The following is a 140,962-nucleotide window of genomic DNA, read 5'->3' as shown; positions in this document are numbered from 1 at the left end:
GTTTGGCCGTGTTTGCTATTTTACTTACTATTTCGATATTTGTTTTAGATGTGCGTCAAATGTTTGATTAACACATTGATGGCGCACGTCATTATAATATTTCCTACAGATGTACTTCGACTCTATCATGAAGCTTGCGAGAGACCATATATATTTCTTATATCGCTATTCATTTTCAAATCCGTCTTTGTTGTTAAATATTTTATCATAGTAGAGTATACGAACACCTGTGTGAACTAATAAAGTATATCATAACGGAAAGTTCAGGCAAATGTGTTGATTTTTCTTTAATTAATACTACTTAAGTTGCTTGCAAAAAATTCGATATCGTGATAATGGAATTTTTTCACTCTAAATATATTAATTAGGTGGCTTAGTGTGTCTCGGCGTTTAAAGTTTCAGGTGCGTCTTGAAGCTATGCTATTTAAGCACATTTCAGTGACCTAGTCTGAGATCAAGGACTGCCATTGACCTAGTGTAGTGCGGTCGCAGATTGACAAAATCATGGCTCAATTCGACGTTCCAATGCCAACAAGGCAAGTGCAGCGAATCGCATTGCAATTGAATGAGCGCCAGCATCGCCGACTATTCAGGCGTAACGTAGGCCTGCGCACCAGAGCCATTAGCTAATAGCCATTTGCTTATACCTCAATGTGTTTGCTCCGCAATAAAATGGCCATTTGCGACTTGTGCTCGACCCAGTTAGACACTGCTGTGTCTTTAAACGATAATAAACGGCTGACAGAGCCAAGTTCGATTACATTTCGTATTCGTGGCTAACACCCAGTTGGCCATTTCAGTCAGGCAGATGGTCAAAATGTTATATTTCAACGTTTGCGTTAGCGGTTAATAATTTCAAATTTACGGCTGCGCGCGCAACTTGTCTATAAAACAATATGTGGCAACGCCAACGGTGTCATAGCTAAGAGCTATTGCCTGTTGCACTGCCATTGCGCTGGTCACCCTGCTTAACCGCTAAATGCAAATCACAGTTAAATATTTAAATTAAATCAGCTGTTCGGCAAATCACTTTTTGTTTCAAATTAAAGCATATTTGCGCGATTTATGTTTTACCATACATATATTCTATTGAATTAATACAAAATATGAAGACTTCTCGATGTAAGAGCGGAAGGTCAGCAAAGCGCTTACAACGAAATGGATGCAATTGTAATTGTTCTTCCCCGCTCTTTTTTATAACGAAAGTTTCACGAAAAGAAAGAAGATATGTGCATATGTACATAACTACATACATACATATGTACATATGTATGTTTAAATATTTGGGAATTGTTGAAGGTATCAAAAACAAATAAGCCCATTTTCCACAAAAAGTAAAGTTTATGTTTTCAAACTATTTTACACATTACAGACTTAAAAAAAGCGCATGCATTCATTAGCTTGCTTTCCAAAAAGACGATCAATTTGAAGAACAATTGTAGATACACACATCTAAATTATATGATGAATCTATTATATGTACAAGTGCGTTCCAAAGTAAACCGGACTTTTTGAATCTAGCGCCCCTGGTGGCGCTATCTATATATCGACTGGTGCGCTAGAATCTGCTATCTTTATCGATTGTCCAGTGGGAATTTCATGACATTTCATCGATTGGAAGTGAAGTTATTGAGTTTTAAGTGTTATCGGTGCGTACATTTTGTTTTAAAATTGGTAAAACTTTCACCGAAACGTTACAATTGATGGAACAATTTTATGGCGATCATTGCCTATCCCGTACCAGAGTGCACGAGTGGTTTCAACGTTTTCAAAGTGGTCGTGAGGACATAAATGACGACCAACATGTGGGCCAATCAAATTTCGTTATCACCGAAAATTCAATCGAAACTGTGCGTGAATTCATCAAAAATCAGCCGAAATCATCATTGAAATTGATGGAAATGGAATTGATCATCTCCAAATCATCGACTTATCGCATTTTGACCGAACATTTGGGCTTACAAAAGGTTTGTTCCGCACAAATTAACTGACGACCAAAAATTGCTCAGACGATCGACAATTGTGACCGATTATTTGACCAAAAATCACATTTTAACCATTAAGCACTCGCCGTATTCACCTGATATGGCACCGAGCGACTTCTACCTTTTCGGAAAAGCGCATTTGCCCATGAAAGGAAAGCGTTATGCAGACGTAGAGGCCATTCAAAAGGATTACACCGGCATACTGTCGGCCATACCGGCCAACGAGCTAAAACACTCGTTCGACATGCTTTTGGATCGTGCAAAGGGCTGTATTGAAGCAGAAGGAGACTATTTTGAATAAAATAAATTAGTTTTGCCGAAAAAATTAAAATTTTGATTAAATAATGCACGATGCATTTACGCATATGATCAATGAAAAAACTTCAACAAATCCAACTGAGATCCATTTTAAAGCGAAATAGGGGCAACAGCCCCCTGCCCCCTGCCCCCTCTGCCTACACCCTTGACTTTGACAACGATTGTAATTCTTAGCGTAGATATAACTTCGCTTTTCTTAGCGAAAAAACTTTAAGGTTCAGAAACTCGAAGTACAAAACCAAAAATAACTTAATTCTTAGGTCATTTTGGAACAAAATTTGAACGCAACAGATTTAACAAATGTAACATCCAGACGGGTTTCTGGTTCTACGAATGACAAAATCTAAATTTAGCTATCAACAATACCGGCTACACCAATTAACATAAAAAGGAGCATCTAACTAATATAACATTGAACATTGAACAGATGACTGCAGCTGCGAAACCTTACTGAGATGCGAAATCAATTTTTTTTGCACACCAGAGCTAGCAACCTAATGATTCCGTTCATTCTCTATTATCATATTTATTAAAATAGACAATAATTTTAAAGACATTTTAATCTTTTGCGCACCATACAAAATCGCGTTGTTCGCATTTCAAAGAGTAACTGAAAGCTTTTCAAAATCGAAAATTTCCCGTTTTTATGCTCTATAGACATGTTACATGGTATATTTTAACAGCGGGGGCACGACGACTTAACATCATTGATCGATTAACAGTGACTGGGAACTGGGAAATTCACATTGACAAGCTAAGAGAGCAGACCTAAGAGATGTGTTTGGTATATCGTAGATTGTTTGAGTTAATTTCGCTGTGCCCCTGCCCTGCCGGCTTCGAATAGCAGTGCCCACTGTGCCACTGCTCAGCGTTGTTACAAAAATTGTTAAAATTTCGTTTTGGTTATTTTTAAATGTTTAAAAAGCATTCAAATTGAATATAGTGTTGGTGCGTGCGCAATTTCGTGGAATCATCGTGCGGTTTCTTATGCTGATTAAATTGTGGCATTTTGCACAACAAATTTTAATTTAAATAGGAAAAGAATACATACATACTTACATATGTATGTACATACATACATACATAAATACAGAAACATTGATCGCAAGTCGCAACTGCTTTGAGTGTGTATGCAAGTCTAAATTGCGTGTGTGTGTGTGTGTGTACGAGTAAATTGGTGGTTGTTTTTTCTTGACAAATATAAAACACATTTTTTTAATATTTAACTTAAATTTTGCACACAGCAGTGCAAAAGCAAATGATAAGGCTAGATATAAATGTATGTATAAAAAAAATACATATGTACACATGCGTGCATACATGCATGTGTATGTTGTATGCATGTACATACATATTTATGTATGTGTGTGTGATGCGTTAAGCCTGAATAGGAACTATGTATGTAGAACGGACTTGGCTGCAACGAAAGCACATACAAATATACAAAATATGTACATATGTATGTATACAGAGCAACATTGTGCTATCTGTGTGAGGTGTGTGTGTGTACATGTGTAACTTCGTTCCCAGTAGGATTTAGTTGCATAAAAATTGTATTTGTAGCAGAGAAACGAAGGCAGAATATGTACTTATGTACATACATACATATATCAAAAAATGTAAAACTTATCAAAATATTAGAATTCACTAGTTCATAAGAAAGAGCTATAGTCACTTTTGACAGCAAATATTAGCAAGAGGCAGACAGACGGTTGGTAACTGCTTTCCGCAACGTTTTACTGAATTGTGTTTGTGCCGTAGTTAGCGCATTCTGCTTTTTTATTTTCGCTGCTTGCTTCATTCGCCGTTTGTTGCTGTTGTTATTGTTATATTATTGTTGCTTTCGCAGCGATTAGAATTAATTGACAAATGGCAAAAAAATGTTGCTGTTTTTTTCACCCACCTTTTGCAAAGAAATAACAGCAGTGGGCGAGAAAATACATACATATGTATCTCTTGATCGCAGAGAGAGCAATTCCTTCATTTACGCTTTGTCCTGCTCTCCCATGCTAAACATCAATAGGTGTACATACATATGTACATATAGAGTAACAGGACTCAAGAAGCAACGCAAAGGAGACACAGCAAAATTGAGTGAATGTGAAATATGGCAACAATAATTCACAACTTAACTTAGTACGGGACTGATCATTGGACGGAGAAGTTCGTTATGTGTGAACTATGTATATGTATGTATGTATGTAGAAATTTCTAAATGTCTGAAGCTTTATCATAGTTCAATGACCGCGGCCGTTGCCGACGTCTAAGCAGCAGCCACAACAACAACAACCAAAGACATATTACCTAAGCACGCCTACTTGGCGTCGTCTAACAGTGTCGCTGTGAAGGCGTGCGTGTGTGTTTGTGTGAGTGCGAGTTCTACATAGAAACAGCATAGCATAGGGCCAAGATTCACTTAACATCTTTAGCAGAAGAGAGAGGCGCGCGCGTTGTTATCAGAATAGTGGCAACAAGCCAACGATACATGTTAACCCGCTGTAAAAGACGCCAATGTTGTCATGTTGCGTTGCTACTGACCTTGAGGCACAATTTACAATTTCGATTAAAATAATTAGTGTTTGGCCATGACCTCGACAATTTTTGTGCAAAAGTTTCGTAAATAAACGTACATACGAGTATATGTGTACATATGCCACATCACAAGACACCCTACGATTAACCTATTATTAACCCGTGTGCCTAAAACAACCATTCAACCTACAGCCGACTATAAGTTCATCGAGAAACGGTATAAATCTGTGTATACAGAAACTGTTCATGTCGTTGTGAAGTTTTACTGTCTGCCTGTATAAGAACCGTATTTATGTCACAAAATAACAAAAATCGGAAATGAGCCCTTTCAAAAGTGCTAGTGATGGGAGCCCCTGCAATTATGAGAACATTCATGTCATCGGCACAGGTGAGTGAAAATGCCAGCACATGTGTATGTATAGTTTATGTATATTTGTATGTCTATATACTGGATGGGCATTTACCTCGCGTTGCCAGAGTCATCCCTTCCCCACCTCGCTGTCATTCCCATTGATAATTGGGTCTATAGATTTTTTGAGCACGTTTCCTTTGCATACTTTTAGGTTTAGTTTGGGATCCACGTGGTTCCTTATTATTTCACGCAATTAAATGGCTCGAGAAGTACTTCAAAAACGCCTACTCAAGTCCAATTTTGGGACAGACAACAATCAATTCAAATTCAAATTGCGTCACTCAGCCTACTGGATTTAAAAAATGTTGAAGATCATTGTCATTTCTGGTTCTCGTTTGTTGTTGCTTCAGTTGTTAACTCGCTGTGCCGAACATGGAATGGACAGTAGTGGGTTAAGGTTACAGTCATTGCGAAATAAATTGCAAATATACATATGTATATGTATGTATGTGTAGTATACAAGTATATGTGTTAATCATTGTTCCCACTACAGTTACAACTTCCCTATGCCTATTAATATACATATACTTATACTATATATGTTTTGAGTTGGTTTGCTATATGCCTATAGAGCGGCCCCTTGGATACGAGGCCCATGGCCAAGACGAACGAGTTGTCTTAACTTGTAACAGACATTGAAAAGTATTTATACATATGTAGATACATACATAGTATATATGTACATATGTACATACATACGAGTATATGTGTGTTTTGTTTTTTTTTTTTTTTTGCTTTTGCGCATTCATTCAATTATTGGCTCTTGCTTTTGTTGCTGTGATTTGTGCAAAAATTTGACAAAATAAAGAGAAACCGACAAAACAAGTAGCTATGTATGTGTATTTAGATGTATGTATGTATATACATATATAGCTACAGCTGAAATAGTCAAGTTGTTTCGTAGCAGCTTTTGCGCTATGGCCAAAACCTGGCCTTGTACTTGACCGTACAGCTTGGTTCATGCGCGTTTCAAGTTGGGTTTACGTTTCAAGTCCTCCTGGTCCATCAGCTCTCCGTCTAGTCAAATGCCGGACACCCTCCCCGCCCCCATTTAGGCGATGCAGACGTGGCCGAAGAAGTGCCGCTGTCACCCGAAATAGCCGTGGTCCGTACAATGTGTGTGTACACATGCACATACAAGTATATACTCGAATATATACATATGTATATGTGTGTGTGTGTGTGTGGATGTACAGGTGCTTGTGCCTCTGTCTGGGGGTGATAAATTTCCGGTGACGGTGACAGAATTCGAATTTTTTCCTTCACATTAGAATATATTTTGTGTGATCTGCTGGGTATGGCTGTTTCTAGTAGCAGTTGTTGTCGTCATAACTGGAATGATGGAATACATACATACATATGTACGAGTATGTATGGATATGTAGATATGTGTGCACGTATGTTTGTAGAGTGCCCGAATCAGCCGGTGCTTATCGAAGCTGCTGACAAACAGCTGACGACGTGTTTTGAATTCTCGTTTTATTGTATTCGTACGTACATACATATGTATATTTCTACGAACATACATATATACGTATGTACATACATATATGCGAGCGCTCTCGCTTGCCAAAATTCACTTGTTCTTATCTTCTTGCTGTTTTCTATTCCCACTCGTGTTTGCACAGTTTGATTAACATTTCTTTTCAAATCATTTCATTTTATTTGAATTTCTTTGCACACTCGCCAATCTCAATGCTCGACGAGTGTGGTCGTTTGATGGGGGGAGGGGGAAGGTGATGGGGTGATGGTCGTGGTGGGGTGGGGAAGGGGGGAATATATGATGATAAAATTGGTGACCTATTTTCGATTTTCATTCTAATGCTTATATGAATTTATATTTATGTGTATATGTACATACATACATATGTAAATTATTACGCGAAAATTGTTTAATGTAGTGTCCATTTAAATATGTATGTATGTATATGTATGTATGTACATATTTTCCTAATGTATGAAATGAAATGATGGTAGAGGGCTAAAATTTAAAAATTTACTTTTCAGGCGCCTATGGCACCGTTTATAAAGCACGCGATAACACTAACGGCAGAATCGTGGCCATCAAGAAGGTGCGCATTGCGCTAACTGAGAATGGAGTTCCGATGTCAACACTGAGAGAAATATCGTTGTTGAAGCAGCTAAATGCCTGCGACCACTCGAACATTGTCAAGTGAGTAATTGAAACAAAGCAGACGACTTATTAGCAGATGGCGCCCCACAACTTTAGAAGTTAACGTTCAGAGACCTTCCCGCATGTGTACGTACATACATATGTATGTATGCATGATGTATGTATGTGTGTATGGGGTTTTGACAGTTCGTTAGTTGTTGGCGTCAAACAGATTACAGTTATGTACATTAGCAACCATAGCAATGATTTGTGTGTTTCATTTTTTGCTCACAACTTAAGTGGGCGCACACAAGCTTACTATCTGCTACTGTATAGTATATACATACGAACATACATACACACATACATACAAGTGTATGTACTTATGTACATAAATTGGTATGTTGGTTTGTCTGTATGAATGTCTGTATATTGTCTGGGTATCTTTTTTTCGCCGCTTCACTTCGCTGCTCGCGTGCACTTTGCTCGCCGGCAATGCCCAACTGTCGAGGCTGAGACGTCGACTGCACAAAGCCACAAGTGGCAACAAAGTTGCGCTGCCGCCCCCCACATGCACACTCACATACAATTGTAAGTGAACCCACACTCGTGGTGCATGGCACTAAAAATATGACGGCAAACGTCAAACAAAGCGGCGCCAAGCTCTGCTGATAACGCCGTCGCCGCTGCCGTCACCGTCGCTGTTGACGCAGTTTTTTCCAATTCATTTGAATTAGTCAGAGTAGATACATATGTATATATGTGTATGTTTGTACATATGTACATACACTTGTAGGTATGTAAACCTCAGTTCGGATATGCAATGTAAAGAGATGTTAATATTGCCGTTAAAAATGTTTTTGAAAAACCGTTAACATACGCCAGCTGTGAGTAGCGTCTATGTGCAACAAGTAAAATCTTTGCAACACTCCTTATGGTATTGCTTGCGCCTCCATGCGGCCAACTGGAACATTCAAAACCAACTCGATTACTACTCACTCATGCGCTCATTTTACGATATTACGATCAAGAGAGTGAATGTGTGTGAGAGGAAATGTGAATACCGTAATTGAAAGAGCTAATATTGAAGAGAAATAACAGGCAGAACGTTAACAGAGCCGCATCCAACAATTTAAAATGTAACGCATTTAAGGCATGAAATTCAAATAAAAAATATAAATTGCGAAGTGGTGATTTTTATGTTCTGCTGGTGCAGATATTTGTTAATTTGACAATATACCAGTTTTAAAACTATTTTCAAACTCAACTCAACGCGAAAAACGTAGTAAATTATTTGTACCTATTTAGCTTGCGCAGCACAATGCTCATTAACATTCTGTTCATATGGATGCTCTTAAGCCATTTACGGTATTCACTCAAACTTGTTCTGTTGCTCACTCTCTTGAACACAATATCGTAATAATACTCATACACAAAGAAGCGAATGCGATAAAGAGAATGAGTGGATTGGATCATTTGAGTGCACTAATAGTACGAAAAATGGCCACAGAATGGCGACTGGCGCTATAGTCACGTATACATGCTGGCACCAACGCCGTAGAAGAGCTTTGTTCAAGCACGTTGCGTTCGAACTCCTACATACATATCTCCATCATGTAAGTTTGACTCAGTTTTGGCTTTTCCCCTTTTCAGACTGTTCGAAGTATGCCAGTTTTTGGAGCGCGATGGCAAATTGATGATTTTGCTTGTGTTCGAGTATCTGGAACAAGATCTGTCGGACTATATAGAAAATCTGCCCAAATCAGGTGTCTCACGTACAACCATACAGCGATTTTCGCGTGAGCTGCTCACCGGCGTCGACTTCCTGCACTCCCATCGCATCATTCACCGCGATTTGAAGCCCCAAAACCTCCTCATCTCTTCGCAGGGACACCTGAAAATCGCTGACTTTGGATTGGCAAAGACCTACGATTCGGAAATGAAACTGACTTCGGTTGTCGTTACGCTATGGTATCGAGCACCCGAGGTCCTGTTGGCCCAACCCTACAACAGCTCCGTAGATATTTGGAGTGCTGCCTGCATTATGGCAGAACTCTTCATGCGCAAGGCCCTGTTTCCGGGCACATCGGACAAGAATCAATTGGATCGCATATTTGAGTGAGTCTGCAGGACTGTGACTTTATTTAACTTTCTTAATAACTTCTCATTCCATATGCAGATTAACTGGTCGTCCAGGTGTCGATCAATGGCCCAAAACCATTTCAGTTTCACGCGAATACTTTCCCATGCGCCATCCGAAGCGGCCCCGAGACTTTTGTCCCACGTTGTGCGAGTATGCGGATGATTTGTTAAGTGTATGTATTCCGATAAAATTCTTCAATTTCCCCAACACACTTGTTAATATTCGTTCTGTGTTTATGTATTTTATAGCAAATGCTTTCGTACGACATACGCCTTCGTCCTTCTGCTTTGGCCTGTCTAGAGCATGAATATTTCCAACAGGAGCCGCTTTAGCGAACGATAAGATTTCGGAATCCGGTTGATCAAGCGCAGAATGTGTTCTTGTTATATGTTCCTTTAGGCTGCTTTTCAGGGCTCTGGCAGGAGTTGGCCCGCCATTTGAGAAATTCAGACATATATGTATGTGTGTAACTCAGCCTGTATAGTTGTAAGTCATTCAGTTCAAATCAAAACTCGGGGATTGCAGTCCCATTTCAAATGTGATACACAAAGTCCAGGTCTAACTTAGAGCGATATACTATACAATACATACATACTACTTATTTTCAAAATTGCTCTGTTCGAAACGTTTATACATACATACTTACACCTAACAAGATCTTGTTTGTAGTAATAAGTGAAAACCCATATTCTATAATTAATACAAAGATGCGAAAATATATACATATATATAGTGCTATTTCCTTATGTAACATTTGTTTTTAACCAATAATGAGGAAGTGAAGGGTTTTTTTAAAAAAAAACTGACATTTCTGACTCTAAAAATGTATATTTGCTGTTGGCCCGTTTTGAACGAAATCTGTTGCCACAGAGTCGATCAGACACAAGAAAAAAATGCAGCATGCACAACTTTTAATTGTTTATGTAGGAGATTGTTGTCAGATTGTTGAGGCACGCTATTCTACGTGCAATGTCTTCCTGGCAAGGATTATCCTATGTGGTGAAACGGCGTCGATCGGGTGCTTCTCCTTTGCAACAAACAGACAAGTGGGTCTGTGGTCATATTAGCACCTTTCTGCACAAAATATTCGCTTGTGCGACCAAACCAAGACCACCCGCTGGACGAGATCGGGTTCTCCCTAGCCGGCAATTGCTGAGGCAGCTGGCTGTAGCCCCAATGACGAAAGCTGACTGCTTTAAGTTGGCTCTACCTGTTATTTTCGTACATTGTTCTGACTCCCTGGCCATTGTCACAGGGTGTTGCATGGGGAGAGAAGGACGGCACTAATATAGGTTAGGTTGTTGTTAGTGTAGTAGTGAGTAGCCGGCGAGTATACCGCGGCGAAATCACAACGAGACATTTTTATAATACTATGCTCATTTTATTGTTTACATATTTACATCATTTCAATTGTTATTGATACACTTAATTAGAGTGCTTTTTGCACCTAACGGACAACTCTTTTATCCGTACACTCCGCGGCGGACGCTTTCTGAAACATTCGATCGGTGTAAGTATCCTCTTAAGCGGACACTCCCCTTGGGCGTACAAAAATTGGCCGAACGTGAGTGTCCGGCCAAGAGAGTTTTCACTGTATATGCGCTTCATTGTTATGCGTCACAATACATGTATGTATATGTATGTATGTATGAGCTGCTGAGCAGCCAAAGTTATTCGTTTTTAAACGATTATTCATTCTATTTGAATATAACGTACAGCTGTTAAGAACATAACATAACTGGCAGGTGTTGTAAGATTCCATAAAAAATATAGGGAATTTTGCCAACATGCATATTGCCATCCCGCTTGCACGAACAGCTGTTCGAGGCTTACAGTTTTGGAGGCGTTGTACGGAGGTTGTCGCGTCTTGTTTGTTTTAGTTAAAGAAAGTCGCTAACGATGTACTAGTTGGCTAAGAAGCAACATGGGTCTAGGGGACAATACTTCCTCGTCATCGAGCAGTGATGAAGGCGAGCGCGAGACGAGGCACCACAGCCGTGCAGGCGGGGGTCGCGGTGCACGCAAATCTCAGGCCATTCTGCCCAGGTAAGCCATTACATAGGTATGTACATACATATGTATGCATATATACATATGTACATATGTATGTATTTATGTACTTTGACTTCGCCAGCTTGTACTCAGCGAGCAATTGCAATTAAATGAGTGATAACACAACTATTTATCTCTTCCCCCCTCTTCCTCGTGGACTTCAGACCGTCGGCTTCCTCGGGCGGTTGGCTCTGCTTTCTAATGCCGCTGGCATTCGCGACGCGTTATCTTCACACCCCGCCCTGCGACGCCACAGCCGATCTGCACAAGCTGCTCACCGTGGCAGCGACTGGGATTTGCGTGGAGACGCTCTGCTTCTTCGTCTATATGTTTGTGGATACAGGGATCCTGATCAAGTGCCTGATCAGTCTGCTGCCAGGCGCCATTACGAGCGTTATCTATGTTGTGGCGCTGGACACGTCCTGGGCATACGCACTGGCTGCCGGCTTCCTAATCACTGTGCTCTATCAGCATTGCTATATTTGGTAATTTGAATTGATATTTTATTTTAATGCGCTCCTAATTGGAATGATAAATCCGATGCATCAGTGTGCTTCGCGCCCTGCCATACACCTTTTCCTTCGGGGAGGCGGCCGTGCTGGTCCAAGGACTCGTGCTATTTGTGTTGAACGCCACTTACCGGTTGTACGAGCTGCTCGTCCTGGAAACCAAGCCTCTCAGCGATTTTGACCAGCTGAACGCTATAATGCTAGTAAGTCAAGCTTGCTTGGGCTCCTTAAGGAATCTTCTGCTTATACTCTGTTTTCTTTTCGTAGAATGCCCTTATTTCTCTGCTTATCTTCTGCGTGCTGCTGGCCGTTGTGCGACCTCTGCGGAAACCTGTGCCCTTTTATTTATCGCTCGCAGTGCTCGCCGTTGTCGTCACCTGCACTCCAGTAACCAAACCGTTGCCATTGATAGCGCTTCTCAACTTCATTTTCAGAGAACAGAAGCGGGTGAGTAATGAGGGCGAAGTATTGCCTGATTATGAATTCGTTAATCTTGTTCCTCCTGTAGCTCAACATCCTAGTCTTTTACTTCACCCTGGTTGGCTTGACTGCCGCCACTGTGGGCTGGCAACTGCGCAATTCGAGACGTGCCAGCACCCGAGTGCGCAAGATATTCCATCTGCTGATCGATCTGGTCTTTATTCCGGGAATTGTCTACCAGTGTGCTCTGCTCTATATATCAACGGGCATCGCATTAGCAGTTTTCACTGTGCTTGAGCTCTTTCGTCTGCTGGAGGTGCCACCGTTTGCTGCCAGACTCAAGGACGCCTTCAACTCGTTCAAGGACGAGAAAGATGCGGGCCGACTAGCCCTTACACCCTTCTGTTTGCTCATTGGCTGCTCTCTGCCCATATGGCTAACACCGTGTCCCTGTGACGCCGTCGCTGCTGGCAATACACTGGCCCTATTATCGGGCATCTTGGCCGTTGGCGTGGGCGATACCGCAGCCAGTGTTGTGGGCTCCAAGCTGGGACGCATCAAGTGGGGCAGTGCGTGTTCCTTAATTATTTCCGAAGTATGTTCTTGTTGTTAACGTTTCACTGTTGCAGAATCCAATCGCTCGGTGGAGGGTACTATTGCATTTGTGGTATCTGTGCTTCTGGCCACGTTGTTGCTTCAGCTGACTGGTTTCTTGCCAATGACGCAGGCGAAATGGTTTGCGACTGTTTTCGCTGCTCTAAATACGGGGCTGGTTGAAGCGTTCACCGATCAGGTGGACAACCTTGTGCTGCCCCTCATATTCTATATACTTGTGGGGCTCGCCTAAGTCTGAATTTATTTTGTATATAGTGTATGTACTTTTTCATTCCCTTCATTTACAATTACGCTAAGGTATCCGCTAGTAAATAAATATTGTTGTATATTGGAAACATACTTGTACACTTTGCTGCGAACATTTCAAACAAGAACATATCCGTCATCAAATGAACGGGCATAAGCTTTTAAATGTTTTAAAGACTTCAAATTGTACGAATCTAAAAAAAAAATCTCTGTAAGCCAATTCTGAATCCCACTGCTGAGCACCCAAGCGAACTGGGACCAATCGTTTATTATCTTCGTCAGAATACGAAGAAGAATTCAACTTCTTCAAAATAAAACCCATTGCATTTACACGCCAACGAGACTTCTTGTATCATTAAACAAAACAATAAGTACCTGGCATTTTATAATTAGAGTCCAGAAACAAGTGGAATGTTTGGAAGTTGGCAACGAACAGGTACTTTGTCCAAATCATCAGTTGTGTTCGGACCAGACACCAATGCCCAGAGATGCGCCTATTTCTAAATCAAAGAGCTGCATTAGACGAATACCAAAGGAGGACACTTCCTTTTTTTGTTTCATTTATTATTGTGTAGCTTTAGCGATAACGCGTCACATTTCACATTTATTATAAGACACCAAACTTTGAGAATTTAAGACTGCAAGTATTTATTTTCATTCAATCTTGCAGCTGCGATGATGGCAGGGCCGCGAAACAAATCCACATTGCGAGCTTCCTGCCAGTTCGTTGAGCTATGCCAAGCCCCAGAACACTTACCGGAACAGTTACTTTCGCGTTTTGTTGTTAACATTCATTAACTGGATGTTGCTGAATGCATATTTGTTGTTTTTTAACCTTAATTTCCAAATATATGGGAGGAGTGTTCGCATATAAATCGTTTTGTGGGCGTCGGAGAAACCATTATTTTAACACTTATTTGGAAGTAGAATCCAAGGATCTTGGCTCCCAGACGCTTTATCCTGGTCTCCTCGTCATCCATAATGCCGCCAGATGTGGTCTACACAATATAGCCGAACTGCCGTGAGGGCAACAGATTGTTGGTCCATTTCTCAATGTCGTTGATGAGCGTGGCGAGAAGATGCCACATTTGTTGAGGTATCCGGTGAGGCAGACAACAATTTTGCCCGAACGATGATCATCGACAATCTCGAATTCACCAATATAGACGTGCTTCATCAGCACAGTCAGGAATTTGATGATGACTTTCGAGCAGGGACGAAGCAGGACCGGACGCTTGCCAGGGTTCTCAGCATTGTTCATACATTTCAAAGCATCGGCCAAAACGTTCATACGCATCATGGCTAAGGTTTAATTTTGTTATTTTTCAACACAACCGCGAATGTATCGGAAAAAAAGCGGCGCATTCTGCAGACCACGCCTGTTGATCAAGACCTAAACCAACCTATAGTATCATTGGACAGTACGATATTTCTAGCCTGTGCCTAGGTATTGCTCTAACGGCAATCGGATATCAGCTCGATCGACTTTGCAAAAGGGGAAATGGAACAATATCGGCATCTTAGCAAGGTAGATGCATGCGCCTTCTGATAAATAACTCTAGACTAATACGATTACGCACACCTAAAACGCAAGGTGTTTGGGGACAACTTTCATTCAGTAGTCAAGTAATAACGAAATTTATTTAACTATACTTACTAAATTAGAACAATTTTGCAGCAATTAGCTGCTATGATTACTCATGCATTGGCCAATGCAATATATAAGTTCTTTACTCGTGAAGAAACAATAAGATATAAAAGCGTGCCTTCTCAGCTACATATGTGATATACAGCCCTTCAATCCGATCGGTAATTTCAAATATCAGTGGGTGTACAAAAACACTTTCTGGTCCACTTTGCTTTCGAAATTTGTATGAACAAGACTTTCTTATTACCTTTCCTAAACCTGATCGTTCCAATGTCGGTTAATATCAAAGAAAACCACGTTTTGGTTTTAATTCTCACATATATTTCGACTTTATATATAGCTTTTAAAAAGAGAAGTTGTTGAAGGTTTCTAGCTAGAAGATAAAAGGAATCGATACGGCTCGGGCATAAACCTGACCATTTATCAACATATAACATGGGCTCTGCCACGCCTCCTTCTGCAGGGATATAAACGAAAACAAGCATGCATCTTTTGCGGCCAAAGTCAACCATTTTCATAAATACATGTGTATAAAATATTTTTATTATTTAGTATTTATTAAACAGAAACGAAATTCGTATGATTGCTTGTTCAACTTGGTTTGTTATTTTGTATTAAATGCTTTACTTTCTATGTTATGTATAAAAGATGTCTTGTTATTGATTTGTTTTGTTCGTTTGTTGTTGTTGTTGTTGATGTTGTTGGGTGAGGAAAGTTAATACGCGTATTGTTTGTTTCTGTGTCGTATAATAATTTTGTTTTTATTTTCACTTTATCTGGCATGTGTTTCATGTGTGTTGAATAATCATCGGCAACTGCCCTCGAAAGAGTTGCCTTTGTATTTGGAGAAGGGCTGATATTTTAGCGAGTTTATGCATCTTATGTTGTGTTTTTAATTTAAGTATAATAGTTTATATAAAAAATAACAGAGACATTAATTATATATGTAAAAGAAACATTAAAATATAATCGTTTATTTGCTTTTTCATTCAATAATTAACGCGTCAATTGCCCGAATCCTCGCCATCTAATGATTCATCTTGCACCGATGAGCTGTCGTCGCCGCCGCCGCCTCCTCCGCCACCACGTTTCGATGAAGGTGTGCCCGTTAGCCGGGTGGAGCTGAGGCCCATGCCGCCGGTACGTCTGCAGAAATATAAACAAAAGGAGTTAACACGTGTCTAATATACACTTTTCAAACAAATACAAATTTTTAACGTGCAGTGAAAGGGACAGCGTTAGCCAAAGGGCGGGGCATTCATTTACGATACTCGAAAATCGTGTAGAATTCATTTTGTTTCTTGCAAAACGCACGATTTTCAGGTTTCGCAAATATCTAGTTTGGGTCAAACAAAAGAAAAATTCGCTGAAACGTTGAAATGGATTATTCGTTTTGTTGGGGAACTAGGTCGGACCATCAATGAAATCTGATACAACCAGATCAGATCTGATCAGATACAATATATTAGTTGATTTTCGTTTATTTGTGGATGTTGTATGCTGCGGTTTCATTTGTTTTAACATGCATTGGATACTGAGTGCCAGGCCTACAATGTGCTTTGGATATGTTGGGCACATGCGTTCATTGTTGATGCCACTTTTTGGAGCAGGACACTCACTTACAGCATAGCAGCTTAGCAGGCTATACTTAAAAGAGTTAACCTAATGCAGACCCTCACAATTCATAATGAGCGCCGCGTCCTTTTTGGGTGAGTAGGCTTTAGCCTTTTCTGTTTCGGCCACTTGTATGGAGCTGCGTCGTCGAGAAGAACCAAAAAATTGTGAGAGCGAAAACCAAAGAGAATCAAATGGCATATTGTACTAAGAACTTATAAAGTGCGCGCTCACGTTTTAATTAATAAATATTCCTATTGTCCTTGTCCAGACTATAAAACGCTTTCATGAAGCCAATGTTGGATTGCAACAATGATCGTTTAGAGAATTTGAAACATTTTATAGTCTGTACAAGAGAATATCACCACTCCTTTTTCACTTACCGTAATTTCGTTTTAAGCGAGTTTATCTCACGATTCATGGCCTCCTGGGATTCGATCATGTCCTCGCATTCACGTTGATATTTGCGTTTCTGCGTCTTCTCCTTTTGCAGCTCCTCTTCGGTCTCGTCAAGGTTGCGCTTGAGCAGTTTAATGCGGCTATTCAGCTATACAAAAAAAAAATGGAAATTATTAAAATCTGGTAGTTCGAAAGCATCAGATTTGACATACTTTATCCATTTGCTCCTTATGTTGATCGACATGCCTTCTTTCGTCCTCAATGTTCATTGTCAGCTCCTTAATCTTCTTATCCATCTTGCGATTGGCCTTCTGTTGCAGCAAACGCTCTTTGCCCTCGTTCTCCAACTGCTCCTCCAAGTTGGCTATCTTTGCCTCCAGCGAGGAGATGGTGGCCTTCACCTTGGTGCGTTGTGCCGTTTCAATCTCAGCGAGCTTCGCCTTCAGCTCCTTATTTTGGCGCTCAAGCAATGCTCGTGTATTTTCGTTCTTCTGCGAGTTGGACTTCTCGTTGGCTAGTTCAGTGGTCAGCTGTTCTATTTGGAGTTGGGCCTTACGGCTGCGATCAAGCAATACTTCGGAATTGGACTGCTCTTCCTCGAGCTCCTCCTCTAGGGTCGCAATGCGCGCCTCAAGGCGTCGCTTCTCATCGATCATTAGCGAACCCTTGCTGGCATTAGTGGAAATTTCCTCGGCCAATTCGTCGCGCTCCGTTTCGGCAGCGCGACGTGCTCGTTCCGAGCTGGCCAGATCCTCTGTGAGCTGCATTACTTCGGCCTCCAGCGCCTTAACCTTCCGTTCTGCCTCTTTGCTGAGCGCCTGAAGTTCTTCTTTGGCTGCCTTGGCCTCTTCGGCATCACGCAGGGCATCTTTAACTTGTGCTTGCAGCTTCTTGGCATGCTTCAACGCATCCTCCTTGACCTTGTTGTGCATTTCCATGGTGGTCTCGATTTCCTTCAGGTCGCCCTCAAGTTTTTTCTTGGCCGCCACGGCTGCCGTGCGCTGCTTACGCTCCTCGTCCAGCTCGGACTCGAAGTCGCGCAATTGCTTGACCAGACCGCGTCGCTTTTCCTCGGCCTGTTCCTCCTTGGCCTGCAGGTCTCGGTCAAATTGCAGACGCAGCGCCTGCATATTGACCTCCAGTCGAAGTTTGGCATCCTCAGTAAGCTGCAGACTATCCTCCAGCTCTTCGTTTTGTGTTTTCAGCTCTGCCAGCTGCGATTCAAGCGCTCGCTTTGCCTTCTCCAACTCGTGCACATTCTTGTCGGCGGTGCCTTGCGTATTGGCAAGATCATCAAGCTCGTTCTGCAGTTGTTTGCGCTTATTCTCGAGATCTTCGATCTTGTCGTATGCCTCATCAAGCTCCCGTGACACCGACAGCACCTTCGTCTCCTTTTCGCGCGCCTCCCGCTCAGCAGTGTCGCGTTCTTGGGCAATTTGCTCAGATATGGCTTTCTCCTCTGCAAGTATTTTGTCGAAGTTCTTCTGCTTCTTTTCCAGTTCGAGCACCTACGAAACGAATAAACAAAATTGTCACATCAATCCAATTTCAATTAACAGTTGCTTGTCTCTTACCTTTGTGCGTTGCGCCTCAAGCTCAATGGTTGCATCTTCTAGCTCGGATTGTATTTTCTTTTTGCTCTTGTCTAGACGATCGTTCTGTGCCATCAGCTCTTTGACTTGACGCTCCAGTGCCTCAATGTCTTTGTTTAGACGCTTCTTGCCCTCCTCCAGCTCCTTGGCCAGGTCGGCATCCTCTTCGGCCTTCTTCTTAATTTCTTGCATCTGAGCCGTCACCTCGACCAATTTTCGTTCATAGTTGCGCTTCGCCTCTTCATCCTCTTCTAATTGTTCCTGAAGTACTTCCTTTTCGGATTCGATTTGGCGCAGCTTTGAGCTAAGTGCCAGTTTCTGGCGAGTCTCTTCCTCCAGCAGTTGTTGGGCTTCCGTGAGCTGCGACTCCATATTGCTAGCGGATTTAACTGCAGCTGAGGCTTTCAGTTCGGCCTCCTCCAGTTGATTCGTTATGTTCTCAGCCTCCTGCTGCAACTTTGTGCATTTCTCCTGCAGCTCAGATCGCGCGCGTTCTATTTCGGCCAACTTAACCTGCGTACATTTAGAGAGAGAAACTGTTTAGACTGAGCCCTCAAAACTGTTTGCTAATGCCACAAAACTGGGCACTTCAGCCAGTAAATCGTGGTTTTGCTGCCTTGTGCTATTTTTTAGTGAATTAGATCTGAGACTCGTTATTGGACTATCATGGGAGAGACTATTGGCCGAGATGTGCATTTACCTTTTACAAATCTCATCACATAGCTTCAGAAAATAAGACGAGATCATTTATTTATAGGGAAACTTTCTTAATTGTCTTTTTATCGCTGCATCATACGATTAAGCTCCAATTTATGGAACGGCTTGTTAACTTCTATCGTGAAAAATGTTTTAATCCGATGTCTAACCTAATAGTTATTTAAATATTTATTTTCGCTATATTAAACAGCTGAACGACCACAATTCGAACGTCTATCAATGTTAACCGCAAAACAACAATGTAGACGACAATCGAGCCCTTCCGCCTTTCCACCCGTAAACAAATTATGATCTCACCTGCAACTCGGCAATTTGCGATTCCGCTTGCTTGCGGCGACGATCGTTCTCCTGGCGGGAGCTGTTTACGCTGCGCAATTCCGTGGCCAAGTCTGCATTTTCGGCCTCGAGCGTGCTCTTGGCCTTCTCAAGAACAGCCTTGGCCTTGCGCAGATTTTCAAGCTGATCGTTAATACCGTTTAGTTCCTGCGAGTGCTTGTGTCGCATTTCAGCTAGGACGCCCTCGTGGTTGACTGTCTCGTCCTCGAGCGATTTCTTAAGCGTTGCCAGTTCCTGTTCGCGCTTGGAGCGTAGCTCTTGTTGAGCTGTAAGTCGTAGATAATTGGAGAGTAATATTTTCATTCTAGTAATGAATTTATTTGAAAGAATTTCCAGACGTATCTATCAGTCTGGGGCTACTCACCAGCTGTGGTGTCGAGGGAGTCCAGGAGCTCGTTCTTCAGCGCCTCAAGCTCTTCGCTCAGATCACGTCGCACCTTCTCGGCCTTGGCACGTGCTGCCTTCTCGGCCTCAAGATCTTCCTGAATTTCAGCCAGCTGCGACTCAAGCTCTCGTTGTGCTTTCTGTGCCGTGGCTTTGGTGGCCGACTCCTCATCGATGCGCATCAGGGTCTGCGTGAGTTCGACTTCGCGCTTGGCCAACTGTGCTTGCATTTCTTCGACCTGGACGCGACGTTCGTTGAGCTGCTCCTTCAGATCAGCAACTTCTGTCTCAATCTTGCGCTTGCTGCGATCCGACTCCTGACGCTGTTGCTGATCCTTGTGCATGCGTTCCTCGAGTTCCGCTATAGTTGCTTCATGTTTGGCCTTTAGCTTTGCCAAGTGCTTTGCCTTTTCTTCTTCTTCGGCGAGCGTCTGGGAAAGATCATTGGCACGTTCCTCAAGCAGTTTCTTCTCCTTCAGTAGCTTTTGGTTCTGATCGTCGGTAAGAGCCAGATCCTCTTCGTGTTTCTTGATTTTGGCATCAAGCTGAACCTTCTCCAGCTGCAGTTTCTGGCGTGCTGCTTCCTCTTCTTCTAGCTGCTCCTCGAGATCCTGAATGTGTAGTTCGAGTTTCTTTTTCTCACCGCCTAAGGCCAACACGCGTTCCTCTTCCTCCTCGATACGTGTCTCTAATTCCTGCATCATGTCTTCCAATTCTTGTTTGCGCGCCATTAGGCGAGATCGCGACTCCTCCGCTTCGGCACACAACTCAATCTCTGCTTGCAATTGCTCCGCTAGCGTCGTTTTTTCCACCAACGCCTGCTGATACTTGCGCTCGTACTCCTGCGTATTTTTGGCCAGTGTGTCGAGCTTTTCACGTACTTGCTTAAGCTCGTCTTCCTTCTGCACTAGCTTCTCTTCCTGTTTAGTAACCTCAAGTAGTGGTTTCACCTTAGTGTACAGACGCCACCACTGCCAGTTGCGCAGTTTCAAGTAGGCAGCGCAATTGCGCTGAATGATGCGTATGGCGTTGAGCTGCTGGAGTCGTTTCTGGTAATTACGGCGTGCAAGAAAACCGCGACAGAAGGCCTGGAAGTTGACAATTAAGTCGGATATCTTGAAGTCACGCTCTTCTTCTAGATGGGCGAGAACGCCGGCGCGGAAGAAGATCTTTGATTGGCCGACACGATATAGGTTTGAGTCAAGTTCCAAAGCTTGAATCATCTTCTCGCAGGCCTTCTTGCCATCCATAAAGCCCTTGGGTATGACATTCGGTGTGAGCAGTTCATAACGTTGACGGAACTCCTGGAAGGGTATGCGATTGGGGAAGCCCTGACGACAGATGCGTATACCTTCGAGCACGCCGTTGCATCGCAACTGGTCGAGCACCAAAGGCGCGTCGATCTTGCCAGCGCGCTTCTCGTGATTCGGTATGATACAGCGCACAAAATTGGGATTTGTGTTGCGCAACGTGTCCATCAGCTTCGCCAGCTGCTCCTTGTACAGATGCGACACGGTGCGGAACATGCCCTTGCGCGTCCGGGCGCCAAACTGAGTGTCAGTGAGTGCCTGCTGTGCCATGCCGACTATCTCCGCATCCTTCCAGATGTTCACGACAAACGGATCCTGCGAGGCTTGTAACAGAGACACAATGTTCTCATTGAGCGGATCCATGTTCTTCATCAGCCACTTGGCAGCCGAGTAGTCCACGCGTCCAGCATAATGCACAATGGCGAAATCGGCAACGCCTCGGAAATCCGTCTTCATGAATTTCGGGTGCATGGAATGTGCAGAGACGAGCTTGTCGACAAAGGTCTTATCCGTGGCCTTGGGGAACCAGCATTCCTCGTCCAGCAGCGCCATAATACCGCCCGGCTTGTCAATCAGATCAATTGTTGGCTGCAGATCCAGCCCGAAATCGATGAATTTCCATTCGATGCCCTCACGCTGGTATTCCTCCTGTTCAAGTATGAACATGGTGTGGTTGAACAGCTGCTGGAGTTTTTCATTCGTGTAGTTAATGCACAGCTGCTCGAAGGAGTTCAACTCAAAGATCTCAAAACCAGCCATATCGAGGATACCAATGAACGAAGCACCCTGACGCTTGGTGCGATCCAGGGACCGGTTAATACGATTCACTAACCACTTGAACATCCGCTCATAGCAAGCCTTGGCAATGGCCTCAACGGCGAACTCTACCTGCTCCTTGGTCTGAGCTTTTGTCACGAAATCACGACCGACTTTGATGCGTGGCGTGAGGAAGGCTCGCGTCATATCCGTGACGCTCAGACCCAACAGATGGGCGATCTTCTGAGCCACAGTGTTGTCCGGTAGAGTAGCCTGATCATTGTTGCGCTCCTGTCTGAACTTCATGCTGCCAAACAATAGGACAGCGCTGACGATGCGGAATATTGAGTTGAAATCCTCGGAGGTCATGCCCATGATGTTCATAGATTTAACAGTGGCCTGGAACTCGGCGTAGTCGTCGACGCCGGGCACGGGCAATGTGCCATTGGACAGGAATGAATACGATTTGATGTCGTCGAGTATAAACTTCTCACGCTGTTCGGGCGAAGCACCCGCGAGCAGCTGATAGAAAATATGGAATGTACGTTCGTCCTTTGCTTGACGAATGGCACGCGACTTCTCCAGCAAATAGGTCTCAATGTTGGCGCCCGAAATAAAACCAGAAGCGTCGAAGTTGATGCGTATAAATTTGCCCTGAACAGAAAGAATAGTTAATCAATAAAAGCTCGCAAGCTGTCACTTATGTTGATATGAATAGTCGGATTAAACTGCTGAAATCTACATTTTAACCGGTCACACATTAAAGGACTTAAACGAAAAGGTTTTATCTGGAAGCAGTTTAGCAATTAATCCAACTATTTTAAAGAGACTAAGGAGTCTTCAATCGATACGTTATAATTATGAATAATACTTACGAAACGGGATGAGTTGTCATTCTTAACCGTTTTAGCATTGCCGAAAGCTTCCAGTATGGGATTGGCCTGCAACAGTTGCTGCTCTAGCTCGCCCTGTGGAACAAAAATGGGAGATGTGTGCAATTGTGTTGGACATTAGTTTTCTTCTGTTGGTCACATGCTGGTCTCAAAAGACAAAAACAACAAATAGTTAGTTGGCTACAGACACAGACACGATATACATACACCTAACCAAGTTAGGATTAGTAGAAACATGAAATAAAGCAAAGCAAGGGCCAAAGCCATATATATATACATACATCATATATGTACTGACGATAATAGCATGCAGTAGGAGTCATAAACAAAGATTTCTTAAACTAATTACATCTATACACAGTTTAAATGGACGTTGCACAATGTCAAGGGAGCTGCAGCAACAGAGCATACCAAGGAATTGTAAAATTCATAGGCTGCTCTGACACCGCTTTATTTGATCAATAACTGGGATGTAGTATGTGGCTTTTATGAGGCATCAGATTGGTACCACTGGCACCACATCATGGCAGCTCACATTTTACCTCGGGAACAACATAACAGGGACAATCTTGTTCGGCCCCGTCCATGTTGCAGCTTCTCAGCTGCATGATCGTCCCTCCGTCGATTGCTTGAATGGTATGACTACTTGAGTGCAACTTGTGCTGCCCCGGCACTTGGTTGCATTCTCGTAAAATGTTATGCACATTACACTTGACTTGAATGTACCTATTTGTGTTCACCGAAAAGTTCTGCAATTATGGGATACATACAGATTGTTAGGTAAACAACAAAAGCCATGATGTGACTCAACGGTCTTACGATAAGGCTTGACTGACTTATAGTAGATGTTAGGTCCGAGTGATGCCTACAATTCACTAATTAATGTTAAGCCTTTGCCAGCAAATTAGACAATTTTGTAGTTAAGACTTTTGAATTAGATTGTATTTAAAAAACTATAAAATCAATGTGGTAGTCTTTGCAGTGTGGTTTGAACAGTACCTCTAAGTATATAGCATTTATTTACAAATCAGTGCTTATGTGCAACCACTAATCCATTTAAAAAAAATTAATTAAAGGCTATATAAGACCATGGAGAATTTATAAAGCGCTAAATATTATAGCATTTTGAATAACAGTATGAAAACAAATACATAAAATATGTATAATTATTTGGGATAGATGTTAAAATGAGCATTATTTTATATACTTTACCGCAAATGATTCAGTCTGACTATTCTAAAAATCGGTAGCGTTCGCGCGATACAGTTTGTAGTAGGCATGAGAGGAAGTTTTCGAATACATTATGTGGTTTAGTGTGGAAAATTTGGATTTTCAGTGATTAGTATGTAATACTTGTAGGAGGAGGTATAGTACTTAAATTAGGCACAAACAGTAACAGAAACAGCTTAAATGCAAAAACAAAAATATGAACTCTTTTTATATCGCATTTGATGAAACGAAAGGGAAAACGCAATTAACGATGCGTTTCTCAAACAATATGAAACATAAAATGGTTTACTTAACAGACTCGGTTTATTATTTTGTTATTATTATTATTTGATTGTTTAATTATATAGTATAACAAGGAACATTTGGTTAATTTATACTATAATGTAGACTTGCTTTTGCATACTTACAATGAGGACGGCGGGATTCGGCACCTGAGCAATCAGAATGGCATAATATTGATATTTTGGTTGGTAGATTGCCCGTTTTTGTCGATTATTGAAGTGGTAGGATGGTTTGGTTGATTGGTTGATTCATTGGTTGGTGTTGATTGATGTTGTTTAAAGTGGCATATTTTTGCGTTTAAAATTAAATTATATTTACAATTAAATTTAAATTGTAGAGCAATATACAACCATTTGTTATATTGTAATTAAAAAAGTGTGGAAAGTAGCAACAACCAGTCAATTTTACAATAACAAATCAGCAGCGAGATCAGAGTACGTGAATGTATTTGAATTGCATTTGTTGGGTGCGTGTGAGTGTTTATTTGTGTGTAGTTGTAGAGGTGTAGTAGGAGGATAACGTTTGCACATGGAAATAAAGAAGATAAAATATAAAATAAAAAATTATTGCAACAAGAAAGAAATGTATTCTCAAAAAAGCCCTTCTGCTAAATAACGAAACATTTCAAAAGTATCCAAATTATTACTCCAATTATATAATTACATATTTATTTATAAAATGCAATGCTGTGTGCTTCAATATGCAATTAATTACATGGAGCCATCCTATTATTGTCAGAAAAGCCATTAAAAATTGCCGGAAGAACTCATTCCACAGTTTCATTCGAAACTCGAATCAAACCAAATTTTCCGATTCGTCGACTCTTATCGACTACCAGACTATATCTTAGACTTCGCGCTTACAAGCATTCTTGTGAACGGCATGATCTAATTTCTAATCAATATGGTCTTTATCAGCTCAACAACAAAAACAATTACAGATGACAACAACCTTCAATGAATAAAACTGAATGGTTCAGTTGAAAGCAAGGCAGGTAATTTCTGAGCACGATATCAGACTCATCGTCTATTTATGGCGAAAATAGCAATCATAATTAATAGCTGACAAGTACAACAGCTTCAATGAGAACACCAACAACAACAACTAAATGCAATTTGTTGGCACTTCAATTTCGTGCTGATTTCGATTTGTGTTGTTATCACGAACTTGGGGGTAATACGTTGCTACACTATATGTACCTGGCTGGCTGGCAATCAGGGGGAGGAAGTGGTTCCAACATATAAGGAATGCAATGGAGCTCAAAATCAGTACGTTGTTGTTGCTTTTGCGGTAACTCATACACACTCGTGCATTCATACATATGTATTGTATGTGCGTGCTGCACGGTTGCAAACGCATTTTACCAATTTAGGTAGCGCCAATAAATTATGTTTTTGTCGGCCATGGCAACTAACTGGTTGACAGGCGGCTTGAGGCTGATGGCCAACAAGTGCATGCATTTGAGTGCCTAAATTTTGGAAGTCCTCCCTCCCCTGCTCAAGCCTCCACCCCCCATCACTGTATAGTGGACTGAGTGCGTTTAACGGCCACTTCATTGCGCGGCAATTCAAGTGATTTAATTTTCAATTTTTTTCAATTGTCGCACCCTTCTGTTTTCTGTGCCTTGCCACTGACAAAAGCAATTAATTTTTTTTTTTGGTTTGTTGGTGTTTATTTTACTGTCGTAAATAGAAATAAAAAATTTGGAGTGGAGAAATTTGTCAGCAAACATACAAAATACATTATTCGCTTGATTAGTAAAGTGTGCGATCGGGGCGATCATAAAATTGGTTTAATGCGAATGGCGCCACAGCGCATTCTTCCGAAATGGTGTCGCAATGCGCAGAATCGTGAAAGCGTAATCTTCATAATGTAACTCTATTGTTCAGTTTTTCCTAAAATGACTTCTTTATGGCAAACGTATTTCTCGATTCAACCGCTTTTAGAACACTTGCCAGCAAATACGTGATATAATGTTATTCCACATTAAGAAAACAACGTTCGGTGCTGCCGGAATGCATTTGTTACTGTAACTCGAAACTTGCTGCGGCGCAAGATTGGACAGACAGAAACCAGCTGGCGTTCCCATTGAAACTCAATTGGCAGCAGCCGACGCCAAAAACGCCCATTATGGATGGATCTGTTGCGGGCGTATTAAAGCCAATGTGCCGCTTGTCAAGCTGTACTCTACTCCTCTCCCCTGCCCTCCTCCACCCATATACCTCGCTACATCATTACATAATGGCGTCTATTGCCGTCTAATTAATTACAATAACAATAACAATTGTTGCGCTTGCGTGTCGTTAATGTGAGTTTAATAAGCATTTTATTTTGCCACATCATAAAAAATTCAAAACAAACTGGGTGGCTACACATACATAGTTGTATGGATGTACATATCTATGTACATATTCGTAAATACACAGCATTGCATTTGAATGGAGGTGGAGTGCCTCAAGTGGTTTTCAAAACCCACGCTTCTCACGACGCCTTTTCTCTACTTACCGCACCGGAACCCTTCGGCTTGGATGCTGCCACATATGCCAAAAACTGTATGACTTTCTTGGTGTTTTCCGTTTTGCCAGCACCCGATTCTCCAGTGCACAAAATCGATTGGTCTTCGCGATCTGAAAATTAAAGACGAAACAAAATTCATAAGTACTATATAAGATATTAAGCGTATGTGTAAGTGAAGAAAAATGCACAGTAATTTACTTTAATAAATACAAACAAAAACAAAGCCACACTTCATTTACAATATGGCTGACATATGCTTTTTCAGCGTGGTAAGAAAAAACAAAATCGACATGGCCAAGCTTCATTTAAAAAGAAAAAAATGTATTTTTGGAAGCAAACCTCAGCTTGAAATTTTAACGGTGACCCAAATTTATGTGCGCACAAAAAAACAAAGGCAAGCAATGACAGCAAAAACAACAGCGAACAGAAAACAAAAAATGGTAAAGACATACGTATATTGTATTTGTATGTACATCAATTGAAAATTAAAGCCATATAAAATGACGATTGGTGCATGTATCTGATACACACAGTTCTCTATACACACATGCATGTGTGTTTGTGCGTATTTGAAAACCATAAATTGTGGTCCAAGCGCCGCCAGCATTTGAGACGCTTAAAAAATGCTTGGATAATGGAAAAAAACAGAACTCTTAGCATCTTAAATTCCAAACAGTTGAATACAATCCACATATATGTACATATGTATATCGAAGCATGTGAACGCCAGATCTTTTCCAAAAGTCATATAAGAGTATGAGTTATTTTCAGTTCTTAAAGATATTGAAACGTAATTGAATCGAATTTTTTCTAAATTCGTGAAAATGCGGATCATTGATGAACAAATGTGCCATTTTTGTAATTGAAACAACTTACTATAAATATCAAGACTATATGCATTCGAACCCTCTGACTTCATAAGCAAAAGAGTTAAACAGTTTGGCTCTCAGTGTACTACATATGTATATGTGTGGCAAATGGCCGTCGCCGCCTAATGACGATGACGTCGTCGTCGCGGCGGTTATCATTATAAAATATGGTCATATATGTACATACGTAGTAGTATCTAGCATCTTGCTATGCATCTGAGTTCGAGATTGGGAAATTCATTGGAAAATTGCTGCGCATAGTGGACCTAAATGAGAACTCATATGTTCTACACATCATGGAGTCATACGATATGCCTCACTGCAAGCAGAAAAAAAAAATCGTTCACCCAAAAACATTGCGGCAAAAGGCATTGGGTACATGTCTATACACATACTATATTACGTATGTATTTACTAACCACAAAGATATATCAGACAACAAGCAAAACAAATAACAAATAAAAAGCGCACATAACGACCCCGTACTTATTATCGAAACCGGCACAAAACCATAGATGGACTGTTTATCTGAGCAACGTCATTTTTGTAAAGATTTTTTATTTTAAAAAGTTATCTATTTTTTTTTTTTTTGTTTTCGAAGCTGCCGCCAAGGCGAGTTGCACAACCGCCGCGATGTTGTTAATAGCAACAATGAATAAAGCAATAAAAAATAGCAGAAATTTAAGCGCAAGCATTGGCGCCACATTTAAAGATCGTTTAATGTTTTTTTTTTTATTATTTAGCATCATTGTTATTTTCTCAATTAAATGGTTGATCAAGAAATACACATACAAGTAGATATATAAATATGTATGTACAAAAAAAAAGGAGCAGCAATCAATGTCACTATCATTTGAAAATGAGCCAGCCCATGATTCTTCTTAATCATTGATTGATAGAAGAATGGATTACGTTTTATTCAAATAAGTCATTGGTAAGTTGATTTTATATATATTGTACTATATAGAGAGGTTTTCTGAGTATGAGAGCATGCAGACACTATAGTTTACTGCACTCGCTAACAACATTTTCAAACTTAAGTGGAAACTCTCTTTCCATAGCTTTGGAGAGCTTGAAATCCCTTGGTCATCGGCATTTAAGGCGTGCCGCATTGTTACGTATGTACATATAAACAAAAATGCATGACAGTGTCACATAATAAAGCTTCGAATGTCATGGAATGCCATAAACAATCAGATACAACAACAACAACAGCAGAGGCAGTAGGAACAAAAGTGCAGCTGGATCAGAGCACAATTGCGTGTCGTTGGGGCACGACGCTGGGCTTGTCCGGCGCAGCAGATATCAAAGATACTTAGACGCAGAGCTACAAAAAATAAAATTAATCAAAGCATGCATGCCAAGTAAAAAAGAAATGATACAAACAAAATGAAAGGAAAGGTGACGCTGCCACACCTCAGCAAAAATATTTAGTGGGGGAGGTGGTATGTAGGTGTGAGGGATTGAGTCTGTTTGGCGCACAGCTTTGCATGCCATTTATTGCCAAGTTTCGTTTCCAAACAATTCATTAAACGAAATATTTAAGCTTTTGGACAAGCAATCCATTAAACGAACTAAGTTGTTGATGAACGAAAACTTATAAAGCGGCAAATATGGTGACGATTTGTGTATACTTTAAGTATAGGTAAATGTGTATGTATGTGTGTGTTTGTGTGTGTTTGTGTGTGTGTAGAAGCTCGAGTTTAGTCCAAATATGGAAATGACACGTATACGTAATATATACATACGTGAATGAACATTTGTGTGTATGGTTGTCGGAGCCACCTCCATGAGTCACCCATCGACGATGAAGATGGAGAAGCCGCCGTCGACGTCTCCGCCGTCACCGCCACCGCCGGACATAATAAAAAGTCAGTGAAGCCGAGCCAAAAACCCAAACGCAAAGCCGACAACAACAGGAGCTATAACAACAACAACAACAGCAGCAGCAGCAACAACTCTTAACGCTTTGTTGCAAACAAGGCAGACATCCGAAATGCAATTTTTTATTTTTGTGGCCTCTGCTGAAACGCAAACCAGTTTCCATATACATACTCGTTATAAAGTAAGCTCAACAGCTTCACCACTTCAACTGATTAGAAAAGTGAGACATTTTTGTTCGATTTGTATGCTGCCCTCGGATGATTCACTAAAGAAAAAGTGCAACTCTCCAATACACTCATCCTCCTCATATGAAACATACCAACTACTGAGTATTTAATGCTACTAAGACGCACACAAATCATTGCGAATTGTGAAGCCCAATGTCGACAACATACAAGTACGGTTCGTGGAAAAGTCGGTTGGTTAGCCCCACTTATTATCTTATCGGGCAATTTAAGTTGCCGTTGTTTGCTTGCCAATGGAATTTTCGATAAAAACCTAAACATGCTGGAACTGCCAACAGCAATATTTGCTATTTTGTACAATAAAAAAAAATACATAGTACGTATGTGTGTATGTAAACTAGAAAGTAAATGTGGCACAAATGCATTTTTTCAGTTATGAAAATTAGGTACTTACCACCCAACATGTTTCTATAGGCACTATCCGTTATTGCAAATACATGCGGAGGCACTTCGTGTCGCTTTATACCCTTATATCGTTCCATTATCTTTTCCGTATAGATTGGTAATTTCTTGTAGGGATTAACCACAACGCAGAAAAGACCGGAATATGTCTGAAATTAACAGAATCGAAAGTTGAAGTCATCGAAATAAGTACAAGTTTTTGGGTAAAACACTTAAGCTTATAAAATTTCAATCGATTTACGTGAATTTTATTTATTTTTAAATCCTACATATGTACATCACAGACGTATGTACAATTATGTACTTATATCCCCAGTAAATATTGTCTAAAATACTTATATGCCTTTTCCAAAAATTATAAAAAGGCAACTGAAAATTTGGAATCTTGGTATTTGTTTACACTAAACATATTAATCTAAGCATTTAAGATTCCGGTGTTATTATTTTAGGTAGGTTTGAAGGGCGACCTGCAGCATAATTTGGTTTATTAGGATCTCCAAAAACTGTACAAAATTGCTTGGATCGTTTGATCAAATAATAACAATGGAGTAAAAGCAGTTTAAAATAAAAATGCAAAGGCATTCCACAGAAATATACTTGTATGTGTGTACGAATGAAACTTCATCTCTTACGGACTGGCCAGCAGGCACAGCCCACATAAAATGTGTGGGCCCCAAGTGTTCGACTTTATGCCGTTTGTTGTTTCTACTCCAGCATCTTGAATATTAAACAAACATTTGCTACAAATATTGAAATACCCAATACATAAGGCAATAAAAAAAGGCAAAATGGCGCCCACACCATGAGACATTGAAATGATAATAATGATGATCATGATCATGAAGACCCCAGCTTGGCCTATTGAAAATGAAAGTGTGTGGTCAGGGCACAAAGTAAAAACGCCCCGAAAACTTTTGCCAACAACTTGAAGCATAAATGAATTTTGATTTAACAAAGCAATTTTTGCACTTCAGTTTCTTCGTCATAATGAGTCATGAGCCTTACTTCAAGCGCGCACACACACATATATATACATACATACATATATATACTCCAAAACATATAAACATAAAAGTATAGCTCTAAGCATGGCATTTGGTTTTGTCACTTGGCAGCTACCTCCCAACTACATATGTACGAGTATATGGCGTTAAAATCACGTCTTGATAGTTGTTGTTGTTGCTGTTGGGTGGAACCAAAAATGGCATAAGAAATTGCCTTTTCGGCATTTGTTTTTAGAATTGAGTTTTCAACGTTGGCAATATGGCGGCCATGGCCGATTCGCTGACTGATGTTAAATGTTTGCGGTTTTGTTTTCTCCTCGGCTTGAATCATCAGCAGCGGTAACTTTAATTTATTACATCAATGATTCATTAGTCAGGCAGGCTGCCGATAAGTCAATGTCCTGATCAGAAGGCATACTCGTATCATATAACGTTTGTTTACACATTGACTGACCAGATTGTGTTTTTATTTTCTTCTTTACCATATATGGTCAACAAAAAATGGCAAAATCCAATCGTTCAAGTGTGAAACGATGTGTTTGAGAAACGTGATCAAAAATGCGAAATGAGTGCGTACATGATAAGTCAATCTTAAAAAGAAGGCCGATGAGAAAATACGTACTTATTGATGAGTTGGGGCATACTCGTATTTAGATATTTAAATGAATAACAGCAACAACGAACTGCAAAACACATTGCACTTAAGCTCCTATGAAAGGCATTTATATTCTACAAAAGTGTCCCAGAGGGGTGTGTAAGGGGAGAACAACGTGTGCCTGATTGCTCGAACAACGTGCGACGATTATTAATTGGCCAGCATTAGAAGTGAATATTGGCAACGCCAGCCAATGATGACGTACGGGAGGTATTGATTGGTTAATTGAGTGATCTCTTGTAGGTGAAAAAAATTTGCATTTCAAGTTTAACTTTACAAAAGATACTACCGGGTCAAACATTATTTTTCTCTTGCTATTTTAGAGCTACAGATTTGTGCACTTTAACAAATAATTGCATCAATCTATCCATCTCAACCTAATAAAGATTGTGCACTTTCAATTCGTTAAACTGTCTTCTAAACGGTCGACACAGTCCAGTGTTATATTTTTTGATATTCTTTAAGATATTTCATACATATTAGCAAGTTTTTGGAAGAGCGAAACAAAACTAAACATATCAATCGAAACACATTTCTTAATGTTTTCGAAATGGTTAAATCTATTAATTTCTGTTTTCTTTTGCAACCCTGGCGTCAATCACTGTGTCTTTTAATTGACGGTGCCTTTTCATTCAATTTTTTGTTCTAAACGTGTTTGTCCATATGTGGGCATGTGTGACTACAACAAGAACAGAAACAATATGAACAGCAACAACTACAAAGGCGGCGGCATAGAATGTGTTGCAAGCAATTACAAAGCAAAGCAAAATGCGGCGCTTTTTATGTAAATTACGTGTCGACTATTTTCAGCCCCCTGCCAAAGGCCCTGCACTGAGATAGAATAATAGAGCTCCGTCGAGAGCGTGTTCCTACAATATGTGTACATATAGTATGCTGAATGAAAGAGACACTGCTGACCAAAATTGTGCAATATAATTTATATGGCGCAACGCATGATAATTCGCATGCATCATAAATAAATGAGATATCTGTTTGCAGCGTTTACGGCGATGTGTGTGAAAACATTTTCGCTAAATGTTGCATATTTTCATTCATTCGAAGCAAATTTAAATCTTGCAAAACAAATTAAATGTCATTGGCATGGGCAGGCGGCAAAAGTCGGCTAAAATATACACATACACGCGGACAATAATATTTTCTTCCTAAATGAGCAAACTGGGTGGCATTTAGTGAGTCGTCTCACAGTGTATTTAAGCTGCTGTGTGCCATGCCATTAAATGACAGCGCGTTCTGTGCGCAATTTCAATTAGCGAATCTCAAAGATAGTTACATGTGACAGCAATTGCTAAAGTTTTATGTTTAACCAGGGGGAGGGGAGGAATGGCCATTTGCATTTACAGCTGGGATCGGTGATGACGTTGCCGACGCTATTGGCGCGTGTTTTTCCTTTCTAGTTTTCAAACGCCAAGTGCAATTATTTTTAGCTGCCAACGCATTAGCCGACATCTACATGCAAGCATACACCACACATACAAACATATCTACATATGTACATACATATATCTACACATATGAACATATGTTTGTAAATAGATGGAGAGATGAGGAGGGCCGTGAGGGGGGACTAATTAGGTGCTGGTGCTGCCGGTTTTTCTTTTGTTGTTATTCGCCATAAGATTTAACGAAATATGTTCGACTAGCAACAGCGGCTCTTTATTTGTTGTTGTTGTTGCTGTTGCGGTTTGTTTCTTTCTCTGCTTATTGGTCATTCTAGCCAATGTGGCACAGCACCCAATGATGCCCAACTGCGTCAGAAGCACCGTTAATTAATTATTTTGAAACACATTTCCGAAATAAGAAACATGACCAAGAAATGCATTCATGTAGAAAATTGCATTCAGAGCCAATTGAATTTGCAAGCAAGCGCTTCTAACGATCAATTTAGGCAGAGGCCACTAAATATAACAGGTTACAATTACAGAGCAATAATAATTTGTATCAATTTTCAAAGTTTCTATAAACAAGACACGGGAAATCGTTATCTGCGTGCAGGACATGGACATGGCTACGTGGAATTGCAACATTCAGGTGCTCATTTATGTAACAATTTTCTATTCTTCTAAGTATGGCGACCCGCTCTGCAGACGTCGGTCTGATGGCAACAGCTGAGGGGGGCGGGCGGCTGCTTGGGTGGTGCTTACCTGTTGAGGCGCTTGTGGGCCGAGACATTTGACGCCCATTTGCTGACACATGTCAACAAATTGAGTGCAGCGTTCATACACACACGCACACACAGACACACACACACACATTCGACTAGTTGGCCATATTTGTGGAGCCTAAACTGGCCCGTCGTCTGGGATGGTGTTGACAATTTATTTGCATTTGCAAATTATTTCGACGCATATTAATTGCATACAAGCAGACAACTACAACTAAGCAGCAACAACAGCTGCCACGAAAATTAATTCAAATGAAATTTAGAAATCAAATTAAATGTCAACAAATTATAATAATTATGCTGTTAAATGCAGCCAACACACGCAAATCCATAAATACACATATAAGCTCGCTCGTCTCTCATTCCCTCTCTCTTTCTCTCTCATTGAGTGAAGCATGCAACAAGTTAACGCGCTACGTTCTCTCATTAACAACGTCAGCAACTTTTGTCAGGCAGCAAATAAAATGGGACAAGCTGGCAAAAATGTAAAACTACATTTTCATTTGAATGAAAAGAAGAAATATAAATAAAAGGAAAAAGTGCGTGGTGGGCTTGTGTGTGTGTGTGTGTGTGTATGTGTGTGTGTGTCCGTATGTGTATGTGCAAACTATGTATGTGTTTCTCAAAAGCAATAGCAGCAGAAACAGTGCCAACCACAATAGCAACAATTTTTATACAGATATGCGTGTGCGTCGCCGTCGCGTCGTGTGCGCCGAAGCGTAACAAGAAGCGTCAGCGCCAACGCGAGCAGCGCTTCGCTAGAAGTAGCAGCAATAGCAACAACAACAGAGCGCAATGTGTATAAACAAATTCAAAACAGCGCGCGCCCACATCAAAATCAACAAGCTACACAACAAAAACAACAGCAACTTACAAACCGTGCTACCGCATTTAAAAGCTGCCAGTTTAATTAAACTCAGATGAAGGCAGCGATGTGGTGGTAAATAGCCGAACATAAAATATTTAAAAGAGCGCCACATAATTTGTTAGAAAGAGGAAGAAGCAAATGTAAAAGCACTGCCAACAGCTGCTGTTGTTGTTAGTTTAAACTTTATAAACGAACAGCAGGGAGAACTGAGTCGAAGAGAGTGGCTAACCCAGTAGGACTAGATTGTAGTGATTGCATTTTCAATTAACTTTAAGCGCAGTTCTATTTACCATATCTATAGACTCCTATTAAAGAAGGGCACACTTTATTCTTGGTTTTGCAACCTAATGAAATATGGGCACTTTTTCGTACAAAGTTTTCGTTTGTGGCACTTTTCCACGAGGCCCTACTGAGTGGTAACGAGTTTTCTGCATGGCTTTCAGCTGAACATGCCCCACACCCACAGCTGACTAACCTAGAAAACATAGTCGCAATGGGAAATATTATGAAAGTCCCTATCTGTTGGGAAAACCTAAGCATATTAGCAGTTAAAACTAGTTTTCTATTGGATTGGTTGGAACAAGACAATTTTCGAACACATACGGCTGCGTGCACACACATTCTTAACATTTTTAACCATAACTCTAAAGAATTTGTTGTTTTTTTTTTAAAGCGCTGATGTTTATTGTTCATTTCGCTTAATTAATTTTCAATTAACTTGCGCAGAGTGAGTTGTGAAAATGTGGAATTGAATTTTGGCAGATTCATGATATCATTCATTTTGATATTTAAATCTATAGGATAGTTAAGCTGCAATTGGGTGCGACGCCCCTTCGAATTAAACACTCACACACACACACATTCAATTTAGAGCCCACAATTTATGAAGCCTAATTCAAATGCGTAACGTTCAGCCTTGTCACAAAATTCGACGTCGATCACTTCCAGCGCCATTTAGCATTATTTTTTGGTGAATTGTAATTTGCAAAAACGTTTTCGGCATAACAATTAGCGGCTAAGGTTTTGAAAGATAATTTCCGAAAGTAGATATATACATGACGACAAGGTGTGCATTGCATGCATTTAAAAAACTCTCCTCTCCAGCCGGCGATGCTAATAAATTTTAGCAAACAATACGTCTTACCAAGCACGTTACGAGGCATATTTCCAAGACGACATCGACGGCATATGATTGAGTATTTGTGTGTCAAATATTTGCAGTGCTTTTAAAAGCAAATACAAGACCCAGCGCAACAATGGATGGCTGGATAGACGGATGGATAGATGGAAAGATAGACGGACAGAGCAGAGCCGCCAGCCAACGGCAATGTTTCGTATTTCAATATTTCCACAAAACTGAGCGGAGAAGCACTTTAAACAAAGTATACCCGCTGCACAGTACAGTTTCATTAAAGCGATCATGAATATTTTAATATAATTATAAACGGTTTCTCATATGTTAGACACTTTAAGACGTTCAAGTTCTACCTTAGCAATATAGTTCATTCTGAGCTGACCCCACTATATACATATCTTCTTCTCATAGACTTTAAAATAACAATTTACAGCATCCCTTCCTCTTAAACGCAGTAGTTGTATCCATTTGAAATATTTGATAGATTTGATTCTACTTACATAGATCAGGCCAGAGTAATATCTGTCCTTGATGTTGTGCAGTACGGATGCCTCGTTGAGACACGTCAGTTCTGCCATATCCTCGACTTTGTCGAATTTTGGCGGATTCATCTTTTGTATGTCATCGCGTAGAATCATGACACGCTTGCCTGTCTCGGCCAGTTCCACTTCAACTTCGTCACCATGTTCTCGCTTAATACTGGCGGCAACGAAGCCCTGTAAAGGTGATTAAAAGAAATAAATAAAAGGAAATTAGTCAAAACAATTATATTCTTCGATATTCGATAATGAAATGAAGGAACGAAATGAAAGTTTCAAGTCAAATAACCAGTTAATCTTAAAAAGGGACCGTTTATCGCTTACGCTTGAGGACGTGTATACAAATAAAACCATGCCACTACCATAAAAACAGAAATGCTATCGTTGCATATGCATGTACTGTAGTGATTGTTGTTGCCATCTTATTGTTGTTGTTGGCGTCGCTGTGCACCATAAGTGCGTGTCTGCGTTCACAGCGTGCGTGAGTGAATGAATGCACTTGGCGCTGCATGAGTCAAGCGCCAACAACAACCGCAATGTTGAAAAACAAGGAGGAGACACGCAGACAATTAGCCATCGGGCTAAGAATCTCAAACAGCGTTTCAAGTTCAAGGCGTTTGCTGCTTGCAATATTTAAGCAAAACAAAAATCGATTTATATTGTTAGACTGCTAAGATGGGGGTTTATTTAAAAATTATATCAACTCTTTGTAGTATATTTAATATTGGTGTTTTCTACCTCAACAATTTCTTAACGTATAGGCCGATTACGAGGACGTAAACGGATTCAAGCTCTTATAACGTTGTTAATGTTGCTACAAATGAGGTTTCAGTAGCATAAATCAAATTAGGGGCAATAATTAAGTAACTCAGTCATTAAGGCGCTGCGAAGTACAGCTAAGTAAATCCTCATTGTGCTCGCTTGTAAAGAACTATTGTTGTAGTTGTGGCAAAGTGCATTTATCCAAGTGCAACCACCCGCAAGAACAATAAAGGCAAACGACATGGGCAGACTCCATTAAGTTAAATATCAGCACGCCTTGCAATCGTTTCTCCCTGCTTGTAAGTGTGCGTAAGTATCTGTTATCTTTTCGCCTTTCCGGCACAAGAGTGATAAACACAAGGAAGACGCCATTAACCCAGCATTACTGTTGTACTACTAAATACTATATTTGCCCTCGCACTCTGCCTTCCACAATCGTTTACATATTTTCCTCGTAGTTTTTAATAAAACATTTTCCATTGCATATAATATTTGAGACCAAAGGAAGGTTTCTGATAAAAGATACAAAATTTTAATTACACAAAGAACTGTGTGTGTTGCATCTTGCAAAAAATCTCTGTTGTACTTCATATATCTACAATGTATTTAACTCACGCTCTGTGGAGAGCTATTCACCAATAATAAAGCCCATTTGAATTTGTTCATTAGCAACTTTCTTGATTGTTAAACACAACACAACACGCCAACGCCATTTTATATTTGTTTGGCAGAAGCTGCATATGTGTGGATGTAGATGTGTTGTCTTACTATATCTGTATATATGAAAGTCTAGCAAAAATGTCAGTGGCAAATAAAAATTCCAGGCAATCAGTGAAGCGAATCGGCAACCACCTACAAAACAATGCCAAAGATGATATTGTTGGACCTATTACTTGTTGCTGTTGTTTCTGTTGCCGTTATTGTTGTTTTGCCAATGTTTTGCGGACAAGAAGTTAAACAGCAGTTCTTCTAATTTTAAAGTAATTCCATGCTCGACACTGATGGAACAGTTGCTCATCGGCCATTATATATTGTACTATAGGCCAAACCATACCGCACCTACTTAAAAAACATTACGATTTGGCCCCAACCTTGAACTTGACTCGTCATCTATCGTTCAGACGGTGCACGCGTCTGCGACCCTCCAAATAAAATAAACATATTATTAATAATTTTTTCAAGAAACTAACAACGTTTTTATTGTTGTTGTTTATCTCAGTGTGCCGCTTGCACGAAATGTAAATACAAAATGAAAATAAATAAGGTTTTATTCATGAACCAACGGCCGAGGCAGAAGGCATTCCAGCATTTCTATTTATACTACAACACACACATTGTTTATATAGTAAACCAGAAGACTCTGGCGTGACACCAAAGGCCAGCTTACGTTCTTGCTGCCAAAATATATGTATGTATAAGTGTTTCTGTATATAAGGCCGGTCATAATAATTTTTTACTCTTTTTGTATTTTTATTATACATTGCTTTTAATCGATCAGCGCATATGCATGCTCTCAAAAGTATATGACTGTATGGGTCTTACACTTACAAGTCCATATGCGATGTGTGTGTGCCATGGAGAGATACGAGACCAAGTTCGTTGACCGTAAACCGGACGAGAGTCGGAGCCGAAAGCAACCCACGTTCGCGGTAGTTAAGCGGTGGCGGCAACGATTTGGTTGTTGTTGGGGTTCTGGTTGAGGTTGACTTTTCGTAACCGAAATAGAGTTTAAGAACGATCACAAGAAGCGACATAAGCGACGAACCATCGTCAAAATGTTTGATTTTTTTGTTTTGTTTAGTGAGAAACGCGTATAACATACATACATATGTAGATTCATAGTTGTGTAGAAATGTGGGTGTTTGAGTAGTTACTACTGATGTTGTGATTGGGCTAGTGGTTTTCTATTCTATAATCGGATGTCTAACTCTTCTAAATGGCATTTATCATATGAGTATTTTCAGATGGTCTTAAAAAATGAAATTGTGGATCAAATACTACTTAAAGCTAGATGTTATTTCGAAGGAAGCCCAGTGACAATTACCTAAATATTCGATGAATGTGTGTACAGGTAGAACAAGTTAAGGGAAACAAAAATTAAATACTTTTATTATTTTTATATTTTTTAATTTAACTGCCGCTATTTAGTTGCCCAAAAAAAAGGTTCTTGCGATAGTTATTTTGCTCGGACTTTTCTTGAGTTAGGTTGCATTTATAAACAACTCATATACATAGTATGTATTGAATTGTTAAAATGTGTGCAGTTTTTCTCCTTTTTTATTGCGCAAGGTTTAAACAGTTGTTGCCAATGTAGAGAATATAAATAAAATAAAATAAACCGACTTCACAATTATTGACACAATTTGCGTTCAAGCAGCAGAACGCCTTCGATTCGTTAACACCCTTTTCCTATCCCCCCACACAACCAGCCAGTCTGTTTAAGTGTATGTGTTGGACATTCCAGCGACGCAACAGTGTGCTATATGCAAATTTCTTTACATTTGTCTGTTTGTCTGCAAGCCCGCCAGTTTGCATGTCTCTCTGTCTGCCTATCTCTGCTCGGGGAGCTTGTCGGCTTCAAGCCCGCACCGCTTGACAACTCATGACAATCAGACGTCGCGACGCTGCGACGTTTTTGTTTTTATTTTCTTACTTTATCTTTACTTTTAAAATTCCATTGTAAAGAAAATAAGCAACAGCAATGAATGTATGTATGTACTTGTAGAATCCGTCAGTCCGTTCATACAAACACACATAAATACATTGTATGTGTGTACATCGATGTGTAATTACACAAAAATGCTGTGCCGTTGCCTTCTTTTTTTATTGGTATGAAGTCACCCAAAAGTGCTACCATTTTATGTGTAAGTAGGCAGGTATGTTTTTCTAGCGACTTTATCACTGGCATGGCATTTGAAAAAATGAAGCAATAAAGTGGAACACACTATGCATTCACTTGAGCGGTAATTTCTTGCGTTGCTGTTGATATCTTAGAGCATTTGCTTGGCTTATCAAATTCCAGCTGCTGTTTGTTGGCCCTAGATCGTTACTTATTTATTTTGTTGCCTGGCAGTTGAATGACATCTAAGCCGTTTTAAATGTTCCTAATTTTTGCATAACTTCATAATGAATAATAATTCAAAATAAATAATAATAACAACAGAAAAAATACCGTTATCTGTCATTGTTATCGAGCGCGCAAACTATTATTTCTTCGTATATAGAAATACATACATAAATATGTGTAGATTATAAACAGTCGGTCAAACAATCAAAGAAACTTGTTTTTATAAGTATCTCTCTTTTTTTTCTCTCTCTCTCTCTCTCTCTATCTACCTCACCATACACACACAACGAAGTGGCGCACATGACTCACACACTGTGCTAAATACAAATAGAAAATTTGTATAAACATACACACATACTCGTATGCAAAATCCCTAACAGAAAATTGAATTTGTTGCGTGCGTCAGAGCGGCAATGCAGCTAGCTGTACATTGCAGCAACCAACAGTGACGGCTAAAAGTAAAAGACGATAGTGACAAAAACGAAAATCGGACTGATTGACTGAAGATTATATTGAAAACACTCAATTACGGATATAATCTGAATGAATGGTGTTGTTATTCAAAATGGCCCTTGCATATACAAGAAACCACTCATGGGTGAAGAATTTGTATTTAAGTATTTGCGGCGGATGTTTACTTTAGTATCGCACCTTCGAAGAAGTTGTCGATAAAAATGGTGCATGATTCATTGAGAGCGATGAGTTGGCCCAATGATAACTAAATTAGCCGAGTTTGCCGATTGTGCGCTAGTATTGAGAGCTATCAATTGAATGCTTTATGACAAGAATGCAAGATAACGATAGCGAGAGCCATGGCAGAATTTGATTGTTCAATTGAACTTAGGTTAATTGTTCTTGTTTTCAGATAATACACTGATTCAAACTGTTGCGTTATTTTTGCCCTAGTCTACAACTTTCTCCATAAAGTAAACGAGAAAGACCTTCCCTTCCCTTCCTGTAATCGGATTACAAAATTATTTCCATAAATTTAATTTTTTAATTGTATCGATAAATATCAGATGCAGGCGGCTGTGACTTAAAAATAATCCCGCAAAAGCCAAACGGAAAAAGAATCCAAACTGGTCAAACACGCGCGCCCTGCAACAACAACAACAAGCATTGAGCCAACGCCTGCGCATCGTAACGAACCGCTACAGGTTTTTCAAGTCGTGCTCGGGCCCTGAGGCGCAAGCGTGCCAGAGTGAAAGCCAGGCAGAGCCTTCCTCTTGGATGCAATTGATAGGCGTGCTACCGCCCCAATAAACAAATGATAAAATGTATGGCATGTACGGGGACTGCCATTAACGATCACATGTATTAAATGAATGAAATATGTAACCTAAGACTAACTAATAACATTCTCAGTATCCAACTTATTTTAAAATAGTTGAGTTGGATTATTACGTACCTGATTCTCGTGAGGCACCCAAACCAAGCGCTTCTGTGTCCATTCCGCTTGTGTGGCCGGATCGTTGAATTGATTGCGCTCCACCGAGAGATACTTCAACTCGGGGTCGTTGCGATCGACTTCCTCTGACATTTTGCTTTAGCTATTTATTGACGTTTCAGCAATTTATTTGTATTTGAATTTTTGTTTTGTTTTTAAATATATTTCGTGGTATTGAGGTTTTCCGCTATTTTTTAACACTCTGCAATCGTTGCACAAACACAAACATAAATTGGCTTTAAATTTCTATGAACAAAATTTTAAAATTGAACGTTGCCTGCTGCCGCATTAAAATCGGATTTTTATAACACACACACACATGTATGTATTTACATATCTGAACATGTGAAGGTAAATATACATACAAATGTACATATGTATGTATGTATATATCTGCACAAAATGACCACCAAGCAACAAATGGCTAAATCTTGCGGTGTTGCTAATGCGTCGTCGTCGCTGCGGCTTTTGTAAACAAATAACCAAAAACAAAAAATTGCAACCGTCAAGATACAATTTTCGCGTTTTGCGGCACATTTATCTTAAGACGCGCTCTTTATCTTAAAAATGCGGCACAGAACGGAGGCGGCGAGAACAGAGTAGCGGCGGAATAGAGCTCAAAAAGGAAATACAGAAGAAAAATATGGCCACACCACATTTATTCTTAAGCCAATGAACAGCAACAACAAACATGCCGTTGCGCCGCTCTCTCACGCTCAACTGCACGCAAGAAGCACTCTCTTATTTCGCTCTCTCGGCAACAGCAACAACAACTTCGAGACTACAGTCTTTTATGCTGTTTTCTGGATTAGAGCGTTCAACATAAAATAGCGTTACGTAGCTGTTTGGCAATTAAAGTAACCAGTTTGCATTTTTAAGCCGAAACATTTTCGGCGCTACTCCAAACTATGGCTTATTTTTCCTACATGGTTACTCTAATTGCGGAGCAGGTACGTCAGCAAAATGCTGCGCGGCCATCGTTCTTCTTTTTCTCCTGTTGGCTGTTGTTCTGTTTCTGCCCCATACAAATACAAAAACACACACGAACACACTGCATAATATTCGTTTAAACATTCATTTAATATTTATATACGCTCTTTAACCAAGTCGGCCAGCGCTGCGTTTTTGCTAATTCCACATTTTACATCGATATACAGGTATTTAATTTCAATTTTGTTTCAACAAGCGGCAACGACGACGACAGGCCGGCGGCGCCTTTTGGGCGTTGAAATTATTTCACACTGCGCTTTGTATTCTCGCTCTTTTGCTTGCAGCCAAGCGGTGTAATTTTTGTTTTCATTTATTGCTTGACACGCATTTGGTGCTCATGTTAAAATGAAGTTGCACTGTTTTTTTTGTTGAAATGGTGTGTTTTATTTGTTTTAAGCGACAGCTGCACTTCTTTACTTTTGCACATATACAAACACACAACACTCACATCGATGCACAATAACACCGCTCAAAATTGACGTACGTCTTTACAGTCGCTCAGTCAGAGCATTTGTGCTTCGATACACCGAGCATCGACGATATTTCAACTTAATGCATCGATGTTTTTCGATATATTGTACTTTCAATGTATCGACAAAGAATCGATGCTCCTTCCAATTTAATTTCCAATTTAATTTGTTGGGTTGTTTGTCGAATGTGATAAGTACGTTAACTTTTCTTTATTAAATTATTTGTTAATGATTACGATTTGTCTGTCTGTATAACAAATTCATTAAGCACAAACATCTAATTATTATTACTTGCAGATTACAGCTTTTGCGACTAATAAGTATGTTTAAAAAAAAGTAAGAGATTATTTAAGTGTAACAAATCAAAATATGTTAGTCCAAAGATTTAAATAAACTAACCCTTTTCTAGGCGATGCTGTGTAACGAGTACTTCAATTTTATCCCCAGTCACGTAGCTTATCGAATACATATTCGCTTTGACGCCGGGTCGAATTACAAAGTCCCATCTCCAAAATTGCCACCACAATATTTAAATAGTTATCGAAACGTTATTTTATAGCTTGCCTAAGTCAATTCTTTTAACGAAACACATTATATATTTATGAAAATATATTGATTGACTTAATTATAGACTCATTTTACGTTTTCGCCTAGAAACTATGTAATAAAAAATCTTAAATTGTATGAAAGTCTTTGTACTTAATTGTTTATTTAACATTTGTTGGTCTATTATACATATATACAAATCAATAGCTATTTATAAATCTAAAGGTAACTGATTGACTTTTTAAGCTAATGTCTTTCACTTTTTAGTGAATAATTCGAAAATCTCATTTATGTTCATGCAAGCCCAACTTGCATTGTTTCCCTCCCACTTATGTATACCCCTCTGACTAATTCTAAATTCTAATGGCACTTGTTGCATCCTTCACTTCGCATGCCCGCCACACTCATATACCTCAACGTGCCGCACCACTCCCCCATTGAGCGCCTCGAGCTCTGCAATAGGTTTGTTCTGTTCAATCCTCTCTTCCTCACGTTTGCTATTTAAATAGTAAACGCTCGCCACAATTATGCTGAAGGACGTCAAACAGACCAGCAATGTGCCATACTTTAAAGCAAGTTGAATAGCGTCCAGTCCGTATGTGCTTTTATATAAAAGGCTTAGTACCTCTTCGCTAAAATCGCCCGACGTTATTTCTATCCAAATCAATGGTAATATTGTGCCGTTTTTGAATCGGTTCGCTTGATCTGAAAATAAATTTAAAAGGCTATTATTAGTTTTCACTTTTTTATAAAATGTTACTTTAACTTTTACTTTCACTTTAGAGAAAATTATAAATCGTAAGGGATCGTTGCATAGACATTTTTTTTTGATGGGAAGTGACTACAAAATATTATTACTGGCCAACTTACTTCTTAAGAGCGGTGTCTGATCAACCATAATATTGATTTGTATGCGTGAGGCACCACTAATAGGAAAACCAAACCGGGGATGAATGTCGGCATAGGTCTGATGAAGCTCGGCTTCTGGCTTAATACCTTCAAAGTCCTCGTACCACACTGGGTCACCGGAGAAAAAGTGTGGGAAGGAGGGAAAGATGGGTGCATCGTTGTAGCACTTGGTGGCATTGATGACACCGCTTGCAAAACAGCGATCCGTATTCTGGCAGTAGCATTGATTTGCCGGATTCTCAGATGGATGCGAAAATACGTCGAGTGGGGTGCGATAGCGAAGCACCGAGATGTTGTTCAGGATGGTCTCTTCTTTTTCGAAATGTAAAGGTACCTTGCGGCATAGTACTTGCAGGAAAACATTCACGTCACTGCGATCTGCCAGTAAGTTAGGTGAAAACATTGATGGCTCCGAACCATCAATCCGATTACACTCTCCCCCCTCCCAGTAGTCCAATTGAGGCATTCCGTTGAACTGAGTGATGATGCTGAACTTTCCGATGTCGTCCTCGCCAGTGTTTAACTGCACTGAATCTACACTGGTCCCGTTTCGCTGCAAGATCAAATAAAATCATATTCTTACACACAATTTGATAAGAAAAATCCCATTCTTACATTCATCAAAAGCCCGAAATGAGTTTTGCCAAAGCCAAGCGACTCGAGGCGCACAATTTTGTCCGGATAACCCCAGAGTAGCTCTTCTGCAGAAAGTTTTTTAAACAAGGGCTCCCTATAATTATGGATCATTAATGTTGCCATCACCCGTTTAATTGCAGCCATACGTTTCACGTGCACAGCAGCACTTAGAAGGGGGACATTGGGTACCATGAGAATATCCTCTTCTCGAATCGATGATTTTTCCGGCAGAAATTTGTAGGACTTGTGATCCTGCATCGATGCAATAATATATGATAAAATGGTATGCTTGTTATTAAGAATAGAACTTAGCCTTCCATCTAAATCAAGTATTTACAATTTATGGGCATTTCTGTTTCCAACAAGTTGTAACTTTGATTACTGATTATTTGCCAACGATGTGACTCTAATATTTTCTTTTATATACAAATTTGTTATAATTTAAAACTTACCCTAAAGGTAACTGTGTGATTATTGTTAAATGATACGTTGACTTTAACAGTATGCTCTTGATAAGTGAGTGGTCCCAAGTCTTCTACATGTATTTTGTCGACCCGACCCGCGAGATAGTCGTCTATGTTGGTATAGTTGAAAATGTGTGCCTTCAGTAATGTGTCATATTTGGGGTCGGGATTTAACCAACTGTTTGCTGTGTCGGAGTGTTCCGCAAGTATAAGGTTCTATAAGTAAAGCGTAAATGCTCTATTTTAATATCGGTATACATTTTCATATTATGGCTCACCTGCTCACCTCTAGCATAGTATTGTTGTAGAACTCTGTGAACCACATCACAAAGAAACCGGTTACACTAATCACAAAAAGGAGAAACATAAAGCCCAGCACTGTTAAGCATGAGAATGGATCAACAACAGGTCAACAATAAAAGTACTTCATCTGGTCGCTTACGTATGAGAGCACCCAAGTCCTTGGACGTAAGATCACGCTTTTTCGTCTGATTTCGCCAGCCCAGGGCATCCAATACCATTTGGTAAACCGTCATCTTCTCTGGACTATTGGGACTGCTGTTGAAGACACGTATGCTGTGCTGCGAGTTGAGTGTGTTCGATTTGTTTTGTACTTTGAGATCTAGTTTGGTTTCATCGCGCGCAGACACCTCTTGGAGTTGCCCGGCTCCATTGGACATTTGATGTGACATTATGTGAGAAGGGGTACGGGGATAACACAGCTCAGGACTTCTTGTTACTTGATTGCACTGAGAAGACATGTAACAAAATGGTAAGATTTAAACGATTTATTTTTAAATAAAAAAACTCATCAAGAAATGAATTAATTTATCCCTGTCTATAATGATTGCATAATATTTAATTTAATAATTTTCATTTTAATAAATATTTTTGCTGTTTTAGAGATCAGAGCAAAATATCTAATACACATAAACACATAATTAGAATAGTATTTTTAGCTTCCAGTAATGCCGATACAAGGTACATACATACGTATTCTCTGATAATATTTTTAATTTATTTACAGACGCGTCGAAGTCGGACCTCCTGTCAACCATGCAGGCTTATAATGATTCGTATACTAACTAAGCTTCGATTTTTAATTTTCACAAGCTACGCGTGCTGCTGGAACCAAAGTACAGGCTGATAGCTGGCCTTATCAGTGGAGCTTGAGTACATAAATTAGTATATACATATAAACATACATATTAACGTATAAGTAGTGGAAAAAATGAAGACTACATTCTTAAAAATATTTCTGAATTAGCAACTAAGGGGTAATCAATTTTGAATTTTTGCTAAATTTGTTTGACATCAACAGAAAATGGGGTCAACAACATTGAATTAAAAGGAAACACATAATTTAGATTTACTTTAGTTTACAGACATATAGTATGTATACATTTTTATTCAAATACTTATTTAATAAAGGCGAACGGGCTCTTGGTCTGATCTTGAGCGTGCTTATCAGTGCGAATGAACTGCGATTCGATGATTATGTGGTAAGTGAACTACTTAGATTACACTCTCCACATAGAAAATGCCTAAGCAGTGTGAAATTGCGACTTAAAACCGAATCGATTATGTTTTCGAAAGTATACGAGTAGTATTAATTCTGTTAAATTTAACTCGCATACCAAATGTCTATCCATTATCGACAAATGGGTTCAATTAAAATGATACAATAACTGCCGGAAAACATAAGCACATCTCACATTAACGTCTATAAAGTTTTATGCTAAAGTTGCCACAGCAAGATGGAATTTACATGTGGACAAAATTCGAAGAATTTCAGGTTTTACTTCTCTGACACCTTCTGCCTTTTAATTTTTGAAAGTTATGAAGAGAGGGAGCAGGAGAAACTGCACTCTTGTTTAGTTCTTAATATGCTATACGACTGGAACAACACATGCTGCGGCATGGGTGGGAGGAATAGGAATTTAGAGAATAAGGTCGCGACGGCGAATAATTATTTTGGTTTGTATTTTCAAATTTAATCTAGTTAGCGACGCAAAAAATAGCCATTGACTGATAACGATAACAGCGACAGTACAAGAAGATGCGGCGCCTGCTCCCAAAGGCGTTGAAGACATTAAACTCTCCGCACAGCTGTTGCAATGTGAACGATATGGGAATGGAACAGACAACAGTGCACTGGCACTTGCTCACTCACATGCTCTCGCTCTCACTGTTTACTTTAGTTGTATTTGCCTGTTGCTGTTACTTTTGCTGCGTTCTGAGAGCACAAACATTTGGTCTTTCCAAATTAATATTTATGTTTTTCGATTTCACGCTTTATAAAATACATTTGCAGTTAAGTTCTGTTAATCTATTTTCTCATTTTAATTTTTTAAGGTGCAGCACAACACTAACACTTGTTTTGTATCTGAGAGATACTTGTCCCTCCTTCGGTCTTGCGTTTTGTTTTGTTTTGCGACGTATTCTTTGTGTGGAGCTTCTTTGTTTTGTTGCCGTGCGTTTTTTCTTGTTCTGTCAATCGCCCGCATTCGTTGTTGTTTTGATTTGAGCACACGAGCTGGTTTTCCGTGTCGGTTGTTGTTGTCTCCAGCCTTTGTTTTTGTTTTCTGCTGGATAGCTTTTCCGATTTCTATTACACGATCGACTTCAGCTTCATATTTCTAGGCACTGCGTTATGGTCAGAATTGAGGCATTTGCTATTCTTTAAAATTTGTATAACCTCGCCCAATTGATTTCTATCTTTTTTGAGGCACTCACTGGACACTATTTTTGGTGTATTCGCAAGTACGAGTGCAGAATTTGTTCCGTACTGTTGCCCGTGCAACGTTCTGTCTGACGAAACAAGTTATAATACACTAGTAGCCAGCAGGCCAGCGCTGTCGCGGCTGATAACACAACGAACGACAGGCAATAACAACAACATTCCCCTACAATTGCTGATTACGGACTGACTCTGACTCTGGCGTTCACAGACTTGTTGTTTTTCTTGTTGTTGCTGTTGACGTATCGGGATCTCTTGTCTTCTACGTATCAGCAACAAGAACACAAACGCTCTCGAAATTTTTATTATGAGCATATAAATTGTATCCATGCATGGAATAGAACTTACTTATGATACTTATTTGTGCCAATGGCTACTGATCGCACACCCGCGATCTGCAAAAGTGAATCTAATAGAATGAGGAAAAAAAAAACTTGATCCGTTTGTCAGACACGCAGATGGACACTGAGAAAAATTCTACTGTAAGAATGTCGTAAAATATTTATAGCATATTATTTAATTTTATTAATTTGTAAAGATGCCAATTTATAGTCTGTTGACATAAGTAAAAATATTGTACACAGTAATTATAATAAAGTATTCGAATCTAAGAAAGGAGGTTGAAATAATATCCAAGGACGCCCCCACACGTTGGGGAAATTGTTTTTGTCGTTCAGCAATACTAATTAGTTAAAACATTACTTTTACTAGTCATTCCGATTCGAACGAACTAAATTGTAAGATATTTCAAACAATATTAAATGTTAAAGATCGTTTACTTACATATGTACATATACATTTTTTTTCGTTTATAATTACCAACTAATTAACATAAGTAATTACATATATGAATGTAGAAATTTACAAAGTATGACCACTCAGAATTTCTCTTTGTGTATTTAAGGTGCGCTATTTCCATATACCAGAACATACATACGTATAAACAGATGTATATATACTCTTAAATATTATTCCAGCAGCTGTCTCGTTGCCCTTTATTTCCTTGTTTTTTTTTTTTTTGCGATTTTTATAGTAGATACTTTTAAGCAAGTGCCCGTACATATATACGAGTATGTAGGTTGGTATATTTAGATGCATTATCTGCTCAAGCGGGACTATATATTCATACATACTAGACATATGTACATGCGTACTGAGATGGCGATGGCACACATATTTGTTTTGATACTCATCTATGTATGTTTGTGCGTATGTACATACATACGTATTTAATATACTATGTATGTATGTATGTATATTAACATCAGCGAAGCGAATAAAGTCAAGTTATTGAACTCTGCTCAAGTGTGTTCAGTATTTATCAGCTTTGTTAAGAGTTTACAGTTTAATCTCACATTTTCAATACTACCCTTACCGCTCGTAGCGTGCTATTTGTTTTGTCATCGAGCTTGTGTGTGTGTGCTATTAGTAAGTATATACTCTACTCGTATGTATATACGAGGGCATCATATTTTGCATCAACATCAGAACAAATGATAGCCCATTTGAACTTTCGCAATCAAATAGCATTACTGTGATTTCGACAGATGATTAAGCTGTTGAATATTGAAAACTGAAAATGAACGCGCGTACTTAATGACTTTTCAATAATTTTCCATTGACAATGTGTTTAAGCTTTGGTCCACTAAATCGCTTATGAAAAAGTCAAATTTTATAAGTATTGCTGTTTTTCGAGACCAGCTGTTCACATTCCAGGGGAATTGATAGCCTTAATGGACAACAATAAAAATTGGTTTTTAATATCCTATAAAGGCCAGACACATTTATTAAAAAGTGTTGAGGAGCCACTAAGCTACCAAACACCACCAGCTATTCACATTTCGTACCAATATACATATCTTTTTACAGTAAGGTTTATATACAAACATTTGCTCCATTCATATGTATACCTTTGTAAGTATGTACATGCATAGTATGTGTACATATGTATGTATATAAAGTGGCTTATCAGCATACACCACACATTTTAAGGGCACTTAATGCTATTGTTTTTCAAACATTTAAAGCATTCCATGGAGACTGGTTATTTGTAGATTTTACTTATCAGCTTGCCATGGGTTTGTTGCCAAATAAAAAGCAACATTGAGTTTCCATTTCAGATTTGTGCACACACATATAGTATAAACATAATGTGATTAGTAAAAATTGTTGGTGAATTCCTCATTCAAACTGAAAACCCAAGTACTAGCTATCATTTTGAAAATACTTTTGTTTTGAAATGCCAGTAGGAAAATATGAGAACCTAGGTTACCGTAAGTTGAAAAGTGACTTTAATTAAACGAGTTTAAGTTGTGCAATCAATTGCACGCAATAAGCTTAAATTCATTGGTTGTTATTGCATCATTAGGCAAAGTGCGCAGTTTTATTTAAATGTTGTGAAGCAAAACATAAAGGTCAGTTGGATGCCCGTTTTATAATATTCTCATGATAATATTGCATCCACTTTTAAAAATGATTGAACACAAGACCGGAGCATTGGCAAGTTTTCTTAAATAGAATCAGCGTTCAAGAACAATTGTCTTTGGTTTATTCATACATATATATATATATTTTTTTATATATATTTATACTCAATTGCCAAAGATTGTAAGGGTTAATGGCTTAAACGGAACCCAGCTAAGGAAATAACCATGCTAGTTTTAACATTCGTCTGTACAAAAACACAAAGGTTTAGACAAGTAAATGAGCTTCACAAATTTGGTTTGCATGTTCACCTAAAGCCGAGATAGAATTACTTTCTACACACTTCACTGAATGGTGGTTTTGCATCACTCAAGGATTTCGAATGGTGACCATGGATAACCAAATGTAACAAAAAGTACAAATGATTTTTAATTGAAAAGAATATATTAGAGAAATTTAAATGTTTATAGTTCGCGCCCATACATAACTAAATGGGTAATGAAGTGGTGTTGTTGTGAAGGGTACATAGCTTCGGGTGGACGTTTGAGTTGCATATGATTTGTTTTATTAATTAAAATAAATATAATTTTATTCATGTATGTACAACAAAATATATTTTTGGCAAATTTTTTTTGAGTGTAATTGAAGGTTTTTTACGAATAGGGCACACGCAACATTCGATTAGAACTTGTTTCTCAACTCAATTTTCCGATCATTGTGTAAGCTAGTTGCCATTTATCTCTGGTTACATATGTACTTCAAATAGGAAGTCTCTTGGGTATGTATCTTCATGTCAGCGATACCTTTGTGATCGAAATATAATGGATTTTTGATCCACAAAGAGCCTGCTCAGAAAACCCAACCAACTGGTGCAGTTGCTCGAATAATAGGAGTAATGTAATATGATTAAGACACAAATGTAAAAATATTTCTTAGAAATGTAGGGATAGATGAACTGCCGCTTTGGAATTTTCTTTTGGTTTAATGGGAAAGTACTTCAATCGCATGTTAGAATGCATATATGCTCATGAATAGGTATAGTCATATTTTAATCCCCACGTCAGTGTAGTTTTTTCCACTTTCAATGTTAATGCCTGTGTGTTATTTTTAAAAGAAATTTACATTTGGGTTTTGCATGTGGAGTTTTCTAATAAAACGCTTAGTAAACGAATCAAAGGTGAAACATTGCAGATCTGCCACATTAACTAAAGAAACAACAACACTTACAACTGCAACCTTGCGCAATGGCTTCTTAGCGACAAGTTGAATACAAAGAGCAACAAAGTACAATAACTTGTGAACACTTTGCTGTCAGCTCGCATGTAAATTCTCTGCCCATAGGCTTGTTGCCGCAATTTTAGTGCAATAACGACAAAAATGAGTCATTTACAGCTTTGACTAGTGTGTGTGCTAGAAAAAGTCATGATCGGTTATGTGGAAATCACAAAGTATGTTGTCGCTGCATGCTGTGATAGAGCTTGCAGCATAAATCGAAAGACTTCAACGCAAGTAACAAACTTGTTTTATCAGCCACGCGCCGCTTAATAAAAGCTGTCACTATATGAAGCAGCTACATAAATGCGACAATAACAACAAGAGAGCAAAATGAGACACAAGTTAAGCTTACTCTCGATTTTGTCTACCCAGCAGGAAATTTGTACCTCTCTTAAGCAGTCGAATTTAAGTCAGATTTCTGTGGCAAAAACATTTCGACGCCCAATTTGTATGACAGCATATGTTTCTGTTTTAGTAGGCTTTTTTTAAATTCTGTACGGGAATGGAATGCAATATATTCGTTTATACTATATATAGGACGGTTTATCGGCGGATAAAATTCCATTTCATAGCATCCAACAATGTCAATTCTTTATTTATTTCTCACACAGAAATATACAAAATAGGTTTTTCTACCGCATGCTAGAGCTAGAAACCTAACGATTAAATTGTTAAGAAAATTTGAATTGTGGTTTTTATCACTAGCTTTTTAAACTTCCAGTAATCGAGGTAATTGGTAGATTATGAATAGCATAACATCACTATTTTCCAAGTAGAAGGCAACTCTTGACTGCCAATAAAATTGCCCACAAAAGATCGTTGATGAATCAATTATACAAGTATATGAAACTTGGAAGTTACAAAAACTGAGTGTTCCGGCGAATTTCCGCTGGGAACAAGAGCGCTGAGACAGCGCTTAAGCTTAAGCCGAAGCTTACTCTCGCTTTTTTCTTGCTATAGGTGTAGCGCAGAAAAAGAGCTGCTACCTGTTTATCTGGTTTATTGTCGCAATTCAAGCTGAGCTTTCGTTGTCGTCGTTGTTGACGTCGCTGTCGCTGTCGCTGTCGACGTCGTTATCGTTGCTGTTGCCTAAACATCTTTTTCGTAGAGCCGCGCACTCCGAGTCTTTAGTTTTTCAGCGGCATTGCTGGCGTTCAAGTCGTTGCGCTAAGCCGGTATGGTGCTAATTTTTTTCCTTTAAAGTATCTGTGTATATTACATGGTTTTTCTGTTAAATGCCGCCTTTCGTATCCATTCGACGCTCGTGCCGTGTCTAGCTACAATCACTGCATACATATGTGTGCTTGTGCTTATAGCTGTGTGTGTGTGCATTTTTGTGCATGTGTGTTAATTTAACTATTTTGAAATGCCTGACTGCAAGCTAAACATTCAAAGTTGCTTACAGTTTGTTTGCCTGATTTTCTTTCACAAAATCAACAGCAACAGCAGCAACCGCAGATAGCGACCCAGCAACAAACAGTGTGTGTTCGAATGGGATTGCGTGTGTGTGTTTGTGTGTGTGTGTGTGAGTGTGGTGTGGTCGCATTCCAAGACGTTGGTCCGATACTCTGGTTGGTCAACTTAGCCAGTTAGCACCGCACCACAGCTAAAAGATGCAAAATTTTTTAGCATGTTGCTGTCGATTCCAGCGTTATATGTATTTTAATATCAACTTCCTCACCATCAACATCTTCATCCGCTTTGAGCATCATTATCTTCATCAACTCTGTAGCTTGAAGGGAGCTTTCGCAAGACCTTACCAAACGAAATGTAACCAAATGAACATGCCTATTGACTTTAACTGCCAGCGCTTAAAGCGGAAAATTATTGAGTTATGCATTGCCAGCCACAACACATTCAAAAGAAAACCAAAACAAAAACAACAACAGCAAACATATCCACCAATGTGCGTGCGCAGCTTAGAAAACTTTAAACTTTATACATAATCTGAGCCACAACTCAAACAAAATGCTGTCCATGTAGTATACATACTTTACAACATATATGTACCTACATACGGGTATATTGTATCTGTATCTTAATGTGTACATACTCGTATATGTGTGTGTGTGTGTTTTTGTGTGTCCAAAAGCGCATGTACGTGCATAGTTTTTATGATTACTTATGTGGAAAAAGTGAAATTTGCTGTGCAGCAGCGCACAAGCAAGACACTACAAAAAAGCAAAACAGCACCTGAAAATTAAAATCACAATCAAAGTAAAATGCGCAAGTTTTGGATAAATAAATACAAATGTATAAATAATATAAAAGTGTATGTAGATATGTACATATATACATACATATGTTGTTTGTTCAGAGCACGCTGACCACATAACGCATCAAGCAGCAACAACAACAAAAACAACGGCAACAGCAACATCAAAGAAAAAGGAAAGAAAATAAAAGAAATGGCTTTGAGCTTGATGTTTTTTGATGGCCAACTGAATCATCAGTATTTTACATTCAAGGTGCCATAAGTGCTCACCAAATTGGCATTTCAGCTTCAGTTTCGGCTTAGCTTTGGCTTCAGTTTAAGCTTCAGCTTCAGATTCAGCTACGTTGTGCGTGCATACACAATTACCGGGCTTTGTAAATGGCGCTCTGTCAATGTTGACACATTTCACTCCAAGTAAACATGCCATAATATTTAAAAAGAAAAACAAAATTTGCTCACCTGTCTTGTGGCTTACCCCACTGTTCGTTTGCACGAACCTACCTTCATTGTCTTATTTTAAAAGTCCCGGCTGCCACCTGCCTACCAAAACTGACCTACTACTCTATGACGAAGTCCAAGTCCATTGTGGCCATTGTTGCTGCCATATAAAATTATTTCATTGTATTATCAAATGCAATAACAGCAGCAATATTTTTCAGACATCTTGTCCCGTCCGCTTGCCTATTTGCCTGCCACTTAGCCGGCTGCCACCATAGCTACCCATTCTCCTCATCTCTCCTCACTCCGGCTTTGACTTGGCAAGTGACGCTCACAGACACAACACGCACAGACAAGCTCACAAAATACAGCGCGCGCAACTTTTTTTTTATAAATTGGGTCAGGGTAATTGTCAACACTAAATAACGCATATATGCATGTATACATATCTATGTAGGTATGTGTATGCGTGTTTATTTGTTTGTGTAACATTTAAGCGCAGTGAAATTATGCTGCGGCTCGCACTCGCACTTCTCTCTCTATATAGTAGTTGGCTCGCGAAAATCTGCACTGCACCAAAGCTTGGATTAGAAGATAGAAATTATGCTTCAAAACTAAAATGGTACATTTTAAAATTTTAAATGAGCCGTAGAATGTTAGCTGGTTTTAAGTGCATATTATTAATTCCCCGAACGGATTACAATTTACAAGAAAAATAGCAAACCTTTTGCGTTTTCGAAACTTTTTATTCCTCAAATATCTATTCAATAGTCAAACATGAAATTTTGTTAGTTCTTGAGTGGTTTTTGCTATTTCAATTAATTTACAAAAAACGGAAATAGAAACATATTCAATCAACAAGTATGTGCATATCTCAAAATGAAGTATTGACAATATTTTGTGCACAGTGCAGTGTCTTGCAAAAGAGTGGACGTTTAGCTGTCGTACATGTCGTTGAGTTAACCGAGCGCGCGCGCTACGCTGACGGATGTCTACAGTCTGAACACTTTCAGCTTTCTCACGAGCATTAAGACCCCCCCCCCCTTCCCCTCCCCTCCCCCCTCACTCGATATTCTCGATTGCGAGTGTGTGTGTGTGTGTGTGTGTAATTGTGGCTTAGAAAGTAAGTTGCCGCAGACCATTTCTATTGAATTTTGATTCTGACTAAGTGCAAACAACAACATCAGAGGCATGCTCAGATTTCACGAAAAGTGGAAACAGGTGTTAATTGCAAGCAAAACAGCAACAACAATGCATGATATATTTAGCATTTAAGCTGATTACATCAGTTTTATAATGCATATACGAGTAGTATAGTATATGCTAATTTTTGAAAACACCTCTTGTCTACAATCTGTCTAGAATATAACATTAATTTATAGCATATCTAGAGGCGCATGTTTGAAAATAGATTAAAATATTGGAATGTGAACTTGAACTTGAACTTCTACATAGCCATAAATAAATAACGTGACTCACGACTTGCGTGCTCGACAAAATTAAACCAAAAAAGAGTATACTCTCTAATTTGTACAAGTACATACATATGTATATGGAACTTCAGTTGTAGTCGAGTCGCATTTGCCGTCAGTAAATACCATCATACTTCATCTTATTTCATCATTTTCTCAAATTAATATTGCCGGCTAGTAACGCATGACTTACTTCGATCATAGGCATTGCCTCAGTGCCTCATGCAACCTTTCATTAATATTCAACTTCCATGTGTTCTACAGAAACAGTTTGTCATACTGGTTTACATTGAAAGCGCTACGGATACGATGAGGAATTGCAAAACTACTTGTACATAGTACATGTTAAGAAATGCCGGATTTTTCTGCTTTCCTTTCGATTTAGTATCTCTTGTATTAAGCCAATAGCGCTTAACAATGCAATTAGCTTGACATTCAATGAATAATCTGTATTCATAATGGTTCTTATCTAAGGCAATCAATTATTTGTTGTGCCATTGATGCCATCTAAAAACAATGGCGACTGATGCCGCATTTGTACCTTTTAGCATTCAAGACCAAGATAATTGTTGTTTTTGCCATTTTATTTATGGCTAATGCAAAAAGCCTAACGGTCCAATAATTATGAATTGTGTGTCGTCGATTTGAAGCCAAAATATAATTATTAACTGATTAGTATGCAATGAGCATACAAAACGAGTCAAAATGCACAGGGGAGGGCGAGGACAGCCGGACAGCCGGACAGCTGGACAGACAGGCCGGCGGTCAGGCGGTTTTTCTAATGTGGACAGAGCCAAGCTCTGGCGTCAATATTCAGTTAATGACGAGCAACGAACGGCAGCGACAACAAAAACATCGACCTTGTGGCGTTCGCGAGCGCAGCAACCTCAAAAATATAAAAAATATATTTAAAAACCTACTAGTTGAGTATGTTATATAAACCAAAGTACAAAGTTGGCGTTTAGAATCTATAGGAAAAGTGACAAAAAAGAAAACGATAACTTTAACTCGACAACTTCCGCGACTTGGTCAACGCAAATAAGTTAACGAGAAATTGAAAACAAAAAAAGTAGACGGACAAACGAATAAGCTTTAAGAGCGGAGATATGCACGCGTCTCGGTTATGAACGTGCCTATATATCAGATAGCTGCAACATTGTGATAGTTGATATGTGAGATGGGGCCTATTACATATATCAGACAATGACGGACTTGGCTATCAATGCATCAGCTGAGGCCTACGACTCAATCGGTTTTATTGCAATACACAGTTTCAGACGCACGTTTCTTGATTGCCTTGGAATTTGATTGCAGCAACAATGGCAACAACAAGCCGACTTGCCAGCTTAAAGTCTCAATTCGTTGGCAAGTTGGCAAGCATAAAAAAAAACAAAACAAAAAAAGTAAAATAAAATACAACTAAAATCGTATTTGCGATCCAACAATCGAATGCTCATTCAATGAGACTAATAAGTCACACTTTGTATGCACAGGCCTGCAATTGTCGAGTTGAAATATTGACAAATTGGCAAATTGAAAGACTGATTGACGCACACGCACTCAAACTTAAACTCGGATGGCAGCTCAATCTGCAATTCAATTTCTATTGTTCGATTTGGTTATGGCGACGTGTCACGCCTGCAAACGGCCCGAAAAAATGTAAAACGATTGCACGCTTGAAATTGCCAGAAAATATTTGTGGTCATTAGTTTTTGCTGGTGCTGTGGCGATTGTTTTGATATTTGTCAGTTTATATTATTTATTACCGTCATGCCAAAAAGGAAGCATTGGCCAAAAATTCATTAATAAACCATTTAAAAATCAAACAGCGCCACTCACTTGCGCACGCATCAATTTTCTGTCGGCATTTAGCAGCAAAAAAATTTGCTCAAACTCATATTCATACATTCATATCTGTGCGTATGTATGTATTTACATACATACATATGTTCACTTGTTGTTCATGAAAAAAAAACAAAAAACAAAAAAAAAATCAACAAAATTTAATAACAGCCTCGGCTGTGGTCAAGGTGCTTTCAGCGTGGCAAAAATGCGCAGTTAGTGGCCAGAAGCGCTCCCTTGCCTTCGCCCGCTTTGTACTACCGGTCAGATCCTGTCTATAAAAGCCGTTCAACGTTCAGCTATCAAGTTTAATTGTTAAGCGTTATAAGCAAAATGGCTACTTAAATACAGAGAGACAGATACGTGTCTTGGTGTGTGTGATTGTGCAGTCGGAGGTTAAGCGAGTTTATGCCCTTTGTGGAAGGGCGCGTACGCTCATTGTCAGCAACAACAAAGCAGCAACTTTGTTGTTGTTTTGCACATCTCCACTGACTTGAGCAACTTGCCTTAAAAACTAATTTTATAATAAACAAAAAGTGATTATTAAAAGCCAACAATTTTCAAGCGCAAAACTAGTTGTGCTGACTTGAAGGTTCTGAGCCGATGTTGCCGTTTCAGATACATAAATAGACAAAACAGAGTTTCCAAAAAAGCAACCATATAACATTGCATATCACTTTGTCTAAAGGCAGACAACTGACAACTGACAGCAGACAGCAGACAAGAGACAACAGACAACAGACAAAAGAAGAGAGTCAGACTGTTGGCAAAAACGACAGAAACAACAATAATTATTATCTTTGATAAATCAGCTCTAAAGACTAAAAGACAACGACTCAAGCGTCGACAAACTGAAAAAGCACAAGGCTAACACGCCCAGAGAAACGTGTCTGGTCGCTTGGGCAAGTTCAGCTGTCGTCTCGAGAGTCGCAAGTGCTTCATTTTAGCCATAAAAACATAAATAATTATGTGTACATATGTACAAGTATGTATCTGTCTATCTATATACATAAATGTATGTGCATAACTCAATGATAAGTCAATGTCGCTTAGAACTTTAGAACTTTGACATATAAATACAAGTCAGCGTCTTAGCACCTACCACATTCACACACACACATACTCGCATGTACATATGTATGTACTTATATAGAACGTGTGTATGTGCCAGTATGTAGAAGGCACAATCAGGCTCGTCGCGTCGTCGAATGGGGCGAACAAAGGCATTCAATATATAATACACGATCTGTTTAACGTTTAAACCAGTATTTTAAATATCGTATATTTTGATTTTAGTTCACAACAACGAGACGTTCATTTTGACACAACAACAGCAACCAACAACATGAACGGCCCAAAACATAAACTGTGCACCAAACTGTCCAGCACATATTTGCGCAAGTGGTGTAAGTATAGTATACATATAAGTCGTATAGTACAAGTATGTACATTCGTCGAGTCATATGTACACAAAACCTGACAGCTATAATAATGTTGGTAAAATTCTCTGAAATAGTTTATCTTGTCATAATGGTGACCTTGCTTTTAAAAAGATACTTACACCTTCTTAAATGACGAAAGACTATCTTTGGGTTGGGCTAGATCAGTAACTGCCAGAGCATTCAACTGGCATATAAACAGATCGATTTGCTTCTTAAGTTAAAATTTGTTGTAGAAATTTTCGATAAAATGCTTCTTAAATTTCGAAACGAATGCCTTGTTATAGCGTTTTATGTGAAATTAACAATCTGTAGGAAAAACAAAATTTTCTTTTTAAAGTATAAGCTCTGCCTGTAACATAAACAAATCGATCTGCATTTGTAATTGACTTTACAAGGAATTAATTCGAATGCACTAATTAAAATTTTTTATTTCTTAAAAAAAATTAAACTGAATGAAAAAAACCAATTCAATTAAACTATAGAATTACGATTCCATGAAACTGCTCGAACATATACGTGTAATAGTGGAAGTAGGTACCAAAAAAGCTGACAAATGCTTCAAACATGCCATGAATTGATTGTTCGTCATTTAATTTCCTATGTATAGTCATAAATAGTCGGGTCCAATTCAAGTCATTCTTATAGTTGTAGTGTGTACATAACTCCACGTGCCTTTTGTTATTGCCGCTTGTCTTCAAAATAAATGAATAAGTTTACTGACTGGTTATACTGGTATTTCAATTTATTCCAATTCTAATTGATTCTATTTAAAGTACAGGGGTACCAAATGCTGTTATGTCCGTCCTTTAGTTAAACAACAACTCACACACACACACACATACAAAATAAAATATAGACGAGTATATGAATAAATCAACTCCAACTGACATTGCGTTCTGTCAAGGTTCTTACACAGATACTCGTACTAGTCGCTGTTGGTTTCTTAATTTCAGTTATTTGTGAGTTTCCTTTAATACACAGTGAACGCACACAGACACTGACTAATTGTCGATTGACTGACATACTTAGTTTGATGGTGCATTGAAGTTTTCAGTCAATTTCAAGATCAGTCGAACAAGGATGTCCACAATTTCGAGGCATATCGGTGATGGCAAACTAGTGTGATATATGGTATGTAGATAGATATGTAGATAGAGAGACAGACACATTTTTAAACGGCCAACAACACAGTTAGCATGGTATGGATAACATTCTGCTGGTCAGTTGAATAGAAAATGATTTATATTTAGTATACGAGTATCTTGTAGAATTAATTCAATTATTCTGTCGGTTGAGAAATGCATTTTAATTACAACATGTGTAATTTCGTATTCAACAAATTATTGCGAATTAATTGTTTAATTGCATGATAATTCGAAAAGCTAGGCAAACAACAAGCCATTAAAAAGGTCAAAGGGCTGCACCTATAATTAGCACTCTTGGGAATGTGATTAAAGCGGAAGAGCTTTGGCTAGACTTAAGTTTCTTGGGCGTGACTTATTCTTCTTATACAATATACTTGTAGTAATTGAGACATTTTGAAAACCTATTGACTACTACTATCAAGCGAATCAGATAATTATAGGTATTAATTGGCATACTTAAATGCTTACTGACTTTTCCCCAGCTCCCGTATTCAATTAAGGATAATAACTAATAAGCAATGATATTTAAACGGAAATAATATTTGCATTTAAAGCGCATTTAATGTCAGTGCCACTCCAACAATTTCTTTATAACTTTATGGAGAAGACTATGGAAAAGTTTAAGCATATAATTATTTGTTCTTTATAAGCTTGTTTGCAGACAGACTTGTTTATTTAATACGAGCAGATTTGAAGAGGAGAGACTTGTTTTCGATTTGTGAACTTCGTACACGGGCTCGCAAACAACTTTGTGTTTTTATAAGTATCAATCGGGTGGCTACGCAGCCTATAGCTTTGTAAACATAGATCTCCTATTGCAAAAATATTTCAGTGTGTGACGCATTATTTGACATATTTATAGTACACTAAGAATTCTCACGTTAATCCAAATATTTGCTATTCGCAACCATCTTGCCAATGCGAAAGCCCGCAACACCAACGGTTGCTGACTGGTCTACCTTTATTGGTTGACTAACATGTGTGTGGTGTGTGCACAACTATAAGTACAAAGCACTTGGCCTGACTCATCGCTATCATAGCTAGTTGGTTGTCAAATGGCAAAACAATTGCGTACTACTACAGTAATTTATGCTGCAATTAGTCAAGTGTCTGACTATTTTGAAATGCCCCAATGTACTAAACGCATTTAATTTTCCAGGGATTACAATTGCCATTGCGGCCATTTTAATAATTGGCGGCATTGTTGTGGCTTGTGAATTCTCCGTGCTAATTAATGCGATCGTCGATCGCATGGTGGCCCTGCGACCCGGCGCCAAGACCTTCAACTGGTGGGCCAAGCCACCAGTGGAGCCCCGAATCAGTCTCTATGTGTACAACGTCACCAATGCAGACGATTTCCTTAGCAATGGCTCAAAGGCCATTGTCGACGAGGTGGGACCATATGTTTACACGTAAGTGGCCGATCCGACCAGAGGATGCACATGCAAGCAAGCTGACAGTGTTATTTCAATTCACAGCGAGACATGGGAAAAGGTGAACATTGTGGAGAATGACAATGGCACGCTCAGCTATAACCTGCGCAAGATCTACACGTTTCGTGAAGATCTGTCCGCGGGTCCCGAAGACGATGTAGTAATTGTGCCCAATATTCCCATGCTGAGTGCCACATCGCAGAGTAAACATGCAGCCAGGTAAGTGATGCAACTTAAAGAGCCCTAAACGCTGCTACTTATTAACTTTGAACTTGACACAGATTTTTGCGCCTGGCCATGGCCAGCATCATGGACATACTGAAGATCAAGCCGTTTGTGCAGGTATCGGTGGGTCAGCTGCTCTGGGGTTATGAGGATCCGTTGCTGAAGCTGGCCAAAGACGTTGTGCCCAAAGAGCAGAAGCTGCCTTACGAGGAGTTCGGACTTCTCTACGGCAAAAATGGCACATCATCGGATCGTGTCACCGTGCACACGGGCGTCGATGATATCACGCAATACGGCATTATTGATAAGTACAATGGACGCACACACTTACCGCACTGGACGACGGAGGAGTGCAACCGCCTGAACGGCACCGATGGTTCCATTTTCCCTCCTCACATCGATCACAGCCGCATTTTGCATGTATACGATAAGGATTTGTGTCGTCTACTGCCACTTGTTTTTGAAAAGGAAGTAATCACAAAGAACGAGGTTCAGGGTTATCGCTTCACGCCACCCGAATCTGTGTTTGCCGACGTCGATAGGAGTCCGGAGAACATGTGCTTCTGTCCGGCCGGTCAGCCATCGTGCTCACCCAATGGCCTGTTCAACGTTTCACTCTGCCAATACGGTGAGTAGATGTGCCGATTAGGAGTCTTCTATTGTTTTTAAAATTCTTCAATTTCGTGCAGACTCTCCCATTATGTTGAGTTTCCCACATTTCTATCTCGCCGATGATAGTCTCCGCACTCAGGTCGAGGGTATTTCGCCGCCCGAGAAGGAGAAACATCAGTTCTTCTTCGATGTACAGCCCGTAAGTCAAAGAATTCAATCCCTTTCTCCAGCCTTATCTCATTTCGTTAATTTCCTATGTACTTGTATTTCAGAACATGGGAACTACCTTGCGCGTCCGTGCTCGCATACAAATCAATCTGGCTGTCAGCCAGGTGTTCGATATCAAGCAAGTGGCCAACTTCCCGGACATTATTTTCCCCATATTGTGGTTCGAGGAGGGCATTGACAGTCTGCCCGATGAGGTGACGGATCTGATGCGTTTTGCTGAGGTTGTCCCACCCAAAATTCGCATCGTCCTCATTGTGGTGTTGTGCGCCCTCGGCGTGGGTCTGTTGCTGTTGGCGACCTTTTGCCTAATCCGAAACTCGCATCGACAAAGTACTCTGCATTTGGAGGGCTCCAACTATTTGGCTACGGCGCAAGTGGACATGAATAAGAAACAGAACAAGGACAATAATCCAAGCAATGTGAGATATTGAGCGTAGACCTTAAGCATTTAGTCTGTAAACCTTAGCTAGGAACGCAAGAGCACACCTGAACCCTATCGGATGGGTTGGGAAAAGTGTGCGCCTGCGTGGTATAGTCTAGAACAAATGGAGCTGGGAAGACTTGTATGTACTTATTGTGTATTGTAGTAGGTTCTATCTTTTTAAGTATACTATATATGTGCGTGTACTATTAAATTCGATGTTTAGGTTTTAGTCTTCTTAACAACTATGTATGTACTTAAGAACGGTCGTGATCGCTTTAAGTCTCAAATGTGTGGCTCAATTCGGCTACTCAGCAACTCAAAACAAACAAAACAAACAAAAAACGAAAGCAAAAACCAAGAAAAAAATGAAAAAAACACATAATCACAAAATTGTTGTATTCCAATTTTATACCAAAAAAATTGTTGAAGCATTGCGGTTTGCCAAATTCTATGTCACAAACGGTTCTCAAAAATTCAACTGTAATCAAAGGAATTCCATGTTCGCCGTCCATACAAATGTGCTTCATTAGACCAAAATCCGAACATTTGATGTGGCGCGATTTAATTAAGTTGCATTAATCAATTATATATGTTTGTATGTATATGCATTGTGTTATTGTATAATCGCAGTATGACTTAATAAATACAATAAAATACGCTATTATTTTAATAAGGCACATCAAATCGAGCACATTAATTTTCTATGATCTGTAAAGCAATTCGAATTCAATCAGCTATTGGCAGATGCCCTTTTTCGGAAAGCTATCAGTGTCAAAAATGTTTGTCTCCTTTTTTGTATGTAAATGTTCAGCTGTTTCCAACAATTTGTTTTAAAGAATAAAATATTATAGACTTAAATTATGTATTCTTTTTTATGCAAACTGGAATTTGAATGCGTTTAATTGTTATTGGCACGAGTCCAATTCGTAATTAGATTCATTTAAATTTTTTCCGAATAAAGGCATCTGTTTGTTGGAAATTTAAATATTATTTTGCGAAACGGGGAACAGCTGCCACACTACACCTCTCAACTAAATGGATTGAAATAATAATAATAATATCTTAGGTCTCTATCAGCCAACGAACGCCTAGCCCAGATGGTATTTATGGCCAAACTCAATACACTTCCCATTATTAACAACCATCACTGTAAGCCATAAAAGCAGCTGAGCGTAACTAGCTTGTATTTGCTCCATTATACACCCTCGGCGATAAGGCGGAAACACAAATGTCTGCGGTTGATAAGCAATTCGGAGATGCGATTACGAATAGTCAAGACTATTCGATTATCTGCAGCAGAATAAATGTTTGACGTTTGTACGAATTTTTGCGAGCGGGTTTGTAAGAATTGATAAGAAGAAACTGATTCAGGAACTGTTACACTCAATGCGTTGATCTCCAAGTCTGGTAGGCCCGAATCACAGTTTAATTCGTGGAACCCAATGCTTACTTCTAGGCGAGACCTTGTTCTATCATCGATTTACACCATACGTGTATATCGCCGAAATCCTACCCTATAACCATGGTTGTGATATGAAGATTAAAAAGATTCTGAAAAGGGTTACTTTTGCCAAGCAAAACATTAACAAAATCAGACCACATAATAATAATTCTTGAGCTCGGTAAACGCTTTGTACCCAAATAGTAGTATTATGTAGTCCTATTTTTATGGGTCTCTTTTTATTCATTTTATAATAATGGAAAAAACCATTAGCTGAATTATAGGCACAAGCCTCTAAAACAACTTTTGTAAGTGCATAATGTTTAAATATTATCAGCATAACTTTGATGCAATCTTTTGGGTGTTTCAATCCAAATGCTTTTTTCCGATCAAACCAATCTGATTGAGGATTGAACTTAATTTAATTTCAGCGTCTGCACATTGCAGAATTGTCCAGCAAGTTCAGTTTGTAGCCCTTTCTTTTATCTCTCCTCCTGCTGTGGACCTTGAGAGGTGAGCTAAAGCTACAGCAGTGAATGGCAAAGAGGTGGGATGGCAGTTCGTCAAGTCTGCTGCCGCAACCAACATTTCCGCAAAAATCACACCGGAATGTTACGCAACTTGGCGGGACTGTCCGACAGTTTGAGAGAGAGCTGCTGGTCGGCCAGCTGCGCACGTCTCAATGGCTGAGTTCGTATCCAGTTTAGTGACTAATCTATTGTAAGCAAATGTTAGCAATAGCCTAAATAAGTATTTTAATGGAAAAAGTTAAGGAGCCCATTAGTCAGTGGAGACTTATCAGCTAATTGTTACATAATACCTAATTAAAAATAGTTAAATTGCCTAAATGCATCATTTAACTTAATCAATAATACCGAATCAACCCAACAATTGCTTGGAACCGGAGGGCAATGAGCAACGATTTAAAGTCGAGCTTTGTGCTAACTGGAGGTCGAGGCGTCTTGTTGTTTGATTTTTAGGCTTTGTAGTCATAAATCTTGTGACAATTATAACAATATCTGTGTGCGTGTATTTAACGTGTACGATAAAGTTGACAAAGAGTCCAGCCGCTCACGTACTGTATTTAAGAGCCTCACCGCATAATTGCGCTTTACAAATAGGTATAGCTGTGTATATTTAACACTTTTGCACTTTTTTTTATTTGTATTGTATGGAATCTTTTCATTTTGACAGGTTTTGGTTTCGGGTTTTTTGAAGTAAGATAGTACTCCCAACGTTCAAGTCGCTTAGTTATTAATTAGGTTTAACTCTATAAAAAATATATAAAGGAAATACAAAGTTCGATAAAAATGTTTAATGTTTATTGTACTTTGAAGCAAAATGACAACCGATAAAAACAATTTTAAAACACCACCATACCTAAAATGTTCAAAAGCCTGAGCCTTGGTTTTGAAAAATTAGCAGACCTGCTCAGCAAATAAACGACCAGGGCTTTGCATATATTGAGAACAATTTTAAAAGTAATATTAAATACGGAAATGTAATGAAGTATAGGCAATTGCAGAGTATCTCATTGTCCATTCCACTATATGATAAAGCTTTTAATCTCGATGCTTCCTGAACCCGAACTCTTTACCTGAACGCCTCAAGGTAAGCAACCCTTTGTGCGTATGTATGTCCAGTTGAGCGTGTTCGTGTTTACTTTAATTTACATATTAAATAAATGTAATTTCTACAGAGATGCTGGCGGCTAAGGATGCCCCCATTTCAACGACATAAGCATTTTTTACAGCAATATCCATCAAATAGCAGCCTTATTATCTTGTATTTAGGGATTAGTTATTAGCGAGCCGATTTATTTACATAATTTTAGATACAAGTATTAAGTGTGGTAATTTACATAAAGAGAGTTATATCATAAATGCCGCTCACACAAGATTTATGATCTCTCGATGACGTACATATGTTGTTTAAATTAAATTATATACTATGTTCGAGTATCAACACCGTCAATGACTTATTGGCCAAGCAGTAAAATAAGCATTAAATTTAAGTATGTAAGTTTTGGCATATTCTAGAATTTTGTTGAAGTGACTTGCGTCATTGTCGTAAAGCCGTCGTAAAAGTATTTTGATTTTAAATAAACTTTACTTTACTTTATAATTTTTTATTAGATATCTGCTTGCTAAGCTCTAAGATACTCAGAGTAATTTTTAATATTTGAACTACCTACGTATGTACATGCTTCCAGATTTCTCGAGTAACCGTACCTAAAATCAAGTTTTCGTATTAATGGGTTAGTCATGGCATGAGCCTAAAGCTTAACGCATTCATTTGGATATTTGCATTGAGAAGCCATAAACTGCTGATTGGTGATGGCGATGGGGGTAAAGACCGAAGCTGGCCAAGTCAGGGCAAAAGCTTTCGAAATCTGGCTAACTCTAGACTGTTTGCACACCCATACGAGTACACACATGTGTATGCTTAACTAAAAGGGAAATCCATAAAAAAGAGTTCAACCATGATTACAGCATACGCGACTCCACACATCAGGCGGTCAGATAAAAATAAAAAGAAACACTTTAGTCAAGTGGGAAGTCTGAGTCGACAAAATAAGCATTTCAGTTTTCACGTAAATGTTTTTCCGCTGAATTTTGGCATGATAGGTGAGACGTGCACCCCAAAGTCAAAGTGTTGCGACTTAGACACAACTAAACTTTGGACATCAGGTCCAACAAACTGCAGCTGTGGCCAAAAATCTCGGTTTGGGGGCAATTTTAGTCCACTACAATCTTAAAAAATCAAAATCTACCTCTAAATTTAGTTTGAGAGATTTTGTCTTCTGACAATGAACGGATTTTGGCGCAGAATTTGCAGTTCTTCAAATATTTCTTGAGTTTGCTATTGGGTTTTAAAGATGGGGCGGGTTCTGTACAGAAAAGGTATTCGCCTGTCTTGTAAATGTATCATAATTGTCACACAAGCCGAAAAGCTCAAATATGTGGCAAAGCTTCACAAGCAAATAGAAAAAAATACCGAAAACACCCTACGAAATGGGCCGAGGCGCTTGACAGTCGGGGCCCCGGTGGCCGAATTCAGGTGAAAATCGTTGCGCTGTGTCCAATATTAAAATCCGGTTCACTTGTCAGCTTTGCGGCTACACTGTAAACGTAAACATCTGACTTACGACAATACCTGAACTTTGAATAATTGAGAGCTGACGATGGAGCTTTCTTTGCCGAAAAATCGCGCTCAGTGTAAGAGATACGCCGAGCTTCCAGCTATAAAAGTACGCTAAACAGGCTACCAGCTCGCAATCAAATCAGAGCTGTGTCGTCGTCAGCATCGCGTTCCACCCACCCAAGCACACAAGTTCCGGCGACTAAACCAAAAAGTAAGTAGAGTGTTGAATTGGGAAATTTGTTACAAATCATGTGCACCCATATATAATGGAGTTAGGACTATTTGTGCAATAAATTTAAATCGAAATGCTTGCTCGCTTGCAACTGCAGCTGCAAGAAAACTTGAAATCGATATCGTTGTCAATGTTGCGTAAAACTGTGGGACCAAATTGGCAGTATTCGTGAGGCCGTTCAAAAGAAAAACCCAATATAAAAACAACGACAACCGCATCGGCAACGAAAAAAAACTGACCAACAGTCGTCGAGACTGTTGTTGCTGTTATTATATAAAATAATATGTGGCAGTATCGCTTTGCGCTTGCGCACTGATTTGAATATAAGCGTTCGACGTGGTGGTCATTGATAGCCCATGTCCATATCGCGCTTGTGAAATCTTTAACGTATTGTAATTCACTGAAATTGAACAACAACAAAAACCAATTAGTATGCATGTGCGATACATGCGGGCCCCATTAATAATGCATGAAATTATTGGCTACTAACGGTTTTCTAAGAACCTTTGCCACCTCTCCCTAAACAGCTCAGAGGGCTGACCTCATCCCACTAAAGCTAAAGACGAGATGTCTCCCAGTCTACTAATCTAAGTAATTGGCGGTAAATTTAAATTTCGGTGTCCTTTGAAATTTTCGATTGTTACACGCCTGAGTACTGAATGATATAAAAATACATTTAGTTGATATGCATACGATGTGATTCTTTTTATCGAGGTTCGCCTGCATTTACCAAAATTGTTGTCAGGTCATGTAGCTGGCAGTCTTAAAATATAAAACTTGAAGCCGTCTAATATTTGTTGAAAGTCCGAAAACAAATAACAATTCGTCATTCACACAAGTTAAGCACATTTGGTTTTTCCCCTGTTAAAAATAGTTGAATTTGTTTGTTTACAGCTTCAACATGAAAGCTTCACTAGCCATTTTAATTGTGCTCGTGTTTGCCGGCTTAGCAGCGGCCGACAAGCAATACACCAACAAGTTCGACAATGTCAATGTGGACGAGGTGTTGGGAAACAACCGCATCTTAAACAACTATATTAAGTGCCTGATGGAGAAAGGTCCCTGCACGCCCGAGGGACGTGAGCTGAAACGACTGCTGCCAGATGCTCTCGAGTCTGAATGCTCAAAGTGTACTGATGTGCAGCGTCGCAACTCGAACAAGGTCATCAACTACCTTCGCGTAAACAAGCCCGGCGAGTGGAAGCTGCTCCTGGATAAATACGATTCGAAGGGCATTTACAGGGCCAAGTACGAGGCAGCATCGAAAAAAGGCCATTAATACTGCATCATAGTTTTCCAAACCATTTCACATTAAAAACAAACTTAACTTAAAACACAATAAAAATTGAACTTTTTATACCTATTTACTGTAAACAAAAATCTTGAATTGCAACGCAAAAGGAAATTAGCAGAAAATTGCTTTTGGGCTTTTAAATGGGGTATGCTTCAGCGTAACTTAACGTAAGAATGTCGCTGCCGACACAACGATTTTTGTTATTTTTCATTGATTAAATCTATGGCCTTGAAGTGATTAACAACGTTGATGGTCCAGTCTGATTGTTGGCCAGTAGTAAACTCCTTGATAAAGCGATAGTTGCAAATGAAGACTTTGTCCTGATACTCTGGCATTGTGCTGCAAAAAGAAGCATTGATAAGTTGATGTTTCTTACACATTTTCTATCAATTTTATAGTTATTTATAAAACAAATAAAAAGAGTAAATAGCGTGCTTTGCCGAAGCTTTACAGCCTTACTGTGTCTTGGAATAAAAATAAAACTCATCAATGGTTAACGGCCGCTCGTAACTAACCGTTGCCTTAAGTATTAATAATTTTTCTTCCTTACCCCATGTTCCAGGGTATCTCCTCGCCACGTTCTCGCATCTCAGACAGCCCGCGCATAACATGGAAGACCATAGTGATTTCAACCCAACGCTTTTGAATCTTATCATTGGCCTCATCGAACATGATCCCTATTTGATACGGAAACGACAAGTATATGTCGCTTTCGTTGATTTCTAATTGACGACGTTGGGTCATAGACAGTTTCTGTATTACGGGTTTCAGTTCGGTGATGGCTTCCGTTGTAACAAGATTCTGCAACGCGTTTAAATCTCCCCCCACCATTTTAGAGGAGACAACCTAAGGAAATACCAATTCAAAACTTGAATTTTCTTAATTACGTTTTTAAAGACTAGGATCACACTCACTTGTAGTGCTTTTTTTGCACCAAACACAAAGTCCTTGACCTGAAACTCACTATCCAGATAGGGCCGTATGATGAACTTTACTGTTATCCAGTTCTTGACTGTATTAAAAACTGAGGGCCATATTACCTTTTTATTTAGGAAACTTTGATTTATTGTTTAATTCATTTATTTCAGTTTCACATTACCTCGGGAAATTGCATGAGGCGGGGCAAACGATTTCTACTCGGCTGCTGTTGCTCTTCATGTTCTTTTCTGTTTTCCTGAGGCAGCGTAGATAATTGCCGGCTTGTTGTTGATGCTCCTGCGTACTTTATAGATGCATGCAGATTGGGATTATGCCGTAGAAACGGCATGTTGACCAAACAACGTCTAAGTGTATGTTGCATTGCAACTGGCAGGCACGAACAAATTTAAAATTTTGTGTAATTGTCCTATCTATAAACAAATTCTACCTAGTTACAATTACCAGATTTCTTGCCAGCTGATTCAATATTGCAGGTTGCCACCTTGTTGTAATCGCATGTGACCTCTTTCCTTTATATCGATATATTTAAAGTCAAATATATTGCGCAATTCGTAACATTCTTGAAATTAAATTCATATACATAATTAAATTCATATGCATATTTATATATTTGTAGTTTTACTTAGTTTGTTAAAAAGAATAGTATGTGTGCATATCAAAATACATTTTAAGTGGCAGCAAAATTATAATGGTAACAATTTGCGAATCAAAATTTTATCGAAATAAAAATTTGAAAACAAGTGAAAACCTGCTCTACAGAACTGTGCACTGGTACTCAATAACTTTGAATTTAAAAACTTCAGACAATCGAGCTATAGCTGTCATCTAAGTTCGAATAGTGATTTCACATATTATATGAACTCACACAAATTACATATATATATATTTGAAAACTTAAAAATCGCGTTATTAAAAATACTGCTGTCTTGTCAGCACTTACATAATGAAATATGAACATGAATGTATTTGGAAAAGAAAAATTTATATACTTAAAATAAAAATGTCAATTTGTCGATAACATTCAAATATTACTATCAGCTGTCTAACCGACATCACTAATAATGTTATTTCGATAGAAAGTGTCATAGCAGTGAGGAGAAGAACACAAGCTGTCAACCATCGACTTGGAAAATGGTAGTCGTTTCCGGCTGTCAAATTTTTCTTTCTTTCTCAGCCACGACGAGGTCGACAGCATGAGGTATATATTGTTACGGATTTTTGTTTGATTATTGTGTATTCGATGGCTTAAAAGCCGTGAATTCTATGGTGCAGTTATGCAGCTACGCGTTAAATATATTTGAAAATGGAAACAGTTCGACTGCCATCACTCAATTGTGAAATAACCACAGCACTGGAACTAGCACGCAACACCCGCACACATCCACATGCGCATACATCAAATAAGCAGGCACGTTGTTTTCGTGTATTGATATTGTTTTTGTTTTTCGCAGTTCTTTAAAGCTCCAAAAGAGGTTGGCTGCCTCCGTTCTGCGATGCGGCAAGAAAAAGGTTTGGCTGGATCCCAATGAAATCAACGAGATTGCCAACACAAACTCGCGTAAGTAGCATCAAGTTTCATTGGAGTTGGCTCAATCCCAACTTTATATTTACATACTCACAGGTCAAAACATCCGCAAACTGATCAAAGATGGTTTGATCATCAAGAAACCCGTCGTCGTGCATTCCCGCTACCGTGTGCGCAAGAATACCGAGGCACGCCGTAAGGGCCGTCACTGCGGTTTCGGCAAGCGCAAGGGTACAGCGAACGCACGTATGCCAACGAAGTTGCTGTGGATGCAACGCCAGCGTGTGCTGCGACGTCTATTAAAGAAGTACCGCGACAGCAAGAAAATTGATCGTCATCTGTACCACGATTTGTACATGAAGTGCAAGGGTAACGTGTTCAAGAACAAGCGCGTACTGATGGAGTACATTCACAAGAAGAAGGCCGAGAAGCAACGTAGCAAGATGCTCGCTGACCAGGCTGAGGCCAGAAGACAAAAGGTACGAGAGGCACGCAAGCGCCGTGAGCAGCGCATTGCCACCAAGAAACAGGAACTCATCGCTTTCCATGCGAAGGAAGATGAAATCGCTGCCAAGGCTGCCACCGCTGGTCATTAAGTCTACGCTTTGCAGGACGAATCAATTTGCTAGCAATTGTTTATCAAGTGAATAAAGTTTGGTCGAAGAAAATTTTATAAGCCTGGAAATGTTGTTTTGCTTAGGAGTTTGATTTCGCAGGGTACAAGTGAATAAAAATTAGAGGGCACAACAGCCTATGGTTGTAGATGTTTTGGAATCGAATTTGTGTAGAATATTATTGTTCATTTTGGAAGCCTGGTATGTAATACATATACCATTAAAAATGATGAGGAATAGTAAAATCAATGTCGAGTGTAATTTTAAGAACTCTAGAACTTGGAACCTATCAGCGAAACGAATGCTATATGTGTACATGTGTATCTCGATAAAGGAGTTTGTCCTGATTGATTTGTTAACGATCAAAACGGTAAGAGCTAAGCCGTTGAAATTGGAGCAGTTTCCATTTACATACATTATATACATATGTATGTATGTATGTTGTGCAGTTGCATAACTAGACCAAATATTGCAGTCACATTAAACGGCGTTTAATTCTTAAAATTACTAGCCATAAATATTACTATCATACTATGTATGTACATATATGTGTACATGTTTTCACAAAGCTTATATTCTATATACCCTAGCTTTGGGAACCTATAAGATAAGATAAGATAAGATTTACTACTATAGAAACTTTTCTGAAAATGGTCACAATGTTGAAAGAGTAATATAATAAACAATTATATAATTGTGGGCCAAAATACTTTGCCCCGCCAATATTAACATATTACAAAAAAAAAAAATAATGTAAATTACTTTTAATTGCAAAACTTCAGTCATAATCGAAAGTAATTTGATAACGTCTTATTAATTTATAAAGTAGGTTTAGTATTCTATTTTACAACTAAAAATAGAAGGCGGTGATTTTATTGAACAATTTGTTTCTAGTGTAGAAACTCATGTGTTAAGATACGAAGATTATATAGTGAACTTCAAAATATACAAATGTATGTATGAAGAGGAATACAAAATAATAATAATAAATAAATACAATGTGTATGTTCGATTGATAAATATTGCATGAACTTAGAAAATCAATTGGATATCCAACGGAAAATACTTGAAAGCCTTAAGAGGCTCGACAAAAGTGAAGCTTACGTTGTTGGGCAATTCATTTCTAAACAATCAACAGATCGAACAGTTTGTTTATCCTCTTAATTTCTCGATGAAAGAGGGGCCCTAAACTCTATGAAGTTCATACACATTATAAATCATTTCCTTATTTTCTAAATAAACAAACCGTGGTGTTCTAACAAAAAAAGGAAACCCCCTTTAAACACAATACACGCATATGTATGTTCATATACATATGTATGCAATTTAAAATTGGGGCGGGATACCCCAAACTCGTACGAGAAATGCGATGTGAGAGTATGGAAGTCATACCACAACCACTAAAAACCATTGACAGCAATATACATACTACATGTACAATCATCATATATACACATTTAAACTCTGTTGATTGTGCGAGTATGTGTGCTGATCTACAAGATACAAATACACATTTTATACACATACAACCAAACATTTGGTTGTATCTGTGAGAGGCATTTTGCGAGACAGTCGTACGCGTTGCGTTTACTTTTTTCCGCTTTCTTATAAATTTGCTTTTGCCATTTTTGTTTCAACTCAGTCTTTTCCTGAATTTTGGAGTGTTGAGCTCGTTACTGTTTAATCAAGAATGGGGTCTAGAAATAACTTAGAGACTTTCCTGCAAAATATTAATAAAAAATATATTAATATTAATGAAAATCGTGCCGAATATATCGAACACTTTAACAAGCTTCGGGATACATTATTTCTTTACCTTAAGGAAGACCCTGTGCTCAACAAGCTATTTAATGGATTTCAATTAGGAGGTTAGTTTGCGGCTACTGCTTCCTAAACTAAGTCCCAACAATGTTGTCATTATTTCTGTGATGCACTTATATATGTGCATATGTATGAACATACGTGGCTCTTATCAAAGAATACATACATCATAAAACAGCAGCAATAAATAAAGTGCTTATACTACAAGTAGTTAGTATTTCTCAAATCGAATTTTTTATTTACTTTCATCAATAGAACATATCCGGTAAGGTGATATGAGGTCATTAATCGTTGGGCATTACAAAAAATGGTAACGAACAGCATTGTTAACGCCCAAAGGAAGTCGTACATATGTATGTATGTATAGTAAAACAGTTTGTACTGACTGGACAAAAGGTCTTGGAAAATTCGAACTTCAAAGGGGCTCTACAGATTGTTAAAAAATCTTTGTTTTGTTTCTGTTTTGGCCTAATATATGCATTATACATACCTACATACTTATGATTATTTATATAATTCACAGGGAGCTATGGTGACAACCTAAAAGTGGGAAAACCAGATGAGTTTGATCTTGTGTTCTATTTGCGGATACCAGAGAGTGATAGCATCATTGTTAAACGAGATCCTAAAGTTGCCGGAAATGTAATACTTGACTTGACACAAGTTTTAAATCGCATTAGCAACCAAAGCAACCTTCAGGAAATTCATAATAAGCTCAAATCTTTTGTAAATGCTAATAATTTACTATTAGAGGACAAATTGCAATCCTGGCTATCAGGCTTGGTAGCTCGAGCACTAAACAAAATGGAAAACAAAATTGAAGTTAATGGGCACACTTCCGAATTGAAATATAAAAAATGTGGACCAGCGCACACACTTTTTATTACAACGCCTAACAAATATTCAGTGGACTTTGTTCCGGCCATTAAACTAAATGCTCGTCAAAATGTGTTAGCTCCTGGACTAAAGCAATATTTTAAGGTTATCAATTGGGAAGCTATTCCTAAGCCAATGAAACCATTTCAACCGAATAATATTTCTTTTCGTGCTTCCTACTATGATGCCGAGGCGGCGTTACTTAAGGATAAGTCAAACCTAAAGAGTGCCCTGCGAATAATGAAAAAGTTTCGCGATACCAGACAGAATATAAGCCACTTAAAGAGCTACTATATAAAGACATTATTTTTATGGCAAGCCAGTCGCAAAGACCAAAGTTATTGGAGAAAGGCACTGACGGATGTAGTAGTTGATGTAATTTTTGAAACATACTCATTTTAACTTAATAGACTGTTTGATTCATTCGCCTTATTTTCCACAGATGTTTCAAGAGTTGGAGGAAAGTTTCAGTGCCAAAGGGCAGCTCTTATTTTTTTGGGACCATCAGCTGAACATGTTAGGGCATCTGAATGGAAGTCAAAAAAACGAAATGTTCAATTGTTTGTCTAAAGCCTCGTACACGATCAAAAGGGCTGCATCCAATATGACTGTCGACATTGAATTGAGATTACTGTTTACGCTCAGTAAGTTACTTCAAATATGTGTAAAGTTGTTAAATAGCTTTGTGAATTGTTATGTTTTAAAGGCCACGAAGGAGAGCGTGGTGCCCATGGAAGATTAGCCAATGCCTCACAGGAAACCAATTCAACAGTTGAACCACCACCATCTGGCAGGCCCCAAGAGCCCCAAGCTAATGAGCAGAAAAGCAGATGTTGTATTACCTAGGATAAGTAAACAAATGCTTAAGTTTCAAGGCTTTAATAACAGCAAAATAAGTTAAAAATTGTATAAGTTTTCGTCATCGTTCATCATATATTTAAGACTTGTTGCATTTTCAGTTGATTATAGTCCACCTCCCGAACGATCCACACTGATCTTCTGCTTTAGATTTGCAGCCTCGTGCTTCTGCTCCTCCAGCTCGGCCATGCGCGCGAACCTTGAATATGCTACATCGCCAGTTTTAATGGCCGACATCATCTGTAATTTTTTAACAAGGTTTTAGTTTTACGCAACATTTTACTTTGAGAGCTGAATTTGGGCAGTACATACTAGCCTTTTCAAATACTATTATTTTAATGGAAAAATTTATCGATCAAAAATAAATTTATTTGATAAGACCTATTATATATTCGCGTTTTATGTAAAAATATCTCGATTATTGTTTTTGTCTGCCTTACCTGTAAATATTCATCAAGCTCCACCTGGCCGTTCATGTTAGTATCGATCTCCCTGAGAATTTCGTGGAGCTGCTCGCCGGAAACATCTCCATCGCCAAAGTTTTTGATCGCTCTGCGTATGTCGTTGATGGACACATATCCCTTTTTATCTTTGTCAATAAGCTGGAAGCGTTTGATATATGTTTGTATCTCATCTTTTGATAGTTTAATGGGAATCCTTTCCTTCGATGTGCGATTGACAGAATGGCCCATTTCATTGGCCAAGAATTCGGTTGCTTGCTTGATTTGCTTCTCTTTCTCATCCTTCGACCACTGCAGCTCTTCACCCATGATGTCCACAATGACGGGCAAAGCCTCCTGAGCGGCCTGAACATTGAGGAAGGCCAAGCGCAAGCGACGCGCAATCATATCCACGGCAGTGCAGGCGTACTCACGCACGCCATATCGAATTTCTGCGTCAATGTAGGGGAACTCTGGGTGAATGCGATTGCCAATAATAGGCCAACGCTTGCCAGTGAGCGAAGCCATCTTTGACACGGCAAATGCTCGATCGCCGTACGACTTTGCCAAGTGCTGAGCCACTTCACACTCCAAGCCGAAATCTTGTACGAGACGTATGTACATCGTTGGAGTCCAGCCCTGACCGCCCTCGATTTTAAGGTACGATGTCACAGCCTCGGCACGTTCCGGACTTAGATTGCAAGCTAAAAATAAGACAAAATTGGACTGATTATATTTAGCCTGATAGCTATGTATGTTTATGCATTGATCTGAACTAAATATAGAGAAGGCAGACGTAGCCTTTGAATGGAAGTTCCACTCACCCTTAATGGCCGCATCGAGGGTATGCTCTGCCATAGCCCTGTACGTAGTCCACTTTCCGCCGGCTATGGTGATGAGCTTTGAAGGGCTCACATGCACAATGTGATTGCGTGCCAGCGATTGTGTGTCATCTTTATTGGGATCGGACACCAATGGGCGAATGCCGCTCCAAGCGGAGAGTACATCGCCACGACGCACCTCTACATCGGCGTTCAAATAATTCTTGATCTCGCTCAAAATGAACTGAATCTCGTCTTCAGTGGGTGTGGGTGTACGGGTGACCTCGCAGGGTGAATCGGTGGTGCCAGCAATTGTTTGCCTTTGCCAGGGCAAAAAGAAAATGACGCGTCCATCGGAGGTCGAGGGGTCCAGCAGACCCATTTGATCGGGACTGTAGTATCCAGGTAGAACAATATGTACGCCCGAGCTGGGGCAGCAAATGCTCTTCACCGTGGGGTCGTCCATTTTGCGTATGCTGTCGGTGAAAGGGCCGGTGGCATTGATGATGCACTTCGCTTTGACCGTAAACTCCTTCCCGGATATGTTATCCTTGACCTTGGCTCCACATAGCACTTGTTTGCCAGTACCGTCGTCTTTCTTGAGCAGCTGCTTCACCTCCACATGATTGCAAACTGTAGCGCCATGGCGTGCAGCCGTTAATGCCACTGCCAAGCACATGCGCGCATCGTCCTGTTGCCCATCATAGTAGACTATCGCACCACACAGCTTATCCTTTTTCAGCATGGGGAACAGCTCGAGTGCATCTTGCTTGGACAAGTAGTATGAGCTCTTGACATTGCGATCGCCAGCGACCAGATCGTAGCATTTGATGCCCACCCAGTAATATGGTACCTGCCACCAACTGAAAAAGACGATCCATTTTATGAAAATATACTACTATCTCTGTAATTTTCTAGCTTATTACGTGTAAACGGGCAGCATGATTGGCAACGGGTGGGTCAGATGTGGCGCCGACTCAAGCATTGAGGCGCGCTCCTGCAACGCCTCTTTCACCATTCTATACTGCTCAAAGTCTAGCTGTATCATGAATACAATGAAGAATGGAAACAAACGTTTGCTTAGCATCAAGACTTAATCGAAAGCTGACTACGCTAAAGAGCGTACTGAACAGTGGCTAGAACTTACTCCTAGAATGGCCTTTTGCAGATATCGAACTCCGCCATGGATTAGTTTCGTGGACCGCGATGAGGTGCCGCTTGCAAAATCATCCAGTTCGACTAATGCTGTCTTCAAACCTGCATAAAATATATAAATTTATTAATTAGTATTATTCCGGCTCATAACATTTTGGCATCTGTGTTGGATAGGCAGGTGGGAATTCATTGCAGTTTAAATTATCATTTTAAAATATTTAAATGATATATTTAAATGATATATATATGATAAATATTTAAATGATTAAATGATTTCCTACGTCAAGCACAATTCCGTTAAAACTTTTGACCAAAAGTGAAAATATAAATATTTAAACAAATATTGTATCACCTTGGCCTGTTAATCAAATCAACAAATAAAGCTACAAGTAGGTGAAATTTACATTTTAATGTTCACCCGTAGCTATTATGTATATAAAGTATAGGCATTAATTTGTCTGTTAGTTTAAAATGTCTAAAAATCCACAACACGCAATTATGCCAAATCTATAAATTAAACAAAATGACGACTTCACAAAGACAAAAGAATTCTACTCTACCGAAAATATATATACATATTTATCATAACATTTGCTTTACCTCTCGTAACTGAGTCCAAGGCGCATCCTGCACCTGTAGCACCTCCACCAATGATGAGTACGTCGAATTCCTCACCACTCGTTAGCGACTTAATTTGCTCAGATCGGAGAGGCAGAGTACGCTTGCGTTTCGGTGGACGTTGCACGGCATTATTCACCTAGACGGCGTGATTACAATTCATCAGTGTGCGTGTAGATAAAATATAGTTATATTGTTTAACATACCACGTGCGGTGAGTTCCAACGATCAATTGTCCAAGATGCTAGAACAGAGCCTATACAGGCGCTAGCGGCAGTTACGCCAAATTTAAACATACGCGATGACATCCCTCAGATGTTCAGAGCCTCCTCTATATTTGCTAAAAGAAAATTAAATAGAAACGTCTCATGCGGGTTACGGGTTGGTAATGATGAGTATATTAAAAATTATTTTTACACAATTTAAATTCGCGTATTTTAATTTGAATCTAACGGCAAGCTCTCTCTCTCTCCCTCAATATTTCCATATAGACCATTCTCTCTTTCCTCTCTCTCTCTCTCTCTCTCTCTGTCTATGCCACTCAGAGCCCAAATAGCTTTCGCAAAAGCTTTTAGATTGCAAACTTATTTTGGCGCTGCTCTCGCGCTGCCGACGCACGCAGCGTTGGAATCGTTCCACACCATATGCACATACATACATACTTACTATCTACTCAGATATAATGTACATACATATGTGTGTATGTAAATGAAAAAAATAGTGTTAAGTATGTTAAATCGATATATGCACGAGAAGCCGGGTGGGGGGCGCGACTTGGTGTAATGATATACCTTCTTTGGGCACACCCTTAAAGGGTTTACTGTTAATTGTCGCGTTTGTTTTCGATGAGTGGACTCCAGAGAGTTGAACACTCTGTTTACCTTCAATTCCAGAGCGTGAGTGCGCACTACCAATGGGCGAGAGTTCAAAACAAAATAGTGCGTAATACAAAACCACATAATATTCACAACGGCTGCGACAATACAAGTATTCAGCACATTTGGCGAGTGGAACGTCGGATGATTACATCAGAGTTTTGAATCACTTTTCATCGTAGTCGTCGCAACAATTGTTTTATCGGCCATATCGGCCTTGTGTGAATGCCGTTGAAAACAAATCGTGCCTATTAAGCTTACCACTGGATGCTGTGTGTGCGTCGGCCTGGAAGTCCAACTTGGTAGTGTAACTACGTCTAAGTCTGAATTCCCACCAAAGTTGCTTTTCCGCTGCTCTGACTCGCTTGATAGTCGCCGTTGCTCTAGCTGCTATTTGTTGCCTCGACCACAAGGTAACCGTAATCTGCAGTCAGTTGCTCGCTGCAGCGTGGTGTGCAGCTTTTGGCGCTGCACACAACAAGCCTCCTGCCTTCCACTTCGCCCCCCACACCTGGACACCTGCTTGCCTGTTGCAGTTGCAATGCTCACGAGAACGCGTGTGTGCCCAAAAAACAGCTGTTGTTCGCACAGTGAGTTCGTTTCTGCCGAGCAACAGCCCGTCTGGCCGCCTCGTTGTCTGTGTGGACTAGCTAATTATCTGGCCCGATCATTCGCCTCAGCGTCGCTTGCCAAAAAGCAAACAATTCTCTGTAGACAGTCGACTTCACCTTTTGACCAACCAAATGTGAGCACGAACTTTTTGTAACTGGCGGCAGAAGCTCCCAAAGTGTGAATATATACATACATACATATGTAGTATGTATTTGGGCAATTTCAAATTTCCGCGCTTCGCTATGCGATTGTTTAATTCTGTTAGTGTTTGCAATTTTGTATACTATATGTACAGTATGTTTGATTGTCATATGTACATACATACGTACATATGTCTGTCTAGACTCTAGACCAACGCTGATAGCACAGAGTTTTTTGATACCAAAAAGGCAATGGAGACCCTCGCAACCACTACTCAGCTGGGTTGCGTTCTACAAATTGCTTAAGTATCGCTATTGCATTTAACCGGTTCCGGGCAGATTAACATGATTTACATGACAGCGAAAACAAGGCGATTATTTAACAATCAATAATGGAATACTAGAGTCGTGAGTACTCGACTCTTAAAAACCCTGGGCCTATTCCAAAAACAAATGTTTTTCTTAAAACTAATATAAATAGCAATAGTAAACAAATGTCTCAATGCTTATGGGTGTAGTGTAGTATGGAACGGAAATAGCAAAAGCTCGAACTTCTATTGCTCTAACTTTATAATATGTGCCGGATTAACAAAGTTGGTCACAAAATTTTAAAATTTACGGGTGCCGTTAAAAACAGGTAATGACGATACCAAGTTTGGTATTTTTCTCTCTTACTATATAGTATGTTCATACAGACAGACGGTAAAGGCTATATCGACTTATCTCGTCCAACTGATTAATATGTATACATAAGTACATATGCACTTATGAGCCCTTTTCTCGATTCGGTACGGGACATAAAATGATAACTACATACATATCTCATGTTGGGTAGTGTATATAAACATGTGCCCCTAATTTGTTGATTAGCAAATACGCGATTGGTTTTACGTCTCTCACGCGCTACACGCCATTTTATGAATGAACCATACGGCACATCATCAGCGAGCAAAGTGAAGGCCAAGGCAGCTCTGACGTAATTGTACAATATATAGCATGTACTATACATACATACACATATACTTAGTATTAGGCAGGTCTATTTATACGCTAGCAACAAATATGTATATTTCACAATTAACTGTTGCCTTGCAATACCGCAAAATGTCTTTAAAGTTAACATTTTGACTTTGCGATAACAACACCCACGACTAGAAGTCTGATTGGACACGCACTTGAAATAATTTCGAAGCACAAAATCGGCTGATAGCCGACGCTCGTTTGTTGCACGTGAACATTATCAAGACTACATTTTAAGAGCGTCATTGATAAGCAATGTAGGACGTTAGGAATCCGGAAAAAAACACGTTTGCATGGGTATCATGGTATAATAAAATGTATTTAAAATGCAACAAATTTGAATTAAAACATTAGTTTCTGATTATCGTGATGAAACACGAAATCCTATTTGTAAAATAACAGAGATGTTCTTGATTTCATATTGACTGATTTTGGTTTTCAAATATGAGAATTACCACATTGAATGCAATACTATTGACTATTTGTGGAAAGTCAAAGTAGAACTCACCTGAGTCACTCACAACAAAGAATCGGTTTTATTTCATCTGAACAGGTTAACGTTTGCTACTCATATGCTCCAGTCAGACAGACATTGCGCCATATAGCTAAAGAAAACCTTGTGCCGCGAAACATAATCTTATCAAAAGTAATTTAAAAAACGATTATGCCCTTCAATGAAGGTCAACAAACAATAAATATTATTTGAAAAATAAATGACAATAAAACAAATCCATTCGTTGTTTTCCGTTACATATTTACTTTGTATAATTTGAAAATTTTTCCTGGTGCAATAAAAGAACGATATTTAAAAAATTATAGAATAAAATGACATCTAAAATTTTAAAATAATAATTAAAATGTATCAAGAGGTAAACCTTAGCCTCTAGTGAGACCCAACATAAAATACCCAATAGGGATGATATGGCCCTTGTAAAATGTATGTACATTTAAATACTAATCTACATAATCGAGGGGATTTATACAAATTAAAAGTTTCAATATTACATAAATGATTATGTGTATGATGTGTTTAAGACTATTTTAATATTAATCCACCTACATAATGTACCTTCGTAACATCGAATTGCTTGTAACCCTCACAAATTGGAGGAGGAGTCCGCCGCAGTTTCAGCCACACTCTCGCTGTTGTGTTCGCGCGTCTCTCGTGCCCGCATAAGTTGTCCAATAATGTCGAGCAGTTGCTCATCATTGAAGCTGCACTGCAGGAGCAATTCCTGTACAAAGTCTTTTCGCTCGGACCCAACGCGACTGCTCTTCAGAACATCCGGCACCTGAGCTAGCAGATTGCTGCGACAAGTGCTGTTAATTTTGGACTTGGCAAATATATAGTCCAGCACTGAGTTGGGATTGAGGCGATCGCAAACCACCGAGGACAAATTTTCGCGTACTGCATGGTCCAGAAAGTCTTTAGAGTGGTTTTCGGATAGTGTTTCAAGCACATTAGTGCACATTTTATGATTGCCACTCATCTGAGCTGACAGAAATTTGGTGACCACATTGGCGCTTTTATACGGCGTTGTGTTGGTCTGTCTGAAGTACCGCTCGAGCACGGTTTCTAGAGAGCATTGCTCCAGGACTAAATCCAGAGCCTTATCTGCATCCATAATTGACAGATCGCGACATTGTTCCGCTGTGGTAATTACACTGTGATTTTGTTCCATTTTCATGCTGCTGTTGCTCTCTGTATTCGCAGCACTATTGTTATGCGTATCGTTCCACTTGAGTGTGGTGAAGGCGTCATCCTCGACCATCTCTGTAGATTTGTCCATGGACTTGTCGGCTAGAGCCGTTCGTGCCGTTTGCTCCTTGGCAAACTTCTCAATTTCAATGATGCTGTCCAGGCGACCGCGTCGTTTAAGCGCATGCTTCATATCTGGAGTTTGTGCGACCATCTTGTTGTCTAGTAGCAAGCAGCGTTTCGGTTTGTTGCTCCTTTCCTCCGTGTCTCGCAAATACTCCTTGGTCACAGACACTGGTGGATCGTGAAAACTAACGCGTTTGCGCTTTAGCGCTGGCGATTCAATAGACATCTCGTCTATGCTTTCGCAGCGAAGCTTGCGTTTAAGGATGCTTGCCGATGGGGAGGCCGACGGCGAGGGCAATCGCTTAGAGAATATTAAGAGATCCTTCGGCTGCTGTATGGGCGTGGATGTCTGCTCGGTGCCAATCAGTTCATTAAGCTCGGCTGTCGGCGTCGACACCATTTCAGTGCGCTCGAGCATGCGAGCGGGCGTCACTTGTCGGCTGCTGTTGAACCCGTTTGAAGAGGTAGAACAGCTATCCAGCTTCTTATTTCGTATCATGTTGATTAATTGTGCCCCACGTCCAGTTAAATGAGCCGTTGGTTTCGGCCGGAGTGTGGGGCTGGTTGAGTTGTTGGTCTGCTTGCGATCCGGTGGGGAGTTCTGAGATCGTAAAAGCGAAAATTTAAATGCGTGAGCGTCACTGAAAGTATTAATTTAATTTTTTACCAAATTGCAAAGGCGCGTTGGTGGCTTCTTCGGTGATGTCTCCTGCATTTGCTGTATTGGTTCGATATTTATTTCGGGTACTGTTTGAGCAGGAGGCGGCGCCGATTCATCAAGCAGAGTCTCCTTTGGCGCCATCAATTGTGTTTCTTCTACACTGGATGCCTTTGTTGACAGCTCCGGTAATTGGGTGGGAACGATATCCGAAAATAAATCCTCGGAAAGCGTGGAAGCTGACTTGGCGGTATCTAATGCTGGTGTTGTTGACTTTACCTTCATTGTGGATACTTTGATTGTGGCTGTGAATATATTTTTCGATATATAAAATATTTTATATTCGGATCTCAAATAGATCGGTATTATATGTATATCATCAAGTTAAATAACTTACCAGAGTCCGAGGGCTGGTGCTTTGTGGGCGATCGTTCTTGCCGCTCCACTGATTCCTGCTTTTCATGGCTAACATCCTTTGAAGTTGCAGCCGAGCGTTGACGTGTCAGTCGAACTGGTGTTTCCTCTTTGCTGGCTGGAGTCCTCGTGACTGTTCCTGAGGTGGAATCTTCTTCGCCTAATGCACGTGGCTTTCGAAATTTATACTTATCCGTGCTGTTGAGTTCCAAGGCAGAGTCAGTCTGGCGTCTTCTCTTTGGCGTTTCAGTAGTGAAAGCAAAAGGTTCATCATTGGGTGTATCCTCGATAACAATAGGACTGTCGGTATTAGTATCACCTCCAATGGCCAGCTCAGCTTGTTTACTTTTTGCTATAACCACTTTCTTAGGTGTCCAAGGCTTAATTGACGAGTCTTGCGATTGGCTCATGTCGTTATATAGTGCTGGTATGTCAGATTTTTCAGCAAAACGCTCCTTTTGACGTTCGGTGAGCTTGTCTGGATCTAAGCTCCACACTGAGGGTATAATGACAAAAAGATCGTCGCCCTTAAACAGATCCTTCAGCTGGTTGGTCATGCTTTTCATGGGCTGCTTGCGAAACTTCTCCTGTATAGCACGCTTCCATTCAATGAGGAAGCTTCCCTCGCATTTGTGCTTGTTCCAGCATTGTAATGCTGCCGCCAGTGTTGGTTTTAGGGCATCAAAAATTACCATGAGTTCGTTCTGGCGCAACTCCAGAATGAGATTGCGTAGCGTATTTAGACAGCCCTCCAGCGACTTTTGGGGCAGTGCTTGTTGTTCGAAAACCGACATTAGAAGGGCGAAAACATCCTTGTAAATTGGGGCGTCCTTGCAAATTCCAAGCTTTACAACTGCTCCTACATATGCTTCAAATAATTCTGGAAAACATAGCTCCTCTTTGCTGCTTTTTAAAAGTTCTTTCAATGCGTTCTTTAGCTCGCCCACAAAATTCTTGCGATCAGGTGCATTATGTCCCGCATTGAGCAGCTGACGCCATTGTTCACAGAAGGCGCTATCGAAGGTAGTATGTGCACGTCGCCCAGCAAATCCCACACACGTCTGCAAAGGCCACAACAGCCAACTGTCCAATAATGTGGCATTGTGTGTTAGCCGGTACTCGAGTGCGTTTTCGCGAAGATAGCTAACAAAAGTGCTCGTCAGCTGACGCCAGATGTGCAGCTTTACGCCAAAGGCAACATAGTCCTCCTCATCGTTGGATTGCATTAGAAGTTCGGCGAACGAGATAAGCTGGCGGAAGTCATTCTGGTTATGAGCTTGTAGTTCTTCCGGTGAAAATATCAGAGTTAGACAGCGCTGAAGCACAGCCGGGGGTACTTCTCCTTTAGCCTTAATGCACAGCTTCATGCATGCTTCCAGCACGTCAAGATAATCGCTGCCTTGGTCATGTTTCATCACCAAACTCTCTGAGGCGCACGTATTAAAGAAAATTCGCACCACCCGGCCAGACGTTGCCAATGTTTTTTCCAACTCAGCACAGGTAGCTATTATGAAGGCCGCCTGACGCAACTGGAACATGGCCAGCGTTAGATTACGCACGAGCATGTGGAGCAATTGTTCTTCAGTTTCAGAGCTGCTGTCGTTTTGGTTCATAAGCTGCATACCCACAACTGCGGCGGCAAGCAGCGGACGCCAGTGCTGTTGCAAAATGGAAGATTGCATTAGTGGCGAGGGTTGAGCCAATGCCTCTAGCCGTAATTCGCGCAGGATTCGACGAAGTTCATCATTTGACTCTAAGCTCCACAAAGAAACCAGACACGGAAGAGCCAGTTCGCGCGCTGTTTGATAATTGTGCACAAGGCCTGTAGATTGCCCACGCGCGCCACCTCCAAACACTAAGCTTAGGAAATACTCTACGGCATTGTCAAAAGCCTTGGGCAAATCATCCTCAAGGCATGTGAGCAGGTACCACCAGACACGCAGCTTAATGCCAGTGACGTGCGAGGAACGGGATTGCGAAGTGCGCAGTGGTATAAGTAGCAGGCGCAGGCGTTTGCTGGCTGCTAGCTCGTTGTAGGCGGCGAATATCTTAATGAGCACGCGCCAACAAAGGAAGGCCTCGGAGCGGACCCCATTATCTGCATTACGGAAGCCCATTTCTACTACGGCTAAAAATTTGTTGATGTACGTGCAGCCTCGCAACAATTCCTCGTCCATAATCTGTACAAGCAGCGTCCAGATTTTGTGCCAATTCGAGTTCTTAGCATCACGCATTTCGCTAATGAGAGTCGTATATTTATTGATGAACTCGCTTCTAATTTGCGGCCACACGCTGGTGCTGTGTATGACGCTTACATCGAGCGCCACCAGTGCCTCCGACATTGCCGCAATGGCGGCTGTTTGTATACTTCGTTCAGAGTCAAACATAAGCGGCAAGATGTCTTTTAGCCAGAACTCAATAAGTTCGTCGTTTGTGAAGGAAGTAGCAATCAGACCAGATGCCTTGCAGCTACTTGCTAGCAAGTCTATCATCTATGGGGGTCAATATTTACATAAATACAAGAATAAAAACAAAAGTCCAGAGAAATATGCTTACATTGCTTAAATTCTGTCTGCGGTTGTTCTTCAGCATTTCTTTTGTTGATAGCTGCACTGTGTGGTACGCTTGTCCCACTTCTCTGTCCATGATTGCAGCTGCAGTGTTTTTGTTTTCTTGTATGTGTTAAGCAAATTATTTAAGTAAAAACTAAACTCCCCGGTAATTAAATAATTGTACTGTGTAAGTGCTATATTTTCAGTAAAATGCGCGCGAAACAGGGCACATAGAGGTGACAAAAGCAACGCGATATATTTTTTGGCGGTCGCAATCGAGTGTTGTAGGTATCAGCTTGAGCATGGGGTCAGTCGTAGTGCTGCCACATCTGTTAAAAGGTGTTCCAAATCAATACTAGCTAACAAACTAATTATACTAGTTTTAGTATCAATCGAATCGCACAAAATTGAATAATAGCCAAATCATGTTTGAAATAAACATTTCGGTTATGCAAATGGTTTGAAACATAATAAAAATGACACAGGTTTTATGCGTAGTCGTAAACATAAGTTTAAAAAAATTATATCTCCTACTATAAGTAATCCCACCTAAAAAAAAAATAATGAAAGCGACTAAAGCTGTTTTTATATCTTAAATTTTATTTTACGAGTACATACTTATTAAAATATATTATATCAAATGTAATTCGCTCAATGTCTGTTTTAAGAATTATATTAATATACATATAATTAATTTGATTAAATACAGTGACTATTTTTCTTTGCACATTGAAGAGAAAAATTACAGTGTAAGTATTAATTTCTAAGCAACATTTCACTTTATACACATGGAAAAATATATACAATTTACTAATTGGTGGAAAACTCTCTCTGAACTCTAGCAGCGTTTGTGTGTGTGTTTGTGTTATCACATACATACATAATAATGTATGTACATGTGCATGTATAAAGCTACGCACCAACAAACCCATTTATTTGCGAAACTCCCAATCGTACTGCCCTCCAAACGCATTCAGTGGAAACTGCATTATGGCAATCGAAACGAAAAAACAAAAAAGGCATAACATTCCAACACTGAGGTGGAGTGGTAGAAAGACTTGAAAAGGGCTTTAAATAAGCCTTCACATTTTGTGCATGCAGTTATATTTTGTACCCTGCTTTAGTGCTTTGGATCCTTGTTGTAGTCCACATAAACTCGCACGACTTCGCCTGAGTATTTCCGTTGTGATGGCATGAAGTAAAAGTCGGGCGTGTCCGCGCCCCCATTGGAATTGAGGCGTGGATCATCGCGGGAACGATCGTAACTGGACTCCCGTCCGCCGCGTCGCTCTTCGCTGCTCGCCTGACGTGCTGCACGCCGATCATGAGTGTAATAGCCCGAGGGCTGCATGTTGGCCGAGCTTTGTTGGTAATGATGCTGGCGTGGCAGCGAATATGCGCGATCCGCGTAGGAGCCACGTGAATATGGCCCCGAGGCAGCTGTGCTGCTCTCCTGGGTCATATGGCGACCATTGCTACGAGCACCGTCTCCAGCAGTGCCGCCACTACTACGATTCTTGCCATGTCCGTTTGTGTTCTCGTAGTATAATTGGGATTTGCTTGTTGGCGAATGAGACATTGGCAGGGTGGTTTGCTGACTGCTTGTGGTAGAGCGGTTACGAGCCTTCTCCTTGGCTGTGGTACTGGTGGTCATGTGCTTCTCTTCAGTTTCGCCATATGGATCAAATGCGTAGTTTGTGTTTGAAGCAAACTCCTTCCAGGGAGAGTTCTGAATTAGTTTCTCCTGCAAGTAACAGAGTATTGGTTTAATGAATAAAATTAATGAATTAAAGATATCAGTGCTTAACCAGTCAGCATTTGGTACGACCTCTAATTAAATTAACTTCTATAATTCATAAAGTTATACGTAACTCATCATTACATTGTGTATAAACATCGAATATGTACTATAACTGCTTTTGGAATATGCCTTTCGCTTGCGCTTATATCAGATTGTTCGAATAGTTCTATAAATTTGGGTAATTGTAACCAGTCCATTAAAAATAGTGCAACATTTCGAGCTTACTATTGTAGGATGGGAGCTTTCAGTAAGAGATAATTCGAAATATGACAGCCATGAATATTAGTTTTATCGTTGAAGAATAAAAATGAAAGTCGAGTAGTATACATATGTATGTTAAGGCTTAAAAAATAAATATCGTTACAAAACTGGGTTTGGCCAAGAGCTTTTATTCACCATCTGTATTGATGCAATGGCGAAAAAGATGCACAATTTAATAGGAAAATGCTGACTGGTCTAGCTACAATACAGAGATATAGACCAAGTAAAGATGTATCGATACATATTAAGATATGTTAGGTGTATTGAAAATTAGAGAAACGATAATAGAGCATAGCAACACAACGAACAGAGAATTATAGAATGGGTTTAGTCATAAGATAGTTGCTCCCGGCCCTACGGCCATAGCTTAGTAAGTTAATGTCTTAAAATACAAAAACAGTGCTACTGATACAAATGAAGGTTTAAAGTATATATGTATATATATATATATATGTATGTATGTGTATAAGACATTCAGAGAAATATCAGTAGTGGTGTTAGCAGATAATAAAAGTGAGGAATATACATATGTTAATGTCACAACAAACACAAGAGAAGAAGATTCAATTACCAATGCATTTTTGTTTTTGATTTACGCAAGCTAGTACATATACAATTGTATATAATTTCGATTATCGGGCTTCTACACATAGCGGGTATAGTACATGTACAGAGTATTCCGCGTTGATGACAAGGAGGACTTTTTGTGTTATTGCAAATTTGGCTTTTCACTTTTTGGCTAACTATGTATGTTTTATGTATGTATGTAGGTACGTTAATGGCAGCCGCAGTTCTTGTTCAGTGGTTCAGGCAGTGAAATTGTTTTAAGTACGAGTATGGTGGGTATATTGGTTTCCTGTTCATACGAGTACACGTATATTATAGATCGCTAGAGGGTTGATAGTATCGTTGGTGCTGCCGCTGTTGATATATGCGCCATTCGTCGGGTATTACGTAAACCAGCTTAAAATAATATTATATAATTGATAAATATTAATAACGGTGTCAAAGTCTTGTTGTTTTTAACTAATTAACGCGTCCTATTTATACCTAAGCAAACGTCCAATTAAAGCTACCTTGCAGATTACATATCTTTAACATACCTTGGTATTTTTGCTTTTGCGGGACGTCTTCCAAATGGTACAGAATGCCTGTATCAGGGCAATAAGCACTAGGGCTGCAATTAGACCTAAGACTATATACAAACGTGTCTCGGACAAGTCGAAGAAGGACAAAAGTGTTTCCTTAGTATCTTCTGCAGATTTATCTGAAAGTTAAATCGGCTTTAGTTAGGGCTTTTCGCACTTTTCGATGTTGATTGGCTTACATTCCAATGCCTCAAAGTCCAAATACTGGGGATCCACTGTTAGTGAGCCCACCTTGCCGCTCGCAATGTGGTCCAAGAGCGCGGCTTTGATGACATCCGCGTTCTTTTGTACGGCTTCCGAAGCATCCTTATCAATGTTGTTGGTGTCGAGGGCGTGCATTTTTTCAACATCGGCCTTATCGAACAGGGCCTGAACCTTGGCCAACATAGTTGTGCCTTCCCTGTAAGGATAATTCAAGTTTAGATGCATGGTATCCACGAAAGAATTTAGTTATGTGTACGTACTTTTCAAATCCTAATATTTCTGTCTTATAGTAGCCGGGTATGGGACTTAATATACCATTGAAAGAGTCCGAGATAGTTGCAGCCAGATTATTGAATTCCACAGTGCCGGGTTTGGGTGCTTCGAACGATTCAGCGAGATTCATAAGCTTTACGCCAACGGCATAAACCAAGCGACTGGGTGCAGGAGTGCTTGTACCAACATATACGGACTCTAGCTCTGCATATATACAACATTTTAGGAATCATACCAATTAGAACCATAAGTGTGCTACGTACCTTTACCGCAGGACTTAATGCATACGCGTTGAGGGGATATCGGTGGTACCTGTTCGTGTTTACGAATCTTCTTATTGACCACATTGAATGCACCGCCCAGTACGGGGAAGAATAGGTATAGACAGTGATCGTCTGTAAAGGACAAATCCTGTTCGTCATTGCTGACGCGTTTACGGTTAAACTCCAGAATTGTAACTCCCTTCTCAATGCGACCAGATGCATTATAAATGTCCTGTCGATCGTCCAGCTTGGGTGGTGCGTAGCCCAGCACCCAGGTGTCCATCAGGAATGGCCGACCAGTGCGTCCGTCTACCCAACCAATAATTGTATCGGTTTGTGACATGCGCTCGTCATCGCTGAAGCCGATGCCAGTCCAGGTCTGTGTGTTCGTCGTCTCAATATGCCAGCGCATCTCATCGCCGCGTCCAACTGTTTCCCATGACGCATAGTACTCGCAACTGTGCTCCTGGGGAGAGCAGCTCGGCGGATACTTCCAATGACCGTAGCAGTCATTGTCCAGTACATTTGTGGTTAGATCGTTGCGATCGGTTGTACCACTAGGCCTCTCTTTTTCTAAGAAGTGAATTAATTAGCATCGGGTATTCGAATGTTTAGAGGACTTACCAAAGAAGTTAATTTGAGTGACGCCTCGCTGCATTTGATGTCCGTGATACTTTAATTCATCTTGCTGATAGAAGTCCCTAATTGATGACGATTCTGTTTCCAAGCCAGAGGCTGGCACATGAACGTATTTAGTAGGAGGCTGACCTTTCGCCCAGATCACATGTGTTAGTGTATCGTCCAGCGTGTGATCAGTTGGCTCAGTGGCCACGAGTTTCTTGCGGAATATTATGGTAGTGACACCATTCTCCTCGAAGCCAGTTCCCAGAGACAGGTCGGATTTGCCACCAAAGATCTCGTCAATTTTCGGTGTTGAACGATCCCGAGAATAGTAGTCGCCCACGCGGCTGGCTAAGCCACGTGCCGTACCAATGACAATATCCGTACAGTCCATAGGATTAAAGTCATATCGTGGTGTGTATGGGTTCAGCTTGTATTTGGGTTCTACAATAACAACATAACATATGTAAGTAGGTATATCACTTTGTCGTCGGTGGTTTTTTTTATTGGATAGCACAGAATGAAAATGTTAGGGACCTTTGTTTGTGACTTGCAGTTTACCTGAATTTGGGGGCTCTACTTTTAGTGGTGCAGATTTTTTAGGCTGAGGTTCTGGTTCCGACTTAGGCTCAGGTTCCGGAGAGCTTGATCCACCCGATTTGGCCGACTTAGGCTCAGGTTCGGGAGAGCTTGCTTCAGCTGACTTCGGTTCAGGCTCAGGCTCAGGTTCGGGAGATTTGGCTGATATTTCTGGCTTCGGTTCAGGTTCAGGTTCGGGAGATTTGGCAGATATTTCTGGCTTTGGTACTGGCTCAGGAGAGCTTGCTTCAGCCGAATTACCCGCCTGTGGTTCTGGCTCAGGGGTACTTGGAGGTTCACTTGTTGGTTCGGGATTTGGGGTTGGTTCTGTGTGTTAATTTTAAACAAAATGCATTTTTTTAGGTCAACAAGTGTGTGTTAAGTGCAGAGTGTAGTTGAGTCTACTTTGCATAGAGAGATAATTGTAAAAAAGTAATTGGATAATATAGGTGCCAAGTGCACAGTGAGCATGTAGTGACTTAGGTACCTCTGCGCATGTTTTGGATTTATACCAAACAGTTAGTTGAGTTTCTGGTGATTATTTGTAAATTTCTTACCTGTGGCTTGACGACGGCTGCGTCCTGATTTGCTGCTAACGCGATATGATACACTGGTGGCAACAGATGTCACACCATCCATCTCATCATGTTCGTGGCCATCGTGATGAGCCACACGTTTCGTTTTTGTAGGAGACGGTTCGCTACTAGGTTGAGGTTCCGATGTCGGATGAGGCTCGGGTGCTGATGTGGGCTGGGGTTCAGGTTCTGGCTTGGACTGTGGTTCAGCTGTAGGCTGTGGTTCAGGCTCCGATTTAGGCACTGGTTCGGATGTGGGCTGTGGTTCAGGCTCCGGTTTAGACTGTGGTTCGGCGGTAGGCTGTGGTTTAGGCTCTGATTTGGGTTCCGGCTCAGATTTCGGTTCTGGCTCCGATTTAGGTTCAGGCTCCGATTTAGGTTCCGGCTCAGATTTAGGTTCCGGCTCAGATTTAGGTTCCGGCTCAGATTTAGGTTCCGGCTCAGATTTAGGTTCCGGCTCAGATTTAGGCTCTGGCTCAGACTTTGGCTCTGGTTCAGATTTAGGCTCTGGCTCAGACTTTGGCTCTGGTTCAGATTTAGGCTCTGGCTCAGATTTAGGCTCTGGTTCGGATTTGGGTTCTGGTTCGGATTTGGGTTCTGGTTCAGATTTGGGCTCTGGTTCTGGTACGGAACTCTCAAGAGTCGTTGTTAAATCCCCTATATCACGTATCAATGGGAAATTCTTGCACTCCGGCGTAAGTCCTCGGGGACGCCAACCCAATCCAACCCATGAAGTACTGTTCACCTTTAGGACCAGCTCAATTTCCTTTTGCTTTTCTAACAGCCTCCAGAAAATATGAAAATCGGGCGAGAGTTCCTTCTTGATGTACGATGTCAGATCCAGATTAGTGGTCTTGTACGGCGAGCGTTTGTTGCACCCAATGCCATACCAGCCGAAGTTACAGTAGCATTGACGTCGGGGCAACGAGGTACCTTCTACATCTATGCACTGGCCCTGAGCGCCGCAATCTGCATTGGTGCTGCATTCATCCTTGTACTGGCACTGGGGCCCATAGTAATTCTTTTCGCATTTGCAGCGGGATGGGAAGTATTTTCCTTTTCCGGAACAGTTCTCTCTAAAGTCTTTGCGCTGTTTAATATCCACATCTGAGCAGGACCAGAAACGATAGGCGCCGGACCATTCAACAGCTTGACGTTCCAGTCGCAGCGTACAGTTTTGACACTCGAAATCCTTGGGTATGCTAACTTGATAGGACTGGGCCCTGTTTGGTAAAAAATAAGTACAAAACTTGTATCTTCCTCTCTTTAAATACCGTCAAAGGCTACATACGTTGCATCGGTGCGCACAAACTCGGAGTTGTTTACGTGTGGCGTCAAATCCAGGACAGGTCGATCGAGAGCATCCAATAATTGTAAGCGGAACCCGCCCTAGAAAAGTTTTAAAAATGTATGCATTCAATTGCGTTGCCCCAATTCAGCGTTTATTATTTTAATGCATGCAACTCTAGACGGGGAAATCATTTAATTTTTGTTTGCGCAAACAATGACTGAGAACTTGTGACTTGATTTCAGGTTGCCTCAAAGTTAGTTCACATGACACTCGGCTTACATTCTGCAGTCAATGATCGTGTGGTCGCCCATTATGGGAACTTCTAACGCAATATTTGACTTTGACTAGTGGCATGTGCATGTTCATGTGCCGCAATCATTACATAATTTACGCCAAGTATAATGAAGTCTAGCTAATTACTGCGTCAGATAAGAATAAAAGCCTCGATAACAATGATATTTGGAGCTACATAATGTTGTTAGTTCTATGAATATACCCATGAAAAGGGTGGATTTAATTTGGTCTAACAACGTCCAAAAGGGGCGCGGCAGACCCGACCCCATGTTCTAGATTCATAAATGATCAGCATGAAGCTATCGAGGTGAAATTCTGCCGATTGCTAAATCGGAGCACTTCTGCCATAGACACATTTTTGGAAATTTCGAATTGGAAATTAAACAATAATTGCTTTATTTTTATTATATAGCTCTTTTAGGAATGATCTTATTTAAAAATAATTGACAAATCACTTTTTCTGTATCAAGATATTTAAACAAATTGAAATGATTAATGATGAACAATCGGCCAAGTTACAGATTAAGTAATCTGCAACTTTGCATCTAGGGCCCTTATACTTTAGGAATCTAATTCCATGAGCTTTGCTTACCTTATGTGCATAGGCCAAATGCCACGTAACATTAAATTGGGAGCCGGACAGCAATGAAGTTCGTATGGAGCCTGTAAGTATACAAGAATTTTATTATAAGTAATTTGGCTCAGCATTAACATGTACTCGTATAGGTTAGGAGACATGGATATGATCATATCAGCTTGATCATTTAATCCATCTATATGCTTATTACAATAGAGATAATCGTTTTACAGAATACTGATCACATGCAACATGTACAGGATTAATCATGCGTAACAGTGCCAGTGTAACAGTGCAACAGTCTAGAACTCAGATAGGCCAACACAGACAATATCTTGCATCGCCTAATTAAATGTTGCGTTACGACTGAAGTCGAACTGGTTCTGGTTTGCGGTTGTTCTGAATTCTGCACACCTGCGCACCAAATTCCAGCAATGCAGAGCTGGGCTCTCAATGGGCTGGTGCGCAAATTGCCCATGACAAGCTAAGCAGGTCGTTGTGATTGCAGCCAGCTAGCTAGCCAAGATATATACTTAAACATACATACATTAAATATTTTGAAGTTGCGCACAGGAAGCGCAAAACCTTTAACCATTCATACTGTACTCGTATACTCGTAGATGGCATATGCCCAGCAACCAGTATCGTCAGCACTAACAACAAGTTTTGTTGGCTGCAGGTTACAGACAAATTTTAGATATGTCTGCAAGTACATATATAGCTATGTATGTATATACATGCATATACTTGTATTGCATAACCATATCATGCACACTTGTCGCTGACCAGCTGTGAAAAAATTACAAGTTATGTGCTTGCCTCAATGCTGTCTGGCAATCAATACAACTACTCGAACCCAGCGCCAATTCGCACATCGTAGTCAGCCTCTACGAGTATAGAGGTGAGTGCTAATTGAATTCATTAAACGTGGCCAACGATGTCCAGCACTCGACTATCACTGGTTTATGAAAGCGAAAGGAGTGTCGCTTTCAGTAATGGCCACACATTTATTTACCATCAAATAAGGAAGCAAAATACAAGTATACAAGTATGATTGCCATTTGTGGGCACTTCGTCATGGCATGGTGACATCCTCAATAGACTGCTTCGACTACCGCTTCGTCGAGTAGTCATGACATGCACATAGCCTATGCTATCGGCCAATAAATCATTTTACTTGTAACTGGAAATCAATACTTGAGAGAGTTTCCAAATGATGCCAAAAAATGGGCGGGCTTCATCGCCAGTCCCACTGCACTAAATTAGCAGGTGGTTTTCTCATGTAGCCACCGATGAATGACTCTCCATGTGTCTGTCTTTCTGGTTGACTTGAATTTTTTACGCTTTTGCTAAGCATTTGCTTGTTGTTGTTGTATTACTCGTATTTTTTTCTGTCATATTTCTCATGAGCGCGAAAGTTGTTCACCTTTGGTTTTGGAGGCTGCGATGCATGAACATCGTCCATAACTGGCCTGCTTGCCTGCCTCCCAGTCTGTTTTTTTAGTGTGTGTGTGCATGTGTGTGTGTGTGTGTGTGTGCGACGACTGTCTGTTGGTGTGTGTGTCCGTTGTGCTTGAACTCGCCGCTCGATGTTAATATTACAATGTTGGTCGTTTCGAAAGTCAGTCTGGCTACCTGTACGCCACCGCCCTCCGTCTGTATTGATTGTGCGATTTTTTGTTAAAAAATTATATGGAATTTGTTCACATTGGCTTTTGCCTGTTTTGTGCGAAAGTCGCGTGAAATCTTATAAATTAAATTAAATTGTAATGCTGCAGCAAAGAATTTGGTTCACTCGAAAGTTATTTAAATGTAATTATTGGGTTGGCTCAAAAATTTGTCATCGAGGCAATACTATAGCTACAATAGCCCTCATTCACACACATCAAAGAGATATCAAATGTTTCGACGGTGGGCTATCGCTTACATATTATCGTGGGAAAATATGTCCATACGGTTTGTTGGATGAGGGATTTTTTATCGGCCAATTGTGTCGGCTTTCACATGGTTACATATTGGACCGGTGTTTTGAGCTAGAAATGTTATTAGCACACTCATTTAATAACAGCCTAATCTTACACGTCATCAAATCATGATCTTGTCTAATTTCATGCTTTGCTTCCCTTGCCAATTTACTTGTTGGCAAGCCAAAGAATTAGAATGCATGCATTCTCCCGCAAGTAATTGCAAGTGCAGAGCGTGGAGTGAAAGAAACATGGCTACCAAATATGGCGTGTCGCTGTAACAGAAACTTCCGCAATGCACAGACAAACCGCGCGCGCACTTGGGAAATGTTGACAAATAAAAGGCAGCAGCTAACGGCAGTCAGACGAAGCTTCAGGAGTTGCGCATGCGCCCGAAGCAATACATTTTTGCACAGCTGAGCAAACACAAAGGGGTCTTTATATTTCTATATGCGTATACGAGTATGTATACGAAAACCTTGGAAAGATATAGGAACTAGTGGCGAAAGAAGATATAAACTGTATGTCAAGAGAATGCATTTTAAAAAGGCTTATGCATGACTATATTTCATTTGCGTTGTGCAAAAAACGAAATGCAAGAATTTATCTTTTCCAAGGACCAATCAATGTTTCGTTTTCAAGACCCCATTCACACCATTTGTGATAGAATGAGGAGTGGAATATGATGAAACTAAAAGCTTAGTTCATGCAGATCCTGCAAGAAGTGACTCATGGTTATAAAAACCAATTGGAAACTGACAAATGAATATTTATTCTCGTTATAAGTAATAGATCGCAAAATAATCGACTAGGTATATTTAAAGTTTATTATGTGGATGATAGATAATACATTACTCTACAGAATAGTCGACAAGCCACTTTCTGTATTGAATTTTATTGGTAATCTTTTATAAATGATCACTTCTTTAACTGATAGGAAATATATACATATGTACAGGGTGCGCTATCTTTTATGTCGGTATGTAAATATTGAATAACTTTGTCATTAGTGAGCCGATTGACTTGAATAGACCAGTGTTGAAAAATGAGTCTGAAGAAATTGTACAGAACCAAATTAAACAAGAGAGAACGCTACAGTCGAGCAAGCCCGACAGTGTAATACCCTGTACCCAGGTAAACTTGCGTCACTGAGTTATATGCGCCCATAGCAGCAGCAACAAGAGGAAGAAGAAGAGCGAACTTGTTGCTGCAGTTTGGGGGGGTTGTACTGGCGAGAATTTGTTTCGCTAATAACTTTTCTTAGAATTGACCGAACAGTAGACAATTATATATAAATTATGTGTGCAAAGTTTGGTTTAGGTAGCATTTGAAATGTAGACGCTATTGACGAAATTCTGTAGCGGGGGAAGGGGGGGAAAATTCCAAAAAATAAAATAAACTCGTCCTTACTCGGGCCTAGGAGAATCTGGATGCCAACTTTGGTTATTCTAGCTTTTATAGTTTCTGAGATCCTCGCGTTCATCCAGACGGACGGACGGACAGACGGACGGACATGTCTAGATCGATTTCTCTCGTCATGCTGATCAAGAATATATATACTTTATGGGGTCGGAGATGCTTCCTTCTGTATGTTACATACTTTGCACAAACCTAATATACCCTTTTTACCCTACGGGTACAGGGTATAATAAAAATATCTCATACTTGAAAATCGGTTGTTTATTATCAAAGATATTCAATGTTTACATACCGATATAAAAGATGGCGCACCCTGTATATGAAATACAATTCATTTGGCTTTGGCAACCCTAAAAGTATTCGGCCTTATACGTACTACAAGTATACACAGCTCGCAAATAAGCACGTATAAGCTGACCAAGTGGCCGTTTTGGGCCACCAAGTGGTAACAGTTGTAGCTGTTGCCAGCATGAGGCATTTGGTAATTTGTTGCTGTTACAGGTCTTGGTGGTGGTGCTGCTGCTGCCGCCGCTAGTTAGTGGCCAGTTTGTAGCCAAGGAATTTCGCTTAAGTTAATTGCTCGTGACGCTGTGACGCTGTTCGTTGCCCGTTTACCATACTTTTCATCGTATTTATGGCACATAAATTTTCATTGATTTTGCATGCAAATAAAGCACGGTATACAAGTATACTATATATACATTTATATTCATCCATACTACATACAGGTATGTGTCTCACTGTTGCTATTAAATGTCAATACGCGCATATTGCAAGTATTCTCTAGGCTAGTTGGTATTCTGTATGTGTGCCATTTTAGCTGTGCAAGTGAATGTTTCTGAGATTTGTATGATAATTGAATGTGCGACATTTAGATGCAGGATCCCAACTTTAGATGAATAGCCATTCAAATTGAAATATGGGCAATGTGTGCATTCCTAAAGTGATACGCCACTTTTGGGTAAATGGTTGGCGCAAATGCAAAAAAACTAGAGACATTTGGGATCAAATTCTTTTAAAGCCAACACTTTTGAAAAATGATATTTAACTGCAATTTGTTTAGTATTTCGGTCAACATTCAGTTCAATTTACATGAAGCAATGCTATGTTGCATAAATGTAGTCTTAATTGTAGGAAGTCCGTTAGTGGTCTCACTTATTTTAGCATCACTTAATGGCTGACTGAACTCACACAATTCGAGCCGCAGCCGAAAGTGACACAAGTACCAACAGCAGCCACAACTTGACCTCCATTCGAGTGGGCATAAAAGATAATTACAAAAGCAAGAGCAATTTCGGCTGCAGTAAAAACAAACGCCAAATCAAACAAAATCGTGTTGACTGAAATAAAAAAAAAAAACGCATGCATACCACACTAAGACGGCAACAACAACAATAAAGAGTGTCAAACACGAACAAAACAAAATAGTAAACGACAACAAATCCAATCCAAACAAGATAAATAAGTCTTCTCTGCAGCAGCAATAACACACAACGCAAAACCTATGGCTATGCCATGAAGGGGTCAACAGTCAGTCAAGAGTCTCTAGACTAGCAATATATGTATATGTATGTATATACTCGTATTTACATGCATGTAAGTGTGCCTGCAGTTGGCCCAGTGCACCAGTTTGAAGAAGATGCCACAACATCAGACTGTCGAATGCAACAACACTTCGTAGGAAGGGTCTCATTGGAAAAAAAAGCTATTATAATGAGCGTTACAACAGCAACAGTAGGGGCAGACAGCTGCTGGCACTTGATATATACTCGTATATTTTTGTTATATAGTATGTATATAGTTGTTGACTGCGCATCATTGCGGTTACAAGTTGTGAAACATACAAACATACGAGTAGAGACAGACATGCAACTGTCACTGCCATGCAGATATAGTTGTTAAAATTTATAGACAATATTTTGGCCATGCTGTAATCGAGGCAAACATTTAAAAGCTGAGGCACAAGTGGAGGTCTGGCCTATGCCGTAATGCGTGGTTTGTGGCTTTTGCCAATTTGGCCACGCAATGCAAGTGAAAGTTTTTCACTTGTCTGCCTTGCAGCCATTTCTTGTTGCACCGCCTGGCGAAACTGGCAACCACATACATCATCATCAACGCAGGCAGTCGTCAGTCAGCCACATCTACAGCCGCAGTTGCTGCAGCAGCCACAGCAACTTACTATAATGCAGCTAAGCTAAAAACAATTTGCACAGTGGTACCAAACCAAATCAATTGAAATTAAAAGGCGATTAACAATGCCTATCATCATCATCATAGAAGTACACACACACACAACAAAGACTCTTTATAGCTTTCTATCTTTTCCTATCTTTACTTGTGGCTGGCGAACTGGCGAACTCTTTGAGTAATCTTGGGACTTAGTGTATGTATTAGTTTGACTCACCTCCCGAGGGCTTAAAGCTCGGGCTTATGCAGTTCTAACAAAATTTAATACTCAAAACCAATTGATTCGAGAAATGTAGAAATGTAAATGTAACAGCTATAAGTTTTTACATAAAGATTTTGATTTTTTATTTTATTATTTTTGGTACCATTTTGTAACCATTTTGTAAGCTATTTATATTTTTGAGTATTTATGTCGAACTACAATAACGCAAGTATAAATTAGTTTCATATTTACATGTTTTACGTCGTAATATTTATTTAACAAATTCATTGGTTTTTATATCTGAGCCAAAATCATTTACTTTCTTCAAATTCAGACCACTGTGTATCGGACAACTAACCAAACCAACAACCATGCTACACGATTCAGGACTTGCGTAAATCGAAAAGCCGCAAGCAAAGGCAAAAGTTGTCATGCCCCGAAATGGGCTAAATGAGCAAAAGTCGCCACTGTCGTTCACGAACCGGTAGCAAGTTGTTTCATGTATATGTTGCGTATACGCAATATGTATACTAATTAATACGCGCAACAAAAAATTGCAAACAATTCACCGCAACAAATATAATACCACGGACGAATATTAAAGTCGATTGGTTCTAATGTCCATAATCTATATACTAAGCATAAGCAACCTTAACTTTAGATTCGTTTTATTGTTGTTAGAAAGAAGTCGTTCCTTTTATTTTCCTGCTTCTGATTTGTTTCTTCTTAGAAGCAATCCCATTAACTACCACAAATTTATCATTAAGGAATGGTATAGTTTCACTAATGCACACAAAATAAAGTAGGCCATCTGGGGTTAACAAATGAACGGTGCTTTTTCAAACATGGTCGGCCTTAAGGCAAATGCGTTTCTGAATGGCGTTCGCAAACTGATTGACTTTGTTTGTGTCTGTTTGTAGCTAACAATTATTATGGAAATCGTCATTCACCAGTGTGATTGAAATGCACAATACACACATACACACACACTCTATGTGCACGTGTCTGTCCACAATAAATGGCTACTTGAAATATGCATCCCAAAAATGTTATAAAGCAATATTATGCAGCGCTCATAATTTGTGACCCAAATTTGATGTGTGGCGAGTGAATGGTGGTTAGCTGCTTCTTTGACTCAGGCACACAGTCTAGTTTAAAGCTAACAGAGCGCCAGCGATATGCAAATTAATTGGTAACAGCGCAGCAGCAGCTGCAACAACAACAACAGCCATGCCAACAACAATCCACAGCCGGCGTTGAGTAAGAAAAATATTACAATAACAAACAAAGTAAGGCAAAGATTATGCAATGCGGTTGCCAAGCAAAAGTTCGAGTTGTTGGAAAATGCACGTAAATTATAATTCATTATACTATATAGTACGTGTATGTGTGTGCATGTGTGTAAGTGCGAATTGTGTGGAACGTGCATGGCTACTTAGATGATGCAGTCAATTTGTTAACAGCACAAGCTATTGGTAAACAGACCGATGCAAGCAATACAGCCATTACCCATGAGCTCTCTATAGCTAAGTATATTGAATGAGGAAAGTTGCAGAGCGTGCCGAAGAGTGAACGACTTGAATCCATTTGAAGTACCTTTAAGATGCGTTGAGATAAGCATAAGTGAAAAGCACAAGTACCTGCACACGCGTGGGTAACAGCTCACTCTTTTCAGTTAACTTTAATTGTGACTATAAGACAATATTTTTAATTTAAAAAAACAGTATTCCCATGGGTCTGCTCAGCTCAGAACAAGGCAACAATTTCTTTACATGATGAAATTGCAATTAATTTGTTTTAAAACGATCTTATAAGAATATTCTATTCTATGTTGGTTTCTGAGTTTATTACACTTGTATAACTTTACTCTAAATAGAAATTAAATTACAACTAAGTTTATTATCAACGGAATTTACATATTTTTTCTAAAGTTAAGGTTGGGGACCATGTTTAATTCAAAGACAAATTTACGAACTCACTTACCTTTGGGCATGCCACATGGCGCCTTTGTGCGCGAATTATCCAAGAAATCCAAATCGTATTGGCGTGCAGGTGGATAAGTTAAAGCCACGTGCGCCTGAACGTCCAATTTTAGGCAACACACAAGCGCCAAAATGGCGAAGGCAGCAAGTCGGATGAAAGGCGTGTTGCCGGAGCATTGCCGCTTTTGATTCGCATTTAAAGACATTTTTGTACAAAAAATGTTTGCCAACAAATTTGTGGTTGCCTTTTGTTTTGTGTTGTTTTTAGTTTTTTGTTGTTGTTATTTACCAGCAGTATGTGGCAGCTGAATTTTTTCTGTAATTGATTTACAGGTACGCTTTTTTTATATTTATTTTTGTGTGTATTCATAAAATTGTACAATAGAAAAATTTCAATTTTTTTGCACGTGCGTCGCACACATATTTAAGCAAGTATGTATGTACATATGTACATACTTATATACTGGCAAACACTTGTAATGAACGGTGTAGTCGGGCACTTTCGGCTAAATGAATTCGTTTTATTTATTACACATTTTCATTAAAACTTTGCTCACAACACATTTTCGTCGGTTAGATTTTATTATTTGTTGTTTCTTAACTTTTTCTTTGTGAAAATGTGAACTTTGTGTTTCTAGCACCGTCGCTGTTCAATCTGTGCTGTAAGAAAACAAAACAAAAATAAATAATAAGTAATGTGTATTAGTGAAATATTTTCGCTCAGCGCTTTAATGTAATGAGTTTTGCGTCATGCTCGAAGTAAATTACACAATTTGGCATATTTTCAAACAGTGTGGCAAATTATTTATAGCCAGGCTGACGAACAATGCTAGTGAAGTTCCCAGCCACAAATCATTAAAAATACAGGCAGGCATTCATTCTCTCTCTTTTCTTTTGGAAAAGGTTTAGCTGCTTTTCAACCGATCTTCTCATCCAGACTTATTCGAAGTAAGCTGCGTGTGAAACGTGCGAGTTCAACGCACATACATATGTGTTTAAGTAAAAACACCTTCGAACGCAGTGAAATCGAAGGTCCGGCTATTCAATAAATGGAAGTAAAGTCGGCTTAATGACAGCTGTCAACCAAACGGCGTACTTAGCTTTTGCCAAAAATCGGCAACGGCTTTGAGCCCCACCGTCACTCAAGACAACATAGACCAGCCGCACAGAAGTGGCTTGAACGCCTTTAATGAAATGTTACAAATAAATCAGCGTTAAGCCAAGACAAACAAACGCCATCAGAAGACGGCGAACAAAACTTAAAAACTTAAAACTGACGGAAAACTATTACGGCTAATGGCAGCCAAGTTAAGCAGGTAGCCAACATTAGCTGCAAAAAGCTTGACTTAATACTGGCATTAGCCACCTCAAGTGGGCGTCTTAATGTGGCAGTGGAACACAAACAGTGCAACAGAGCACCCAAACAAAGTGGAAAAAAGCATTTCGATATGGAAAATTGTGCCAGTTGCTGCCACAGATTTGACATTACAATTGCATGTTGCATGCCAAAGATAAATGACCAACACCGGCAGCTGTGCAGCATCATAACTGTTAGTTGGTCGTGGCACATAAATAATTGACCGCAAATTATAACGAAAAAACAGAAAAATACAAACGAGGCAAGTATTTACACGTTCTACTCTACTTTAGATGATTGTGAGTGACATCAGCTAGACCAAAGATTTGTGTTGATTCGAAAACAAATGCCACAAGTATGTGTATGTGTAAAAAATGATAGCAGTGGTGCTCTAATTACTTTTTAGTTCAGAGCATTCCATTAAATTAAGCCGAGTTTCCTCAGCCAAATGGCTTGCCAAAATATTACGAATGCAAATCAGTATAACTTTATAAACTGTTATTGGAGGTAACAAGTGTATTCATAAAATGAATTAAAATTTCTCCGTTTAAGTTCGCCATCTATTTGTTTGGAGTCAAGCAAGCTGGTCGTTGAAAAAGCAACACAATTTTGTTATTAGATTGTGGTCAAACTTTGGAACAACTGCTTTTCTTTAGCTTTGACTAATAATATTTTATTTTTTCCAGTCTCTCTGTTATTTCTGTTGTGATACATCAGTATATCGCTCGTTTGCCCGTTTGGCCGACTGTCCTCTTGTTGGCCAACTGGCCAGCTTCGCCTCGTTTGGTTACTCTAGAAATTGGCTGACATTGAAAAGCGGCCACTGCGACGTTGAAGTGGTTAGCGACAACGACGACGGCGACGACAATGTTTGACATTGAACTACATACATACATATATAGTATATACATGCAAGCATTAATTGAAAACCATAAAAACAAACATAATTAAAGAATCTACTTTTATGCGAGTACGTTTGTATAGCTAATGCAGACCTGAAGCTCAGCAAGTGGAAAATGTTGGGCCCCCAATGCATGGTCAACAAGTTTTGACTCGCTTTGCATGTTGCTGACCATACGAATTTCATATAAATATACACAGTGAGTGCAAAATAATGAGCGTTGCAGTAAGTAGAACAAGTTGTAGGCCTAATTATACAAACACTTGTAATATAATTCGCAGACTTTCGAACCATCTTCTGTCTGAGTAAATCGAGAATTCATTCTGCTTAAAACAATGGAATTTTGCCAGAAGGAATCATATTCCCACAATTTAGTTTTTAATTCTGTGACAGAAAAAATAATTTTTGAAGACCCCACAACCAATGTAGTGTCAGATCATAAATAAGCTGTCAGTTAAGACTTGTCAATAAGCCAGACGTTTTTATAATTTTGAAACAATATTTCATGATATGCCGTAAATCCAAATAAATCTGCTCAATTGCTGTAAATTAACAAAAATGTATTTCCTTCCTTCTCCTTTCTATTTATTTTGTAATCATCAAATTCATATCGAAAATACATAGCGTGTACTTCGTTTTATAGGACTTTTGAGGTAATGCTCGGGTATCACATTTTTATCAAAACCTCTGAAGTATTGCATAATCTTTTGAGCAACGATTCGGATAGCTCGCAACTGCTAAACAGAGCGTCATGAACTGGGCTCAGTAGTTTTAGTCGCAATTTGCCTCATCACTTGACCCGCATGAAAGTGTTTGTGTTTCCGCTTTATAATGGTACAAGTATATGTATACATGACTACGCACAACCAATTTTCCAGCAAATAAAAACAATAACAACAGTCGACTTGAGCAATTCGGCACAGCTTGAAACGCACCTACTTACATGATGATGTTTTTTTTTGTTGTTGTAAAAACTTGCCTATCGTTTATTATTATGATTATTATATTTTGTGGTCACTCTCGCTTTGATCAAAATCGTGTGTCTTGTGCTTGTAACGACAAGCTTTACTATTTTTGGCTCATGGCTATTTTTCCTGCACCGTGACTTTGCAATTTCATGCACATGTCAATATCCTTCTGCAATTATTTCTATTGAATTTCAAAGCAAGCCAAAAAAGTTGGGCGTATGCAGATTGTAGTTTAAGCAAACGAATTGCAAACCAATAAATAATAGTAGTTCGAATAGTTGACCTGGCTAGAAGCATAAATAATATCAACATTGTTTGTCTAAGGTAAAGAAAATAAAACGCAATTCACACGCAATTATTGCAAGTGAGCAAGAGTGTGCTGAGTCTTTTAAATACGTTGGGTTCTTTAAATGCCTGTAAGCAACACTTGCTCTTGTTGGCTATCCATTATACCGTGCTGCAGGCACAAACATTTGGCTACACTACTCATGATCAATTCACATACCCGTACAGACGAGAGAGGCGGCAGGAACGGCAACAACTACTACACGATCACTAGTAAAAAATGCAGTCCAACTGGTTACGAAATATTTGAAAAGCTCATTCATGTTGAGCTTGAGATTGGTGTGTGTCTGTATGGCGATTGGCGTGAACCGGTTTCTGGCCCAAAACAAAACAGTCAACTATTAATGGCTTTGCGATACATCGATGGTATCTGGCTAAGTGTTGGCAAGTGAATCGAATGTGTATGGCGCGTTGTCAAAAACTTAGACGTCGATAGCGGCGGCCGGCACCCTAAAGTTAAGCAAAAGTACATAGTTGCGCTAACTAAAAAATAATGACCAAAATTAGAAATTGCAAGAAATAAAAGAATTACAATTGTACAGGATGATTTTAATTCTGCAATAGCTAAAATTGAAATTACGAATTTACATCCATTTACGTATTTATAATTAAAATAAATGTTATAAATAAAATATGTACATCGAATTGGTTCTCATCTAGTCTTAAAAAAGTACTTAAGCAATGCAAATTCGGTAAAAATCTTGTAGTATTTCGATATCAGTTATAAGTATATCTTAGACGCGAAAATAATTTAATACTCTTTTTTACTATCTTCCGAAACTTGTTTGGAATTCTGGTTATTTAATATTGAAAAACGACGCAGAAATGTTTATATGTACATACTATATATTATTTAATATGTGGTCTATAACAGATGTTTGTTTGGCTTTTGTGTTTACGTTGAAAAATGAATGTACTCGTAAGCTATTTCAAATGTCGTTTTTTTTTCTCAATTTTGGCTATAACTATAAGTTCCGCTATTAACTTATAGAGACCCCGACTTGCACGGTCTGCCACTCATTTCTCATATTCATTGTTATTATTAGCTAACAAAAAACTTCGCGCGTCTGCGTACACAAAACTTTCCAATACGGCCAACTGCACGATGACTGTCAAAAGTTATGTTTGGCGCACTTTGAAAAGACACACACAACACACAACAATACGAGGAGGAAAAAAATGGAAAACAAAATTCAAGTCAGCGAGTGACAACAAACACTCAAATTAGACAACGTGGCGTATGCATTATGGGCATGTGTTAATATGTGTGATATAAATATTTGACCGGCGGCTATTAACGGTGTTTGGCTACTCGAGTTGCGGTTAATGCTGAGAAAGTCGATGTTTTGCATTACCAATAGCTGTGTGTTGTGGCTTTTTATTTAATTTCTACTCGCGAAAAATTTCTCAATATTTACGGCTATGTCATGCATTGATAAGCCACTGAATCTATCTGCATGCTAAATAAGTGCTTATCAATTAAATACACAATTGCGAAAACACAATTGGTGGAACGTAACTTTTAAACAGTTAGGAAAAAATATTAGCAGCACGCGCTTGCCAATTTGTTTGCCTATTTAATTAGCAAAGCCAAAACTAGTGATGATTGCGTCGTCGAGTGGCTTTGGTATGAGCCATTGAGAGGCGAGCCCAAAAAATAGCTCGGGCCTGCGCAGGTCGTTAATGAAATTAATTAGTAAAATAAACACATCAATACATAAGAGGGTTAAACTAAACAAACTATACATAGGTATGTGTGCGCCTCTGTGCTATAGTTTTGTTCGGGCGCATTTCACTTGGAGGAGAAAGTTGTCACCAGGCGCAGGTTTTCAATAATTTGTTTTCTATTTTAGTTTCATTTTCTTGGGAATGCATTTAAAGAAATTGAAAATGTTTTCAATATTTGTTGAATCATTAAAGTTAAATTTCATTTAAGCATAGTATACCTCATTCGTTTTTTTTTTTTTCTGAATATGTCAGCTCAGCGGTCAGCAATATTTAATTTAAATGCGTCAGTCTCTTGATTAACATAATTTTATTTGTGGCCGCTATCAGCTCTTGCGGTCGAACTGGTGCAGCAGGTTCGTGCCTTAAGTCTTTCGCTTAACTTAGCATATTGCTTACACGCTCGCGCCCACTTTTAAATCTGAACGAAGTTTCTAATTTATTTTTATATTTTAAATACACTTGTAGAAAGCCGCTGAGACTTCAACTTTCCCAAGAATCAAGCTTGACCAGATAGATGCGCAGCTTTAAATGTATGACCAAAGCCGAGGTCAGGGTTCAATTGGGCTACAACACACAAACGATTAAATTTGATTGTTGTTTCTTGTTTATTAAACTTGATCTCTAAACTGGCTAGACATAATGTGCCCACAAACCGTACAATTTGTTTGCTTGTTGATGTTGTTTGTGTTGGTGCTGGTGCTGGTGCTACATCTCTGCTGGCTGTGCCCAAGACGTTGATTGCAAAAATAAACATTGCCTATACGATCATATTTCAAAGAAAAATAATGCTGATGCAGCGCTATATAAAATGATGGCCGCTTTGGTTGAGTGGATTTTTGGAATTAGAAGGTGGCGTAGACACAGACGCAGACACAGACACAGACAGAGACTCAGACACGGCCACAGCCACAGCCGCAGACGCTACTCCGAGTCAAGCCCAGGCCTGTCAACCTGTCGTGTTTGTTAATATTTTTTCATTTGTATTTATAGCAACTTAATTTGAACTGAAGTTCAATCGCTAAAGTGTTTTCTATGTACAAATTGATGATGTGATTGTAAGTATGTACACACAATTCAATTGTTGAACCTGGAAGCATGCGATCATTATTCAAATATTTTACATATGATTATAAAGAATATTAGACGTTTATGTTGGCTACGCAACAATTTCCAACTCTGTGCTCACATCTGTTTATTCGATTTATGCAGCTTTTTTCTTTTCTGTCCATTCTGGTGCTATTGTCTGAAAAGTCGTTAACGGAATATTTCTAGCCTTTGTTTCGTTGGATTTTAGCACAGACTCGAATGCTAAAACGTAAAACACCATTGGAAGCTCAAGTCAAATATTCTCTTCAAATTATATTTAATATATTTGTATATCAATTAATGAACGCAACCTGTGTGCCACTTTTCAAATGCCTCAAAACATTTGGTATGCGTGTGTGTCTATTATATACATACTCGCTGCTACGAGCATAAACGTGGCCAATTTATGCGGTCCATGTGTCGTTTGATGGTATAGTTTAAATTGTAAACGCATTTTTGCTTTAAGGTCGCTCAAGGCATTTGATTGATTGTTCAGTTTCGGCCATAATCTAGGTTGTTGTGGCTACAGTGATTTACGCAATTTGATGTGCAATTATGGCAATTTACACGAATCGCTTACAAATTTGTACCCTATGTGTGGTATGCGCAGTTTTGGCATTGGAACTCATACACGCAGACACATAATAGTACTAGTAATTAATTTGAAAGCGGTCATCGAAGTACTGTGGCAAAGCAAATGACTTCAACAGCAAACGCTGACGGAATACTGACAAACAAAAAGCAAATAGGTAGGCACTTATACTATAGTTGAATTTAGTAAAGGGATGCAAATACTTATAATTCAATTTTATATATACATATACGCCTTATATGCTAATTGGTAAAGCAAAACAAGTGCTGTCGAAAGATGCGACAATACTTGACTTCACAGAAATAGCACACAGCAATTGTTGAGCGAAACAGTTGCATAAATTAAAATCGAAACACATTTTAAAGTAAGCACATCCGATTCGGATACAATACTTTTTCGCTCCTCTTTATACTTATGTCCATATAAATATGTGTGTCCGTACTTACTTATTTATGGAAAATAGAAATAACACAATCAAACGGCTTTTGAAGAGTCAAGATGCGCTCCAAGGTTTTCAGTCAACGATTAGATGTGTGAGTATGTATTGGTATTTCTAACCAGTTTATATACGTACGCTGTATAGCCCCCGCGCAAAATTAGAGATCGCGACTGGTTTCGCCTGTTGTCATACATATGGACGTGTATTCTCACTTTTTAGAGGCTTTGGCGGTTGCTGTTTATCGTTTTTTTTTTTTTTTTTTTTTTTGTTTATATAGTATACTATCTAATGTATACGTTTTGTTGTATCTAACAAGTTGGAATTTTTATTGTATGTATATAAATAAATATTATTATCGAATTATATAAGCAGATACTCATATTTTTTCTACGCGCATTTAAATATATTTAAGAGCCTCTTTTTTAATGGCACTACCAAACGCTTATAAATATGAGTGTGTTGTTCTTACATACGAAGCTTTTCTTAACTCGATGTGCGTTTCTGTGTGGGTTCGCTTGCACAAATGTTAGATGCCATCCGGTTTTATGTATTTGTAAAGCGTTTTTGCAGCTGCCAAAGCTAACAGTGGACCGATGCTGTTGAGCTGCATTCCTGGCATGACTAACAGATATTAACGGCCAAGAGTTATTACCCTCAAGGTCATTTCGCTTAGCAAAGCAAGTGTTTTTTTTTTTTTTTTTTTTTTTGGCTTGAAATGTTGTTCTCTATTGGGTCATTGAATGCTCGTTCCTCTCCATTTAATAGCTAGAATATATTATACAAAATAGTTGTACAAACATCCGTAGATCCGTTTGAAGAAATCAGCTTTTTACATAAACATCCAATTAAGGTGCTTTAATTTTAAGACGAATCGGCAATAAAAGCAATCATAAAAGGAAGCAGATACGAAAGGCAATCATTGTTGTTGAAAACAATTAGAAAATGTTTAATTAATTTGGAATTACAGAATACAAGAAGAGAAGCAATCTCGGAAAAAAGATCCGGCATAGAGTAAACAAATCAGAACTCATTTATTTAAGGAAGCGCAAGCGATCATGGGTACAAAAAAAAACCCAAATTTAGGTGTGTATTCTGTTTAAAAGTAAAGTATAGAAGTGACTCACTCGGATCTGTATGTGCGTGAAGTCAAGACCAGAATTTCTTTTGTGATTAATGATTTACAAGCGCATACAAGAATTTTGCTTTTCAGCAATATTTGTTTGGGCTTTTGTCTTCGCTTGTCACTAATAATTTGTTCTCTGTGCTTATTTGGTTTTAGAAATGATCTCATCATCTACCTGTACAGCATCGAGAGCCCACACTGATGCTCATTTGCCATAACCAATGAATCCGTTACGGCAGCTGCGATTGAAGAAGCTAAGCAGCTATTAAAGTATTTGGGCGGTGATCACCCATAACATTCGATAAAATGAAATAAAATTCACTTTTTTAAACGTCCAAATAGTAGAACTGGAGACAGGGGTACCCTTCCGTTTTGCTTTGGCGTTGTAATTTTCAAAGAATTTAAAAAATAAACGCCAGTCCGCATTAAAAATTCAGCAAGCATGCGCATCAAGCATTTCAAAACTCGTGAGGTATTTTTTTATTATTTTTATTTGTGTGCTCCTGCCTTTTGCCAAGCATTAGCAAATAACAGGCATTGGCATTCCTTTAATGCTTACCAAGAAGAGGCAACAGCAACAAAGTCGGCAATTATGCGATGTAGGCGGCGATACGAGTAAGTTACGAAAAACGCAAGACCAGTATTCCAAACGTAGCTTCGGCGGGTGCAGTGACGGCACTTGGAGACGAATCGAGTCGCACAAAAAAAAACTAATCAAAAGTTACGAAATGCACGCGCTTTAAGACAGTGACGGGGATGCGAGGTTTACCGACTACCAACGGCTTGAACAAGTTGGGAAATTCAGGGTTCCGAGCGGAGAAGTACGGGTACTCTCGATCAATTTAAAACAATGCACTTGCCGCCTTTTGAACGTTGGCCACTGAACTGTATCACCGATAAAGTCGAATATTTTTCACACACCCCAAGTGATGTGTTAACCAATAACGATCGGCTATTGAAAGTACATCTTTGTGTGTTTCAATTGAGTGTTTTGTTCGATTTATTATGACGGCACAAAGTGTTGCATTTCTGTTTTACGTGCCGTGCCCAGTTGAGCCACACTTTCAGACTCAAAACTGCGACTGCGTCTATACTGAAGCAAGTCTCGAATTGAACTGAATACTGCTTGCTGCTCAATCTTGGCCTGAAAGCGCTCGCGAGCTTTTTAATACTTGAAAAGACTGCTTCATAAACGTTAAGGTAGTTGCAAAGCTGCCAGACTGACAGTTATCATTGGATTTATTTAAATAATTATTTTTAATAGGTAGTACAATACTGTGACTGAGGAAGGAAGAACGTTTATAGCAGTGAAATCCGTTAAAAACTTTTCTTTTATACTTTAGTAAGTAAATATAAACTATGGAAGCACATTTGTTTTCTTCTAGTCTCTGTCGACTAAATTATTTATGTCAAATCAAATTACTTGTAGTAATGAAAGTGCACTCAGTTTTCTTTAAGTTTTTATGCCCTATACCCAAATTTAAAAGCGTATGTTTGTGTGGGATTTGGTCTACTCAACTAGTTTATTGTAGAATAGATATATGGGTTTGGTTATAATAATTGACAAACAGTTTTCGAGAATACTTATGTTAAAATGAACCTTCCACTCGCGTCGTTCATCATTTGTCGTATTTCTGTTCGTCTTAGCCAAAGACTCTCAGGTCGTCAGCTACTCAGGTATCGATACTCGTCTTTGCTAGGCTGTAGCGGGCTGGCTGTGCATCGTTGCCACACCATTCCCTCCAGCCTGGCAGGAACAGTGGCAGTCCCAACAAAGTAAATCCATACATACATACATACATATATTCATTTATTCATTTTACTTTGCCTCCTTCATTTATTATAGTATGGCTAGCGTAAACACCCCCAGCTGAATACGACCCACGTTAATGCTTAAAGATCTCTTTATAAACTATTTATATTTCGAATTATTTTATTTATATTAAAATAAAATAAGTTCACAGATCGACCACTTTAAATGTAGAAAACAAAATATAATACTAAATGTTTAAATTTAATTAGTTTCTGAACGATGTTTTTGACCACAATGAAAAATTAAGGAATTTTTTATTATAAAAGAAGGTTAAGCAATCGTAGGTGGTGAAACACAATTTTCCAATTTGAATTAATATTTACGATTATTTATTATTTACCTATATGATAAAGTCCGTTGAAATTACAATATATGAGCAGCAATTTCATAAAGTTGTTGACATATCAACAAGACAAAGTTAATTTTGCTAAACAACAGTTAAGTTGTAAGCCACTTTGTTAGTTAAAGACATCAATTGAGTAAGTAGCAAAAAATCACTGCAAAATTAATTATACTTAAAAACCTGTTAAATTGTATTCTCTGTTTTTAGTATTTTTATCGATACAAACTGCTAACGGTTGTTTATGTGGCAACGCTAGGTGGACATATGGTTGCTCATCTGCGTACTTTCTTAGGGCTGCCAATTTGCTTATATTCTTAGCCAGCCAGCTAGCCCAGTGTCTAAGGAATTCGCATTTAAGGTTTATTTATTCCTTAAACTTACAAATAGGAATTGAATGCAAATTTTGAAACTAACACACATTAAAAGACAATGAAAAAAGTATTGGTAACAGGTGGGACTGGCCTTGTCGGCAAAGCTCTGGAGACTGTCATCAAGAAGGAACAACCAACCGATGAGAAGTGGTTTTTTGCGGGTTCCAAAGATGGGGACTTGACGTAAGAACATGTGATTACTTAAACTTCCAGTACTCTGGCCTAGGATTTATAATATTACGTACCCATTTACTTTTTTACATACACATAAACTTGCCCCGAAGCATTTTCTTCTTTTCATTCTCTCGACGTTGCTCACCATGTCTTTAACTAGTATACTAATACTTTTAATTTCCACACATACAACAAAAACAGCAACCTGGCCTCCACGCAAGCACTTTTCGAGCGAGAGAAGCCAACACATGTGATTCATTTGGCTGCGCTTGTGGGTGGACTGTTTTACAATATGAACAACAACTTGGATTTCTTGGTAAATAATTTGTATTGATTCACACAGACTTGATATGTAAACCGTTACATTCTCTTCTAGCGCAACAATTTGCTTATCAACGACCACGTACTGCAAACTGCACATGAACAAGGGTGTAAAAAGGTTGTGTCTTGTCTCTCCACTTGTATATTTCCGGACAAGACCAGCTATCCCATTGACGAGACAATGGTACACAATGGTCCACCACACCCATCCAATTACGGTTACTCGTATGCCAAACGCCTAATTGACATACAGAATCATGCATACCACGATAAATACGGACATTTGTATACGTCTGTGATACCATGTAATATATTCGGACCTCATGATAACTACAAGCCCGAGGGGCATGTCATACCGGGCTTGATAAACCGCATGTACAAGCTGCGGCTGGACCAGCCTGATGTGCCAGAGGGTGAAAAAGTCTTTACGGTTTTCGGCAGTGGCAAGCCTCTACGCCAATTCATCTATTCCCTGGACCTAGCAAAACTGATCATTTGGGTGTTGCGAAACTATGACAGCGTGGAACCGATTGTGCTCAGTGTGGACGAAGAGCAGGAGGTGACTATTTTGGAGGTGGCACAAGCTATAGCCAAGGCGTTGAATTTCAAGGGCAAATTAGTCTGTGATACGAGTAAGGCAGACGGGCAGTACAAGAAGACGGCATCTAATGCCAAGCTACGTAGCCTCCTGCCCAATTTTGTGTTCACCAATTTTGAGACAGCTATAAAGGAGTCAGTGCAGTGGTATGTGGACAACTATAACCAGGCGAGAAAGTGAGAAGACAGATGCATTGTGATTCCCTTAAGGAAGAAAACTAGGTACGCGCATTTATGATAAATCTAAATAATTTTTCTTTATTTAAACATTAAATTAAAAACTAAATTTAGACGCATAAACACTTTATACAACATTTTTGACAATATGTTTAACATATTATGCACATATAGGATTTAGGAAAAGTTTTAAATACTATGTGGACATATTTGTCTGTGAAAAAAGAGGTGCACAAAAAGGTACTAAAGGTAAAAACATGATAAAGCTTAATGTATAAAATAGACAGAAAAACAAAATAATAATCTCAATTTTCAAAGTATTTTTGTCGGGGGTTGTCGTCATTGTATTTTGTTGTCATTCTCTTCTTTGTCTGTCCTAGGTATTGGCAATTTGAGGTCATAAAAAGAACCTAAGCTTATAATTAATTATTTTACAACATGTTGGTACTCCTTTATAGCATTAATCAGTTGAATTGTTCGCTTATTTAAACTATTTGTTGTGTTCTGCTGGCAGTAACGAACGTAAAAAGCTGCATAGGGTAAAAATTAGTGTTGGGAATATGCAATAATAGGGAATAAATAGAAAAGGTGTCCGGAGTCTCGTGTTAAATTAAAAATAGTTCAACTAAAGGAAACGTTCGCCACATTCGAGAGCATGGCTCGCCTAACTAACTTGTTCGATTTCCTAAGCTAATGACATGCTTCGCTTCAACTATTTCTTTACTTTTTGTCTGTTTTATTTTGAGAGTCTCCCAGCTTAGAAGCGCTTCAGTAATAGGGGCTTATTTCTGTCAGCGAATTGAGTATTGATCCATTTGATATCTGGTTTGCTGAACCTCACAGCCTGTCCCTCGCCGCAGTTGTTCTCTACACTGTAGATGCCCTTGAGTCGCACATTGGAGCCGCTGCCGCAGGCCAATGCACTGCCCACATCGAATTCACAGGAATCGAATTTGGTAGCGCTACATACTCCAGTTTGGTCGGCTCCGCAGTCGCTACGTGCTTGTGTCGACGTACCAGTCACATGCATGATGGCGCCTTCTTCATGAACTAGATACGTGGGGTTGAACTGTTAGCTAGTTGTGCTTCGATTGCAAATAATGACACTTACTTGATAGCGCCTGTTTGCCCCACCCGGTTGTCACACACTGCTCAGATGCGGTAGGATCCTCATCACTGATGCAAATTGGCTGTATGTGTGTGGCGAACTCGAAGCGTTTGTCAAGACGAATGATAGCCATGTCGTGCGCACCGGTAGAGGGATCGAACTCGGGATGAATGTCAATGGTCTTGGCGCCCACCAGCTGGAAGGGCAATGGTTCCTTGGTGCTTCCCAATTCCCATTCGCCGGCCTTGATACGCACATCGTTCACGGGTACGCTATGAGAAAATTCAAGTTCTGATAAGTATTTATCGCAATATTTCTTATACGCCATCTTGGAAGTCTATTCCCATGAAAATACTGTTAATATGAAGCCTATACTCTCTCGCGGAAAATCGAATCTTTGTATTTTGTCCGAAATTGTGTTAAAATCAAAAGTAATTTTTATTTTATCGCCGGAAATTAACGTTTTTTAAAAACATCCATGGGTAGTTTTTATGATTTATTTGAATACTCACCCATTTACACATTTGGCCGAGGTGAGAACGAATTCGTCACCAATAATTGCGCCACCACAGAGCAGCGTCTTGCTCGACTCACGTAAGATCATTGCCTGCCATGGAATCTCAGCAAAGTTGCTATCTATATCCTTAATGCCGGTGGGCTTTGTACGGGAGTTGCGTGTGGCGCAAACGCCAGCCAGGTTGACAGGCCAGGGGTCCACATAGTTGGGATCGCGACAGCACTTGCCAGGTGCTCCACTGTCTGGCTGCAGACAATCTGTGAGTGGCACACGGAAAGCAGCCTCCATGGGTGATAGTTGCACGGGCGAATCGGTCAGTACACCTATGGCATTGCAATAGCTCTCGTCTGTGCAAACTAGAGCAGAAGCGCACTTGGCGTAGTGTTTGGGGAGTTCGCCAGGCGTCTGTGAAGGGACTCTTTGGGGGAAGATTTGTGGGGAAAGCTGATCTTCGCCACGGATGGGCTTATCATTGGATGGCTGGGGCACACGATCGGTCTCATAGCGGGGTGGTTGCGTTGGGCGTTCCCGGTGGGGAATCTCGTTCACTGAAACCGGAGGCAAGTACTCGTTCGTGGGACGACGTGTTGTTGGCTGTGGTCGATATGTGGGTTGAGGAGGCAAGTACTCGTTGGTGGGACGACGTGTGGTTGGCTGTGGTCGGGGTTGTGTGGGCTGTGGGCGGGGTTGTGTGGGCTGTGGGCGATAAGTAGGTTGAGGTTGTGTGGGCCGTGTGGTATAAACTGGAGGCGATGTTGGGCGATAGGCAGGCGGGGTGGGGCGTGGTTGCGTTGGCTGGGGGCGAGGCGGCTGCGGAGCTGGCGGTGTGGGACGGTAAGCAGGCTGGGTGGTACGAACAGCTGGCACAGTGGGGTTTGTTGGCAGAGGGAAATTCTTCTCAGGTACATTGAAAATGTAGCCATCCTCGGTCAGTGTAGTCGAAGGCATGCGGCAGCAGATTTCGGGGGCATAACAACGGTTGGGCTGCAAGAAAATAAACATACAGTCTAATATAATATTTGTCTCGAAGGCTATTCCAAATCCTTAAAATTTAAGTCATGTTTCCAAGGCAATTCCTTCAATTTGAGGTGCTGATGGCTGTTTTGTTGAAAGTGATATCGAAAGGAAGGACGGGGTCAATAGCTTCGCTTATCATAACGCAGAGCACGAGGTCTGTCTGCAAGCACTACATGATACGTGCAGTCAAGCACAGCGAGGCATCTTAAGGGGCTGGTGCTGGCACATAAATTAATGCCATGTCGTGCTTTGAAGTCCATGAGTTAGCATATTAAGTTACAGCAACTGCAGCAGCAGCAGAAGCGGCAGCATAAGCTTCAGCTACACCAACAGGCATGCTAACCGTTTGGCTTGCAACGCTACCTGGTCATTAAAGTGGCCAATGTTGCTGTCAATTGTTTTTGCGCTTGGTGTTAACCCAGAAATTTGCAGTTTCATGGTGCAATCTTGGCAGCTAGGTAATGTGTTAGCCAGACGCCAATGTGCAAATGTAATAAGTATGCTTCAACAATATTGGTTGGCAACAAAAACAACAAGTCGCCAGCTACACAAACACATACCTACGAATAGGCACCCGTATTCGAGGCAGCATCTGTCCAAAGTGGGCAACAATTTGAATTGCCTGATGTTGTGTCAAGTTTGTCGCCTAAGTCTTTTGTTTGCTATGTCTGATTCATTGCATTTGCCTGAATGTGTGCGGGTGGGTGCTTGCATGTGAGTGTGCGCAGGCTATTCGCGACACCTACAAACGTCTGCAGCAGAACGCAAACAAATTTATTTTGCTAATTTATACAGAATGTCTAACTGACAAGCTGAAGTCAAGTTTTGCCAACGGAAATCATTTAAATATTATTTTTATGATAACCCAGCTGGGTGCTTAATTTATATATTTAAACACTTCTATCACAAATCGTTTTTGGAACGTGCCGTTGCTCATATATAGTATGTTGATGAAGCTATCAACAGCGACTATACGTTTATTTTTATGTTAAAAGCCAACCAAAAGCTTTTTACAATAATGAAATATCAAAGCGCTTCGCCGCATCCATCTAAATGCTAGTATGTATTTGTTCTAAACAGTATTCTATCTTCCACATAAAACTTTAGTAACATTGATTTGGAAGCTAATACATACACATACAATATTCATATCAGCTATAGTCGCGTCTATTTTTTTTATAGCCACTTCGTTTCATTAATTTGAATATTTACTACAACAATAAGAAAAAATTGTATCCTATAGTACTACCGGCTTCTTACGCAATCGTCATGAAATTTTTGTTTAAGAATACAAAAATCTCCAAGTTGTAACAAAGTGCGACTCACAATTAGATGGTTTCTGCTGTTGTCAGATACAATTTTTTCACACGCACCTCGGTGGGGAGGTGTCAACAACGACCTCGTGTTTATTGTTTCGCGTAATTTGTAACTCATAATTCAACGTCGATGCGACAAACCCACGGAACCACGGACACATCGACCACCGGACCAAAAGACCCACAAAGGCAGCCAAAGGCGGCAGCTGCTTGGCGTGTGTAATGGAAAAATAATATGCTCATTTGTTAAAAATTAAGCGTAAACAGAACGACTGTAAGTCGGCTCAGTGACATTTCGCAATGGAGGCTGAGCCAAAATTAATAATGATAATTAAAATAAATGTGCTTCTGTTTGCCAGGCGCAGTGATATGAAGCGGCCTTTTTCAGGCGCTTTCCTGCCCTAATTTTGCATCGTTGCACAATTTAAACGACTATAATCATTTGTCTCCACTCTGTGTGGTGGTTGTCCTTCTGCTGCCCAAGCTCATTTAATTTGCTTAACATTATCATTAGGCAGCGTGAGCCGCTGGCGCAATTTTCATCAATTAAACGTTAATCAAATGTTATCTTAATGTAGACATCATTCAAGCTTTTGCAACAGCAGCAACCACATGATGTATGCATTAAATTTTATGTAATACACGTTATCATTAAGGATGCACTAAAAACCAACCAGAAAACAGACTCAGCGGGCAGCATGCTCTTACACATATACAAGTACGTAGTATATATTCAATATCATTTTCATGAACCTATGCGCACGACCAATGACAAGCAACGACTACACTGGCGCTCACCTGATCAACTGACCGATTACCGACCGTCAGCCCCGATCTTTAGCCACTAGCTCCAGACCCTGTTGCAATCAATCATTTTGGTGGCCCAAGATAACAACGGCGACAACAAAAATAACAATAACAACAACAACAACAAAATTAACAACAAGCTACTTGTACAGCGACAGCAAAAATATGTAATTGATGTTGCAACAACAATAATAACAACAGCAACAATGACGCAAAAATGCTTTTAATAAATGTTGTTGGCTATGCAACCCAACATTTTTGTTTTTGTTGTTATTGCGGCAGCGATTGTCGCTGAGCCAGTCCGCTGCAATTTGTTAATAATGTTGCAATTACAATAAGTATATTTTCATAAAATTTATTTTAATGTCATTGCTAAGTGACAAGCCACATGGTGGCAGCTTCTATCAGAGCTATGGTGAGAAACTCTAAGAACTTTAAGAAGCCACAACTGAAGAAGAGACTGACAGTTTCTGCTGAATCATTGAAGACTAATGCACATAATTAAAGACAACAACTCACATATTGGAATTTCGGCAAATGTTAAATCTGGAAACGAGCTGTCAATATGCAAAGCAAATTTATGACATAAATGGCTTAAAGCAAACATGAAATTATTTTTACGATCGCCTTAATAGGTCAATAATGTAGTATTAAGGTAATATCGTTTTTTTACCTTCTCATTTTTGTTGTTGTCGTTATTGCTAGCCTATGAAACATGTTTTATTTTGCTTAGAATTTATACGCCTATAAAAGTTGAATAATTGCTTTTAGCATTTTATTGGCGTGCATCTTTTATAAAATTCTAGCCAGCTAGCTTCTAAAGTTGGCCCTGAAGATGCGTTGCAATTTAGCATATTCATACATTTTATGGATCAAGTGAGCTAGCTGCTCGAGCCTTTTGTTTCTGAAGCACCCAGTAATCTGTTGAGTCTATACTGAGAGACTTGGGTGTAAACTGTATATTTTATTGAATGTTCGGAGTTTGACACACACAGCCTTCGGCGAAATACACATTCATTTTGGAAGAGCGTTTTAATTCGTATGCAGTAGGCTAACTGACCACATGTACACACTATTTTTATATGCATTAAAAACGCATCAATAACATATTTAAATTATAACAAAACCAAAGATACATCTGCATTTTTACGAATGTTAAGGGCATAAATTCCCATTACTTGCCATTGGCTTTGTTGCTCGATGTTGCGATGGCGTTGATGGGCAGCTAATTTTACACAAATTATACGACGAGTCGTGAGCACCTCAGAGAAAAAGCGCAGAAATCATAATAAAAGAAATATACGCAGAATAGGCAGCGGAAGACATATTTACAATGCGCCACAATACACCTGAGTATAAATGAATGTTAAATGCTGTCAACGACTTTGGCTGCTTGCTGGCAGCTCGCTGGCGACCTAGACCTTGAGGCCGCTGCACATTGGCGCTGAAGTCGAGCTCACGATATGCTCTGTTTGCTTCTTTTCACTTTTTGTTGCTTGTTTCTGGCCAGCCGAGGAACCGTTAAACAGATCAACTAAGAGCTTGGCTAACTTGCGCACCCCATTAAGCTATGCATGCTTCCACATGACAGTGCAACAGTTCAATGCTTGCGAGGTTGCAAAATTGCTAAAATTTACGGGCTAGGTTTGCTAACGCTCGCATTAAATGAGTATCTTGGCACTTTTGAAGCCAAAAAAGTTTGCTATGTCGGAAGATTTTTAAGTAATTTCAAGATCTACGCTGATTAATGGCATTAAATATAATACATTACCTATAAACTAGATTCAGCTGTGCTTCAAAATGTGTTAGTTGTGCAAACTACAGTGGACGTACGTTATTTATTAGTAAAACAAAACAAAGCATTTTTTTCGTGACTAAATGAGGCAAAGTATAAAGAATTGTAGAATGAATAGGGAGAGGAACAAGTTAAGTTTAATTTGAAACATATTTTTTGGGAATATCCCAAATTTTTCTCAGCAACCATATTTTGGCAATTTTAAATGTAAAGTTTCAACAGCTGAATAGTTCTTAGAAATCAATATTGATCCTATATCTATATTCAAAATTGAAAGAAACTGGCAGTTTTTATCAACATCTATATAGATCTAAATACAAAACATAAGCTTCTTGTCTTCAAGTCAATAACTTTATTGGAATATGCTAAAGAAAAGTGTCATCTGTTCCTCAGCTTGCGCATTTTTCTAAACTCTTATTTCACTGTTCAACGATCTGTTTCCTCCATTGTACGTGCATAAATTATAACAAGAGACAAATTCTGTTTACACAAAAAAAACCACAAAAGTTAAACACGCAAGACATGGCCAAACTAAGATGATAAATGGTCGCACCGAAAATATGCGCCATAATCTTTTGCATAATTATTAAGAAACTGACAGAAATAGCGACAACAACAGCAAGCTTGCGTGTGCATCCATTAAGAAGCTGTTTACACCAGGCGCTTAAATTCGTTATCAATCAGTGCGGCAAATTCGAAGTATAAGGTCGTTTCATGGCACTATGCTTGAACGATAGCGCAGATTGCTGGCATGCAGCATGTGTGGCTGGTATGTCAGGATACTGTGAACACTAATTGATCAGATATGCGCAATAAAGCTAAGCATATGCAACAACAGCAAACAGCTGAGTCGTCGGCTCTGACTTATTGGCCTAGCAAATAACAAACTTAACTGAGGCAACTGCAAGCGGAGTGCTGTGCTGTGTTGTTCTGCTGCTGCCTTACTTGAAAAGTGGAAGGCAATGCTGGGAGGGGAAATCAAGCGGTACCAGTCACAGTCCTCAATGACCTTGCCGTGCATTCCGAACATTTTTCACTGTACAAAACTACTTAAGTTATTTTTCCTCTTCGCACCCTTGTAAATTAGGGTTATGGCACATCAACTGGTTGGTTTTGGGCATTCTCGTACCAGCTGGGGTTCGTACGCATCGTACGTGTATGTACGATATTTAGAGTCTCAGAGTTGTCGGATTCGTATTCCCTGGCGTGCATTTTGTAGCATGCAATTGGCGTCAATGCCTGCATATCTTAACGAGTTCGAGGCATTATGGTCAGTGCGTAATTGTCGCTTGTCGTTGACCGAGCGAAATTATGAGGTCTCCCCCCGAACATACTCTTAAAATAAAAAATGAAACAAAAATATGGAGCCAGCCAAAAAAAAGGGATTTCGTTTTAAGTGCAAGCGCTGCTGTTGCTGTTGCCGCTGCTGCAGTCTGCTGCAGTCTGCAACACGGACGTTCGTATATTCATACATACATAATTCACTTGCTGTGCTGATTTTTTAGCTGTGTGTTGCATGTGCAACAGCACCAGTGCAGAAGAGGAGAAAAAAGAAGAAGAAGAAACAGCAGCAGCAACTGACCCGTTTTGTTGGCCATTGCATGTAAACAAATTATGCAATTGAATTCATTGGCTTGGTATACTGGAATCGAGCGCTCTCGCTCACACGCCCTATTGCCATCACGCTAGCCTCGTAATTTAACACTTTTTCAGCTTTAATGCATATTACATTAAGTTCAACTACATTCCTGCTTGATTGCAAGCTGACGGCGTCAAGTTCGTTGCCTGAGTCTTTCGTTTCAACATGCCAATGTCGTTTTTGCTTTGCTCTTGGCTTTTTTCCTAGTTGATTTGCATTAAAGGCAACTTGACTTCAATCTTAGATTACAGATTACACCGCACAGTAGCAGTTCGTCATTTTCAGCTTTTTCAAATATTTAGAGCAGACTATTTGCATGTGATAACAACAATAAACAATAACACAACAGCCTCATCGTAGAATATTTTAACAGATATCTCTGGCTATGGCTCTGCAACCAAACTCAGACTAATTGTGTGTTAATAAGGTAGCTGCTGGCTTCGGCTTTGTGGTAGGTATTGCATTCGTTAGTACATCTGTTTTGGGTGCTTGTTTTTGTTTTTCTTGTGGTTGGTATTGCTGTGATTGTGATGCTGCTACCAAAACTGCAGCGTATACATTTCACAAGCGACTGCAACACTCACTACTTAGACGCTTTGTTTTGTTTTGTTTTGGGCGTCTCATCATTGGCACATCGAAGCGATTTTATGCAGCTACCATTTTTAATGGTTTTATGTATGCTGGGCTCAACCTATGGTTTCTCAGGCCTCTAAAGTGCTCAAGTTGGCTCTTGCATTGTGTTTTGTGACTTTTCGGCCAGTTTTTTGTAACAATCACATACCAGCATTCGATTGCGTTGCAGCTTTTGAAGGTAACCCACTCACAAATATACACGTGCAATAATACACGTTACTAATGAATACAATAACGTGTGTTGTATTTTGTTAATTAGGGCTGAAAAATACCATATAGGTGCAATGATCTCCTATAACTTACCCCTTGCTTCTTAATGTAATTGGGGGCAGCGATTTCTCCATTGCGACAAGCCTCAGGCGCGACACAATCAGAGTCGCGTCCACAGGTTGCGTAGGGCCTGGGCGTGGTTGTTGTGGTTGTTGTAGTGGTCGGTGGCGCGCGATATGTGCAGCAAATATCGGTCTCTGGTTCACAATTCTAGAAGAGCCAAAATGAAATAAGGAAAAGGTCAGTAATTGAAAAATGCATACAAAAACTTCCATCATTCCATCAGCTATACGTAAAGTTGTCAAAATGAACAAAGGTGTCTATAAATTGCCTAAAAATTATAGTTCATTAATAAGCTGAAACTACTTGTCTACCAATTAATCAAAACCGATTCGACCAAAAACGAATGACTGCAGCAACGAACTTGACTTGCAACAAATGACAACTACTGTCTGCTGCAGCAGTACAATCAATCACAATCGTGAATGGCTTAGCACCACCTTCGTTGTCGCGTACTTGACCAGCTCGGAAAAACTGTAAGCACTTGGCAACCATAAAATTCGTTGTCGCCATTTGCAATTGCCGCCGGCAAAAGGTCAACACAGTGCACAAGCCAATTGCTCAAACCGATATGTTAAGTAAGTAAGTCCAACACCAAGAAGTACAGTAGACATCAGACATCGTTTCTAACTTCATGTAAAACTCTACTTAGGCGTTATTCCTAAATAAAATAGTATTTTAAGTATACAATAATTGTTGATAATAAAACAATTTTTCCTTGATTTCCGATGACTCCCCAAAGATTTTCTTTTTAATTATATTTGGCACTGTTTAAGCGTAATTTTTTGTTTGAGGCGTTGCATTGAACTTTGCCGCCGCCAATCAGCTGGAGGCTTGTCGTTCTAATGAACCTTCAGCTTGCAACGCTTTTATAGCTAATTTGCTTAAATTTCTGCACCGTGTAGATTTGGTAAGCCATTGGATTGTCTCAAAGTCTCGTTCTATCTCTATGTCTTCGTGGCATTTCGACGCACGATTACAATTTAATAATTTGTTAAGTTGTTGCGGCCAAAGGTTAAGAATTGCCAAAGCAATAACGCCCGCAAAAACACTTGGCCAGTTTCGCATACAGTAGCTGGCGGACCGCCCTACTGCGCCTGTATTGGGGAATCAATAAATTTGCTTATTTATTAACGGCTAACTGACAGTGGGGCGACTTTAATGCTTTATAATGTTAAGCCATAAACATAAGCATATTAAATAAAATCTAATTACCGTTGCACCATTAATCTTAATTACGTTTTTATTACTTCCTAGCTCATTGTTTCGAGAAGAACTCTAGTTAAAAAAAAACCAGCTCACTTTGCCTTCAGAATATCAATCAAGTTCAACAAAATCATCCACATAAAAAATTACTTTTTTAAAATTGTGAGCTGTGAGTGTATTGCGGGTAAGCCAAATTGATGTTTGGCTAATTTATGTCCACCACTCAAACAGAATAAACAAATTTAAAAGTAAAACACATACTTGTATGTAAATTTGTGCGACCTTGACTAATAAAAGCCGAACTAATTAAAGAGTTGTGTTAAATGGATGCTAAATAGCGTTGACTAAGCCGTTCAGAACATGATTTTTGTTTGAATTTCGAAAGTGGTTTCCCACCCTAGTAACTGCTGCTTATTTGGCCAACAAACGTCTTCCCAAACCAATGAAACGAGACCTTAGTAACAACAAAAAAGAAAACTCACGTCGATGTGGGATGTGCGTAAGCGACTTTATATCAATATATATTTTGTACAGCGCGTGCCAATCATAAAATATACAAGTTATTTATAAAGGTTTGATTCTCATTAGAAGATGTGGCATTATGTCATAAAGCACGTGTAACCAGAACAATTCTATACAGGTTGTATAAAACCGAGTTTGTCCAGTTTTTAAATGCACGCCCACACGTGCAACCCCGGCCCAATAGTCAACTGACATATTTGACTGAGACCAGCGATCTAGGGAAAGCTGTCCAACCGGATGACAAGTGGGTTGACGTGGGCCCTGGTTGATTAACCCTTAACCAAACGATGCGTTCAGCATTTAAGGCAAAGGCAATACTTAGCTTTGACATCATCGCGATGAGAATTTTAGCTTAATTGCTTTTGAGCTTACACTCGCATACATAACTGGGAATGTTGCCTTATTTTTGTTTGCTGCTCATCTCAGTTAATTATTAGTCTGTTCGGGGTCTGTCTGTGACGTTTAAATATTTGTACAGCGAGTCGTTGTTATTTGTTTAACAGCTTTGCATGCTACCTCTTACGACATGACTGACTTGACTGCAAATGTCTATTAATAATATTTAATAATGCTGTGCGAGAAATCCGCCAAATTTCCCAAATGTACAAACTCGTACATATACGAGTACCAAAACATTTTAGCACAAGTTATTGCTCAGCTGGCCGAGTCGCGCAAGTTTATTTCACATAATTATAAATGTGTGAAAATATAATCTGGAGCCAATGGCTTTGATTCCCTTAACATGTGCTTGCTAATTGTTCAGGAAACGGACACAAAATAGCAAATTCAATCTTGGCTGTTACGAGTATGTCAAAGTCAAGTTTACAAACAACATCAGCAGCAGCAACACAACCACTACAACAGTGGCCGCAACAGCAGCGTCTCTAAGTTGCCTAATTTGGCAAAAGCAATCACAACAAAAAGCGCAGCTAGACAGCAGCTGGAGCGCTCAATGATTATTATCGAGGCGTTAAAATCATGCATGTTTTTATTCACGTATGTCTGTATGTGCCTGTGAAAATAATGGCAAATAATGTCTTTGCGCTGAGTAAGCGACACCCACGCGACCATGCGTGCGGTCGCGGTCTGCTAAACTAAAGATTTGTTTGCTTTAAAGATTTGATTGGTTGGAGCTGTGAGTTCAGTGTGTTGGTGTTGCGGTTGCCGCTGCTGTTAACTTTGCCAAGCGACAGTGTTTGCTATACATACATTAGTACATAATACATTATATGGCTACTTGTTGAGTGTGTGTTTCAAATTTAACGAGATGACTAAACTCAATATTGGCATAGACACCACAAAGGAATTCTGTTTGTGTACATTTATTAAAGAAAAACATCTCAGTTCACGGGTGTAATTTTGAGCGACGTTTTTTATTTACTTTCTTGTACCATATTTGGCTTCAAGTCCATACAAAAAATTTACTTTAAATGCAGTACCATAAGAGCAGAATTGATATGGTAAGAAAATATTTGGACACTCATTTATGCACTTGCTAATAGGTTAGGGTTAGGGGAAGGAAGGATTTAGGATAAAAGAATCATTTGCTTCAAAGGAAGTATGGCAAGCCAAAATTAAATAATTACTGCGAATTATGTAGAGTAGCTCATTAAAAAGCTATTTATTTTGGCTGGATATGATTGTGATTGATGAAAATACACTCACAAACTGCTGGAGGCAGCGTCGCACAATTAACAAAATTGTGTTATTAGAGGCATAGGATTATAAGCAAAATAGGTATGCATTTAACTTAATTTATGCACAAACGTTAGCCGGCGCATCTTTGCCAACTTTTTCAAAATATGGCAATCTGGAATTTCGACGTTTTTAATAGAAGTTTGCTTTTAATACCTATAAGCTCGCTCAACTTCCAGGTTCAATGTGCTAGACTAATTAATAGTCGTTACTTTTTTGGCTCGCAAAAAGCCTTATTAGTGTCAACAGAAAAAGCTCAATGGCCATTGGCCGCTAGCTATATAGCCATATTTAAACTCGATATATATATAGTATGTATTTGTATGCTAACGCGCATATCTTAAGTGGAATTTAAAGCCAGAAACAAAGCGCGCACAATAGACAAATTGAGTTATATATTTTTATGACTTGTTTTAGAATAGCAGTGGGTCAGCATATTCAAAATGATAGCGCATCACTCGGCAATAAAACTATTAGCGTTCTGTGTGGCAATTTGTTAAATGAGACGCCACGAAGCTGTGACTGTTTGTAATTGAGTTTGTCATTGCATTGCATGCGAGTTGCTAAACTTGTCGGTGTCTGGTCATTGGGTCAAACACGCACTCAACGAACACTTGCAGTTGGGCCAATGTCTGCGTATCATTTCCACTTCAATAAGATTTTAATTAAAAAACATAATTCAAGTGTCTTGAGCAATGCAGCTAACTACATCAGTGCAGAATAAAATGCATATTTTATGTCACTGCCATCGTCAGCATTGGCCGCTAGGCTACTTGCAAGGCGTTTTTATTCTCGGTGCAAGTTTGTTGCCTAGATCTTTTGTTAACGCATATTAAAAACGCTTCCAGCTCATACAAAAAATGAGTAATTGAAATAGCCATGAAATATTGATGGCAATGGGTATGCTGGCTGAAATTGAAATTGTATAAATGAATATTATTGCAGAAAAATCGAATACAAGTTGCATACAATGCGCTTTTGTCTGCATTCAATTTTTGTGGCAAGTGAGTAAGGAAACCCTTTTCGGAGTTAACCGCAAAGCTGGCAGGTGAATTCACATTTTTGTATTTTATGCGGCCAAATGCTCTGACCTGAAACTCTGTTTTGTTTATGTTATTTATGGGCACCACAAACAGAAAATATGCAAAACAGACGCTGGAAAGCTTGACGAAAAATGGCACAACAACTTTTGCATTTACATAAATTTCTTTGGCATGCCAAGATGGGCGAGCAATTAAACATGAACTTCACTCTTTATTTTCTGTGGCCATATTACGAAATTCGGCTGTCTGTCGCAGTCACTGCCGCTGTCTGCCGCTGTCTGCTGCTGTCTACTGTCTGCGTATTTGGGTTTTGGTAACGCCAAACCGGAAAATAACGGTAACTGTGCCAATAAACAACAGCAACAAAAATGCAGATCAGGCTAATCAAGCTACAACTGCAATATTTTCTCTCTTATCGCTCTGGCCAGACGCGTAGACAGGCTTTTAACTTACCTATATATACATACATATAGTATATAGTATATAAGCATGCGTGTTTTATTTCTGTATTTGCTCGTCTGAATTGAATTGAGCGGCCCGTCAAGCACATGCCACATTTCTTGGCCTGCTGCCTTATTTATTTATTTATTTTTTTTTTTTTTTGGGAAAAACCAAAACCAATGCCAATTATGCAATCTAAAATTCAATGAACAATAGCCATATAAAGATTCGCATTTCATAACTGGTTTTGCATATGAAATCAAAGCTCGCACAAATGTTCTATATTAAGATGAAGCCAAGATTTTAGTCATTTTGAAATTTGGAATTGTTTGCCAGCTGGTTGAAGAGTAACACACACATTTTGTAGCTAATTACACAATAACAAAAATCCAAAAAATATGAGGATAGTCACAGGAAAATTGTCACTTTGCACCTAATTACACGTATTTGGACCGTACCCTTATAGTAGCTTTTTTATTTGGTTAACGCTAAATTGTGGGACTAACCTGAATCTTTGGGAGCTGCTGACTGAAATAGCCATTTTGGCATTGACCTTGACGCACACATTGTTGACCCGGCGAGCACTTCAGGAACTCTTTCGGTGGCAAATATGTGGGACCCTGGAAGGGAGAAGCTTGTCTGCTAATAATCGCATGGTTGAGGAAAATGTTCGCCGATGGATTGACTGAGAAGTGCGTCTCGGGATGTTCCTTTAAGCCCTGCTTGTACTCTCCATTTAGAAACATATTTCCACTATAGCTGGCGTTAGCTACAGTCAACGCTGTGGCCAGGGGCAAGGCCCATGCGAGAAGATTTCGAAACCGTGACATGTTTTGTTTTTCGCAAATTTTCACTCTGGATGCTGTCCGTTTAACTGTGAAGAGAATAAATTATTTTAAAATAAATAAATAACACGTAAATGCAGCATTATAGATAAATCTAATTTATTTGTATGGTAACCATTGACGGAAGTGTTTGGCGTGACATTTACTGTCGCAGACAAAAGAATCAATTTAGACGGTGGCTAGACCGGTCACTCAACTTGCGTAGTGCCAAGCACAACCCGAAGTGGCCCACCAACTAGTCGGCCGGCCAACCCACCGGCCGGTCAATGCGTGTCGTCATCAACTAAATGCAAAATATCGTGATGACATAATTTTGAAACGTGCAAATGCCATAAAAGTGCACGCTCTGGCAACCAACGAGAGGTCAGTGCACCTTGGGATAGAAAGATAGAATTTCTAACAAAACTTTCAATTGATAAAGGTAGGTTTTCTGAATTTCTCGTTCTGTATTACTGGAATAAATAAACGAAACTAATATTTTTAAATGAATTTGATTTGTGAAAATTCTAAATTATTTAAATTGTCATTGTTATTCATGTTATTGTTATTGATGCATATTTTTGCTACTATTGTTTATATGCCTACTATTGTGCATTGTTGTCCATTGTACAGCAGCATGTTGTATACTAGCCAGCTTTGCAGTAAGTGTGGCATCAGCCGACAACGGCAGCAACACGACTTACACGCAAAATGGCACTTGCCACTGACAGACTGGCCAGACAACTGCAATTGCCTACTTAGGCGCTGGTCATGATGTCCAAGTGCCTTTGGGCTGTTACCACAGTTGCCACTGTTGTTGTTGTTGCTGTACGACACTGGCTTGCGCAAAAGAATTTCAGAGAAGTCTTTGGCTCGGGGCTGGTTTGTGGCAAACTCGTTTGACCAAACGAACTTCCGAAAAGTTACAGAAAAAAATATTTACCCACATATTTATTTATTGTTGCCTAGCCGTCCCCCCATACTCCACCTAAAGTCCCACTACCCAGCCTACCGACTGCTGTGCAATTTGTCAAAATTTCTAAGGCATATAAATTACAAGCTGCCCGCCGGTTTTATCTGATGTTGTTCATTAAAGCAACACACTACTAAATCGCAACGTTGGCGTGGATTACGCAAAGAGGCGTTTTCTGTTTTTGGAAGGTGGGGGGAGGTGTGGTAATTCCATAATTGATGCCAGCTGACAAGTTAGCAGCTAAATTGACATCGTTGATTATTTAGCATTCTATGATCTGCCACTTAAATGCTCATTTATTTGCTACGCTTTGTGACTTTACGGCTCAATTAGGCATCAGCACAAAGCAGGATCCATTGCTAAATGAAGGTGCATGATATGTGTGCATTTTATTGTGAGTCATCAAACAGTTAGTGTTATCATTAGTGCCAAGTGTCCGGCTATTGAAACAAAAAAAAAACAACATTTAAGATACAATAGACAGGAAAAAACCGAATCCCAAACTCTTAAATCGTCAAACTGATGGCAAGAGCAGCAGCAATGACAACGAAAATAGCACAGAAGAAATTTGCATTTGGCTATAAACAAAATCAATAAGAATTAAGGGGCGAGAGGCCGATAGCAATCATTCGCTTGATTGTTTCGTCGGGATGCGTTCGCCGTGACTCAATTCTAAAAATACTGAAATGGCAGCAGTCGAAATAAAAACAAGTCAAACGAAGGTGCTCACTATACGTATTATACTCATAGTTTGTTGTTTTTTCTAGCTGCCGGGCTGCTGCTGTTGCCGAAATTTGCATAAATTAAAGAGCTAGAGAATGGACTGCTGAGACTGAACCGTTTATTGTATATTCCCCAGCCTCATTTATATAATTTCAAATGTAGAAATGCTGTATAGTTCCAGGTTTCTACTTTCTATTTCATATGCGTCACCATTTCAATACTAAGCAGAATAATTTGCAATCCATCTGAAGCTGACCATATTGATTTTAATGCGCATATTCATTTTTTTAATTTAAATGCTCTTGCCTCTTTTTTTGTAAATCTAGTTGGGTATTTCTATTGCCGCAGGTCTTGGACGTTTCATTGACACACATTTTAACGGGAATTGATGGACACGTTAGATCCGTGTATGTGAGTGTGTGCTGTTTTTTTAGCTTAGCTATGCCGCCAAAAACCAAAAGACTCAGGCAACGAACTTTTTTGCAATATTTCAAAGATTATAGGATTCTTATGGAAATTTAAATAAAAAGCATCACATTAATTTGTGCTTTGTCTCAGCACCCAGAAACGCATGTGTGCCAAATGTATGACATGCCATGTTCTACAGTTCCTACTTGACATATCTATGCAAATTCGGCTGTGTTGTTTAGTTTATTTTGCCAGTAGGTTGTGGCTAGGTGGTTTTGCTAGTGACACTGTTGTTGCTGTTGTTTGCTTACTTTTCACATAAATTAAAACTAAAAATGTTTGTCTTGTCGCTGGAAAGCAGCAGAATGGCGGTTTTGCAACCCACAATAGCAGCAACAGCCACTGCCATCACTAGCAACAATAACAACAACAACAACATAGACAGTGACAGCGCAAAGTTCAGATCGCATCGCATCGCTAACAAATAAATTTCAAGTGAGTTAAACACAATGCAGCCTTAAACAAAATCGCAGGCATGACAGTTGCATAGACAGAGGGGCAGATGGAGAAGAGGACGGAAAAATAGACAGCAAGATGCTGGCAGCATGGGCGCGCGCATACAGCGGCAACTGAATCAATCAAACCATCCATCAATCACTCAACCGCAAATGAATTTAATTTTCGACCACAAAGCTGGTTGCAGCAGCAACAATTCCACTCCGAAAGGAAACAAAAACAACAATAACAAAAGTCAGAGATAGTGCAGCACGGTAAAATATACAGTTAATTTGATGATCTGCGCTTCGGCAGATGCAAAAACATGACCCAACAGGGCCAACAGGAAGTAAATGGAGGATCCACTGTTGCGTTTTTTGACTTCCAAAATATCTGTTAATCCTTAAATGTCCTTTTTAACACTTGCACAAATACTTTATTGTTGTTGACAATACTTGTAGAGTCTTTGCTTAATGTTCATTGCACATTTTTTCTTTGCACTTTTAGTTATTATATTATTAATTATTGATCTGTTGTAGCATGCCTTAAAAAACACATACACACACAAATAAAAGTAACGAATAAAATGTGTTTAAATAACTATGGATGTATAACACTGTGGCGTTCACACATTACCTAAAGGAAACCCAGACTCGAACGCACGAACGAACAACTTGAAGATAATTGTGAATATTTTTACTAAGTCCGGCGTTTTTATATGCGCCCAAGCCCACGTTGGAAGCGCAGCTGAGCAGCTTCACCGGCACGGCAGCAGAGCTTCACGACGGCAGCGTAGCTAGCGGCTAAGTTTGCGGCACCAAACGGGCGTAGGCAACGAAAAATAGCAACAACAATTTTATTTCGAGCAGCGACGTCAGCAGCAGCAGAGGCATCATCGGCGACGGCAACGTCGACGTTAACCGCAAAGAAGCTAAAGATGCGAACAAGTGAATACCGAACAGTGAGTTGCAGACTTCACAGCCTCGTAGCTGTAGCCGCAGCCGCAGAAGTCGCCGTTACCGCCGACGCGTCGGCGACGTCAGCCGATGCCAGACTGTTGTGCTCACTTTCGTTTGGGCGCTCAATTCGCGCTCAGAGAGAAGCCCAGCTTGTGTACGAGACTGTTGCTATGTCTGGGCGCTGAGACATAACACAGATGAGTTTTCTAAGTTCAAATCTGTGGGCTTTTGTTTTTAGCAACTACTTATTCTTAACGTCTTTCCGGCTGACTTGTGTTTTAATTTGGTTTTATGTCATCCAGTAGGCTTTTAGCTTTAAGTGCGGCTCTAAATTTTTCCGGCTCTTTTAGGCTAATTGATTTTATTTTAGCTTTGAGTCCACATTTGTATATTATTTTTAATGCATACTAATATTCCCACATGCATTATTTGAAAAATTATAATCAAGTGCAAGCGGCATCATTTTTTTTTTTTTAAATTGTAAAATAACCCGCTGTTTGTTTGTGAATTTATTTGGTCATTTTTATACACGCAAATTTTCGTTTGTATTCTAAAACACGCGAAACAATTAAATTTAAACAAATTAGAGGCATGTACAACATTTTCAACAAATCCGGGTATAGAACTATTGTACAGATCTCAAACGGCATCAACAACGTCCTCAAGTTTGTTTTCTAAGTCTGTTGATATGCGTTTGGCATAACTGGACGCTGATTCACGACGATGCTTAACTTTTGAATCTACGAAGGAAAAAAATGTAAACACAAAATGACCAACAACTTAAATATTGACAATGTCGCGCACGCTTGCCTTTGTTTTCTATTTTTAAGTTGTTTAAAGGTTGTTTAAAGGTTTGAAAGAGAAAATAACATGAACTGATATCAGTTAAGCCATGCAAGAAATCACGAATGCCTAAGCATTGGCAATATCAATTATAACAAGAAGATGGCAGAAATATACATAGATAGATATAAATATAGTATGTACAAGTATATGGACGATGTTGCAGTTTGTTAATTAATCTTAGTATTATTTAAACAACATCAAAGCGTGCTGAAAAATTAGTTACTCAAATGGTTCAAAGCTGTTTCAAGAAGGTCGTATTAATTGTTAACATTTGTTTATGTTGTACGATATCACACTTCAAATAATTTTGCGAATTTGTTATCTTTATCAAATACTCACAATTAATGTCTAATTAAAAGCATAACTACATAGTTTTGTGTCTGCGCACTTGCTAAGCGTGTCAAGGTAGGAAAGAAGAGAGATTGATTTTGCCAATCATTCATGTTTGCAGTCAGTTCGAATGCTGGACTGCAAGTCGTGTAAAAAGTCACTCACTAAACGGCTTTATTTTCAATTGTGATAATGAATACTCGTAACGTCGCTGCCGCATCCATAATCTGGCCAGTGCAAGTCATAGCTTATCATTCAATGGTGTGCTCAATATTTCGAGTCCCATTTGTCTTCGATTGCGTCAAAATTTAATTTTGCCAACTAGTGGCTGTTATTGTTTGTTTGGCCGCCATTATCATCGCCATTGTGTGTGGATGGGGTATTTGTTTGCGGTTATTTTTATTAGACCGACATGAGCTCCTGTTCGTCGCTATTGACAACCTTCGTTCAAAAGCAGTGCCGCCAGATTGTGCAATAATGCCGCACATGTTAACATTTGAGCCTGGATCACAAATGAAAAGCTTAAACACTAAAGAGCTTGGCCTGCCGTTTGCAGCCATGCTGTAAGCAGTTCAATTAGATAAGGAAATTGAAACATGAAATGAATTTGACTTTAATTTTAAAATTAAACAATGTTTGCGGATATGAAGTAATTGGTTTCAGCTAAGTGCATTTTATGAAGACAGGCTTAATATATGGAAATGTAAATGAAATTAGGTAATAATCGTAGTACAGCGTTGCAATTTTAATGAAACCTTACCTGACCTTTTACGCACAACAATCAATAAATGAATTTCTTAATTTGATGGAAGTGATGCTCAACAATCCAAAAATAAAGAGAAGGAAAAATAGATAGTAACTTACTCGAATGAATAGCAGAAAGTCTTCAAAGCTGTTAAAGTTAGCGAATTTGGCTATTCATTTTGAAAATATGTTATTTCAGTTCATGTTTATTACGCTTCCCAAGTTATTATTCGTTAAAAGATGAGTTGACAACTCAAGAATTGATTTAGAATAACATTTGCTTCTTCAGTGATTCATATTAAATCTTGAGGTTTGATTGTGAAATTTCCGAGATGACCGCCATTAATGGCGTTAGCCATTTGAGTTTTTGGTTTCGTATTATGATTAAGAATGAGTCAAGACACACCTTGAGGGCAGAGTTGATGCATATTATGTAGAGTCATGTTGATGGCAAAGATAAGCCAAGGCAAGGCAGGGCAAATGCATTCAATTTTTGTTGAAAATCATCTATTTTGGAGTTTGTATATTTATTCATAAATATGTGGTAGCATATTAGCCGTGAATCAGCAATTTACGAACATGCATGATTGGCTTCAAGCACAATCAAAGGAAGTACCCAGTACAATGACGTCATAGATCCAAAAGCATACTTTCACTCATTGCTATAACATGAAGATTGATTGCGAAATTTGCCCATTTTGATATTGTAGATCCTGTTCTAGTGCCGGCAATCAAATTACACAGCAACAAAACAACAACAATTAATAAAGCTTATTCATTAAACGGGAGCCTAATGGAGTCATTTGTAAAACATTTCAAATATTGCTTTAAACAATGACAGCAACGAAACAAAATGCTAAGCAATTTATTGTACAAATATGTGCAAATCAATATTCACAAATGTGGGTGCCACCACCGGCTAAAGCACAACCAACAAAATTGGTAAACAAACAGAATCATAAAACAGAAAAAACATAAAATGATTTTTATATTTATGGAAAACGTAACGAATATCTTGGCACGGCCACAACTTGCAAATGGAAAATTTAGCGCACATATAACACAACGCCCAGGGCAATTAAATTCAAATTTTAGTTAAATTAATTAAAATATTTCATTGAAACTAAGCGCGTAGAACACAGCGTGACATTTTCAAAGCGCACCACGCACAGAATTTATGCAAAGCATCTAAAATATGTGGCCAGAGGCGCGCAAATTGAAATCGAATGCCGAGTGCTAAAAAGCTCGTAAACATTTTCATATAAGTTGTAAATGGATTTCAAAAACAAACAAACATTCGACCAGTTCTTATTCTTCTGTTGGGCCGCTGCGCTTCATCAATCAGAGCGCTGACAAATGTTTTTGAGCTACCGTGCTGACCATTGAATATCAATTAGAGATGAGTAACATTTTGTTACTTTGTCACAAATATCAAGAAACACAAGTCACGTAGTGAATCAAGATTTGAATTTATTACTAACTTAAAACTAATGTTTATTGAACAGTTTATTATTTTTTTTAATAATTTTTCGCTGCCAAATGTGCTGATCATGATATCTAAAAATATATTAATAAATTCAAGTATGGCGATCATGTTCTCACCTTCGAATCACACGAAATTGTTTATGTTTAAATGGATCAGTTGTTATTGTTGCTTTATAAAATATAAACACTTGTTCGGTACCTAGATGCGAAAATGTTTCTATTTAAGCCGATCAAGCCGCATGAGATTCGCGAAACAGTGACAATTATCAACAATTCCGCTCATCTCTAATACATGTTCTTCTCGTTTGTCATTTTTTTGACTGCACGCGCCCTGTGGCGGCCTACTTCCGGTAGAGACTTGAGCATTATCTTTTTGGGATCATAAAATTGGTCGAGTTATGGGCTGCGTGGTGCTTAGCTGACATAATTGGCAACTGACGTCGCAACGTCAAAGGAGTACAAAAAGTCGTGTGTCTTCGCCGCTGACCCATTAGCATAATACAACCATAATCAAGTCATCTGAATTTCTGATCAGTTGAGAGCGCGCAATGGGTGCTAGAACTAGAATCATCGCTGACTCGGCTTAAGTGTTGCAGCTGGCTTGCCTGAACCGGTTGAATGGTGTAATTTTTGAGGCATTCTTTCGAAATGTATGTACATAAAAGACTGGGACATAGCTAATTTTTAACGACCATTTAAACGAAAAATCAATGCTAGGGATTTTAATTGCTTTTGCCAAGGCGCTAGAACATGGTCATGCTAAAGTAGCAATTTACATGACGGGGCGTTTGCTGTTCATTGTCTTGGAGTTCGGTGTTGGAGTCGGCGTTGTTGTCGGCGTCGCTACCAACTCAAAAGTCAGGCATGCCGACGACGCATAGTTCCGCAAACAATTTGTAATCACGTTGCGCATTAATTAAGTGGGCCGTGCTGAGCGAGCTAAATATGTTGTTGGAGTCCAAAAATACCTGCCATCATCTCGTTGTATACTTTGAAGAGGAGCCAGGAAAAAATACGCACTACAATTTCTTCTCTATGCTTCTCTTGTCTTTGTCGCTTGCCCATCCGTTCATCCGGCAGTTTCGCTGTAGCTAGTAGTCAACAAACGACCTTCAACTGCGGCTGTGAAAATAATGCGGCAGATCTAAATTATTAAGCTCTTAGCACAAATTGCAGTGAGCTGTACCCACAGGCCCAGAAGATACAGCCACCAGACTGGCTACTATCTTGACCGCAGTGAAGGTCACTAAGCTCTCAGACGTCGGCCGCCGCGCTCCAAGAAAAACCCATGAGTGTGTGCATTTCGAACATACCAGTCTTTCATTTCACAAAAATTCCACCTGGGCTATTTAATTAGTTTGTGTCTGTGGCAGATTCTTTTCTAGTCGCGCCATGGAATGTGGCGCAACAACATGGCTTGTCTTGCTTCTTTTCTACAGACAACGCACAAGAGTTGTTTTAAGTTGGTAGCTGGATACTTTGTTTTTGCCAATTTTACGTATTAAATGCTTTGTGAAAGTTCGCTTAATTAACAGCCCCTTTAAATGACTGCTATTAAATTTTTATTTAAATTTAGTATTTATACACATTGGCCCAATAGTGTCTGAAGATAAAAATCGCATCGGGTCTTCCTCAAAGGCTAATTAACTGTTTAGATATTAAAAACGTATCGAAATAGGACAAAAATACGATGAAATTACTGCTTTAAAATAAATAACAATTGTGTAGCCTCTTCTTGTTTATGCGCTAAAATATAAGACAACAAAAGTATAAGAGATATTGAATGCAACATTAAAGAACATTCTTCCTCAAAGAAATATTAATTTCTAATTTTTTAAATGTAATAACTGATTCTAAATATAAAAACCTTCTTTACGCTTATGTTAATTGTTTCAAAACTAGGCACGCATTTTATTCACAGCTCTTATTTCATCTTTAAGTTATTAGGTAGAATCTGTCTATTATATAGATTTTTTTGAGCTTTGCAACTTTTAAATTTAAACTTAAATATTTATCAGGAGCTTCGTTGAGATTTGCGCTTGTTTTATCATGAGTTATAACTTCTACAAATATTTATGATTATTTGACAATAGGAACTTCTCAATATATCCAATAATGATTTTCGCTTCATTTGGCATTTCCGAAAATGGTAAAACGATATGGTCGCTAACAATTAATTCTGCATACAATGGTATTTAAAAAATGCAAAGCAAATAAATATAAATAAAAATCGCATAGCTGTCAGCTATTCATTATGTGATTGATGTGCAGCTAAAGTAGCGTCTTTGTTTCTGCATCCCCTCATCGCCTCCCTTCTGTCCATATTAGTGGACAGACTGCCGCACACGTGCCCACTTCGCTCCACAAACTGAGAGCTCAGCTGCGACATCGAGTTGGCAGACCAGCAAACGCACACTCAAGTCCAAACAAATAATATTAATTTCAATATTTTGCAAAAAAAAAATATGTTTAATATGCAAATGGGCATAGTGACAAAGTATCAATCAAAAACTCGCACAACAATGGAAATTTTCGCACAGTAGCTTGCGAATTTAAATCTCATCAGGCATGCACATGAAACGGTCATTTGCTCAGTGATTTCAATGTGATTACAGAGATAATAAAAACTACTACTGACACCATGCCCATGCAAGAAACAACCACTGCGATGTGGCAATGTAGAATTTATTCATGAAAACCAAGCGAGCTCCAAGCGACAAAAAAAAAACTCGTACAAGTTATCACACAACATCCAAGACTCAATGAAGCTTACAACACTTACAAGGCTGCAACATCGCAGCAGGTTGTTCAAATCTGTTGGTCTGCTCAAACAATATTTGCAGCCATCATTTGATTAACACAACAAATAATGTAAGCTAGTGGAGAATTGACAGTTGGACAAGCATCACAGTTCTGGCAGATACAATGTGTTGGGCTTGTTTGGTCTCTTCGTGCCGTTTTTGTTTATGACAAATAACAAATAACCGTTAATATTCGCATTAGCTTGGGTCAGGCATGCAACCGCTGGACACTCACCTTGCTCTTACTGCTGTGTTTCTCGCTGTGTAATATTTATGGCAATAATTTTTCAATATGCCAATTCAAAGCCTTGATGAAAATGCCATTCGAATGAGTGTTCATTTATTTACCCTATGACCAATGGCTAATGACGTACAAAATAATCAAGAGACATATACATAAATACTCTAAGAACTCTTGATGAGGTAACACTACTAGACAAAAC

The 140,962-nt window shown here is 39.3% G+C and overlaps 14 protein-coding genes and 1 pseudogene across 26 annotated transcripts; 7 read left to right on the top strand and 8 right to left on the bottom strand.

Annotated features, from left to right (window-relative positions):
- Positions 1-4,467: 4,467 nt before the first annotated feature.
- On the top strand, positions 4,468-9,952 carry LOC115628443 (cyclin-dependent kinase 6). Its single transcript, XM_030524561.1, has 5 exons — positions 4,468-5,223; positions 7,255-7,420; positions 9,014-9,478; positions 9,540-9,675; positions 9,752-9,952. Exons 1-5 carry the CDS (start codon positions 5,154-5,156, stop codon positions 9,833-9,835), a joined length of 921 nt encoding a protein of 306 aa, XP_030380421.1. The 5' UTR covers positions 4,468-5,153; the 3' UTR covers positions 9,836-9,952.
- Positions 9,953-11,365: 1,413 nt separating this feature from the next.
- LOC115632379 (dolichol kinase) lies at positions 11,366-13,438 on the top strand. The gene is made up of 6 exons (XM_030529509.1): positions 11,366-11,549; positions 11,720-12,040; positions 12,105-12,267; positions 12,332-12,511; positions 12,573-13,053; positions 13,114-13,438. Exons 1-6 carry the CDS (start codon positions 11,428-11,430, stop codon positions 13,329-13,331), a joined length of 1,485 nt encoding a protein of 494 aa, XP_030385369.1. The 5' UTR covers positions 11,366-11,427; the 3' UTR covers positions 13,332-13,438.
- Positions 13,439-14,181: 743 nt separating this feature from the next.
- LOC115634670 lies at positions 14,182-14,645 on the bottom strand (annotated as a pseudogene).
- A 1,078-nt stretch (positions 14,646-15,723) lies between these two features.
- LOC115634592 (myosin heavy chain, non-muscle) lies at positions 15,724-42,280 on the bottom strand. Of its 5 annotated transcripts, none has more exons than XM_030532423.1 (14): positions 42,044-42,280; positions 36,768-36,983; positions 30,416-30,572; positions 27,012-27,133; positions 24,632-24,655; positions 24,207-24,230; positions 22,977-23,069; positions 20,016-22,755; positions 19,613-19,917; positions 18,581-19,111; positions 17,219-18,514; positions 16,991-17,154; positions 16,673-16,746; positions 15,971-16,139 (listed from the first exon to the last, which is right to left on the bottom strand). In XM_030532423.1, exons 1-14 carry the CDS (start codon positions 42,173-42,175, stop codon positions 16,102-16,104), a joined length of 5,916 nt encoding a protein of 1,971 aa, XP_030388283.1. In that variant the 5' UTR covers positions 42,176-42,280; the 3' UTR covers positions 15,971-16,101. The 5 variants fall into 5 exon arrangements, with proteins under 5 accessions (XP_030388281.1, XP_030388285.1, XP_030388282.1 ...); XM_030532424.1 differs by having other exon boundaries at positions 16,056-16,139; positions 16,613-16,746; XM_030532421.1 differs by lacking the exon at positions 16,673-16,746 and having other exon boundaries at positions 15,724-16,139.
- A 1,941-nt stretch (positions 42,281-44,221) lies between these two features.
- On the bottom strand, positions 44,222-48,954 carry LOC115634784 (scavenger receptor class B member 1). Of its 5 annotated transcripts, none has more exons than XM_030532690.1 (7): positions 48,834-48,954; positions 46,540-46,846; positions 46,384-46,475; positions 46,086-46,313; positions 45,613-45,885; positions 44,959-45,550; positions 44,222-44,793 (listed from the first exon to the last, which is right to left on the bottom strand). In XM_030532690.1, the coding sequence occupies exons 2-7, from the start codon at positions 46,787-46,789 to the stop codon at positions 44,471-44,473; spliced, it is 1,758 nt and encodes a 585-aa protein (XP_030388550.1). In that variant the 5' UTR covers positions 46,790-46,846; positions 48,834-48,954; the 3' UTR covers positions 44,222-44,470. The 5 variants fall into 5 exon arrangements, with proteins under 5 accessions (XP_030388550.1, XP_030388548.1, XP_030388549.1 ...); XM_030532688.1 differs by having other exon boundaries at positions 48,271-48,910; XM_030532689.1 differs by having other exon boundaries at positions 48,471-48,910.
- Positions 48,955-53,665: 4,711 nt separating this feature from the next.
- LOC115634786 (scavenger receptor class B member 1) lies at positions 53,666-64,700 on the top strand. Of its 2 annotated transcripts, XM_030532693.1 has the most exons (7): positions 53,666-53,711; positions 59,800-59,909; positions 62,250-62,502; positions 62,569-62,742; positions 62,805-63,376; positions 63,438-63,559; positions 63,633-64,700. In XM_030532693.1, exons 2-7 carry the CDS (start codon positions 59,849-59,851, stop codon positions 64,017-64,019), a joined length of 1,569 nt encoding a protein of 522 aa, XP_030388553.1. In that variant the 5' UTR covers positions 53,666-53,711; positions 59,800-59,848; the 3' UTR covers positions 64,020-64,700. The 2 variants fall into 2 exon arrangements, with proteins under 2 accessions (XP_030388553.1, XP_030388554.1); XM_030532694.1 differs by lacking the exon at positions 53,666-53,711 and having other exon boundaries at positions 59,785-59,909.
- A 3,990-nt stretch (positions 64,701-68,690) lies between these two features.
- Positions 68,691-70,203, top strand: LOC115634789 (ejaculatory bulb-specific protein 3). The gene is made up of 2 exons (XM_030532697.1): positions 68,691-68,808; positions 69,724-70,203. The coding sequence occupies exon 2, from the start codon at positions 69,731-69,733 to the stop codon at positions 70,106-70,108; it is 378 nt and encodes a 125-aa protein (XP_030388557.1). The 5' UTR covers positions 68,691-68,808; positions 69,724-69,730; the 3' UTR covers positions 70,109-70,203.
- On the bottom strand, positions 70,175-71,550 carry LOC115634787 (m-AAA protease-interacting protein 1, mitochondrial). The gene is made up of 5 exons (XM_030532695.1): positions 71,504-71,550; positions 71,223-71,428; positions 71,038-71,163; positions 70,674-70,969; positions 70,175-70,462 (listed from the first exon to the last, which is right to left on the bottom strand). Exons 2-5 carry the CDS (start codon positions 71,421-71,423, stop codon positions 70,324-70,326), a joined length of 762 nt encoding a protein of 253 aa, XP_030388555.1. The 5' UTR covers positions 71,424-71,428; positions 71,504-71,550; the 3' UTR covers positions 70,175-70,323.
- Positions 71,551-72,208: 658 nt separating this feature from the next.
- On the top strand, positions 72,209-73,272 carry LOC115634788 (60S ribosomal protein L19). Its single transcript, XM_030532696.1, has 3 exons — positions 72,209-72,260; positions 72,514-72,620; positions 72,684-73,272. Exons 1-3 carry the CDS (start codon positions 72,256-72,258, stop codon positions 73,181-73,183), a joined length of 612 nt encoding a protein of 203 aa, XP_030388556.1. The 5' UTR covers positions 72,209-72,255; the 3' UTR covers positions 73,184-73,272.
- Positions 73,273-74,891: 1,619 nt separating this feature from the next.
- LOC115634665 lies at positions 74,892-76,815 on the top strand. The gene is made up of 4 exons (XM_030532524.1): positions 74,892-75,069; positions 75,546-76,273; positions 76,341-76,542; positions 76,605-76,815. The coding sequence occupies exons 1-4, from the start codon at positions 74,892-74,894 to the stop codon at positions 76,742-76,744; spliced, it is 1,248 nt and encodes a 415-aa protein (XP_030388384.1). The 3' UTR covers positions 76,745-76,815.
- On the bottom strand, positions 76,762-81,084 carry LOC115632207 (glycerol-3-phosphate dehydrogenase, mitochondrial). Its single transcript, XM_030529263.1, has 8 exons — positions 80,927-81,084; positions 79,997-80,130; positions 79,773-79,929; positions 79,165-79,274; positions 78,944-79,056; positions 78,021-78,880; positions 77,197-77,900; positions 76,762-76,996 (listed from the first exon to the last, which is right to left on the bottom strand). The coding sequence occupies exons 2-8, from the start codon at positions 80,096-80,098 to the stop codon at positions 76,862-76,864; spliced, it is 2,181 nt and encodes a 726-aa protein (XP_030385123.1). The 5' UTR covers positions 80,099-80,130; positions 80,927-81,084; the 3' UTR covers positions 76,762-76,861.
- A 2,090-nt stretch (positions 81,085-83,174) lies between these two features.
- LOC115633838 (telomere-associated protein RIF1) lies at positions 83,175-88,062 on the bottom strand. Its single transcript, XM_030531329.1, has 4 exons — positions 87,891-88,062; positions 85,318-87,826; positions 84,930-85,225; positions 83,175-84,863 (listed from the first exon to the last, which is right to left on the bottom strand). Exons 1-4 carry the CDS (start codon positions 87,978-87,980, stop codon positions 83,535-83,537), a joined length of 4,224 nt encoding a protein of 1,407 aa, XP_030387189.1. The 5' UTR covers positions 87,981-88,062; the 3' UTR covers positions 83,175-83,534.
- Positions 88,063-88,466: 404 nt separating this feature from the next.
- LOC115627958 lies at positions 88,467-113,132 on the bottom strand. 4 transcript variants are annotated; one of them, XM_030523855.1, is made up of 12 exons: positions 112,626-113,129; positions 103,529-104,187; positions 95,789-95,859; positions 94,903-95,000; positions 93,594-94,834; positions 93,019-93,363; positions 92,461-92,901; positions 91,837-92,409; positions 91,561-91,777; positions 91,276-91,496; positions 91,052-91,215; positions 88,467-89,630 (listed from the first exon to the last, which is right to left on the bottom strand). In XM_030523855.1, exons 2-12 carry the CDS (start codon positions 103,731-103,733, stop codon positions 89,007-89,009), a joined length of 4,200 nt encoding a protein of 1,399 aa, XP_030379715.1. In that variant the 5' UTR covers positions 103,734-104,187; positions 112,626-113,129; the 3' UTR covers positions 88,467-89,006. The 4 variants fall into 4 exon arrangements, with proteins under 4 accessions (XP_030379715.1, XP_030379723.1, XP_030379730.1 ...); XM_030523870.1 differs by lacking the exon at positions 88,467-89,630 and adding an exon at positions 90,523-90,911 and having other exon boundaries at positions 112,626-113,130; XM_030523863.1 differs by lacking the exon at positions 93,019-93,363 and having other exon boundaries at positions 112,626-113,130.
- Positions 113,133-114,559: 1,427 nt separating this feature from the next.
- On the top strand, positions 114,560-115,992 carry LOC115621938 (probable GDP-L-fucose synthase). The gene is made up of 3 exons (XM_030515788.1): positions 114,560-114,776; positions 114,969-115,083; positions 115,144-115,992. The coding sequence occupies exons 1-3, from the start codon at positions 114,652-114,654 to the stop codon at positions 115,864-115,866; spliced, it is 963 nt and encodes a 320-aa protein (XP_030371648.1). The 5' UTR covers positions 114,560-114,651; the 3' UTR covers positions 115,867-115,992.
- Positions 115,993-116,288: 296 nt separating this feature from the next.
- On the bottom strand, positions 116,289-134,020 carry LOC115621928 (inactive serine protease scarface). The gene is made up of 6 exons (XM_030515776.1): positions 133,991-134,020; positions 130,438-130,805; positions 124,998-125,174; positions 117,483-118,471; positions 116,974-117,242; positions 116,289-116,912 (listed from the first exon to the last, which is right to left on the bottom strand). The coding sequence occupies exons 2-6, from the start codon at positions 130,759-130,761 to the stop codon at positions 116,620-116,622; spliced, it is 2,052 nt and encodes a 683-aa protein (XP_030371636.1). The 5' UTR covers positions 130,762-130,805; positions 133,991-134,020; the 3' UTR covers positions 116,289-116,619.
- Between the last annotated feature and the right edge of the window lie 6,942 nt (positions 134,021-140,962).

This window comes from Scaptodrosophila lebanonensis, unplaced genomic scaffold (genome assembly GCF_003285725.1).
Source record: "Scaptodrosophila lebanonensis strain 11010-0011.00,11010-0021.00 unplaced genomic scaffold, SlebRS2 tig00000001-arrow-pilon, whole genome shotgun sequence".
Lineage (NCBI taxonomy): Eukaryota > Metazoa > Arthropoda > Insecta > Diptera > Drosophilidae > Scaptodrosophila > Scaptodrosophila lebanonensis.
The sequence above is the reverse complement of the archived record's forward strand: the minus strand, read 5'-3'. Positions and strand labels throughout refer to the sequence as shown.

Bases quoted from the DNA above. Each gene is read 5' to 3' on its own strand.
- LOC115634592 (XM_030532425.1), bottom strand. From the start codon at position 42,175: ATGTCAGAGGAAGTCGATCGCAACGACCCCGAGTTGAAGTATCTCTCG. The intron at 30,573-36,767 runs GTAAGTAGAATC...TGTTAATTTCAG, and splicing joins ATTACTCTGGCCTGATCTAT to ACATATTCCGGTCTTTTCTG. The intron at 27,134-30,415 runs GTAAGTACCTAA...TTTAATTTTCAG, and splicing joins CTATAGAAACATGTTGGGTG to ATCGCGAAGACCAATCGATT.
- LOC115634787 (XM_030532695.1), bottom strand. From the start codon at position 71,423: ATGCAACATACACTTAGACGTTGTTTGGTCAACATGCCGTTTCTACGG. The intron at 70,970-71,037 runs GTGAGTGTGATC...GTATTTCCTTAG, and splicing joins GTGCAAAAAAAGCACTACAA to GTTGTCTCCTCTAAAATGGT. The intron at 70,463-70,673 runs GTAAGGAAGAAA...TTCTTTTTGCAG, and splicing joins GAGATACCCTGGAACATGGG to CACAATGCCAGAGTATCAGG.
- LOC115633838 (XM_030531329.1), bottom strand. From the start codon at position 87,980: ATGGACAGAGAAGTGGGACAAGCGTACCACACAGTGCAGCTATCAACA. The intron at 87,827-87,890 runs GTAAGCATATTT...TGACCCCCATAG, and splicing joins GCAGACAGAATTTAAGCAAT to ATGATAGACTTGCTAGCAAG. The intron at 85,226-85,317 runs GTAAGTTATTTA...ATATATTCACAG, and splicing joins GCACCAGCCCTCGGACTCTG to CCACAATCAAAGTATCCACA.
- LOC115634788 (XM_030532696.1), top strand. The intron at 72,621-72,683 runs GTAAGTAGCATC...ACATACTCACAG, and splicing joins GATTGCCAACACAAACTCGC to GTCAAAACATCCGCAAACTG.
- LOC115632207 (XM_030529263.1), bottom strand. From the start codon at position 80,098: ATGTCATCGCGTATGTTTAAATTTGGCGTAACTGCCGCTAGCGCCTGT. The intron at 79,057-79,164 runs GTAAGTTCTAGC...TTCATGATACAG, and splicing joins TGCAAAAGGCCATTCTAGGA to CTAGACTTTGAGCAGTATAG. The intron at 78,881-78,943 runs GTAATAAGCTAG...CGTCTTTTTCAG, and splicing joins ATCATGCTGCCCGTTTACAC to TTGGTGGCAGGTACCATATT.
- LOC115634786 (XM_030532693.1), top strand. From the start codon at position 59,849: ATGAACGGCCCAAAACATAAACTGTGCACCAAACTGTCCAGCACATAT. The intron at 62,503-62,568 runs GTAAGTGGCCGA...TTCAATTCACAG, and splicing joins GTGGGACCATATGTTTACAC to CGAGACATGGGAAAAGGTGA. The intron at 62,743-62,804 runs GTAAGTGATGCA...AACTTGACACAG, and splicing joins CAGAGTAAACATGCAGCCAG to ATTTTTGCGCCTGGCCATGG.
- LOC115621928 (XM_030515776.1), bottom strand. From the start codon at position 130,761: ATGTCACGGTTTCGAAATCTTCTCGCATGGGCCTTGCCCCTGGCCACA. The intron at 125,175-130,437 runs GTTAGTCCCACA...TGGCTCTTCTAG, and splicing joins AGCAGCTCCCAAAGATTCAG to AATTGTGAACCAGAGACCGA. The intron at 118,472-124,997 runs GTAAGTTATAGG...ATTTTCTTGCAG, and splicing joins ATTACATTAAGAAGCAAGGG to CCCAACCGTTGTTATGCCCC.
- LOC115627958 (XM_030523855.1), bottom strand. From the start codon at position 103,733: ATGTCTTTAAATGCGAATCAAAAGCGGCAATGCTCCGGCAACACGCCT. The intron at 95,860-103,528 runs GTAAGTGAGTTC...GTATACTTACAG, and splicing joins GCCATGTGGCATGCCCAAAG to GCTCCATACGAACTTCATTG. The intron at 92,902-93,018 runs GTAAACTGCAAG...TTGTTATTGTAG, and splicing joins AGTAGAGCCCCCAAATTCAG to AACCCAAATACAAGCTGAAC.
- LOC115632379 (XM_030529509.1), top strand. From the start codon at position 11,428: ATGGGTCTAGGGGACAATACTTCCTCGTCATCGAGCAGTGATGAAGGC. The intron at 11,550-11,719 runs GTAAGCCATTAC...CGTGGACTTCAG, and splicing joins TCTCAGGCCATTCTGCCCAG to ACCGTCGGCTTCCTCGGGCG. The intron at 13,054-13,113 runs GTGCGTGTTCCT...TCACTGTTGCAG, and splicing joins GGGACGCATCAAGTGGGGCA to AATCCAATCGCTCGGTGGAG.
- LOC115634789 (XM_030532697.1), top strand. From the start codon at position 69,731: ATGAAAGCTTCACTAGCCATTTTAATTGTGCTCGTGTTTGCCGGCTTA.
- LOC115634784 (XM_030532687.1), bottom strand. From the start codon at position 47,155: ATGGTTGACAGGAGGTCCGACTTCGACGCGTCTGTAAATAAATTAAAA. The intron at 46,847-47,086 runs GTATGTACCTTG...ATGTCTTCTCAG, and splicing joins TATTATCAGAGAATACGTAT to TGCAATCAAGTAACAAGAAG. The intron at 45,886-46,085 runs GTAAGTTTTAAA...GCATCGATGCAG, and splicing joins ATCACACAGTTACCTTTAGG to GATCACAAGTCCTACAAATT.
- LOC115634665 (XM_030532524.1), top strand. From the start codon at position 74,892: ATGGGGTCTAGAAATAACTTAGAGACTTTCCTGCAAAATATTAATAAA. The intron at 76,274-76,340 runs GTAATTTTTGAA...TATTTTCCACAG, and splicing joins TGACGGATGTAGTAGTTGAT to ATGTTTCAAGAGTTGGAGGA. The intron at 76,543-76,604 runs GTAAGTTACTTC...TATGTTTTAAAG, and splicing joins GAGATTACTGTTTACGCTCA to GCCACGAAGGAGAGCGTGGT.
- LOC115628443 (XM_030524561.1), top strand. From the start codon at position 5,154: ATGAGCCCTTTCAAAAGTGCTAGTGATGGGAGCCCCTGCAATTATGAG. The intron at 5,224-7,254 runs GTGAGTGAAAAT...TTTACTTTTCAG, and splicing joins CATTCATGTCATCGGCACAG to GCGCCTATGGCACCGTTTAT. The intron at 9,676-9,751 runs GTATGTATTCCG...TGTATTTTATAG, and splicing joins ATGCGGATGATTTGTTAAGT to CAAATGCTTTCGTACGACAT.
- LOC115621938 (XM_030515788.1), top strand. From the start codon at position 114,652: ATGAAAAAAGTATTGGTAACAGGTGGGACTGGCCTTGTCGGCAAAGCT. The intron at 114,777-114,968 runs GTAAGAACATGT...CAACAAAAACAG, and splicing joins TCCAAAGATGGGGACTTGAC to CAACCTGGCCTCCACGCAAG. The intron at 115,084-115,143 runs GTAAATAATTTG...ATTCTCTTCTAG, and splicing joins ACAACAACTTGGATTTCTTG to CGCAACAATTTGCTTATCAA.